Source organism: Pseudochaenichthys georgianus, chromosome 19, assembly GCF_902827115.2.
Source record: "Pseudochaenichthys georgianus chromosome 19, fPseGeo1.2, whole genome shotgun sequence".
In the NCBI taxonomy this organism is placed as follows: Eukaryota; Metazoa; Chordata; class Actinopteri; order Perciformes; family Channichthyidae; genus Pseudochaenichthys; species Pseudochaenichthys georgianus.
Window position 1 is genome coordinate 866722 of NC_047521.1, and position 144179 is coordinate 1010900.

Here is a 144179-nt window from a genome sequence, read left to right on the forward strand (position 1 = left end):
CGGGAATCTTCGGGTGATGACGAAAACAAAGGAAGACGGGCACAAACATTGGACGAGGCACGAGTATTTTTATTATGTTTTCTGGCTGATTTAATGCATCATTAGCCTGTACCATTGTGTACAACGCCATTTATTGCCTGTCGATTAGGCGACCGGAGGCCTCGTCATCCGATAATCCGGTACACAGTGTCGAATGTGTACACTACAGTCATCATATAGACATGATAGACTAACAGTACTGTGAGTACAGCCTACACTTGACAGGCAGCCTGGCTAGCCTAGGATTAGGACCATACTACGTCAAAAGACCGATTGGCTCTAGCTGTATATCATGCTAGTATACAATTCATTTAAATTTATTCATGTAATTAATGCCCATAAGGCTGTTACATATACAATAATAAATGTGACAAGATAATTTATGTGAACCTGACCCTGGTATGTTATGAAATGTACCCTACATGCAGTCATCCTCGCGCATAGCCATAGGCCTACAGTGCATGCATGCCAACTTTTGCAATATATAATATAGCGCCTAGCGTGAGCTATGCTTAGGGACCTACCAGTCAAGATTATTTGTGCGTAGGGGTGCATCATCTGGCGCCTGGTCCTGGTCATCCTCGCCATTGCCCATGCCGTGAACTAACTCCATCACCTCGGGCTCGAACAAATAAGGACGTAATGGTCCATCGTCTGGCTCAATATTCTCACCATCGTCGCTTACTGAACCGGATTCAGATTCAGTTCCTAAAACTACATTTTCGCAGGAAAGCCGAGAGGATGTTTCTGACTCGCTATCATCACTGGATAGCTCGTACAATCCTTCTTCTTTGTCTGGTATATTTGCCCTTCCACGTTCATTCTGCATAGACGCCATGGTTTGTTATTGTTTCGTCTTCCTGAGTTTTCCTCACTTCCGGTTTGGCTGACTCGATCATTTCGTTTCTAAAAAAGTTCGGGGAAGCTGCAATAAAGTGCTTCTAACATGCGTAAGGCAATTATTATATTTTTTTAATCAGGTGTGATTGTTTTGGTACGTAATTATGCTTGTATATAAGTTAAAACGAAACTATTTGGGGTTCAATTTCCACTATCCCTTTAAGTACACTACAAAATAAATTAAAGATGTGCAACAACTGTATCAGTAATTAAAATGATATAACTTATGCACAGGCTTGGGAGGGCTACTTGCCAAAAACACAACCAGTAACTTCATGTGAGTATCAAGATATAAAAGTAATGTAACCTGATAACTTTCTTTTTGTTTTGGATTACTTCAATATCAAATGTAATGCAAATAAACACAGGAGAGAAGAAATATGAATATGATTTTTTTACTTAAAATGTATAATATAATACCATAAAGCAGATTCAGGCAGTAGGTGTAGAGATTCACAATTAAAGTATTATCCTCCAGAACATACCGCTTCCAGAGAAGAGGTACCATTTGATCATTTTACAACAACCACTATCTGCTCTTTTTAGGTTTTGAATAAGATTGTAATCCTGAGTTTCCCTATTATTAAAAAAAGTAAAACTAATCCGATTACATCTCTTCCTATGTAACTAAGGATTACACTTTCATTTTTTTCTATACAATCTTGATTCGTGTTCGATGTAATCCATTACTATCTAAGCCAATACAAGTCATAACTTTTGGAAAATTGTCTCAAGTTATAAATGATGCCTTCAATCTCTTTCACGTGGAGAAGACATCCCATTGGCCGAGGCGTTGCAACTTCCCTCAAGCGTCCTACATGAAAGAAAGATCACATGTTAGAAATGTGTGCACAAACTATTCAGTATGACCCGTCTTAGTTTAAAGCCCAAGTGTAAGAGTGAACAGAGGCGGAGTCTGCCTGTTTTCCAATTTGTTTTGTTTGTTGGCTGCTGCTGCCCAAACCAACACCCTCCTCACAAGCATTGACTGTTGGAATGTCATTACGCTCCACATGTGGAACAACAAAGGCTTCTTCAGGCATGCCTTGTATCATAATGATATTGTTCTGATCAGCAGCAAGACTGTTTTCACCACTACCATGGTCTACATCTGCAACCTCCTCATTGCTATTAACAGTCGAACTAGGAGTGTCACTTACCTCGTCATTGCTACTCACCTGCTTCTCCTTCCAGGCTGTTGTTCTTTGCCATTGGTGAAATAGAAAATGGTGGGCACTGCAGTGTTTTTCTCCTTCCCTAATAAAAATAATAAACAAAAACACATAAAATAACTTTTTGAGGTCTGTAGATATTCAACTTTCTTTTGAATAATGTTGTTTTAAATGTAAGAGTGCATTATAAAAGACAATAGAGGGCCAACATGTTAACTATGCAGTTAATCCATTCAACAATTACGTGTTTCCAAGATTCAGATTCAAAGGATTTATGTCATAGCACATAGGCTACAGTGTGGGAATGGCAATGAAAATCATCTGTCCCGAGCTCCTCCAACAATGCAACAGTTATATAAGACATAAAACAATAAAAGAAATTCAAAATTAAATTAAGAATAATAAATTAGTGCAGGCAGAAATCTATATACACGTAAATATAATAAGACATATGCAAGAACAGAATGTAAAGATAAATATTGTATAGTAAAATTAAATTAAATCATTTTTTTTTTACAGTGATAGCTGTTAAGATAAATAAGTTATAAGATGACAACAGATGAATGAATGTTGCTATTAAAATAATGTAAAAAAAAGGTAATATAATTCATCTGTTTTTAACATAGAGTATGTGGGGGGAAATGGCAATTCTCTATCTATGATAAAGAGTCTTTGCATAAATTGAAGAGAAATGTGATGGTTTGCAAACAAATCGATTTCTATTTTTCTTTACTTAACTGGCAAAATCTTAATTTGGCCTTTAATAAAAAGAACATTACTCATCACTGATGTGCAAGCTGTGCCATAACAATTATTTAGCATTGTATAATGTATAACATGTATTTAATTAGTAACAACAATTTACACTCACAAATGGAACCAAGTTATTTTGTTTTTAAAAAAGGATCTGTACCCATGAGTCCGTGCTGAAGGGATGACTCTCAAAGTGTTCACTGCACAGGCGAGAAGAAACGTTGGGGGTCCATGTGTTCCTCCGGATGTTCAGCACCCACTGGTCCAGCCTGTCTGGATCACGAAAGGAAACCTTTATTCAAAAATACATGAAAACCGACCCAAAGACAACAGGAGGGTTAATGCCATATTCACTTAGTAACGCATGAACAACTTTTACAAATATTTCTATATAGTCTGTGTTGGTAAATGTAATCTAGGTTGCACATTTCCTGCTGAAATACATGCATGGGCCTACCAAGTTACTGCGTGGCACTTTGGTTTTGATAAAACAGTGTAGTTCCACTATATAAACGTTACATTCATAATCAAACGAGATAATATGCAAGATAAATAGCTATTTGTTGTTATTCTTAATGCTTGTCATTCACACGTTAATAAAATAAAATAAGTACCGATACATAGCAGAACAATTGTGGCGATGTTCAGCTTAATAAGCCTTGTTCAACATCATTTCTTTAGCTAATACTATAGCGGGCTGCAGGCGAACCAAGTCCGCGTTTCGCTGCATTCCTTGATCTCCAGTTATAACGCCGGGCTCCGCCGCTGGCCGAAGCTAACGGAGCCGCAAAGGGCTAGCTACGGCTCCGGTTAGCTTCGGCGGCGGACTCCGGCGGCCACCACTGGGATAATTGGGTCCACTTTTAACATTTGCTCCCATTTAGCATTATGGGCGTCATAGCCATAGACTATAAAAGTCTTACCCAAGGCTGAATCATAAACTAAACTGTATATATATATACACATGCATAAAGGGTTACGTCCTTAGCTAGCTACATAACAAGCTAAGCTAACAAGCACACAAACACCTGCTAACGGGGTTAACATGTATAATATTATCATTTTACTCACCGAAAAAAGCTGTGAGTAGACTTCTTGGAAGTTCTGTTAGTACATTCAAGCGCACAGCACGACATCTTAATTGTCTGGTATATCACCACGAACACGGCTAAAGCTAAAGGGTCAAGTACAGTACTATGACTAACTAACGTTGTAGCCTCTATGGTTGTAGCCTAGCAGAGTGGACACGTTGCTGTTAGCTGACAGTGAGGCACGTATCTGTCAATCAAAGTGACCACGCCCTAATGTATGCACAAACTTTAAGACCTAATATAAATAAAAGGGTCGCGTTAGAAAACAATTCACTCACAGATCCATAATCATGAAGGTGGAATCTAACTATATCGATAATAAAATGTATGGAGCCAGGGAGAGAAACATGTTTTTTTCCGCTGTAAAGTTGGGCATTTTAACATGGGGGTCTATGGAAATTGCTCCTTTCTGCAGCCATCGCCTATCGGCCAATATATGAACTGCAGTGTGTGGCACTTCCGTATTGGCTTCCCGGCTCTTCCCCAGAGTTTGCCGCTTGGTCTGAACACAGCAGACAAGGAGTATTTACAACAGCATTATAAAAACAAAAATAGTGCATGTGGGTGCACACTTACATTCTCTGTCTCACTGTTACATGAATCCCATGAATGTATGAGATTAAGTTAGCTTCATTATATCTCAGTGATTAAGTGAATAATAAAGTTTCTATCGGGTCACTGTCAGCCTGTCACTCATTATTTTCAGGAGGGGGCGGGGCTTGGAGGAACGGAGAGGAGACGGTGATCGCGGAAGCTTTCCTCCTGCCTTCACAAACTGTACACGCGTATTTATCAACTGAAAATAACAAGAGGACATTCATACTCTGCAATCCAAGACTTGATTAAATCCACCAAAAACCTGACATTACAATAACGAGTGTTTTTCAAAAACACAAATCCCTCCCTGTGTGTCTCTGATGCCCCTTTCACACCGGCGCCTTTTCAGCTCCGGCTCAGAGCTAGAGCCTGAAAAGCGCCGGGTTTTCCTGTTCACACCGCAGCGGCGCCGGCTCTTAGCTCCGGAATCCGCCTCATTTCCAGCTCCAAAAAATTGTCGGTCCAGAGGCAAGAGCTTTGGAGCTAAGAGGCGACGTCGCTTACGTCTCTCTTACGTCGAGGCGTGCAGGAAACTAAACCCACCTCCCCTGAACATGGGTCGACTGTTATGCCTGCCTACAAGCAGTAGTGCCTATAAACACACTTTATAAAGTCAGGCAGCACTAACCAGGCTTTATTTGTGCCTTACTTTGACCATCCGTTCACTGTTATCGATCATTGTGGAGAGAGGCAGACGTGTTGTTTTGTATTATTGCAGCTATCGGATGCAAGTAGTCAGTTTAGCTTCGGTTGCTATGCTAACATCACCCGTTTTATATCAGAGAAACTTCATAACAGCGTTGTGATACCAAACAGTGTCAATTCAGACTGACACACATTCATAACTGGGGATATGCATCAGCTGCTTGTGTGAGTCGGACATTGAATACTTTAGAGCGGCCGCTGCAGTGTGAGCTAACCGGGAGCTAACGGGAGAATAAACTCCCGTGGAAGAGCAGCCAATACTGCAGCGGTCGGTAAATGCTGCAGAAACACATTAATAAACAATGAACCACGGCACTCTGGAGCAAAGTATAAGGTTGGAGAAGTCGTTATTCAATTTATTCTGGCTTCGTGTGATTAAAAGCAACACGATCATCGACCCGACGCTGTTGTTGTTGTTGTTGTTGTGAGCGCCGTAATGGGTGCCGTTGGGGAGCAAATCAGCGATGTAAACGGTGACGTCATGACGCAGCAGGGGCAGCTCTGGGGCGCCAGTGGGCCGTGTGCACAGAGCGGGAGCTGAAAAGGGAAACCGGAGCTGAACCAGAAAAGCTCCCGCTCGGAGCTAGAAACTGAAAAGCGCTGGTGTGAAAGCCGCATGAGCCGCAGCGACGCGGCCTGATTCAGAGCGGGTCATTCTGCCGTTGGTTCTGACTGGTGCTGCTGGAGAAAGCAGACTGCTCCATGTGTGACGTGTCGCCCAGCCGCTGTCACGTCTGTTCCTTGATCTCTGCGTCACCGACCAATTTTATATTCGTGTGACAGAATCAATTCTAAAATAAAAAAACGTTATTGTCCGGCCGTGGCCGAAAAATCAAGAAGCAACGTTACTACGCTATAATCGATAATCGAGCGCGAGCTACTGAAAAGCTGCCCGCGAGCTACCGGTAGCTCGCGATCGACGTTTTGGAGACCCCTGCTTTATAGGGATCCTATTAATATCTAATAATAAAAATAATGAAATTCAATAACATGCTTTAACCACTAGGTGTCCCTTTATATCAGCTGTGCACCTTTATGGTGTAAATACAGCCTATCTACCAATTGGATCAAATATAGAAGTGAGCCGAATTAGTGTTGATACTGCAAGGAGACGTATTGTGTGAAAAGAAATGTAAGATGTTGTTTAATGGCTGATGTATTTATGATCCACGTCACGTTTTCAGTTCCTCATGTTTGTCTAGAAGTCTTCTCATCAGGGCTCTATAAATACAGAACTACGGCAGATATGTAATATTTAATGCAGCCGAACCGTGTATTACAATGCCGTTATGTGATGACTTTCAAAGAGAAAAGCAAGCACACTCGGAATAAAGTATTATTTTATTTTTAAAAAATGTTTTCGGTCTGTTTCCGGTATTTGTTAATGACGATGTGCGCTGAGATGTGAGACTGGAATTGCACAGGGGAAAATAACGTAGGCTATCTTTAGATGCGGATTTTGTTAAACTAATATGTTTGCGCTGTGGACCAACACTATACATTGACGGGGAAGGGGGTAGCAATAAAGATAACACCATTAAACAGTTACACAACATAACAGAAATAATATCGATAGCAGCGTTACCAAGGTGGTTGACCTTGGTAACAATGAAAATGTTATGGACGCAATTTCCTGAAGTAATCTTCATAATAACTAGCAAACTAAAGATCATGTACATCCACTGCACACATAATCTGAAATAACAACTCATATTTCTCGCATCAAATGACATCAAAACGCATTTTAATGGCCAAACTAACTTTAAAATAGGCATTTTCCACCATCGGTCCTCGATGTGCATTTAGAGAAATGAGATGTCCTTCAAAATGGCGCGCTGAAATTCATTTCCGGGTCACTACCGGAGGACCGAGGAGTCGAGGAGTCGAGAAGGGGAGATTTGAGTATTGAGAAACCTCTATTGTGGGGCAGCATTTTCTCCACTCCTTTCGTCAAGGGAGGTCCAGTGGTTCCTAAGCTAAAGGAGGGTATAAAGGAAGTTTAAAACCTCCTTTCCTATCATTCTAGAGAATTTGAACGGCTCTTATCATGGCTGCCACTGAGGGATTTCCGGGTCATTTCACTCCGTTAGGAAGGTTCCTAAGCTAAATGGACTATTCGACTTCAGCCTAGGTTTACGCGAGGCAGAGCCCGTCCCTGCCTCACTTCTCATCACTACCCGTAGCGGAGCTCGGCAAATTTGCTGATTTTGACTATAAAAAGCGATTGGAATCATACATACAACACAGATCAGTGGAGACATTTTATTATTACTATTTAGTTTTTCTTTAGTTGTTTTTACGTTACATTGGAGTATGACAGGTGAGGCTCTGCCATATTTAAGCTCAATGGTCTCATCATACAACGGCAATGAAAAAAGCACCAGGGGAGGCAGCCATAACCTCTGCCGCACTGAAGGGGGCGCAAGTGAGCCCACAGGTTCTTGTTGCTACTGTTATTCTACGCAGAGATGGTAGACGCAAACAACAAACTAGACTTTTGACACAAAAGGAAGATAAGGACTTTTACAAAAAAGTAATAGAGATTGTTGTCCAGAAGGATAACATGGACTTCATCTTCAAGTCAAGGTAAGACCCCAATTGTAATGAAAATGGGATCTCACTAACATAAAAAAATGGGATCTTACTAACGTAAAAACAACTAAAGAAAAACTAAATAGTTTTACTTTTTAAAACTAGAACAATCCAATATTTAGATTGTGGGTATCCTTTTGTTGAACAGTCTGTTTAAAATGAATCGAAGCATCAGACTAAAAAAGCTTTTGAAAATAACCGAATATTTCGATTACGGTCAAAATATAATATTTGTAAATCTGACTCTGAAAGAGTCAGTGCCTCACCAGCCATGAACCTCACCGCACGTCACTGGTAGATGGTGTTATGTATTTGCAAACCACATTGTGTATTAGTGAATCATGAGGCATTTGTAAAACCTGTTTAGTTTGTTTGTGGAGTTACGGCAGGAAATTAGCTCCATACTGATGGGCCGCTGTCTATGCATTAGGCCAAGAATGGCTGTATCGTCTGAGAGTTTGATTCTGGGTGGAATTGTGTGCAGTAATTTGTATCTGTAATACCCCTTTCCCACCAAACCATTTCCAGTTCTAGCTCCGTCCTAGTGCTTTTCTGGTTCCAAAGCGGTTCTTTTTAGCCCCTGTTGTGTTTCCATCGCCCAGAGCCCGACTGGTACGTCGCTGATTTTCTTAACAACGCGTGTTTCAGTCTGAATTGGCGCTTTTTGGAATCATAGCGTCATTATTTAAGTTTCTCTGGTATTAGACAGGTGATGTTAGCATAGCATCCAATGCTAATCTGATTATGATGTTGTTATCATATTGTAGCAAAAGCTGTTTTCTACATGCAAATTTTACCAGCGTATTTTCATTATGATTTTACTTGTGTAGCCAATATACTGATTTCACCCGATAGCTACTACAATAAAAACAATACTGGAAAACGTATTGCTGGTCTTCAAAATGGGAAATAACAGTGAACGGATGGTCATTCAAAGCAAGATAAAAACAAACAACATCACACTCTGCCTAGTTAGTGTTGCCTCACTGTTGTGATCTCGTTTTAGTCACTTTGCTCAGCGCCCCTGCCCTCGGCACCAACGTAAGCTTGATATACTTGGTTCTTGGTTTCTGGACGGGCAGTCGAGTGGGGCCAGAAAATAACCGGTTTCCGGTGCCAAGAGCTGGCCCCGCTGTGCTGGAAACAGGAAGAACCGATGCTTAATCGGGCACTAGCTCCGAACTGGCCCTGGTACTGCTTTGGTAGAGGGGCACAAGTGTCACAAAGACCAGCAGGATTGTAGCCCAACATGTAGATGTGTATTTAAAGTATTTTGCCACTTTAACCAATGAGTCATAATAGAGGTTGGGATCGATTGGGAAACGATAGAATGAGCAGTTTACATTGCCCACTTGTGTCCTGCAGAAAAGTAATAAAACGTTGTGTGGACATTTTTGCTATTTGCTAGCTTAGCTAACGTTCTAACAAAGAACTTTGTGAAATAATTGGAATAATTGGTGTGATGATGACCACCTCCTCAACAACCTCTGTAGTCCCGTTTAGCCAACTGTTAACAACAAAACTTCATGTAATAATTTACATAATTTACAAGTCGGGTATTTATTTTGTTGTAAAACAAAATGTGAATATCTCTTCAGCTTTTTTTTTTTACACACAGACCTTATTTAAGGCTTCTAACCAAAAACACATTCAATAACTCACTGACTTCCAGACGAGGGAACCGGAGGTGGTAAAATGCTGACAAATTTCACGGTTTTGGGACTTCCTGCACAGATTGATATTTAATTAAAAAATGTTTAGTAAATATGCTGGTTTGATTGATATTGTTCAAGAGTGATTACTGCCCAACTTTAGTATCCAATAATTCCAAGAAGGTCCTTTAACCAATACCTGATATTGATATTGTTGGGGAAATATTTTCCTGGGCCCATACCTTTGACCCAGTTTATCAGTTTGTACTGCCCTCACTGAGCACATGCCTGCAACCTTGGCTGCTGTGCTCTTAGTGTTTTGTCTCCATATTCCTGCCTGTTGGCACCAGCTGATAGAGGTGTTATATAGTGCTTTATCTTATGTTATGCACAATCAGGGGCGGATCTAGAAAAAATATTCATGGGGTGGCAAGAGCGTGGCAGGAGATTTTGAGGGGTGGTGTCCCCTGGCAGAAGTATATGCTGATTTAATTGCAGTCATATCAATCAATGTTAACTTGGAAAGCCACAATATTAATATTTTAACATAGGTGACATTATTGTGGCACATCAGTAAATCTTTAAATATAAATATATAAGGTGGCAGACATAATTTAATGAATTTTAACTGAACAATAACAGAATGAGTTTGTCTCACTCTTAGACCAGCAGGGGTACCAAATCTGTGAAGACTGCTGCAATGAGTACATTAATTAACTGTCTCATCGATGTTTGTCTGAATGAATATGATACTATTAACAATCATATTATTCCTATCAGCTGTCAATCACTCTTATGATTCACATATTCATTTATTATTGAATAAACTATATTTTTTGCAGGAGTTAATGATGAATGTTCCTCAAGATGCTTGCTCACCCTCCTTCAAATTTGAAAGACAAGTAATTATATCATGTATCAAAATTCAAAAGATTCAAAAGAACAGTTCAGCGCCCCACAACTTTACTGCAAACATACAACCTTGACTTTACATCAGAAAGAACAAACATTGAAGAAGTGACTAACTGCATCAGTTAGGGTTAAAAAAAAAAAGAAGTGTATTCAGTTAAAACATATACATTGTTATTATCCAGTGGAAAGTCCTTACCTACTGGCCTAGTTAAATCAAAGTGGTTACTTTTTTTTGGCTGAGCAGTGTAGTTTTACACACCGTCTTATTTGACTTTCTCAGGACTTAAAACTGTTTTTTGGGTGCAGACCAGAGCTTGAATTGGGCCGGTACTCACCGGTACATAGTACCGGCACTTCTGATTTTTACCCATGTGGTACTGAGTAAAATGCCGGTACTCAGCCACCGGCCGCCGCATGACAAATATGCCCAGTGTACCTAGATGCATCTACGATGCGCCACAGCGATAGACTAGAGCAGAAAAGACATCACATAACGTTAGCATTTCGAAAATGTTAGCGTGGCTTAATAATAGTGTGAAAAGACAGCAGTTGTCGCCGGACAAGGATTCCCTCTCTCCTTTCCTGCTGAAAGATGGTGAGGATACTCAGGGACGAGGAGTCATTTAACCACACACCTACACACTGTACCACGCACACACCTACACACTGTACCACACACACCTACTACAGCTCGTAAAGCATAATCAGGCTACAGCCGTTGTGTATTTCATTATGTGAAGCATCATACATGTAAGCAGTATGAGGACGCGTTGCGTGAGGCATTCACAATTTCTACAGGCTCGCACTACCTGTTAGCATCTGGCATCTGTTAGCATATAGCTCTCCTGCTTACAAACATTTAGCCATCCCTGCTTATACAGTAGTTTTAGTTGTCTGCGATCTGCGGAGGCCAACTCCCACCTGTTGAGTACGGCTGTACTGAGGTGTTTTTCCCCGGAGCGTTTCCACGCTGCTGCTTTCGCCTGTCTTTTGCTGCTGTGCTGATTTGCTCCAGGAACATCGCGGATACTCTGTGCTGGTCTGGGAAAATGGCCCATATCGGGATTCTGCTGTGCCTGTTAACTGTATTGGACTATGAGAAGATCTCTAGTCATTCTGAGAAGTCTACTGGATTCAAGTGTGTTCTGCCACCCGCAGTGGGCATCCCCTGCAAAGGTTCGGATGTGTTGCTCAAACAATTACCGGTTGCCTTGTCACAGACAATCTGCTCGACAAAATATGTTTGTCTTTTTTGTTTTCCTGCGATGATGGTTCTTCAGGACTGCTTCTTAAGCTCTAATCACACTCTCGCAGACTTTTCCGGTGTTTCTAAAGTAGATGACAATGTATGTGTGTCATTTAGAGGAAAAGATGCCTGTTTTTTGTTGTTGCTATTATTGTCAGGAAATGTACAACCTAACCCTGGTCCGCCCAGTAGTAGTAGTCAGATCGCTACTCCTGCTGATTTTAAAGCTAGGTCTGGGTTGGGTTTCATCCATTTGAATGTGCGCAGTCTGTTAGGTAAACTAGATTTTGTCCGCATTTGGGCGAGCTCCACTGACGCTGACGTCATTGTTTTATCAGAAACATGGCTAAACAAATCTATTTGGCCTCTGACATTGCCTTAAATGGTTATAATGTGTATCGTTCTGACCGGCCTAATAAAGGTGGTGGCGTTGCCATTTATGTTAAGAATAAGTTCAGTGTATCCACATTAGTTTCCAAATCTATCAGTAAGCAATTCGAATTGTTAGCCTTAAATATAGAAGTGGCAAAGGGGCAACAGGTCATGGTGGTGGGCCGTTACAGACCACCCTCAGCTGTCAAGGACTCCTTGTCCAAATCTTATATCACAGCTAGACTACAAGGAAATAGTGCTACTTGGAGATTTTAACTGGGACTGGTTAACTGCAGTGTCAGAGGATTTAAAAAACCTTTGTATCTCTTTAAATGTTACTCAGATTGTTGACAGTCCTACTCGCCCTAACATTAAGTCCCCTAATAAATCATCCCTAATTGATCTCATCTTAACTAATGTTCCCTATAAATACTCATCTGTGGGAGTATTTGCGAATTATGTGAGTGATCACTGTGCTGTAGCCACAATTAGGGACACTAAGGTCCAGAAGGTTAAACCTCGTATTACTATTAAGAGAGACATAAAACATGTTGTGGAGCAGGGTTTTGTTCATGATCTGTTTGGGTTTGATTGGGGAAAAATCGATCTGTGTGCTGATGTAGAAACTGCATGGTCTTATTTTTATCTTGGTTTTATGGAGATCATTGATAGACATGCACCCCTGCGTACATTTAGAGTAAAGGGACGAGACAATCCTTGGTTTTCTGCTGAATTGTCTAGTCTCGTACATGAGAGAAACAAGGCGCTCCTAGGGCCTGGCGTACACATGCGTGAACATCACATTTTTGGTCATATGACCAGTCGTTAATTCTGCTGAACTGGGGCCTCATGGCCAGTATGTGGACACTTACACTGCCATCTGGTGGTGTCAGAAGAGTACAACACACTACGGTAACAATTCTAAATGGCGGCAAACACAAGGGATAATTCAAGTGGCAGCTCCAAATACAAACCTCGACAAGGTAAGAAGTCCTATCATATTTCAAGGCTTTTTCTGATTTAGATATTTATCAAAGCATTGTATGTTTGTCATGACATGCAAATTTGACAACAAATGTGTAAAAATAACAATTTGGTATGCTGCTAAACATGACGTACACGTATGTGCACATAGGGACTTAGGTTGGTCGAAAATGCTAATATGTTAGTAAAAATGTGCACAAGTAAAATAGCTTATAGCTAACTCTGGTGCAGCTAAAAAGCTGTACATTGTCCCGATTAAATAAATAACAATTAAATAACTAAATAAATACATACATACATAAATTAGTTGGGTTGAAAATGTTAATATGCTAGTACAAATGTGCCTTGCTATAGCTAATAGCTAGAGTTGTTTATAGCTAACTCTGGTGCAGTTGAAAAGCTGTACATTGTCCCAGTGAAATAAATAACAAATAACATAAATACATATATAAATGACATTGGTTTGTATTTGATTTTTTCATGTTTTTATTTCCAGAGCGTTTTTCTGTGCAAAGAGCATTGGAGCTACTTGGGTTAATTGATGGAGACAACTCAGATTTGGAAGACTTGTCTGACAACGATGATCCCATCCTGGATGCCAATTATCAACCCCCACCACAGGAGCAAAGCAGCAGTGAGGATAAGGATGACAGTAGTGATGATGAGGACCCCATTCCTCAGCCCACTGAGCACAGCAGAGGATGTAAAGGTCTCCGTGGTGCAAATAATGGTTAGCCAAGACCCAGTGGATATTTGTTTATTTTAGGCAGGGCCTCAGGGCTAGGTGAAGGATAGGAAGCAAAATGCTTATTTACAACAATTGTTGACAGGTTCAGGGACAGGGACAGATACAGGTTCATCCCGCACTCCCAGACGGCGCCGTCAAACTCAGCAGATCGAGGCTGATCGCTCCGATGATGACTCGGAAGAGCCAACACCAGGACCAAGCACTCAGGGACAGCCCAATAAAGGTAATTGTTATTATTTTAGCATGCCTTGAGGGTACATTTTCAAATTTCATATAAACGTCCACTCAGATTCAACTACGTTATGCACCAATACACCTCAGTGAATTGCTTGCATGGGTAAAAATATGTAACTTACTTTGCAATAAGTACTATTTTTATTCTGATTCTGCTTGTGCAGGACGTGGGTTGTGCTGGAGGGCTACTCCATTGACGCCAGACCTTGCCCAGTTTGAGCATGAGGACGAAACTGAGCTTGACAGAAATGGCTGGACCCCACTAAACTATTTTGAACAGTATATAGATAGAGATTTGATGAAAATGATTTCAGATTGCTGTAATGATTTGTCACTGTCTAGGAGTGGGGACCCACTCAACACCTCTGTAGATGAGGTTTACCACTTTTTTGGTGCCTGTATTTTGATGTCCTGCATCCGATACCCAACAATCAGGATGTACTGGTCCAAAGCCTTGAGAATCACTGCCATCACTGACAGATTCACGTGCGACAGATTCTTCAGACTGAGGGTATCAATAAAAGTGCTAATTGATGATGATGTGCCAGAAGATCTGAGGAAGAGGGACACATTCTGGAAGGTGAGGCCTTTTCTGGATCGGATTCTGCAAGGCTGCACGTCTCAGAATCGACCTGAATGCGCATCTATTGATGAGCAGATGATTCCTTTCACAGGAGCCTGTCCATACAGACAATATCTGCCAATGAAGCCAAACCCAGTTGGCATCAAGAACTTCGTTTGTGCTACAGCAGATGGCATTGTGCTGGACTTTGATCTGTATCAAGGTAAAGGTGCACTGCTTGAGCAGGTCGAAGAAGAAGAGGTGGGCCTGGGGTTGGGAGTCTTGGCTTGTCTGTGTCAAACTCTGCATCGTGGCACGGAAGTGTATTGTGACCGGTTCTTCACAAGCATCCGATGTGTGGAACAAATGATGAAGAAGGAGATGTACATTACTGGTACAATAATGAAGAACCGACCGACTCGCGAAGGAGAAGCTACCCTCTGACAAAACCATGAAAAACACAGGAAGAGGTACCTCATCAGAACTTTCCACTGAAGACGGAAAGTTGTGTGTAGTGAAGTGGTACGACAACAAACCAGTATTGATGATGTCTGTTGTTCATGGCACAGAGCCTGAAGACACCTGCCAGCGCTGGGACAAGAAATTGAAACAATATGTGACTGCCTCGCGACCAAGCATTGTCCCTGAGTACAACCTCAAGATGGGTGGAGTTGATTTGATCGATAGAATGATTAGCTACTATCGCATGAGCGCCCGTACTAAGAAGTGGACGATGCGGATGCTAATGCACTTCACGGATCTGGCTTTAGCCAACAGCTGGCTACTCTACCGCAAAGACCTCGCAATATGTGCTGCACCAAAGAAGAGCATCATGCAGTTCCTTGAGTTCCGTACAGAAATGGCTACGACCCTCTTGGCCCAGCATCACGGTCAAGGAAGCGATGCAGACCTCTCTGAACAGTCAGAGGAAGGAGACAACTCAAATCAAGGGAAGAAACGTCCCGTGACGGCAGTGCCCCATGTCTCGGTCCGCAGGAGGGCGAATGCCCATCTCCCAGAGATGATCAGCCTGAAGAACGCGGCGCGCTGCAGGGTAGCAGGCTGCACTGGAAGAACCCGAGTGCGTTGTGTGACCTGCAAAGTGTTCTTGTGCTTGCAAGGCGAACTGTTACACAGCCTTTCACACATAGGTGTGTACATGTTCCTAAAGAAAAGGGCATTTATTTTTTTACATGACCAATGCAACATTTCACATAAGCCATACTGTAACTGTGACTGTCCAAAGGGGGCACATTTTTTCCTTTTTTTTCCTTTTGTTTTGTTTTTTCACAATGATGTTCAAAACACATACAATAGTAGCCTATGTGGTATTATTAGACAGTGACAATGCAAAATGCTTTGAATGTTTTATATTTTGTTACAGGCCAACACACTCTCACTCCATAATCGTCCAGGAGCGACGTTTGGTCAGTGTCCGTGGCGTGCAGTTGTGACGCTCCTAGGCTCCTTCAGCGTCATAAAGGGACGCAAATAGCTTTCAACTGATTGCAATGTATTCCCATCTGCGGCGGGATTTGACGCTCATGGAAGCACGGCATTCGTTTGTGTCAGCTTCCCTTAAAGGCAATGTGAGCGTCCATTCCCATTGGATAACGGAGAATTGTACACCCGGAAGTAAGTATTCCTCTTACTGTCGATTGATTTTACAGTGATATCTGCACTACTCATCGACTAAAAAACACCAGATTATCCTTGTTAATTACACAACATTGATTGGTTTAAATTGTGTGCAATGCTTTTGTATTTTTCCCCTTCGATTCGGAGAAACAAATATTTTTTCTGAGTAAAGGATGGCAGAAGACACTACACTACCCAGAATCCCCAGCTATCGTTTAGGACTACACATACCATCAGAGACATAAGGAGAGACATAAAACATTTTGTGGAGCAGGGTTTTGTTCATGATCTGTTTGGGTTTGATTGGGGAAAAATCGATCTGTGTGCTGATGTAGAAACTGCATGGTCTTATTTTTATCTTGGTTTTATGGAGATCATTGATAGACATGCACCCCTGTGTAAATTTAGAGTAAAGGGACGAGACAATCCTTGGTTTTCTGCTGAATTATCTAGTCTCCTACATGAGAGAAACAAGGCCTGGGAAAAGGCTAGGAGATCAGGCTCAGAGGTAGAATGGCTACGCTTTAGGCAGCTAAGAAATAGCTTCACATCGCAAATCAAAAGTGCTAAGTCTAAGTATTATCTGTCAGTAATCACAAAGAACCTGAATAATCCTGGACAATTTTGGAAAGCCATAAAATCGATATCCACCGGTGAAATCCGTAATGAGCTACCTCCTTGCCTTACCACAGCATCTGGCTCTATATCGGACAAGACCACTATGCTAAATTGTTTTAATGAGCATTTTGTGTCCTGTGGTTCTCTATTTGATTCTGTCACTAACTCTGCTTCTGTGAACACCACAGTCTGTGACTCTGAAAAACGTGTTTTGGAAAACCCTTTTAGTTTTACCCCTTTTACTGTTGATGTTGTTCGTGAAGCTTTAACCAAGTTAGATCCTAAGAAACTGGCTGGTCCGGACAACGCAGAAGCTTTCTTTTTAAAGATAGCTGCAGATTGTATTGCTCCACCTCTCACTTTTCTTTTTAACCTCTCCCTCAGCTCAAACACAATTCTAAAAGTATGGAAGTCAGCGTATGTCCTGCCTTTACTAAAAGGAGGGGAGGCCACCTTATTAAATAATTATATGCCCATCTCTAAATTGTCAGTTCTGGCTAAGGTTCTTGAACGCCTAGTGAGTGAACAGGTAAAGGTGTTTTTATGTACAAATGACATCCTGTCTAAACATCAGTCAGGATTCAGAAAGAAACACAGCACCATCACTGCGACAATGAAAGTGGTGAATGATGTGGCGAGTTTTTTAAATAATAAGCAGAGTTGTGCAGCTCTGTTTATTGACCTTTCCAAAGCGTTTGACACCGTTGATCATCTCATCTTAAAGCAGAGGCTACTCAGTATTGGCATATCCAGCCATGCAGTGGGTGTTTTGTGAACTACCTCTCTGAAAGGTCCCAATGTGTTCATTTTGATGGACTGTCTTCTGAGTGGTTAAACATTTCTAATGGTGTACCACAAGGTTCTGTTTTAGGTCCACTTTTATTCTCGATCTACATCAATAGTTTAGGTGAAAATGGTGGCAAGATGGAGCAACCTTACATTTTTATGCGGATGATACCGTGATGTGCTGTGCAGGTCCCTCCATTCAGGAGGCTGGTGTTAAATTACAGGCTGTTTTTAACATTATTCAGACTCAGCTCTCTGAACTAAAGCTTCTTTTAAATGTTGATAAAACCAAGGTAATGCTCTTTTCAAAAACTAAAAAGACACCAGAGCCTGTTGTAGATATTGTAACTACGCAAGGAATACAAATTGAAGTGGTTACCTGTTACAAATACCTTGGTATCTGGCTTGATGATTGTCTCTCTTTTAAACATCATGTTAATAACCTGCTTAAAAAACTGAGGGTTAGGCTAGGTTTCTTCTTCAGAAACAAGTCCTGTTTCTCGCTTGAGGCCAGGAAAAGGCTCTGTGACCTTTTGACCTGTGCTGGACTATGGTGATTTGATGTATATGAATGCACCTGCCTATTGCCTAGTCAAGTTAGATGCTGCGTATCACAGCGCACTGAGATTTGTGACAAACTGTAAAGTGTTAACCCATCACTGTACCCTGTATGCAAGGGCTGGTTTGCCTTCACTAACTGTACGGAGGCTCAGTCACTGGTACATTTTTATATATAAAGCCATGTTATGGAAACTTCCATCTTATATCTGCTCCCTGATCTCACGGCGGATTGTAAGTGGCTACTGCCTGAGATCGCATTCTGTAGTTTTATTAAATGTGCCAACTGCTAGGACTGCTAGGGCTAGGAAGTCAGCTTTTAGATGCGCAGCTCCTCTGTCTTGGAATAGTCTGCAATTTAAATGGAAACTGAGCAATCTGGTTCCACTACATGTTTTTAAAGCTCGGTTGGATGCTACTCAATCGGAAGCTGTTGGTACCTGATCATGTGGATAGTTATTGTAAATTGTAATCCCTGTAATGATGCTGTAAAATGTCCTTTTTGTTGTTCTGTTTATGTTTTTATGTTTCATGTGGAACCTACTTGAGCAGGTCTCCCTTGAAAAAGAGATCAATGATCTCAATGGGATACACCTGGATAAATAAAGGTTTTACTGGATAAATAAAGGTTTTACTGAGTACCGGCACCTTGCCAGTACAGCAGTTGTCGCCGGACAAGGATTCCCTCTCTCCTTTCCTGCTGAAAGATGGTGAGGGTACTCAGGGACGAAGAGTCATTTAACCAGCCACCAGTAGGAGTCAGGCTTTACTTTCTTTTATATCCATAAAGAAAAAGTAAATCTGTTTACAGTTCTGTTTCATATGGATGTTGAGAAGTGTCCATATATCTCTTCATTTTGCTCTCAAAGTGCACCAGATTGATGCATCTAACTTCAATATTTAAAAAAAACTCTTCCCGGGGGAGCAGGCCCCCGGACCCCCCTAGAGGGTGTCAGGTCCACTCCCAACTTATAAAAAAGCACTTTACCACTGCACCCCCTCTAATCTCAGATGCACCCTGAGTCATTTTGTTTACGTACAGTGAGCCGTTCTAAAATATACAGTAAAGAGACAAACCCACCAGCATTATGGGCTATACTATGACTTTGAGCCAAATACTTGTTTTTGGGCTGTATAAATAAATTGACTTGAAACAGTTGCTGATTTAGAGTACTGGCACCTTTTTTATTCCAATTCAAGCACTGTGGCAGACCATGGGGGCAGATCCCCACAAAGAAAAAAAATATATACACACATACAAGGTCATCATCTTAACAGTTTTGTATGCTCATCGAGTCATCCGTGAGCAGAGCATCAAGTTGGCATGCCCTGAATGCGGATATTACCATCTTGTTCAGCAAAACGCCTCACAAACTTAACAAGATCCAAAGCTTTAGTGCGTTTTGATTCAATGCTGAGTACAGCCAAACTTGACAGTCTCTTCTCTGTCATTGTAGACCGCAAATATCTCATTCCTTCCATCTACTTGAGTCCGAATGTTTCTCGTTTTGCGCCGTCCCCCCGTTCAAATTAAATCGCCGCCAATCATATTTCCAAGCTAGCTAGCTAGCCACCCCATGCCACCCCGGTAGATCCGCCCCTGTGCACAATGTTGATTATTCTCTCAGAACTGGGTCATGGGTCTGGGGTAGAGATCTTCAGAATTGGTTTGGCAGCAGCTGTGTCACCTCGTGGCACAGCACATGTCTTGTGAATTCTCTGGTCGAAGCTCCAAATAAACCATCAGTGTTTACCATCAAAGTTTGAGCTCTCTCCGTGTCTCTCTGAGTCTCGTCTCCATTGCTTCAGAAGTTTCCAAATATGGTAGTTGTGCCTATTTTACATTAACTCTTGTGCTCCATATTTATGATTTAAATAGTTTTATTCATTTTAAGTAGAAATACTATTAATAACCAGACTTAACTGTACCCCTGCAACAACCCTGACTTTTGGGAGGCGTCAAAGATTTAAAGAACACAGAATTATGGGAGTTATTATAGGATTGTGATTTTTAATGCAATTCTTTGTTAGTTGTCTTAACATTTCTTAACTGTCTCAATTAGCTGTGTATTACAACCACTCTTTCACCTTCACTGTGGAGACAAACAAGCCAAACTATTTTAACAGCTTCAAGTTGTTTTTGAACTACCGTCATGCCCCAGAGGCGCCTCACAGTTACAAATAGGTCCAACAGAATCTGGTAGAGCTGAGACCTGGAAGTAATGCCAGGACTTGAGCTGTACTCTCTGAGAAACACTTCAGTCTGTTACTGTCGATAATAAAAATAGATCTTGCATAGCAGCATTGTGAATTCTGTAGACTTGAAGGAGTGTTCTAATTCATTTCCCAGTGGAGTCAGCAACCTTCCAAACACCTTAGTGCTGTCACTTTAATGAAGTTCTGAATAAAACCAAGAATTCATTCTCTTTATTTTACATAAATTACACCACTTCCAAGCATCCTCTTTATGTACATGTATAAACATTTATTCCACATGAACAACCGTTCAAACGTAGTCCTGTAGAGAGTATCAGGCTGGCCAGCAGAAAAATATATCATTGAAAGAAACACAAAACGTGTCTCACTACTTTTTTTAAACAATTGATTTCCTTACATTGATAGTCCTTAGCTTTGCAACAAAATCCAACTGTAATTTAATGCACTGTCCATATCACACACACACCCACACACACAAATATTGTACGTAGTATGTGTGGTTTGACATGGCGTATCATTTAACATACAGTACATTAAAATTACACATGTAAGTTTACAATGACATTCTATCAATGCTGCTGCTAATGATGTCTCACCTGGTAATGACATTAAGAAGAATTTACCCAGATGCTGTCCTTTCTAGACCTGCACTGTTTTTATTCTGAAGTTGACAGTATTATTTGCATATTACTATGGTGTCCAGCTTACGTGTATTCACTGGCACTCTTGGCTCACTTTAAAATAGATTTAAAATCTAGTTTTAAATGTTTCATTCAAAAGCATAGCAAATGTTCAAAACAGCCTTGTTTCACTGAAATCACAAATGGACAATCATGCTGATATCTAATGGGGACCTATACTTTGAAGAGTACCTTAATATTAGGGCTTTGGACTAAGAGGATTTGACAACTGAACATGGGTCAGACTTAGTCATGGTCATTATAATAAATGTAAGCTATTGTAGGCCACCTACATTTTGTTGAAATGGTGTAATGGTATGATGACCATTTGTAATGGAAATAGGTCTACAGCCAGGTTTAGAATAGAAGAGTGCTTATATAAATGGAGATTCAAGGTTGGATGCAAATACTATGCAAGTATGAAGAAGCTTAGAAATCTTGACAAAGTTGTGGAAAAAAGTGTAGCAATGTTACACAACAAATGAAGAAAACATGATTTTGCACTCACTCCTCGCATTAGAGGTGTAATGAGCCAGAACATAAAGTGCTTTATAAACGGCCACACTTTTCCCGTGGGTTGACTCCAAAAGTTGAGATTGTTTGGTTAACTGCTTTTTCCAAGGTCAACAAGAAACCAAAAATCCAACTTCCAGTTGCATGCTGATGTATATTTACAAAGATGGTGAATGTATGTGGTGTTGAAAGTAAATCCAATGTGTGTTAAATTAACTAAACATAAAAGTGGTGAGATGAGATCTGAGTGCATATTTGTGCTTGGGTAGATCCATCAGTGTTTCTGCAGAACACTTTTCCTGTAGCAGTTTAGTTTTGACTGTCAACCTCCCGTATCGATTGACTGGTATTGTTCGCAGAAGCTTTCACACCTGGTGGATCTGAATACTTAACAGTTGGAAGTTAGAATCCCTAATATTTAAATACATAAGTGCCATGCTGTTGGTGCTATTAATGCCATGGGTTGTGTTGAACTCTGTTTGCCTTTACCATTCTGCTGGTGAGACATTTTTTTGAATGTAGGTGTATAGTCCCAACAGTTATGTATGAGATGTATATTGTTTGTGAGCTGTGGTGATCTCAACAACACATGGGGCCTGGTGGCCCTGCAGCAGCATCCATCCATAATTCAGACAGACGGACAGGAGAGCAACATAAGGCATCAAGCTGATGTGAAACTGGTTCAACTGGAAGAAATTAATCAATGAAATAAGATGTCCAGAGTAGGCTCAGCGGCATACGTCCCTTCACTGTTTCTCTTCTGTCCTCTTCGTACTTTATTGTCTGGTACTCCACAGGAAAACAAGTATCCAAAGTTCAGTCAAATCTTCATGCCCAGCTTGGCTTTCTGTGAAAAAAGTCATAGGATAATAGAGGTTAAGTACAATACACCTGTGTATAATTGTATTATAAGCAGTGCAAATCTATGCAAACAAGTACATAACTTAAAATGAGATCAGTCTTAATTTTGAAGTGATAGCGAATAAACATTCAGCTTAACCATGTTTGCTTTGTGCTTTGGAGATAGAAGCGATCAGAACTCATTTCATTTTCCAAACACTCATATTCAGGTAGTACAATTTTACATCATGACTCAAGATAGTGACCAGCATTGATCTTTCTCTAAAATGTAGTGTTCAAGAGACTCTGCACTCATTTGGTCCCTATTGGTTCATGCAATTGATGAATTTGATCAAAAATGTATATAGTAAATGTAAAAGTACATTATGTGGTATTGCTAATTTCTCCTACTCTGTATATTGTTACTGTTGTTAAGTCTTACATACATATATTCATAAACACTTTGGGAGTGTTATAAACCATTTATTAATTAAAGGTAGAATGGAGAAAACAAATACACAACCGAAAAAAATCTGCCCCTTCCTTCAGACTTCCCCCTCCTCCAACACACACGAACGCGCACATGACCAATGAGGGCACGAGATAAGTTTGTGCACAGATGGAAGGCTGACAGGCAGGTAGGCCATCCAGTTATTTTAGCCGGGCCGGCTCAGACGATTGGTCGTGCTTTTTACAGCGCCACGGTTTCCACAGATGACATTTTTGTATATATTTATTGTCAAAGCATTTAATATATTCATTGCTATCGGGATGTTAAGAGCATTCCATGGAATATAACAAAAAGTGTTTCTGAAGTGAATTACCTACTGTTAAGATCTGTCTGTGTTGGTGTTCTATATCGTATAAGGCTTCACCCTCTAAGGCTATCGCTATTGGGTAATCCCCACTGCACGTGTGCAGCACTGACATACTTATTCCACGCCCACCTACGACGTGGGCCCCACCTCCAGGCTCACTTCCGTATAAATAGGAAGTAGGCCCTACAATCCACTCCTACTTTTCTTCAGCACTCCGTTGCAGAGGCATTGACAGGCAAAACAAGTTATTTTAAGAGCTACTTACTGAAAAACAAACATTCCTCCTAAAAAGCTTTGTTTTTTGGGTAAGATGGAGACTGGGCAGGAAAGTCAAGGTTGCGTCAGAGATTGCCTCGTATGCGGGTCGGGCTACATTATGAGCTTTGACAGGCACTCACAGTGTGAGTCCTGCCTGGGAATATAGCATGCGAACGCTGCTCTCACTCCCGGGGTATCATGCGCTGGCCCTCAGACAGCAGAGAGCGGACGCTCTCGCTGCTGCAGCTGCCGAGGACGATTGGCCTGTCCAGGAGGAGTACTCCGGGGACAAAGCCCTTGATTTCCTGGATCCGAATGGCGGGCATGAGTTGGACGACTACGTCCCCTCCATTCAGGGATCACCGGGTGAGGAGTCCCCCATTACCCATTAGGGGACCCGGTGTAGGTCCGGTGTATGATCCCGTGATCCCTATCTCCGCCAACACGGCGTTGCCGTCGATTGGCGGGATTCTCCTGGAACTTCCGGCGATTATATCCAAGGCGGCCGCCTGGAGAAATCTCCCCGTTCCCCTGGCTCAGGAGAGCTCGCCTCCGGATGACATGTCCGGGGTGTTCTCCCGGGTACACAGGGTAAGGAGTGACCCGGTCTGGCCACGGTCAGGGTCCTCTGCCAGGGCGGCAGAGGACCCTGGAGCAATGAAAGCTCCGATAGGGACATACGTGCCCCTCACGAGAGTGGTGGGATTCACGGATGTGGGTTTCCCGACCGTGCCTCCTCTAGAGCCGAACCTCAGAGCGTTCTTTGGGGCTAGGCAGGCCAGCGCAGTTACCGGACGGCAACCCATGCTGGCTGCCACCAAAGATCGATTTGTCGCCCGACAGACGGACAGAATGCACCAGTGTGCGTTTCAGGCGTCAGCGGCGGCGAACAACATAGCGTTGCTGTCAAACTCCATGGTGGAAATGTCGGAGCGGTCAAAAACGATGTCCTCAGTGGAGGCTGAGGAGATAGGGAAGGCGGCCAGTACTGCACTTACACTGTGTGCAGCAGTCGTAGTCTCGCAGGCGCGGATTGCGGCATGGGCGACACAGGTCCACCGGCTACAGCAGGGGAATATACTGGAGGGTGCAGGAAAGGATCTGCTGGAGGCTCCAATCAGTCCGGACGGACTATTTGGACCACAGTTCCACACCATGGTGGAGACCATGAAATCTGCGACAGAGCAGGCAGATGACATAAGGCGTCACGCTAGCTGGCTTAGAGACAAACGGCCTCAGCGACAGCAGCGACAGCAGCGACAGCAGCGACAGCAACGACAGCCTCCGCAGCCCCCGCAACAGTCTCAACGGGGGCAGCGCGGACAGCGGCGAGAACAGCAGCGGCGTCAGAATCGCCCTTCGGCAGCTGCAGGGGCTCCGTCCCAAGTCTCCGCTCCTCCGCCGCAGAGATAGGATCTGCAGGCGACGAGCCGGAGGGGAAGGAAGAACCCCCGCTCCTGGTCTGCTCCTCCGAGTGAACCTCTGAAGAAGCAGAACCGAAGATGACTCTTTCGGGGGGTTATTTGGGAAGAGAGATTTATCAATAAAAAGAATGATTCAAATCTCAACAGTGTGTCTGTAGCAACTGTGTCTCATGTATCCCCCACACTAGTCAGGCCGGGTGCCATTAATCCATTGATTAAAAGGCAGCAGGATTTGTTGCTTAATCCCTCTGCTTTTAACCAGTCAAAAGACAGAGGGACTCGCCGTTTGGGCCAGGGGTTTCTAATCTGTCGGTTAGCAAACAGCTAGGCTCGCTGTATAAGCCTGCGGTATTTAACCAGTCGGTTATAAGACAGCAGGGCTTGACATATAAATCGGCCGCTTCTATCCTTTCAGGTAACAAGCAGCGCGGTTTTTCCTCTGTCTCAGTTGTGCCTACACACAGTCGTATTAAGCCTAGCGCGGCTATTACGCAAGAGGTGAAAAGCACTGCACACACCTCCGCGAGTGGGAGCATAAATCCGCCTCAGGGTCCTGTTTATGAGCTTTTTTCTAAACAGAGACAGGATGAGAGTCGGTGTGTGATGCAGCGTGTGGAGACCCCTGCACAGCCCTTTAGGGCGGGCCCCCCTTGGGTTGCTTCACAAGCAACGGCGGCGAGGGCTCTGGCATGGCTTGTCACCATGACTCCAGGCTCTGGAACGACCTGCCCCCTCATGTTAAATTGTCGCCCACTCTTGAAGCTTTTAAGTCCCGCCTAAAAACCCACCTATTTTCCCTCGCTTACCAGTCAGTCTGAGCTGAGCTATGTCATACCTATTTGTATGCTTTCACTGTCTGTCCATGGCCTTTATGTGCCTTGTTTTTATTCTTATGTGTGCTTTTTTTATCTATTCGTGTAATATTATATTTTATTATAATGTTATGTTCATTGTGAAGCACTTTGGCAAACCCTCTGTTTTTAAACTGTGCTATACAAATAAAGTGGATTGGATTGGATTGGATTGACTACCACAGCACAACAAAAAACAGGTACGCCCGCTCTCAGAGCTATGTTTAACGGACGGATGGATGAGCAGGCTGATCAGCAGAGGGTACTCTCTGCAATTTGCCTCCCCCCCCCGCAGTTCAAGGGGATTCAGGAAACACTTCTGTCATCCCAAGAACAGTGTCTTGCGCTCCAGTCAGAGCTACAGAAACTCCTGTTAAAAAGAGCAATCTCCAGGGTTCCGCAAGGGGAAGAAAATCAGGGGTTTTACTCCCGTTATTTTCTTATCCCGAAAAAGACCGGGGGGATGAGACCCATCCTAGATCTGTCAGCATTCAACAAAGTGATACAGAAAAGACCGTTTCACATGCTGACAATCAAACAGGTAATGGAGTGTGTGTACCACGGAGATTGGTGCATTTCCATAGACCTAAAGGATGCTTACTTCCACATAATCATCATCCCAAAACACAGGAAATTCCTGCGATTTTCAGTCCAGGGAATACCGTACCAGTTCAATCGACTCCCATTCGGATATTCCCTGGCTCCACCCACTTTTTCAAAGTGTGTGGAGACGGCGCTGGAGCCGCTACGCAGAGGAGGGATGAGAGTGTTATTTTATCTGGACGACCTGCTGTTGCTGGCTCGCTCCAGAGAGGAAGCTGCTTTACAGACGGTACAACTCGTATCTCACCTGTCAAGCCTGGGTTTCATAATCAATTGGGAGAAGAGCTGTCCTCTTCCCTCCCAGATCATCATGTATCTGGGAATGGAATTCAACTCAGCCCGCATGAGAGCAAGACTCTCACAGCGGAGAGTGTAGAATTTGACAGCTCTCCTCAGGCGCGTCACACCCGGCAGGGTAGTGACAGCCCTTTCCGTGATGCAGCTGTTGGGCATGATGTCAGCTGGTCACGTGGTGATTCCCCTGGGTCTCCTTCACATGAGGAGACTTCAGATGTGGTTTATTCGCCTGCGCATCGACCCCGTGCGTCAGAGGAGACGCAGGGTGTGCATTCCTCTATCCTTAGGTTTGGGTCTGACCTACTGGAAAAATCCCCACGTCCTGTCGGTGGGGGTTCCCCTCGGCAGAGTGACGTCACACACCTCTGTGTTTACGGACGCATCGCTCTCGGGGTGGGGGGGAACATGCAGGTGTGTGGGGACAGTGGCCGCCTCACATGTCCCTTCATATTAACACGCTGGAATTACTCGCCGTATGGAGAGTAATCCAGCACTTCGCCCCGTTGCTGTGGAATCATCATGTGTTGATTCGAACAGACAACAAGACGGCGGCAGCCTACATACATCGTCAGGGAGGTGTACGATCAGAGCAGCTGCTGAACATAGCCAGACGGCTGTTGTGCTGGGCGCGCACACACATACTCTCGATCAGAGCAGTACATATTCCCGGCGAGCTAAACAGAGGGGCAGACCTCATGTCCAGAGGAGGTCCTCGACAAGGGGACTGGAGCCTCCACCCCGAGCTGGTCTCCCAAGTGTAGAGCAGGTTCGGGAGAGCGGAGGTAGATCTGTTCCCTGCACGCGGGAACGCGCAATGTGCTCTCTGGTTCTCCCTGAGAAGGCAGGATCACCCCCCTCTAGGGGTGGACGCGTTCGCACACAGACCTTGGCCCAGGGTGTTACTGTACGCTTTCCCACCAGTCCCTCTGATCCCTCGGTTCCTGGACCGAGTGCAGGAGGAGCGACTGGTAGCTGTCTTAATAGCCCCGGAGCGCACAGGAGCGTCCTGGTTTCCCTGCATACAGAGGATACTGTCAGGGAGACCGTTGGAAATTCCGTGGCGGGGGGATGCTCTCTCCCAGGTGGAGGGAGCAATCAGCGGTCACCCAGTGTTAGGCCAACGTTTGTGGGCATGACCCCTGAACGGGAACACTTAGAGGGGCTCGGCCTCTCTCAAGATGTTGTGAGTACTATTCAGGGATCTAGAGCCGCGTCCACCAGGGCGTCTTACACAGCCAAATGGAAGCGTTCCAGCGTTGGTGTGTAGGGAAAGGCTTGGACCCCGTTGCGTGTCCCCAGCTGCCTCACGTGCTGTCATTCCTCCAGCTGTTGCTGGACAGGAATTTGGCCTATAGCACAATAAAAACATATGCGGCTGCATTTCTGCATTGTTTCATGCCATGGAGGTTTTGGGATCAGCACGGTGTTTAGTCACCCTCTGACAAAACGATTCCTACGAGGAGTACAGAGACTCAGACCGGTATCACGTGCTTTAGCGCCTCAATGGGATTTGGCTGTAGTGCTGTGCGCACTAGGTAAAGCTCCTTTTGAACCCTTGGATCAGGTTCCCCTGAAGTTATTGTCAGCCAAAGTAGCTCTGCTCCTGGCTCTGACATCAGCTAAAAGGGTGAGTGAATTGTCTGCTCTCTCTGTGGCTCCATCATGTCTCCAGATCCAAGGAGATGGCAGCTCGGCGGTGTTGCGCCCGAACCCGGCTTTTATGCCAAAAGTGATCACAAGCTTGTTTAGTTCGAGAGTGATAACCTTGGAGGGTTTCTTTCCTCCTCCGCATACATCAGAGGAGGAAGCCACATCTCATGTCCTTTGTCCCGTGCGCGCGCTGGCATGCTATGTTGCGCGCACGGCTGCTTTACGAAAATCCCAGCATCTATTTGTGCATTTCAGAGAGCGCTCAATAGGGCAGCCTCTATCTGCACAGCGCCTGTCACACTGGCTGTCTGAGGCTGTGTCACAGGCGTATGTTTCCCCTGGGTTGGATCCCCCGGAAAACCTTAAAGCGCACAGTACCAGGAGAATATCAACTTCTGCGGCGTTGCACAGAGGAATGACAGTAGAAGACATTTGCACTGCTGCATCTTGGTCTTCCCCCTGTTCTTTTATTCGTTTTTATTTGAGGGATGTCTCCCATTCCTCTCTGACACATTCAGTACTGAATAGCCTGCCAGAATGAGTAATGTCGGGGGTTTTTCAATTGCATGCCCTCTCTCCTGCCTGTCGGCACTTAGAGAGCGGCCTTTTGTTCCCCTCTCTTGATTGTTTTTTAACAAGTGAGACTCGATCTCTTCTTTTATAAACGACAGGTAGCCCGAGTAAGCCTACCTGCGTCCCTGATGGAGAAATATTCATTTTTTTAAATGCTATATTCCCCGGGAATGGGATGCTCCATTTACGCACAGCGAAATGGACATGGGTTATTAACTGAGTAGGTGTGTTTTGTGCTTCTGGTAACGGACGGAACCAGTGGGGCGTGGACTACATCCTGCTTCGCCCTTAACCCAATAGCGATAGCCTTAGAAGGCGAAGCCTTATACGATATAGGCCTGGGGTTACGTAATGTAACCCAGCTTCTATGAGTATAGGCGCAGCCCTCTAAGGTTCGGGCCCCACTGGCTCCGCGAATAGCTAAAGAAAAGCTGTTGGAGTGGATTGTAGGGCCTACTTCCTATTTATACGGAAGTGAGCCTGGAGGTGGGGCCCACGTCGTAGGTTGGCGTGGAATAATCCATCCCCACAGACATCTCATCTGCTGACTGCAATGACTTTCTGAATTTCTTCAATAGCAAAATCAACACCATCCACCTGCAACTGGCTGCATCTACAACCTCCAAAGACGACCCACAGTGGCTGAGCTCCACCAGCCACCAGCTAATCCCCACCCTGTCCAATTTCTCGGCAGCTACTGAGTTCTCCATCACTGAGCTTATCCGTAAATCCAAACCTACTACCTGTCAGCTCGACCCACTCCCCACTGCCCTCGTTAAAACCTGTGTGCCCTCTACTTGCCCCTTGATCACAAGAATCATTAACTTGTCCCTCGCAACTGGAACTGTACCGCCAAACCTCAAAACTGCTGCAATAACACCAACACTCAAAAAACCTGGAGCTGACCGAGATGACCTGAATAACTACAGGCCCATCTCTAACCTCTCCTTCATCTCAAAAATCCTTGAAAGAGTGGTTGCTGACCAACTTCAACAACACCTGGACAAAAACAACCTTCATGAACCCTTCCAATCGGGTTTCCGCTCAAAGCACAGCACCGAAACAGCGCTGGTAAAAGTCACCAACGACCTCCTCCGTGCAGCTGACTCTGGACTGCTCACCATCCTAATCCTCCTTGACCTCACAGCTGCCTTTGACACCATCTCACACGCACTGCTTATCGGGCGTTTGGCGGACATCGGGATCACTGGTACTGCACTCTCATGGTTTTCGTCCTACCTCACAGACAGGGAACAATATGTCCGTCTCAGCACCCACCAGTCAAGCTGCTCCACTGTCTCACATGGTGTTCCTCAGGGGTCAGTATTGGGTCCACTCCTGTTTATTGTCTACCTGCTCCCCCTTGGCACTATCCTCCGTCATCATGATGTCCATTTCCACTGTTACGCCGACGATACCCAGGTCTACATTTCCAGCAAACCCAACACTGCCCTCCCCCCAACCTCTCTCACCAACTGCCTCCAGGACATCAGGAGCTGGATGAGCAGGAACCTCCTAAAACTCAACGGCAGCAAAACCGAAGCCCTGCTGGTTGGCACCAAAACCACCCTCTCCAAAACCTCATCCTCCCCTGCCTCCAACCTCATCATTGATGGCCACTCCATCCCCTTCTCTGGCCAAGTTAAGAGCCTTGGTGTCATCCTGGACAGCTCCCTCTCATTTGCACCTCACATAAATAACATCACCCGGACTGCCTTCTTCCACATACGCAACATCTCCAGACTCCGCCCATCCCTTTCTCAATCGAACACTGAAGTCCTGGTCAATGCATTTGTCACGTCCCGCATCGACTACTGTAACGCCATCCTCTCAGGCATACCCACCAAGCTCATCAATAAACTACAAATCATACAGAACTCCGCAGCCCGGATCATCACCGGCACCAAGGCCTCCGAACACATCACCCCCATCCTCATCCAACTCCACTGGCTCCCTGTTCAATCCCGTATCAACTTCAAAAACCTACTGCTCACTTACAAAGCCCTACATAACCTGGCCCCCCCCTATCTGGCTGACCTTCTTCAGGAGTACACCCCCTCTCGCTCCCTCCGCTCCTCCTCTGCTGGTCTGCTGACCGTCCCCACCCCACGCCTCGTCACCATGGGTGCTCGGGCTTTTAGCTGCACTGCTCCCAGACTCTGGAACTCCCTCCCCCCGCACATCCGACAGTCAGACACAATCACCTTATTCAAATCCCAATTAAAAACCCACCTGTTCAAATCTGCTTACTCACTGTAGTGTAGCTTTTATTTATTTATTTATTTTTTTTAAATTACGGTGTCCTTGGGTGTCATGAAAGGCGCCTAAAAATAAAATGTATTATTATTATTTATTATTAATAAGTCTGTCAGTGCTGCACACGTGCAGTGGGGATTACCCAATAGCGATAGCCTTAGAGGGCTGCGCCTATACTCATAGAAGCTGGGTTACATTACGTAACCCCAGTTTTGTCTTGTCTAGATCTGTCTGTGGTTTTCTGTCTGCGTTGTGTTTTGTCTTGTTTAGATCTGTCTGTGGTTCCCTGTCGTTAGTTTCCCTGGTGTGTCTGATTACCCGATTGTGTTCACCTGTGGCCCCTGTGTTTTCTCCTCCCTCATCACCTGTGTCTTGTTTGTGTGATTAGTCTTGTGTGTATTTAAGTTCTGGTTTTTCTGTCTGTCTTTGTCGGTTCGTCTTGTGTATTGACGTGGTCTGCGGTGAGTGTTCTGTTCTGTGTTTGTTAATAGTTAGCCTTGTAATAAAGGAGCTATTTTTTGTCACATTAATCAGCATTTGGGTCCTGCTTCCTGCACACACCGTAACATTACGAACCGACCAACGATATGGGCCCAGCAGATCCGTTTGAGCAGGAACTAGTGGATTATACCGTTTCTTTGTCTGAGTACGCTCATCGATGGATAGGAGCGGTCAGGGTTCAGCAGCGAGAGGCTGCTCTGGCAGATGCATTCCACCTTACGATGAAGAGTCAAGATTTGGTTACATTTTTACCTGCCTGGCTTTTGGATTACCTCACGATTTGTTTTCCCGATCCTGATAGACCCAGGTCTCCCAATTCCCTTTTTGATACCACACGCATCGGTGTGGTCCGTTTGGCGTCAGCCCCTGCTTCTCACCCAGTGTTTGCTACAGTCCAGGAGCCATTCGCTGCTACTCGTCTGGCTTTTGGAGGTCCACAGAGCTTCCAAACGGCTCCTAAGAGGAGTCGCAAGGCCAGGTTAGCAGCACAAGCCCAAAAGGCCATGGTTCCAGAACCAGTTCAGCCCCCAGCAGCCATGGTTACAGCCCCAGTACAGGCCCCAGCAGCCATGGTTCCAGACTCAGTTCTGGCCCCAGCAGCCATGGTTCCAGACTCAGCTCTGGCCCCAGCTGCCATAGTCCCTTCTCTGGACCCCCTCTAGTCCCTCCTCTAGTCCCTTCTCTATTCCCTTCCCTAGTCCCTCCTCAGGTCATTTTCCTAGTCCCTTCTCTCGTCCCTTCTCCAGTCCCACCTCTAGTCACTTCTCAAGTACCATCTCTAGTCCCTTCCCTAGTCCCTCCTCAGGTCATTTTCCTAGTCCCTTCTCTCGTCCCTTCTCCAGTCCCACCTATAGTCACTTCTCTAGTCACTTCTCAAGTACCAACTCTAGTCCCATCTCTAGTCCCTTCTCTAGTCCCTTCTCTAGTCCCTACTCAATTCCTTTCTCAAGTCCTTTCTCAAGTCCCTCCTCTAGTCACTTCCCTAGTCCCTTCTCCAGTCCCCCCTTTAGTCACCTCTCCAGTCCCCTCTCCAGTTCCCTCTCAAGTCCCCTCTCGAGTCACCTCTCAAGTCCCTTCTCGAGTCACCTCTCGAGTTTCATCCCTAGTCCCTACTCAAGTCCCTCCTCTAGTCAATTCCCTAGTCCCATCTCTAGTCCCTCCTCTAGTCACTTCTCGAGTCCCCTCTCCTGTCCCCTCTCCAGTCCCCTCTCCAGTTCCCTCTCGAGTCCCTCCTCTAGTCCCTCCTCGAGTTCTCTCCTCTAGTCCCTCTTTTAGTCCCCTCTCGAGTTCCCTCCTCTAGTCCCCTCTGGAGTTCCCTCCTCTAGTTCCTCCTCTAGTCCCTCCTCTAGTCCCCTCTGGAGTTCCCTCTCTAGTTCCCCTCTCGAGTCACGTCTCAAGTCCCTACCCAATGTCCTGGTCCGTTGGAGGTTCCGCTGGGGGTCCTGCCAACTCCATGTCCTGTCCCGTTGGAGGCCCCGTCGACTACTCCTCTGCCGGGGGTCCTACCAATCGTATGTCTGTCCCGTTGGAGGTCCCGCCGTCTACTCTCCTGCCAGGGGTCCTGCCAGCTCCTTGTCCTGTCTCGTTGGAGGTCCCGCCGACTACTTTCCTGCCGGGGGTCCTGCCAACCCTTTTTCCTGTCCCGTTGGAGGTCCCGCCGACTACTCTCCTGCCGGGGGTCCTGCAAACCCTTTGTCCTGTCTCGTTGGAGGTCTGCCGTCTACTCTCTTGCCGGGGGTCCTGCCAGCTCCTTGTCCTGTCTCGTTGGAGGTCCCGCGCCGACTACTCTCCTCCCGGGGGTCCTGCCAACCCTTTGTCCTGTGCCGTTGGAGGCCCCGCCGACTACTCTCCTGCCGGGGGTCCTGCCAATCCTATGTCCTGTGCCGTTGGAGGTCCCGACGACTGCTCTCCTGCCAGGGTTCCTGCCAATCCCGTGTCCTGGTCCTCTTCCGTGGGGGATCCTGCCGAGGCCTGTCCCACCAGCTCCGACACCGAGTCCTGCCCGGCCTCCGGCACTGTCCCGTCAGCGTCTTCCTGCCCGGCCTCCGGAGCTGGCTGGTCTTCGCCCTCGAGCCCGGCCCTCTGAGAGCCCGGCCCTCTGAGAGCCCGGCCCTCTGAGAGCCCGGCCCTCTGAGAGCCCGGCCCTCTGAGAGCCGCAGTCTTCACCCTCGATCCCGGCCCTCTGAGAGCCGCAGTCTTCACCCTCGATCCCGGCCCCCTGAGAGCCACGGCCCCCCTCGAGCCGCGGTCTTCGCCCTCGAGCCCGGCCCCCCTCGAGCCGCGGTCTTCGCCCTCGAGCCCGACCCCCTGAGAGCCGCGGTCTTCGCCCTCGAGCCCTGCCCCCTGAGTGCCGCGGTCCTCGCCCTCGGGCCCGGCCCCCTGACTCTTCCTGCCACTGCCTTCGCCCCTCCATAACCCCCTTTTCAAACTCTGCTTTGCCCCGGGCCGTCCGCCCGAGACCCCTTCCGGGTCCTCCGCTGTGCCCCTGGGCTGTCAGCCCAAGCCCGTCCTCCAGACCCCCTCCACCCACCCTGTTGGCCCTAGTTCTGTGTCCCTCCTCAGGGTTACCACTTGAAGTGAGAGTTGAACTTACGATGCCAGAGGCGTGTTTGGGTTTGACGCTGTAGGATGCCTTCTCCTTAGCCTGCCGGAAACACTCCTCGGCTGCTTTTAACCTGCAATACACACAATATGAATGCAGTTTTTGAAAACACAAAGCTTAATTTGCCTAAGATCCATAATATCTTCACATTTTATTTTGGTCTTGAAAGGAATAAAAGAAGAAATGGGCCAGTTTTAAAGCTGCGTGACTGACCGCTCTTTGAGGATGACTTTGTTCTCTTTCTTCCACTGATCCTTGAAGTCGGAGGAGAACTCGTGCCAAACGCAGAACAGGGTGTTGGGGGAGACCTCCTTCTCTCCTGACTTGGCCTTCACTGAGAAGAACACGGTGAGCTCCATGAACCTGCAGGACACCATCACAATTTACTTTCTAACTTTAACCATTAGTTTCCCTTTTGATGTTTGACTTTAATCTAATATTTAGGAGAATTTACCACATCACTCCAGTTCTCAAAAATCTGCACTGGCTTCCTATTACACAAAGGATACACTTCAACATCTTAATTTCAACATACAAAGCACTTACATGTCAGAGATGCTGCTACGAGCCCAACAGAGCTCAAATATCATCAGGAGGGTTTACTCGTTGTCCCCAGAGTCAGAACTACATTTGCTGAGGCAGCTTTTAGCTTTTATGCACCACAAGCCTGGAACAAACTGCCTGCAATTCTGAGTTCCGCCCCAACTCTGGTGTCACAGTCTGCTCCATCATTCACCAGTAGTTTTCCATTCACCTGTCTCACCTGTTAACCACACCTACGTTTTAGCTCACTCTCTTTCTCTACGGCACCCATTAGTTTCACTGCCAGTATTTAAACCCTCACCAGACACACACCCGTTGCCAGATCGTACTTTGCCTTCATGCTAGTCTTTCACGCGTTTCTCATCAGATTGCCTACCCGGTTCCGACCCTGCCTGTCCCTGACCTGCCTGCTCTGCCTGATCCCTGATTCTGCCTGTCCTTGGACTATCCTGCCTTGCCTGCTGTCTGACCCTGCCTGTACCTACGTTGACCACCTCGCCTGCTCCCTGACCGGCCCTGACTCACCTTCTGACTGCTGTCCTCTGGTTCGTTTGCCTGCACATCATCCGGCTGATACTGTTCTGCTGGTATCCCTCTGTTCCCCCATTTTTTTATGTATGTTTTTCCCCTTTATGTTTCTCAGCCCCCTTGCACTCATTACATTAATAAACAATACTGTATTTACTGTTAAAGTACTCCTGTAACTCAATGGGTTAATGGGTGGTGGGTGGGTTGGTGGTGGAATTGAAATGGAGATTTTGATTTGTCAGCATGTGTGTGTATATATCTTGAATTGGAACCAAATGTACAGGCTCTGTATCACTTGCTTTTGTAGAAAAACTGAGAAAAGAAATACATATATTTACAAAAAAATAGAAAATAAATAAAAACCTTTCTTTTGATGCCTATCCTGGGATCCTTTAACCGTGCCTTATCATTGCACTTTTAGCTGCAACCATTAATTTATCTCTTTTATTAATAGTAAATAGTAATTAATAGTATTATGTTTTTGTTTGTGTGTTTGTTTTAAAAAATATTATGTGAAGCAGTTTGAATTGCCTCTGTGTATTAAAATGTGCTATACAAATAAATTAACCTTGAACCTTAACCTGTTAAGCCCAAGAGACCCCGGTACCGGGGCACTGCCACAACATCTTGCAGGAAACAGTGTCTGAGGGCATGTTCATTTAATAAACTATGAATGTTTTATATCCATGAAAAGGGAAGAAACTCATCTAACTGATCATTTACATTTTTTTTTCAAAAAAAACCCCCACAATGCTAATGCTGAGCCTCTGAATTAGCAACGAGCGAAAAATGTTAACAGATGACTGCACCGAAATTCACTCACAAAACCTTATTATTTATCTTTGGCAGTGGCGGCCGGCCCATGCGCTATGGGCGCCGCCCCACCTCTTCCCACATACAAAAAAAATAATTAAAATTAAAATAAAAAAAAAAATATATATATATATAGGCTATATTTTATATTTTTATTTTGAATGAACAAGGTAAATATCATACAATTGGTATCAGTAAAATGTATAATCTAGAATAAAATGTCGTTTAAAATTGTGTTACGATGTCTAAAGTTACTGATAAGTCACATGTCTCCTGCCTGGCCTTGCCCATGGCATTAGTTTATCATTACCGGGCAGAGCCCCCGAGCCAAACAGCCGCAACCAGCACGTTGCAAAAGTCTCTATAGTAAACTGTGCCGCCGAAACATAATTTCAGCCAATCAGCGCCGTAAAATATTTTGGTCACGAGGGCGCTCACGTTGGCGCCCACGTTGGCGCCCACGTTGCTTACGTGCGTTGACGTGAGTTGCTTTTTAGACTCGTGAGTGACCAAGGTCGGGGACAGATACGATCTGTTCAGAAACTAGAAAAAAGTTAAACAAGTACAAACCACAGACTGTCTGTGTCATGGAGAATACAGTCGCTGGTTTATTTATGTCTGTAGGCCGTTGTTGTGAGTGTGGACGGTCGGAGCATATATAACGTTAGCTTAGCCAAGCTCCATTCAGAAAACAAGCATTCTAAAAGGTTTTTCGCCTGCCGTCTGTCTGCAGACTTGTCAAAGCATTAATTCATGGTTTTTACTAACCGGTATCAGTATGTTGTTACGTCGGCATCATTTAGAAACGTGTATTACAATTTAATCACGGTAAAATATGTTCATTTTGTTGTAGTTGTAGCTCCCGAGCCAGCGCGTCTTGTTTGAATGATGCGAGTAAACACAGCTGGCAGCCGCAGTGAAACTCGAGCGACTAGAGCGATGCAATAGGAGCGTTAACTTTAGAGCGAAGCGAATATTCGCATCGCGTCCGGTCTGAACGCAGCATTAAAGCGAGCTCCGCGCTGCACTGGAAATGCGCCATTCCATCACCAGAAGTCCTAATTTAAGGGGTCATTTCTCCCAAAAAAAAATGTTTTACTCACTATATCAACCGCCCCACCAAAAATATTTTCCACCAGCCGCCACTGATCTTTGGTGCACATCTCAACCCATCGTGAGGTGACACAGAATCGAGGGGTACCCTTCATTATCACTCAATTATACGAACTCGCGGAGGTAATAACAAGAACAGACATCAAAACATATGGCGCTAGGTAGCAAAAAACGCTAACATGGCTCACCTGTGTCGTAGTCTGGTCAAAAGTTGTCTTCAATGGCATTAAAACGATAAAAACGATGCTGAAGTTAATCCATAGGTTAATCCAATGTGTCTGTGTCCCTTTGAAACGATTTCTGATAATCCATGAGCAATAAACCTGCTTTTCGGTTTCCAGATGTCAGAGCTAGAGCTATAGCTCTCTAGCTTCACTCTCATGCAAAACTGCGTCCGCGAAGCCCCCACCTTTTTGTTTTACCATGTGTGTGAGTGGGGAGATTCCCCTTCGATTCTATTGGCTCTAACGGTCAGAAAGAGATGTCAATCACCAAAATCGACCAATGGGTTCCAGAGAAACGGTAAAACGATAGTTATGGCTGTAACTAGGTTCTATGAGTCCCGGATGACCGCTAGAGGCGGTGCTTTAGCACTGGATATGTCCATCGCGCGCATACGCAGCTCGAGTACCAATAACAACAAAGTCACCTGTGACCCACGTAACACCGGCTATATCAGCCGGTGTCGTCAGAGGATCTGTTCCCAGAATCTTCTCGCGAATACACAATAATTCTGAGTGACAGGATACTCTGGCGGTCATCCGGGACTCATAGACCGTAGTTACAGCCGTAACTATCGTTCTATTTTGTCCCTACTGACCGCCAGAGGCGGTGCTTTAGCACTGGATGACCTATACCAACCATGTCATGAAGAATCCAAGCACTTACTCACCTAGCTGGAAGTAGCGGAGCTTGGCAACAGGACCACACCCAGAGGGTGAGGAGTGGCGACATTGACCCGGTAGAACCTGGAGAATGTGCCAGAAGACGCCCATGACGCCGCGGTGCAGATGGTCTCCAGGGGCACCCCTCTTAGGGCAGCCCACGATGTTGAGATGATTCTTGTAGAGTGACATCTGGCCCCTGATGGCGGGGGGCGGCCACTGGCCCCATAGGCATATGTGATGGTATCAACCACCCATTGGGACAGCCGCTGTTTCGAGAGAGCACAACCCTTCCTAGTGCCGCCATGGCAAACGAAGAGCTGCTCTGACTGCCGTATACAGGCCGTAGCATCAATATACGCCCTCAGGGCACACACAGGGCACAGCAACTCAGGTGTGCCGCTCTCCTGTGGAATGTTAAAGCGTGCCAGCTGGATAGGCCGATTGGAGTGGGCTAGTGGAAGCACCTTGGGCAGGAACGCCACATTCGGCCAGAGGGCAACACCCGAGCCATCGGAGTTCCACCTCAGGCATGTACTGCTTACGGAGAGGGCATAAAGCTCTCTGACTCGCTTCCCTGAGGTTATGGCAAGCAGAAATGCTGCCCTTCAGGGACAGCCACTTAAGCCCGACCTGGGCCAGGGGCTCGAAGGGAGGAGATGATATGGCATCCAGCATTAGGGACAGGTCCCAAGCCGGGGCTCTTGGGGTGCTAGGGGGACGCTGCCACAGAGCCCCTCTTAGAAAGAGGGACACCAACCTGTGGTGCCCCACTGTGGCGCCATCGACTCCGACATGTTGGGCAGAGATAGCAGCCATATACACCTTCAAAGTGGAGTGAGAACGTCCACTATCCAGAAGGGACTGCAGGAACTCTAAAATGGTGGCCACGGAGCAATGTCCCGGATTCTCAGCCTTACTCACACACCAGTGGGAGAAGAGCTTCCATTTGCACTCATACGGTGCTCGAGTGGATGGAGCTCTGGCATTCAGGATAGTTTCCCTGACAGATGCCGTGAAACCGCCCAACAGTGGGTTGGGCCCTGCAGAGGCCAAACCCAGAGCTGAAGGCGGTGAGGGTCGGGATGCCAAATCTGACCCTTGAGCTGTGACAGAAGGTCCTTCCTGTCGGGGAGACGCCAAGGTGGGCTGCAGCAGAGACTGCGCAGCAGTGGGAACCAGACTCTCCCCGGACAGCAGGGGGCGATCAGAAGGAGCCTGTGCCCCTGAGTAAGGACCCTCTGAAGCGTCTGCAGTATCAGAGGCAGCGACGGGAAGGCATACAGGAGAGTGTCCGGCCAGTCGTGCGCCAGGGCATCCTGACCCATCGGGCTGGTCACCTCCGTCGAGGAGAACCAGAGGGGGCAGTGCCTCGACTCTTCCGAGGCAAAGAGGTCCACCTCGGCCCTGCCGAAAAGGCTCCAAATTGTCTCCACCACCTCTGGGTGAAGCCTCCACTCCCCCGGTAGAGGCTTGCGCCGTGAGAGGAAATCTGCGACCTGATTCAGGTCTTCTGGCAGAAAGACTGCTCGCAGACTGGCGAGGCGGTGGAGCGCCCAAGGCAAGAGGCTCTGTGAAACGCAGCAGCTGTGCGGACCTGGTGCCCCCCTGGCGGTTGATTTGGGCAACGGCGGACATGTTGTCCGAACGAACGAGCACATGCCTGCCTACCTAAAAAGTGCATGAGTGCGAGCAACACCGCCCGAAGCTCCAGCACATTGATATGGCGTGCATCTTCCTGGGCAGACCACTGACCCTGAACAGTCCTGCCCTGCCACACCGCACCCCACCCAGAGAGACACGCATCCACAGTGACAGTCTCCCGGCGGGATGGGATGGTGCCCATTAGCACACCCATCAGAAGAAAGGCCCTGTCCCTCCAGCGGGACAGAGAGTGGAGGCACCGCTGAGACACCCTGACTCTCTTGTGCCTGTGCCGCTTGGCGTCCAAGTGAAAGTTGTTCAGCCACATCTGCATGGGGCGCAGTGACAGCAGGCCCAAGGGCACAACGGCTGAGGCAGCTGTCAGTCTGCCTAAGAGCCGGAGGAACTGGATGTAAGGCACCCTCTTGCCCAGTCTGAAGATGCGAAAATGGTGGGAAATGTCATCCAAACGACGAGGTGTCAGGTAGGCCCTCATGGCGACCGAATCTAGGACCATCCCCAGGTAAGTGACCTGTTGGGAAGGGTCCAGGCAACTCTTTCCGGTGTTCACTGTTAGGCCCAACCGGGCTACGTGGGATGAGAGGGCCACTTGGGCCCGGGACGGTGGGCAAACCAGCCAGTCGTCCACATATGCAGGACCTTCACGCCCTGTGCCTGCAGGGGAGCGAGCGCTGCCGCAACAACCCTGGTGAACACCCTTGGAGAGAGGGAGAGATCAAAGGGAAGCACCCGGAACTGATAATGTCGGCCCTGAAAGGCGAACCTCAAGAACTCTTGGGCCAGAGCTAAGGCCTTCGCCGGATCGTTGACAACTGTCATTCTGATCCGGCCGAAGGCTAGGGGCCGGCGTCGGAACTGCAATTCGTAGCCCTGGGTTAGGGTGGAAACCACCCAAGGGTCGGAAGTACAGGCAGCCCAGTAGCTGAGCTGCTGCTGGGAAAAACAGCCGACGACCGGCGGCCTCGTGCTTCAGAGCCTTACCGGCGCCCCGCAGGGGGCTCCAGGGGCCAGGGGGCTAGGCCCTGAAGTCGCCTGGAAACCAGGCGACCTGGGGCACGAAAGTCATTGGCCGGTTGAGTGGGCCGCTGGGACCTCTGCAGACCACCCCTGTAAGCCGGTGGCTGAGTGCGGCTGCTAGAGCGGCCCCTGGGCCTGCTGGGAGTGGCCACGGGTCTGTGAAGACCCGAGAGCTGCTGCCTGGTCTGCCTAGCTTGGGCAGCACGCTTCAGCGCCTCCAGGGCAGCTGACCCAAACAGCTCCCCTGGCTCGACTGGCACGCTACGGAGGACTCTCCTACATGTCTCTGTTAGTGGTGACTGTGCCAGCCAAACCTGGCGACGAGTCTGTACCAGAAAGGACATAACTCGTCCCAATTCCCTAGTCATTAGAACAAAGGCCTGCAGTGATGCATCACTGAGGCCCAGCAAAGAAGGCTCGGCTGGAGCCTGCTGCAGCGAGGTGGAGACGGCCAGCATTAGATGGGAGAGGCAGTTCCCAATACGACCCATGCGTGCCGCTGCGTCGTAGGCCCTACAGAGCAGCCCATCTGTGACCCTGCACTGAGGCCAAGGGCACCTGACCTCTGGCCTTAGAGCCTCGTCAGAAGCCAGAAACAGGGAGGCGATGGCAGGCTCAATGGGTGGCATGCCACCCAGCCCCGCCCTCGCCGGGTCCTGCATGGCAGCCAAGGTCCGGGCATCAGAGCCAGCGTGGCAGAGGGCCCTGGTGTCCCTCCAGCATGCCTGGAGCTCCCTCAGGTACTCCTCTGAAGGAGGAACGGTGAGGGGGACAGGGGCTGGGCTACGCCTGAAGAAGGCACTAGCCTGAACCAAGTCGGCCTGCGGAACGGGAATCTGCAGGTGCGCCAGGGCCGTAAGAATAAAGGCCGCCGTCGTCCTCCACGCCCTGCAGAGACCCCTGAGCAGAGGAGAGGGAAGCCTCCTCGAGCGGGACCTCGTCCTCCGTCTCTTCATTGAAGAGGTTAGCCGAAGCCACTAGCGACAAGGCATCCTCATACAGAGGTGCGGCAACCAAAGGAGGGGCAGGCGACACACTAGCAGCCCCTATACCGGTCCCTGGCTGAAGGGCCAAGAGGAGCGACTTCATCGTGTCCATGTCGGTAGCTAGCTGATCCACTATAGAGGACAACCTGTTTCTAGTCCTCCTATTGGGGGGTGCACCCATGGCCATCGCTCCCTCAAGTCACCGGGGACGGCCGAACTGATCTGGAGGAGGATGTGACAAAGAGAGGTGTCCGTTGGCTGCCGCCAGACGTTCCACCTCAGTGATTCTAGCCACTCTGAATGCCTGGGGCATGCAGCTACAGTTCATGCAGGCACCTACCGTGAGAGCCTCCCTTAGATGCTAGAGGCCGAGGCAAGAGGGGCAGCGGTCATGGCCGTCCTCGGGCTCAAGAGAAGCCATACAGGCGCTACATGAATGAGCCATTCTGTAGGTAGCCAGATGCAGCGTAGCCGGGAGCGGGTGCGGGAACACAGCCTTCACCAGCTACCTGCTTAATGGAAAGAGTAGAGCCGCGCCGCTACTCGCCAAACAGGAAGAGGGATGTAATTACACCCACGTTACCGGCAGAGGGAGCGGAAGCGAGAGCACTGCCTTCACCTAGCTGGATTAATACATAAGGCAGTTTAGCGTTTACCAGGAGCGGGGGCGAGAACACTGCCTTCACTGGTTGAGCTAGAGACGAGTGCCAGATGCAGCGTAACCGGGAGCGGGTGCGGGAACACAGCCTTCACCAGCTACCTGCCTAACGGAAAAACCAGGCAGTTTAGCGTCTACCAGGAGCGGGGTCGAGAACACTGCCTTCACTGGTTAAATTAAGACGAATGCCAGATGCAGCGTAACCGGAAGCGGGTGCGGGAACACAGCCTTCACCAGCTACCTGCTGAACGGGAAGAGTAGAACGGTGCTGCTACTCGCCGAACAGAAAAAGAGATGTAGCTACACCCACGTTACCGGCAGAGGGAGCGGGAGCGAGAGCACTGCCTTCACCTAGCTGGGTAAAATCAAGAAGCTTTAACACAAAGCTAAGACCAGAAAAGAAGAAGAAAAAACTCTGGTGCTTAGCCGAGTGGCTGCAGCCGCTACTGCTAACTAGCCAAACAAGAAACACAGCTCAATGCTAATGAAGTTTGGCACAACGCCGCGGCCAGAACAAGTACAAAAGCACAGCAAGGGCAACTCCTGGAAGAGGGAGCGGAAACACCTCCGTCACCAAAAAGTTCAAGCCCAAAAAGCAAACAGACAGTAATCAGGACAACTAGGCTGGGAGAGGGAGCGGAAACACTGCCATCACCAACCAAGCCGATACCAACCTGTCCGAACGAAGTCTCCTGGAGGACGGGTACGCCCGCGGCCCCAATTGGATAAGTCGCGAAGCTGCACACAGCCAGCTGTTTGCAGAGAATCCTTGACAAATGTTCCAACCGAACGAACGCTGTAGGCTACAAAAATGTAGCCACGGTACTCTTGCGCAGCGAGAAGATGAAAGGAACAGATCCTCTGACGATACCGGCTGATATAGCCGGTGTCACGTGGGTCACAGGTGACTTTGTTGTTATTGTTACTCGAGCTGCGCATGCGCACGATGGACATATCCAGTGCTAAAGCACCGCCTCTGGCGGTCAGTAGGGACGAAATAGAACCCCCATTTACACCCAAATCACCTCAAAGGTGGAGTTTTTTTGCTAAATCTGTCTAAAAAGGTCAAATGTCACTTGTTTTGCATCAATCTTGATACAGGGTAATTATTATATGTAGCATTTGGAAGCTGTTACATACATGTCAGTCTCACAATACCCACATACCCATCAATAATACTATTAACCAGATATTGCTTTGGTGTCATGGAATGACTTAATTATTACCTCTTTATTTTCAAATGATTACCCCAATATAAGTTGAGCTGTTAGGAAAAGTGAAACTTGCATTCATAGTAATGAATACAGCTTATTTCCAGGGCAATGCACTCTATAATGTACATTTAGTGCTGTAACTATCTTTCTGGACGTATTAATAATTGTAGCCCACTGGCTTTCAAGCAGGTGAAACTGTTGCCTAGTAACATCAGAAAGCAGAAGCCTTGCAGTGAGGAAGGCCACTGATAAGATGCTCACTCTTCGGTTAGTTAAACGTGTCTTCTGTGGACAGTTTACATTTAATTCTAGGTCTCTTTTTAAAATGTATTTTTTACATATATTTACAACATCTTTTATAATATTTGCAGCAGATGCCTTGTGCTATGTGTAGAGGCTCTTCTGTAACAAGAACAAATCATGGCCACCGTCCAACACATGTGATCGTACAGCAAGTGCACTGACTGGCATGAGCTACAATAGTAAACTGTAAATACAAACTACATTTCCAGCCATATCCTGTTCTAATCAAGCCTTCCCTTTTGACCTTTGTTTTTAGACATCTGTAATGAATGATCAAGACCTGAGTTATACTTTCTGCTGATACACATAATGAGGATGAAGTGTATTATGTACAGCTCTTCTCAGTATCACTGGTACAAACAGAGTGCGGAGAACAGTTGAAATAAAACACAGAAGTTAGTTTAGTGTGAAAGGTGCTTTCTTACAGTTTGTGAGTGCTGCTGAGTTGAGCTTCTAGGGTCTCCAGTTCACTCTTAGCTGAGAAAGGAGGGAACATTCAGAAGGTCAGAACAAAATCAGTTTTTAATAGCTTATGGTTTTTGTCTTAATGTTTTATCATACAAGAACATTGTTGCTCAATAAAAAACCCTAAATGAAGTTCAATGCAAGCATGTTCAATGTTCCTAAAAATAAACGTGTTGTTAGTCACCTTGTGCAAGGAACTCCTCCATCTTGTCTTTAAAAGGCTGCAAGTTGTCCTCGTCTGAAACCTTGCACACCTTCTCCACTTCTGATGTGCACACTTATTAAAAAATGCAGAAACAAATATCACATCAAGTCAAGGTGTGTGTGTGTGTGTGTGTGTGTGTGTGTGTGTGTGTGTGTGTGTGTGTGTGTGTGTGTGTGTGTGTGTGTGTGTGCGTGCGTGTGCGTGCGTGCGTGCGTGTGTGGCCATGCATTACTATCCTTGTGGGGACCTAAATCAATTTACGTAGTCACATGTGGGGACTCGTCTCCCTTATACGGACATAAGGGAGGTTCCCATGAGGGGAATCATTAATTTTAGGGTGAAGACTTGGTTAGGGTACTGGGGAACGTGCGGCGCTCCGTATGTACAGTAGGTGCACGTGGTGCACGGGCTTTCGGGTAAACCTATTTAAAAACTCCTGTAGGAAAACCAAAAAAAGTTTATAAAAGCCCTGTTTGGTCTGTGTTAAAAAATGTTTAAGAAAATACAATAAAAGGGATAAAAGAGAGCAGCGGCTGAAGCACAGAGCGTATGCGGCAGGGTTAAAACCTGTACTCCTGTACCCCGGTGGGGTGTCTGAGGCTGTGTCCCACAACATCTGGTTAGAATGTAAATTATAAATACATACATAAAAGTGCTTAATAGAATAAGTGCTTTTAAAAACAAGTACTATTAACAAAAATCACATGAAACTAAATATTTAAATATCAAACAAATATGTAAAATGGGTTAGGGTTAGGGTTAGGCATGTGTTGGTTATGGTTAAGGTTAGGATAAGTCTCCAGGAAATGCATGTAAGTCAATGTAATGTCCCCTGAAGTGTGTTTGTGTGTTTGTGTTTGTTACCTCTCAGGTCCTTCCTGAGTCGAGTCAGGTCTTTCTGAAAGTCTTCAAACTTCATCTGGGAAGACTGGAACAGGTCGTGAGGCTCTGGGAGGGGGTACACACACGTCTCTCTGCCAGCGTCCTGAGAGGGACAGACAGCAGGTAGTAATTATTGTCTGATACTGTTTGAAGTACATATTTCCAAGAGATGGCGGAAATGTGGTGTGTGTTGCATACAGAAGGTCAGAAATATGTGAAAATTAGGGACAAAATAGGCAGTGGACAAAGCTAGAAAGTAACAGTATGGCAGGGAGTATAATCGCTAAAAGCTTACCTCATCGAAGTGTCTGAGGTAGTATGCAACAATGTAAGACAGAAGACTTTTCGTACCGTCCTGCAGAGAAAATATACGAGTGGATCATTAACAGGAGTGGAGACGTCAGGTGACTTTCTGTAGCTCTACAGGTGAGGGAGGTCGGAGGGTTAGTGGTAACTGAAGCACATTTATAGTGGTGTAATGTAATACATTTACTCAAGTACTGTATCTTAAGTTTGATTTTGGGGTATTTGTACTTGGCTTGAGTATTTCTATTTGATGCTACTTATACTTCTACTTCAATACAATTTGGAAGCCAATATTGTACTTTTCACTCCACTACATTTATTTAACATAACTAGTTTCCTATTACTTTACATATTCACATAATAAGATAATACGTTTGGACTGTCTGTCTCTGTGGATGAAATATATGCAGCAACGCGTATCTCAGACCATTTACCGGTTCTGTTTACAACTTCGATCCCTTCTGCGGGAGTCGAATCAGAAGAAGAAGTTCTGATGAACCTTTGTGGGAAAAGTACTGCGGTGTGAATGCGCCTGTTGTCCAGCTGCAGTCGTTCTTAACCACGCATGGCATCCATGAAAAGTTTCAGTCTGGCTTCAAACCTATGCACAGCACTGAAACAGCCCTTTTAAAGAGTTTTTAATGATCTGCTCCTAGCCGCCGACTCAGGTACCCAAGCTGTCCTGGTGCTGTTAGACCTGACAGCTGTCTTCTTCTGTCCTGTTGTCACGGCTTGAACAGTCCGCAGGCATCACAGCCTCTGCCCTTGCGTGGTTCAGGTCCTACCTGACAGACCGTAGCTTCTCTGTGCAGCTAGGTGCCTTCTCCTCTGCTAAAGCCCCTCTTACCTGTGGGGTTCCCCAAGGCTCGATTCTGGGCCCCATCCTTTTTCTACTGTACATACTGACCCTAGGTTCAATTCTCACTGAACACAATATTCCCTTCCACTGCTATGCCAACGATGTACAGATCTATCTGCCTCTCAAAGCAAATGTCAAACACTCACTACAGCAGTTGATGGACTGCTTGATAGAGATCAAATACTGGCTGAGCAAAAACTTCCTCAACCTCAACGAGAGCAAGACAGAGATCATCTTTTTTGGACCCCAGGTTGATATTCTGGGCTCTCAATGAAAACATCCTCCGCTCTGTCATCAACCTTGGAGTGACCTTCAGTAGCCCTTTTAAATTTGACAAGCGAGGATTTGACTACGGTGCTGAGGTCAGCACCGTAGTCAAATCCTGGTTTTTTAAAATAAGACTATTGGCCAAGACAAAGTCGTTTTTATCTTTTAAAGACCTAGAAAGGGTTATTAACATCTTTGTAACCTCGAGGCTGGATTACTGCAACGCTCTGTATGTGGGTATGGATCAGGCCTCAATTAGACGCCTGCAGCTAGTGCAGAACGCAGCTGCCCGTCTTCTGACTGGCCACAAAAAGCATGACCACATCACCCCAATTCTGGCTTCCAATTCGGTTAAGAATTGATTTTAAAATCCTTTTATTTGTTTTTAAAGCCCTAAATGGGCTGGCTCCGGCATATTAGCAGAACTCCTCCATCGCTACACCCCAGCCAGAGCCTTAAGGTCGGCTGATCAGCTGCTGCTGATAGTACCCAAGACCAGGCTCAAAACCAGAGGGCACCGAGCCTTCGCAGCGGCTGGCCCTAGGCTCTGGAACACTCTGCCCCTCCATGTGAGGTCGGCCCAGACCCTAGGGGTTTTTAAATCCTCACTAAAGGCACATTTCTTCTCCCTGGCCTTCTAGTCAGAGCGGAGCACGACACCTGACTATTCCCTGTGTTTTTGTTTTTTATATTTCTGTTGTAAATGATTGTCTTTTATTGTGATTGTAGTAATGTGTTTTTAATGTACATGTTTGGCTCGACCAAAAATCGCTTTTAAAGGTGCAATATAAATAAAACTTGATTTGATACAAAATATAAATAAACTATGAAACACAATTAGAGTTTAAAGTATCCAGCAGCAGTATATACAGTAATTAAATGACCTCCACTTTAACAGCTGTGATGAACACATTAATGCAGCAATAACAAAATGCGGGTATTTAATATATGATTAAAAAAAGGGACATTAGCAGAATAAGTACTTATACTTACTTAGATAGTCCTTAAAGTATATTTTGATGCCAATACTTTTGTACTTTTACCCTTTTGATTGCAGGACTTGTAATTGTAACAGAGTAATACTACACTCTGGTACTTCTACTTTTACTCGGGTACAAGATCTGAGTACTCTGAGTACACCTCTGCACATTGAATAGGGGGGTCATGCACAGACTTTCCACTGATCATGGCAGCATTGAATTATATTTGTACTTATGTACAAAAAGAATGTGCAAGGCTGTAGTTGGACGCGCAGCAGAGATGTAATGATGTGTCGGTGTGTTTCACATGGCTCCCTCTCTACTCACGCTGCTCTTCACATCTTTCAGTTTGGGCAGGATGTCCAGGGTGAAGCCGTCAGCTTGACCTCTGGTTCGATTCCCACCATTCATGAAGTTACCGAAAGCCAGAATCAGACTGAGAACCTTCTTCACCGTCTCACTGTCCTGCAGCGCCTGCACAGACAGGGGGGGGGGGGGTCAGAGACAAACATGATGGGAGAAGGAAATGAAGTTTCATCCTGCACATTTTAAAATCCCAATAAATGATTGTTAATCTCAACATGAAAATAGAAGGTTTATAAAGAGGGCACTGTGAGCAGCATTTAGCTGGAGAGTGAACAAACAGACCTCAGACCAGGTTCTGACAACTTACTGAAAATCACATGAGAAGTTGTATATCCTTTCCCTGTGTTAGTGCAGTATAGACTTCAAATACCTTGGCTTTGTCCAGAGTCAGAAAATATAACAATTAACACGTCTAAAACTCTCTAATAACCCTGTTGGATTGTATGTTTAATATTTGAGGTGGGAAGTAACTAAATACATTTACTCAAATACTGTACTTAAGTAACATTTTTAGATATTTGAACTGTACTTGAGTATTTCCATGTTACGCTACTTTGTACTTCTACTCCACTACAGTTCAGAGGTAAATGGTGTACTTTTACTCCACTACATTTAATTTATTTAATACCTTTAGTTACTTCACAGATCTGGATGAATGATGTGAGATATAATCAAGTGTTAAATCAGACTTTAGTTCCACCTGGAGTAAATCCACCAGCTACCCTGCAGTCTACCAAGTCATTCAGACTAGCTGCACCTTCACCAGCTTTGAGAACACTTTCATGATCAATCATTGTAAAACATATCAAACCAAAATCAGCAACATTTACAGCAATCTGACACCCTCATCAGCACCCCCACCTCCCCTCCAGGCTCCCCCCTTCACCTCACATCCCCTGTCCCACTTCTCCCCTGTGACCCCCATGCAACTGTCCGACTTCATGACTGGAATTAACTCCACCTGCACACTTGGCCCAATGCCCTCCAAATGTGTTAAAGAGAGCCTCCCTGCCATCTCCCAACTCATAGCCACTACCATTAACTCCTCCCTCAGATCTGGATCAGTTCCCCCCTCTCTCAAAGACCTGGACTCACACCTGACACCGTGTCCAACTTCCGGCCCATCTCAAATCTCCCCTTTCTGTCATCAAGACTTGAACGTGTCGTTGCCTCACAACTTAAATCCCAACTCAGCTCCAATTACCTCTTTGAGCTTTTCAATCCGGTTTCCGATCAAAACACAGCACCGAAACAGCTCTTCTGAAAATCACAAACGACCTCCTCCTCTCCTCTGACTCCGGCAACCTGAACATCCTCATCCTCCTCGACCTCACCGCAGCATTCAACACCATCAACCACACCATCCTGCTGTCCCTCCTCGAATCATCACTCAACATCACCGACACTGCACTCTCCTGCTGAAATCCTACCTCAGCGACAGACATCAGTTTATCAACATCAACAACTGCTCCTCCTCCACTGCTCCTCTGTCCCAAGGCGTCCCCCAGGGTTCGGTGCTAGGCCCCCTCCTCTTGATCCTCTATATGCTCCCCTTGGCAAAATAATTAGTCGCCACAACCTTCAATTTCACTGCGACGCCGATGACATCCAACTTTATATCTCAACAAAAACCATCACCCCCACAACACACTCCACTCTCACCAACTGTCTCTCAGAAATAAAAGCATGGATGCAAACAAACTATCTCCAACTGAACAGTGCCAAATCAGACATCATCATCGGCCCCCCATCCCGTATCAAAGACATCCAGAATTTCAACTTCACCATTGACAGCCACACTCTATCCCCCCCCCCCTCACATCCGCAACCTCGGAGTCATCTTCGACAGTCAGCTCAAATTCAACCACCACATCAATCACATCACCAGGACCGCCTTTTTCCACCTCAAAAACATTGCCCGTCTCCGCCCATCACTCTCCTCCTCCGCTGCTGAAACCCTGATTCATGACTCGACTACTGCAAAAGCATACTGCTCTACGGCAGGGGTGCCCAACCTTTTTTGAACCGAGAGCTACTTTACCCTTCTTCGATAAAGCCACGCTCGCATTGCAGATGAGACAGATGGACTTTGAATTGGAATAGATACAAAAATGATCATCCTCCCACTCGGAGTGAAAATTATATATTTTAGGCTTTTTTGCTTCTGCCATAATTGCGGTCTTGTGTGTGTGCGGACTGTCACTCCTGTTGACACGGAGAACGTCAGCGAAATAGTGCCCACTGCCCACCAGCCACGCCCCGACACATGGGGTCACGCCGGGCCAATAACAAAGCTTTGATGCGTTCAAATGCATTATTCTGGCATAGGAAGATTATGTTATAGGACATTAACGATAAAACAGAATATTGTTGTTCTATTTTTAGACACATCTCGCGATCGACTGGTTGGGCACCCCTGCCACGGCATACCATCCAACCTCCTCAATAAACTCCAACATATCCAGAACTCTGCTGCCCGCCTCCTCACCCACACCCGCTCCCGAGACCACATCACTCCCGTCCTCCAGAACCTCCACTGGCTCCCCGTCCGTCAAAGAATCAACTTCAAAGTCCTCCTGATTACTCACAAAGCCCTCAACAATCAGGCCCCCCCTACCTCACAAACCTGCTGCACCACCACACCCCCCTACCTCACAGACCTGCTGCACCACCACACCCCCCCCCCCTACCTCACAGACCTGCTGCACCACCACACCCCTTCCCGCTGCCTCCGCTCATCAGAAGCCAACATCCTATCCATCCCCACCCACATCAATCACCGGACCTGGGGGGACAGAGCCTTCTCCGTCGCTGCCCCCTCCCTCTGGAACTCACTCCCCCAACCCATCAGAGACTGCTCTGACCTCACCTCCTTCAAAGCACTCACAAAAACTCACCTCTTCAATCTGGCTTTTAATGTGTGCTTGTTTTTGTATTATTTGACTTTAACGATATATTTGTTGTTCCTTTCTTTTCTTTTCACTATATCTGTAAAGCGTCTTTGAGCACCTGTAAAAGCGCCAACAAAATAAATCCATTATTATTATATCATATATATTATTCTGAAATGGACCAATCTGCACAATGACTACTTTTACTGTCGCTACTTTCACTATATTGTTCTACTTTTACTTGAGTATCATTTTGAATGCAGGACTTTTACATAGTATTCCTACACTCTGGTACTTCTACTTTTAGTTAAGTATAAGATCTGAGTACTTCTCTCACCTCTGGCTAATGGATTAACTTTGTGATTGTTTATAATTGTTGGTACCAAGCAGAAGCTCAGATCCAAACCTAATGTAGTAATAACATGTAAGGATGGCACTTCTCTGCATAAAGTTGATAGCTTTAAATATCTTGGTGTATGGCTAGACTCTAGTAGTAGTAGTAGTAGTAGTAGTAGTAGTAGTAGTAGTAGTAGTAGTAGTAGTAGTAGTAGTAGTAGTAGTAGTAGTAGTAGTAGTAGTAGAACCTTTATTTATCCAGGAAAATCAATTAAGAACAAATTCTTATTTACAATGGTCTTGGTTGTCCTTTTCGTACACATCACTGCACAATGTATAACCAACTGAAATGGCCTTCTTTAAATGTAAGAAGACACACGCATTGGCTTCAGCTGATATTTAAATGCATTTATCTTAACTATCCCCCTTATTTAAAGCAGTATTTTGTACCCTACTCACCAATTCATCAAGTTAGACATTCTGTTCAGATTTATTTGTTGGCTTGGCAACTGGAAGGGCACCAGTTCAAGTCCCGGAAAGAGTGCTACCGAGGTGTCTCTGAGCAAGGCACCGTTCCCTACACTGCTCCCCGGGCGCCGTACATAATGGCAGCCCACTGCTAGGATGGGTCAAATGCAGATAAACCGTTTCGTTACATGGTACCTGTACTACGTAACGACAATAAGTTGAATCTATCAATCTATTTCTCTGTCCCCTCTGCAAAAAAAATGGATTGTCAGCAGAGCGTTCATGTTCAAAGCCCCAACTGACTGGAATACTTTACCTGCTGCTATTAGATCTCTTGCATCATTGGGTTTATTTAAACATGCATTGTCATCTCACTTTCAACTGGTCTGTACTTGTTATTAATGAAACTGATATTGATGAAACTGAGTTGCTCGTCTGTCTCAAATTGCAATGGTTGTGTGCATTGCTTGAATTGTACTTAACAGACTGTACGTGGTTTGTCTTGTGTGTCATGTTTTGCATTTTGTCTTTTTGTTTATGTGTCTATAAGTTGTTGCTGTTGTCGGGACCCCCTTGAAAACGAGATGGTGCATGACAAGGGGTTTATCTCAATGAATAACATTTCTATATATATATATTTCTATATAGTTACAGCAGGTACATTTTCTTTAAATCAAATGTCTTTTGTCTGAACACTGAAAATAAGAATACATTTAATTTGATTTAATTAAAACAACATGTTTATCAGGGAGGCGTTAGTAGGTTTATTTTAAAATATCAGACTGATCCAGGCTACGTTTAGGAAAATAAAATCAGAGTTAATATGTCTGTTTCTTACGTGAACTCAGTCACACACATATGATAACGACCTACCAAGCTAGTTAGGGTTAGCGCTGTGCCACACATTGATTTTCCCAATGACAACTGAAAACATTCCAAGTGTGTCGGCTTTCTGCAGACATTGAGATACTATATTTCATTACTTTGGAGAGATTGACTCACCAGGCATACTCTCTGCAGAGTGTCCAGTTTCTTCGTTATGGACGACGTGCACTCGTGGAAGCTAGACTGGAAGATGATGCAGAAGACTCTGGAGGAGAAGTTTGGGATCAGAGAGAGCTGGTGGAGGAACCTGCACCACACGAGGAAACAGCGATTACACTCAAGTCTTCTTCACCATCTCTCCACTCGTTATTCCCTCCTGCTGTTTCACACTGTTTACAGAATGATACGCAGCCTGGCGCTACGTCTGATCATTGTGTACAGCAGAAGTAGTAGAACAACTCACTGCTCAGGTTTGTCCAGGGGTTTGGCGTTCTCCTTGTCTTTTGATGACTTGATGTGCTTTTCTATCTTGTCCAGCTCATCCTGTTGTGCCCTCTGAGGGGGCGACACAAGAGACCACCCAACAGAGCAGATGAGCTTCAGAGTCTGACCATTACATAAAATACAGACAGCATGTTCAATCATATGTAATCAAAGATATATCCTGTGTTCAAATTGGACTGATGTATGCCCTACAGGTTTGATTACATGAGTGCTAAAGGACTGTGTTAGCATAAGCAACCTCTGAGCAATGTACAACCAGGACTCACATGCTCACATCCCCAGCGCAGACCAGGACTCACAGCTGGACCCCGGAGTGGTTCAGATTCTATTACAGACAAGTGAGATAAAGTGTGTGACTCACATTTTCATACAACGCCTGCAGGGTCTCCAGGTCAACTACGGTGTTGTCCAAGTTCAGGATGGCTTTAGGACAGGAAGAAAGACACACACAAATAATATAATACTTTATACCAGCAACGGTTCAAACATGATAAACTGGCTCCAAGCACAGAGCAGCACAAATAAACGTGTGCTTTGGAGTACACTTCATACCCAAACCTAAATGAATATGTTCCCCAAAAATATTTATACAGATATGGTATGAATATTTTTGCTTGAGAACATAAATTCTCTCAACTAGGTAAACTGGTCTCTGACAGCGGAGTGTGTGGCTAAATGACCAGGCGACCCTTTCCTCAGTGTGGCATACACTTTTATAATATTCCATGTGGAATTAGAATTATTGATATCAAGCGTTCTCAAGTGTTATGAACTCACCATGCTGGATATCTTTCATATCAAGATGCAGGGAGGACATGAGGATCCCTACTGCCTGGGAACGCTTGTTGTTCAGGAGCTTCATAACCTGAACAATATGAATAATATTCACAATGAATGACAACAAAAGACTGAGAGGTAGGACCATACATCTGCACTGCAAAGTATGTATGTTTTTGTATGTGCTTTCCTAAATTATAAACATCTTTCATATATCATCAAACTTGTTTTTACAGAATAAAAGTAAGATTCAATGTGACATTAATAAAATAGATAATAAGCCATATATCACTTTTTCATTTTAAGAAATACAATAGAAATCTGAGCTCCATGCCCGGTGTGTAACCCAGGTGAGCTCACCTGTTTGGCCTTGGACTTGGTGATGGTGTCAGAGAGCGGCTGCTTCTTCTCCTTCACGGCTGTTTTGGAGAACAAATCTACAAACTCCTCAAAGTCCATTTCAGGCTCATCGATTGTGTCCCACACCAACGAAGAAGAAACCTCCCTGAGAAACACAGAAGAGCACTTACATATTGTCATTTTTTTAACAGTAAATATTAATACATAGTTTAACTGGCCTTAAAAAGGTGTTGCCGTTTTGAATCGATTGGAATTATTAAATGTGTAGGTTTACTAAGATAATAAGAATCATGATGTATCAAAAGTTTGATGATATATGAAAGATGTTTATAATTTAGGAAAGCACATACATATATAAAAACAAACTGCCTACTATAGAGTAGGCAGTTTTATAGTGTAGCTTGAAATGAGCTTTGTACATGGAATGTATTACAACTTTAACTTGTAAGTGGCTAAAGGCTGTACTGAACTCTAATTAATAATTTCACTTCATATGTTTTTGATCAAGATCCTGCCGCTTCGCGTCGGGCTCCTGATCAGCCTGTTGGGTGTTCTTTTACCCATAATGACCGCCTCGCTGCACATTATCCCTTACATATTATACCAACATCACTCCATAAGTATACCCATATTACACACTAACACACTTATATTACACCCGTGTTACACTGCGATGACACCCATATTTTACCCATGTTAAATTATTATTTCATCTATTACACTATTATGAGTCTCACATTACACCCATATTTCAACTGTCTTACACTTGCAGTACTCCCATTCTATATTTCACTGTATCCCCCAGGGTACAGACACCTTTTAAGGGTTAAATAGATTTGGGCTTGAATGGTCAGTAAACTAAACAATCTGCAGCATCATCTTCTACACCACCCTTACTTTTTGGTGGTGAGCTGGATCCTGGTCCAGTAGAGGGGCTTCATGGGTCTGGGGGGCTCCACCAGAGCCTTCCTGGGGGGCTTCTCCTGCATCAGGCCCAGAGCGTACAGCCCCATGGGCAGAGGAGGAGGCAGCGAGCCCAGAGCCCCGGGGGGAGGGGGTGGAGCACACATGCCTCCCGGTGGAGGAAGGGGGGGAGGAGGCCCGCACCCTGGAGGTGGAGGTGGAGGAGGTGGGGCTCCCATTCCTGGTAATGGAGGAGGAGGTGGAGCCATGCCACCAGGGAGAGGAGGAGAGGGGTGGGGGTGGAGCAATACCACCAGGAAGTGGAGGTGGAGGTGGAGGACATGCTGAACCAAAAGGTAATGGAGGTGGAGGTGGAGCCATGCCACCAGGGAGAGGAGGAGGGGGTGAGGGTGGAGCAATACCACCAGGAAGTGGAGGTGGAGGACATGCTGAACCAAAAGGTAATGGAGGAGGAGGTGGAGCCATGCCACCAGGAAGTGGAGGTGGAGGTGGAGGACATGCTGAACCAAAAGGTAATGGAGGTGGCATTAAGCCTCCTGGTAATGGTGGAGGGGGAGGTGGTGGAGGAAGCGGTGCCATAATCTGTCCTGGTGGAGGTGGAGGTACTGCTCCTCCTGGAAGTGGAGGTGGAGGGGGGGGCTGCAGCTGACAGAGACACTGAAAGCCTTCCTGCCTGGGTGGAGGCTGCGGGGGAGGGTCCGCTCCACCCGGCTCACTGCAAGGCACTTTGAACTTAAAGCTGTCCTCCATGGGAGAGGTCTGCACCGACTTGGCCTCCAGCCTCCCCGCAGCTACAATGGTTTCAGTCTGCAGGTGAGCGTCACACACCGCCCTCAGCAGCCCCTCCTCTCCGCCCACCTCCCGGTCTGTGGTGGAGGGGGGGGGTTTCACAGTGTCCAGGGGGGGCAGCTGCTCCAGCTCAGCGATCTTGGTCCTGAGGGCCTCGATGGTCTGCTCCAGCTGCTGGATCACGTTCAGGTGTTTGGCCTTCAGTTTCGCTGAAGGAAGGACATACTCCTCCTGCTCATATAAACGAACCAAAACACAAATCAGAGATGTTTCTTTGTGTGAAATCTGTTGATTGGCGAATGTAGAAATCACTCCTTTACATCCGAAATGATCACTGGTACATTCAGAAGTTAACGCTGACCCGATGGGACTAATCCATGTATCTGTAGGATGTATTCATAATATCTACGAGATAACACATGAATGAATAGCTTTGAACACCATCCGACCACATGAGGCAACCAGTGCTCCTCCTATTGGAATATCTTGAGAATAAAGAGAAAATATTTTATAATGAAAATAAAAATATAAATTTATGACATGATGCTTTAAATTATTTCAGCCTCAGCTTTATGTAAAGATAAAGAAAGAGACTGACCTCATGGCTCTCCTTCGGTTGTTGAGTGGCCAAGATGGCTGCTTGGTGTTCTGAACAGAAAACACATCAGCCGGTCAGCACAACACAGAACCACAGAAACACTCTTCAGACGGCTCACAGGTCTTCTGTCGGCCACTGTGACGGTATCACTGTGTGTGTGACATAGGATTGTTTGTTTTCTGGAGTTTTTCTCCACTACCACACCATCAGAGGGTTTTCACATATTTCCGAACCCAACGTTGACCTGTACATCACTGCAGGATGGTGAGAAGTCAGAGCATGACTTGTCAGGAAAGAGAAAATGTCTAGGTGCTGTAAAGATAGTTTTTACACAAGTAATAATAATAATAAATTATATTATTATTTATTGAACTCAAAGATGCTTTACAGTATAAGGGAGGGTGTACAAACAAGGACAAACAAAGACAGTCAACAGGAAATGGATTGATGGGGGAGGGGGGGTGTCTTATGGATGGACAGAGGTGAACATATATGTTTTGAGGCTGGACTGGAAGAGAGTGAGGGACTCGGAATCAAGAAGATCTTGGGGAAGGAATTCCAGAGCCTGGGATCTGCCTCAGAGAAGGCTCTGTCCGTGCTGCAGAGTTTAGATTTGGGAATGGATAGCACCGGCTGCAGTGGATCTGAGGGATCGTTGGGGTTGGTAGGGGGTGAGAAGGTTGGTGAGGTAGGGGGGGGGGGGGTCAAATGGTGGAGGGCTTTGTAGGTGAGGACCAGCATTTTGTAATTGATGCAGTGGGAGACAGGAAACCAGTGAAGTTCTTTGAGGACTGGGGTGATGTGGTGCCATGACTGGGTGTGTGTGAGGAGTCGTGGGGCTGTATTTGAACCAGTGATTACATTACAACAGTGCTTCTCAAAGTGTGGTCCGCGGACCACTGGTGGTCCGTGAGCGCCCCCTAGTGGTCCGTGAGTATATTGGTAAAATTTCACATTTGAAATAAATAAATACATTTGAGTTTTCCGCACTCTCGCGGGAATATCTCCGCAATGGAGCGAGCTTAAGTTTCACTTTCAATTGCATGATATAGCCCAGCGCAACACCTGCATCACACATGTTGCCACTTGTTGGTACTATTTCCATGCGATTTGTAATCTGTTCTAGAAAAACGATGTGATTTATGATATTTGTGGAGTTAGGTGGTCCGCGAGTGTTTTTTTATTGGTTAAGTGGTCCTTGATATGAAAAAGTATTATTTGTGATACATGATGCAATGCATAGCCTACTGTACAGTATATATAAATATTAAAACATTGGACGTTATACATATTTTATGATTAGAATGTCCTTTTCTGTTTTTGTGTTTTTGTGTTTTTGTGTTTTTGAATTACTTAAGTGGGTTTCATGTCACACCATGCAGCTGTTAGGTGGCGTCTGTGTTTTTGGAGTGTTAACATGTTTTGCCTGAAGGTATATGTGTTTATTATCTAAGGGTCAGTTAAATATGCAGAGCAGAAGAGAGATCAGCCGGACACACTTCTCTGTGTTCTGTGTGTTCCCTTGCACAAGCCTTTATATTAAACTGTCGATGTTGTTAGACATCAGTTCCAAATTCCAGCAGCTTCTTTGTGTTTTCCAATTGTATTGCTCAAGGGAAATCCCATCACAAGTGTCTCTGCGGGTTTAATCTGTGGCACTCAGTGAAGAGTTTTTAAATTGGTTTGTATGTACATGTACATGAAAATGAACTGCACATGTAGCAAAAAACACGTTGAGCTGCACTCACTCAATTATTGGCACACCTAACATCTTGGATAGATTTAGGAATTTCATATGAATTTGTTGAAGAAAGATGAGTTATTAATCAGAAGAGATTTGAAGCTGAACAGAAGGTTAGTATAGAAACAGAGATGGGGTCAAGCATGAGTAACTGGACCCACTAAAGTGTTATCAGACAGAGAGATAATACTAATGAATAGTACTGAAGGACAAAATGTATCAACACATTCAAATTCAAATGGTATATAAAAAAGTATTTGTTTTTTGTTATCTGCTGAAATGACAAAATACAATACCATAAACAAAAGAGTATTCTGACCACCTGAAGCACTGTTACACTACCTGCCAGCATGTCTTCATCCACACCTCTGATCCATACACACATTCATTCACTGATGAAGGCAAGGCAAGGCAAGGCAAGGCAAGGCAAGGCAAGGCAAGGCAAGGCAAGGCAAGGCAAGGCAAGGCAAGGCAAGGCAAGGCAAGGCAAGTTTATATAGCACTTTTCAACACAAGGCAATTCAAAGTGCTTTACAAAAAATGAAAGACATTAAGCATTACAAAAGAAAAGCTAATAAAATAAACATTAAAAGGAAAAATAGATGGATAAAAGTTACAGTGCAGTTGAAGATATGAATAGGTGAGTCTTTGACATGCCAGCAGTGAGAGGTGAGCATTAGAGTGTAAAGTGAGTGATGCATTTAGCGCTCCCACGATGCTGCCAAACACCAACTCTCCATGTCACCATGGTGTCCCTGCCCTATCACTGCTATTTCAGAGAGCACTAATGTGTATGCGGGAAATTGTGTAATACAAAATAGGAGGTCAGATTAAAAAAAAAAAGTTAAATTAAAAGACTCAGCATACTTTAGGGAACTTAATATGATCATAGCCCCGTACCATCAATCTCAATCTGCTAGAAATTGCAAATCCTCTGGCTTCCAGGGTACAGAAATGACTACTCACTGTCAAAGAATAATTCGTCCTTACTCCTAAGATATTGAACCATTTCTGCGTGTTGACGTTTACGACCAACCCCCTGAGTCTGTTATCTGTCTTAAAGAATGGGAAGTCTCAGCTATTGTTGACATTACCAGTTGTATGGCCTCGACCTATCGTCACAGAGGGGTTTAGGACTGTGAGAACGCTGGCTTCTAAGCCCCACAGACAAGTGATTCAGTATTTACAGATGTTGGCGATATCTCCAGTGTTCCCAGGTGTTTACGCACCATCCCCCAATATGTGGATTAACTCTCTGTAAACTAGTTCAAAGGTCTATCTAGAGAGAGGCTGGGCGGATTTGACATGGCAACCCACCAGGGCAGTCAGACCTCTGGCTGTGTGACTTGTGATGTGAACAAAGCTCCAGCGCTCCTCGTGTCTCTCTGCGTCCTGACTCTCCGTCGCTGCAGAAGTTTCCCTTACACTTGATTGACTTCTAAAATGCCAAAGCATGAATATCCCATTAAGATCTGAATGGGATGTTCATTGGTTTGTATATACATTTTACAAAACAAATACAAAGGTGAGCATCCTTGTCTAAAACTGGGCCGATCTTCAGTGAATCTTAAGCACTTGGACACACATAACAATGGTTCCCTCGTGATGCTCGTTTCCACCCTGCCTTTTCCCCACTGTGTTCCTCTTTAGGAGGGAAAGAGACTCCATTTCAACAAAACACATGCGGCAGAATTATAAGACAAATACAATTAAGTAAATAATTCATCAATCTTACTGTAATACTAACATAAAATCAGTTCTATGCTGTTCTTTGTTGTTTGAAAAGAACAGTGTAACAGTTTTGTATCAATGTTTGACCTAATCAACTCGTGGTATTCCTCTTCAGGAACACTGAGCCTTTAGCTAACATCTACCTCTCGGTGCTGGACCTGTCGGACATTAAGAACATGTGCTCACTTGGGCTTAACAACTGTCCACACTGTGTATCTCTAGACTGAACATGAACTCAATGGATACATCTCTCAGGCTGCCACACCCACCACATCTTAACACATACTGCGAAGCATACACAGATTATAATACATGACAAATGGGACCAACACAAAGTAGACTAGTCCAAAAAACAAGATGATTGTCAGTGGATACAAATTCTGATCCTAAGTTCCAAACTTTGAGGGACTCACATAGATCTCAGCGTCTTTCCAACAATCTACTGACTACACAAATAAAGAGCTACCGTTGAGAAAGACTTATCAGCCCTGTTAAGTAGCCAGCTTGCGATATATATGTGTATATATATATAGATAGATGATGAGTTTGTGCTGATCTTACCTGCCTCTGTGGCTTTGAGCCCAGTCTTGGTGTCCCCTCCTGGTTTAACAGGAGCCCAGGGGCCCCTCAGCGGCGCCGGTACTTTCCCCTCCAGAGAATCCAGGGAGTGAGAGGGCTGGCTAACTGCTGCCCAGGTATACAGCTGGTCATGCTGCGGGGGGGGCAAATATTTGTACTTTTACTCCACCATTTAACAGTATGTTGCCTTAGTAACGATGCTGTGATCAAACTAATTCTGATTCACAGCATTGTGAGTCAAAATAGGAAATATGTCACACAGGGTTAACACAAAAAGGAGAAAAAATATACATACAGTATGTGAGGTACATTTAAAAGCAAGTACGTAGTAACAAGTATGTTTTACGTTTTTGTAAGTAGTAGCAACGAAATATTCATACGTAGGATAGAATAAAAAACATATAGAATTTTCTGAAACTGAGATTGTAAAAATATGTTATACTCTTTTCATCACATCCCACATCCTCTTGGACCAGGTTGCCCCTGCAATCGTGAGCATGTGCTAATGCATATATTGGTGAGGAGATCAATATACATGACATACAGTATAGGCTGTGGTATTGCAATGCCAACACGTCCACTGGCCAACACAAAGAACAGATAGATGATGTGGCGTCAGACCACCCTGCAGATCACAGGATATGTATGTGCAGAACCTTCACAACACTGATGATGATGATGATGATGATGATGATGATGATGATGATGATGATGATGATGATGATGATGATGATGATGATGATGATGATGATGTATGGTTGAATGTAATAGCAAACAGATATTTGCTTTGTAAAGACAAAAAATATAATCTGGTTCAGAATGAAGTCACTTTCTCAGATCTTCTGCATTGTTTCATTGGCCGCCCGTCGTGCATGCATGTTAGTGAAGGTGAGTCCCTGTGTGTCCCGCTGGCTGTTCCATCACAGTCGCTCATACAGCTGTTGCTGCCCCCCCTCCAGGCGAGACTCTGTAGGCTCTGTCAGCACTGTTGTCCCTGTTTGCGCTGTTAGCACTATTAGCACTGCCAGTACTGCTAGTTGCCATTTTTGGCACCCCCATTTTTCCTAGACATGTTCCCAAACACGTTAACGCATTAACACCTGCGGTTTCTGGAAACCTAAAACCTTTATAAATGTGTGTGACTACACAGCACATAGAGATAAACTGATGACTGAGGAGATATCCCCCGGTGTTGAGATGTTAAGTAGCCCTGTGTAGAGCACACTATACAGAGGGCATGTCAGTAACAGTGGCTTTGCCAATGCTTTAGCTCGTATGCCTGTGCACCTGCTCTGAAGAAAGGTACTGGATGAACGAGCTGACTAGTGGAAGGACAACAATGCTCACACTGAGTAATGTTATCCGACACAGTGTGAAAAGGGACTGTTCACCTTGTCTCCTAAAAGACATGGCATTCAGTTTGTTAGATGCCTTCTCACTTTAGAAATCATTTAGGTACTTTTTTTAAATGTAGGTTTAGGGAAACATGTATTGACTTTATTTCCACCTTAAATACAATTAAATACTAGTATTTAATCATGTGTTTAATACTGATTAGTAATATTGTTATTGTGATTGAAATGGTTACATTTGTTAAACGATTGACAGCCCTACTTTTGACGTAAGAAGAAATAGCCCTACTCAGGCAATCCGGCCTACACTTTGTATGTTGTACGGCACCTAGGTAATACTTATAGAGATCAAACACAAATCCCCAATAATTGTTGTCACTTTTTAATTACATTTCCCAACCCTAACCCTAACCCTAACCCTAACCCCAACCCTAACCCTAGAAAGTGGCGACAGATAACCCACAAGTACCAGGGTTCCATTAAGAACACAGCAGCAAACATAGCCCACCACAGCTTTGAACAACGTGTATGAAGTGTGTACATACTTCAAAGGTGGCTGGTGCTGTGGAGGGGAGGTGGGTGGGGCTGCCCTCCAGCTGCTCTCTGAAGCAGTCAGCGAACGGCAGCAGGAGCCCCATGGCCAGGACCCTGGAGCAGAGCCGCTCCGCCGCCTCCGGCTCCTCCTCCTCCGGCTGCTGCTGCTGCTGCAGGAACAGCTTCTCCAGCAGGGTTCGCCCTGACAGACCGTGATCAAACAAACGCTATTTGATAACAATCCTAGCCGAATCAAAGCAGGGTGTGAATGCTCTGCAGAAAGCTGTTACTGACAGCACGTTGAACAAGAAGATTGAACTTAAGAGTCTTTAGTTATCAAATAGTCAACCATCGACTCCACACGAGCTGTCACTTTGTGTTTCAGTTCAAGTTGGGCTTTGGATGGAGTTATTCTACAAACCAGGACGTATCTCGTACACGGCTAAGAACTCCACTTTCTCCAGCAAACATCTAGATTGGCAAATCATTGGTCAATCAGCTCGTCGAGGTCAGGGACCCTTATATGCATCACACTCAGAAGAATACTCCAGTGACTTTAGGAATGACCAGTGTCACTTCCTCTAGCTGACATCTAGCTGAATGAATCAGAAGAAATCCAATCAAGCATACACTGAAGTGTTGCGTCTGCATATCCATTGATTCCAACTTGTCACGTTGAGCATTCTTGCTTTCTGCTTGCCCCAGTGACATTGCTTCCTGCTCACCTTTGAAGATGTCCTGAAAGCTGCAGGTGGAAACCTGTCCACAGGAAGATCTCCTGGTGGCACAGAGGGGCTGGCTGCCCCCTCCTCTGCAGCTCAACAGATGTTCCCCTGAACCCCCCCCCCCCTCCTCCCTGCTCCTCAGCCTCCTCTCCAGCGCCTCCGTCCAGTCAGCAGAGCGACTCAGAGAGCCAGCGAGGCTTCGAGAGCGCTGCCGCCGGACCCGAGGACTCTCAGCCACCGTCCTGTCGACACACACACTACAGGTTAGCTGTGCTTTGGAAACAGATCCCTCACCACACCTTGTACAAAGGGCTAACTACAATGATACAGTAGAAACAGGCACATTACAAATGCTCTTCACGTGTGGCAGTAGCCTACTTTTAGTATTGGAGCAGACTCAAAGGACATACATCACCCTGTCTGGTTCAATCTAGCACCCAAATAATGTGCCTTTACTGTGACGTTTTACCTTCAAATCCAACACCGAAACATTTGAACAGTGTCAGTGTGTTACCATGGTAATGTAGAGATGTGAGTGTTAAGCCTGCAAATAAACGACACACCTTGTATAGTCAAAGACAGAAGTCACAACTTTTACAGTTTTTCAGACTCCATTTTATTTGGAACTTTCCGAAAGCCAATGGTCTAAATTAATTTAAATATATATATACTTTTATTTATTTATGAATTTCACTCAGTAGTGCTACTTCAAAAACAATAGCAGGCATCATTCTGACTTTAAAGGAATGCCCATCACAAGGATGCAAGTGGGCTCTAAAGCTAAATGCATATGAAGGGAACCACATGCCTGACTCAAAGCCCTTTCACAAATGGAATGTGAAACCGTGCAGGGTACATCTATCTTCTATATCGTGTTGACTTTCTGTTATTCAGACATGGATTACTTGTGTGCCGATGTTCCTTACAGACATGACAGCATATTAGAAAGAGCTGAGTGTGGATGTGTTATTGGCACCTGCTGTGGGGACTATGTTGTCCTGTACCCACAACAGGACAACATAGGGTACAGGACCTTTAGTTCTAACAGCCAGGTGCATCAGGACCTTTAGTTCTAACAGCCAGGTGCATCAGGACCTTTAGTTCTAACAGCCAGGTGCATCAGGACCTTTAGTTCTAACAGCCAGGTGCATCAGGACCTTTAGTTCTAACAGCCAGGTGCATCATCTGGACTAAGATACATTAGCTAAGTGTTTGTTAACTGAATGCTAACGAGGCGTAGGCCCATCTGCATTACTAACCAGCTGGTTCTTGCTTAATGAAACCCATAACATTAGCTTTCCTTAATGTGTGACTGTTTACTACATTTTGTGTTTGAAAATTGTATTGACTTTATTATTTGGTGTTAGTTTAGCATTGTTTGACACTTACAGCAAACAGCTAGCGGGTAGCATTCTAACCCTAACCCTTGCATCACATGTGATGTCCCTGTTGGCTGTGGGAGATGTGTTGGTGAAACACGTGCTGCCGCTGTTATTGATGCGATGCTCAGAGTGCTTTTGGTTACATGTAGATATTATAGTTTTGTGCACTTTTAATCCCTACATCACATTCACTCACTGTAGGCAGTGCGATCTGGGGACTTGTGACGTTACGTTGCTTTGAATGTCTGTCCGTGCATGTAAACTACACCGGTCAGTGTTCAGGTAAGCAGCCTGACCAGCCTGGAGGTTCGCTGTCTGACCAGTCATCGTTACACCAGACCCATCCATAACCTGTGTTCTGATTCGTATGTTTCTCACGACTAAAATACTAAAATAACACCATCTTGTAATAAACTTCAGTCATCCTCTTTATCTAACACATACACCTTACCTGCATATGACTAACGTCACTTGACTGTTCAAACTGCATCAACACATCAGAAATAATAACATTATTATAAGTGACTTCCCCCAGGTACCTGTGGAGGTGGTGGTGGGCTCTGCGCGGGGACAGGGGGCTGTGGGAGGGGGACAGGGCGGGGGAGTGTCCAGGGGAGCTGAGCTGCCTGGTGGTGGTCTTGATGTAGGAGGGGAAGATGGGAGGGTAGGGTTTCACCACAGGGGAGGAGGAGGTGGAGGAGTGGGTGGACCTGAGGAGATGTCTGGCTAACGTGGGGCTCTCCTTGGGGGGCAGCGGGGTGAAGCACACGCTGCTCTTCCTGCACTGCTGGTTGGAGGGGGGGGCAGCAGACCCCACACTCAGGCAGTCCTCAAGGGACTCTGCACTGGTACCCGAGCCCAACAGACCCTCACCTTCTTTGAACATGACCCCTGAGCTCAGCACGTCTCCGGGGGGGTCTGCTGGTGGAGGGCTGAGATCCACCTCCACCCCCAGATCCATCTCCTCCTCTCCTGCACCTCCTGCTCTCTCCCCCGGGGTCTCAGCACTGTCAAATGTGAGGTCAGTGAAGCTGTTACCACTGGTTGTCATGGAGACTGGGCTGACTGTTGCCCCCCCTGTTGTAGCCATGGTGATGGTAGTGTGAGGGGGCTCCTGCACCCAATCATGCTTCTCCTTTGTGCCTGTGGCAACACAAAGAGGGGCTTCTCTCTCCCTCTGCCCCTTCCCATTGAGCTCCGGACGCTCCAGCCCCCCCCCATGTGCCTCAGTGGCTGAGGGGTGTGGTGTCTGCTCCGTGAGCTCCACAGAGCTGGACACAGTTCCCGTTTCCAGGAAGGACAGGGCATCGGACCCCAGCTCTAATTCTGGAGTCAGGTCAATCACCTCTGGAGGAGTGCATTGAACTCCCCCATGACTCTCCCTCCTCCCCTCTCCTCCCCTCGGACTCAGACCCTTTCCTCCCGGTCCTTGTGCATCCAAAGCAGGATAAACCTCCCCATGCTGCGTCTGATACTGGAGCCTGATAGCCAGCTGGATGTCTGCTAGCAGATCCTCGTGGTCGGCTGCGGAGTGGAAGCTGTAGATGTCAGTGTCGGACCCTGAGCTGCCCCCCTTCGGCCCCCCATCCTCCGCGGGTGAGGTTGCTGCTGTTGAGGCTTTCCTCTGCACCTCCTGCTTTGGCTCTTCTTTCTTTTCCCCCGGTTCTGGTTTCTTCTTCTTTTCAACCTCAGTGTCCGACTGCCCCAGCTCGTCTGCAGACAGCTCAGGCGTTTTGGTGTCCAGCTCCTCATGCTGAGGGAATAAAACGTCCTCCCTCGATCCCGTCACTGACGAGCACACGTCCCCTCTCCCTTTCAGGTTGCCCTTTCTCTTCCGGATGGAGAAAACAGAGGACTTGGACTCGGATTTGTTTTTCTTCTTCCCTGGTCCTGTGCCATGCATCCCCCCTCCTCCTCCCCCGCTGCCTGCTCCTTTACCTCCATGCTTACTGTGTGGTTTCTTTCCCCCCTTTTTGGTGGTGTCCCCTCCTCCGTCTTTCCATCCTTCATCCAGGGAAGGGTAGCTCCCGTTACCCGATGCTGCTGCAGCTCTCTTCTGCTTCGCCTCCTGGTTGCCCATGTTGATAGCAATACCGATGGCTTCCTGCCTCTCCTCTCAGGGCATGTCAGCGAGAGCCCCTCCTGTCTGGGGGAGTCTTTAGATGCTCTGGAAACCGTTGTGGCCTAATCTGTGGAAGCACGTCTGGTGGAGGAGCTGCTGGTGCTGATGGTGTTAAAGCTCCGTGGTGCGCCTATCTTCCTCCTTGTTTTCCTGTGACGGGGCCGGCGTGGCAGTGATGTTGACGCTGATGCAGGATAGGCTTACAGCTCCCTCTTCCTCCTCCCCTTTCTCTCTTTCTGTCTTACCCTCCCCCTCCTCCTCCTCCTCCCCATCTGCTGAAAGGAGTGACGTAGGCAATGCATGCTCAGTGAGGCTCGGGCCGGGAGGCAGGCTGGGTGAGATGCTGGGAGACTGGGATGGGACACAAAGCTATGCCTACGGGGGAAACAGCTTGAGAGGAATAAAGATGCTGCTGCGACTGTGACTGTGCTGTTGAGGGGGAACACACCCTCCTCTCGGCTGAGCTCTCTCATCTGTCACTGCAGTTAAACACACGAGCTCACTACAGCTCCCATGATGCCCTGCCTCCGCCCTACAGCTCCCATGATGCCCTGCCTCCGTCCTACTGCTCCCATGATGCCCTGCCTCCGTCCTACAGCTCCCATGATGCCCTGCCTCCGTCCTACAGCTCCCATGATGCCCTGCCTCCGTCCTACAGCACCCATAGTGCGACAGTGTGTGTGGGCAGGACCTCTTCTGCAGCTTACTGTTATTGCAATCACAGAAAAAGATAATGCTTATTCATGGTTTAAAAAATGTACCTGAGCCATTTTTCTATTACAACATTTTTATTTTTATTAAGGGTTTAAGTTATTGTTTAAATTGGAAAAACATATTACTATTTGCCTTTAAGCAACTTACAATAAGTGCTGATCAATTTAGTTCAAATTCAAACAGATAAAGCCTTACCATGACGTCCCTTGTTCCGGTGCTTTCCGTCACATCACATGATCTTCCTCAGTACATGGAGTTGTGACAGAATGTGGCTGTTTACATTCCCCCAGTATGGGCTACACTCCATGTTTCTGTGAAAGTGCAAAAGGAGTTTTTTGTTTTTTTGTTATTGAAAAATCACAAAATCAAAACAAAAAACCTCCTAACATTTATACCGTGGGAAATTAACATACCCTTTGTATTGGACAAAACGAGAGAGGCAACATGTAGATGTCTGGAAACGGTGTGCAGGCTTTTGGCATTACAGAGGAAGATGGAGACAGGCTGATCACGCAGACTGCGTGGGGCCTCACCTGGCGGAGGGGGCCTCACCTCGCGGAGGGGGCCTCACCGCGAGGGTGAAACTCTCAATGAACTACATCTCCCGTCTCGCACCACACACCCAGACGGCCGTCACGTTGGCACATTTCACTTCTTTCTTTCCGAATGAGGCGAAAAGTATTAAACGAGGTGAAAATCACTCCAAGTCTGGGCATGTTGAGAGCTGGACATACACACAAGGGGAGTTAGTCGGTTCCGTAAGAGCCAGCATGCGGGACCGGGATTCTGGGATTTGTAGTCTTTCTAGTTGCATATTTTTCATAGTCTTATATTTCAACAGTTTTACGACAAACTGTGACTTTTTTACATGGATTTTTTTATTAAGATTGACAAACATCATATGTGTAATTCATGGCACAATTGAAACGGGATCGAAAGATAATCTTTCTCTCCCCATTGACTTCAATACATAATTTTTCAGAAATAAGGTCCCAAGGGTCGGAAGTAGATGGGCGGGACTTCGCCTCTCTATACTGGATCTGCTATACGGCGCTGGCTGCTACGATAGCTATTAGAGTGTATGACAGCTTCCGGTTCTGGGCATTCTGGCTACGCATCACTCATTCACCAATGGGTAATGTTTAGATGGATTTGAGGAACTTCCCCTCGATTCTATTGGCTCTAACGGTTAAAAAGAGGTGTCAATCATCAAAATCGACCAACGGGAGCCAGAGGTATGGAAAATGCACCCAAATGAACCCAGAACTGTTTTAAAAAAAAAAAAAATCTCAGTCAAATGTCACTCATATTTGCATCAATCTTGATACAGGGTACTTATTATATGTTATAGTGTGGATTCACAAAGCCTTTAGTCTACTATCCCATCATTAAGGGTGGTTTTCACTATAAGTCATGTTTTTGTTGTGGACGGACACAATCATTTACATTTGTTTACTGTGTTCAATCTGAATTTACTTTAAAATTAAAAAAAATCTATATTGATTCTGACTTGTCTACATCCAACTCACAGGTTTATCATTACTTTGAGAAACAGGATTATTAATGTATCCCTTTTAGAAGCGAATATATGGTCATTTGTTCTGGGAATGTCCTTTCCGAGGCCTGAACAACAGGCTCGGGCTCAACTGAAGGTGTGAATAATTGATGTGGGAAGGTGAAAGCTAAATAAGGTGAATGAACCCCAAAGACAGAGAGTGCCCAACATAACGATATGGCAATATGGAGCATGACACTCCAAACCATTATGGGGCGATTGCAGCTTAATCCTCAACCGAAGAAAGTGTTAAATATCCATCAAGCTTAAAAAAACAAAAACCTTATCACTGATGTTGCCATATCATTGATTGCCTTACTAGATCAACATCTTGAAAGTATAGATCTGTATATCACTATGTATGTGCTGTTCTTTATCCCAAAGCTGTAACAATAAGTAACAGTTACATTCTGGTTTTGGAATGTAAACAACTAAATTATGTTCAGCAAACTGGGTTAATAAGACAGAGTTTATTCATTTGATTGTATTGTTCTTTTACTCATATATTACATGAACATCAATGCAAAGGCATATTGTGTACAGAGTTGAGGTGCACGTTAATAAAGGAGCCCTGTGTTTACATTCAGTGTTCATTAAACTCAACAAAAGCCATGATGGGTATATGTGAGCTCTTACACATGGGCCCAGTGTGTTTCCCTTTTATTAAAACATTTCTAATCATTTCAATCCAATCCTACGAGCTTGCAGTCTTCTTTCTCCCTGACTTCGTTGAACATTGCAGCATGCCTTGGCATCTTGATCAGCCAATACTTGAACACCAACACAGCTCTATAGCACTGTGGGATCCTTTGTTTTCATAATGGCTTTCTTTATTCAAACCTGTGCTCAGCCACCCGAGAAGGAAACCTTTACAGAGCAGCTTCCAATACCTCTAGTTTGTTACTGCTTTGTTAACGTTTAGATGTTGTCAATATAAAATGTGACCATCATGACGTCAATCATATCCCTTTTGTAGACTACAACATTATTGGCTGGTTTCAAGCGTCACATATCGACAGACATAACAAACAGAACAGGCCACTGCCAACTTTGAATTTCCATGCACTGAAAAACCTGAACCGTTGACTTTAATTAAATCTATGATGTCAACAAATGTAACATAAAATAGTTAAAAGCAATAATATTCAGTTGAACCTAATCTTTTTTATTTAAACTTAATATTATTGCTTTCAATTAACCTAATACAGTAATGATAAATCTGTTGACATAATACATTTAATTAAAGTCAATTTTTTAGTTTTTGTTTAGTTTTGGAAGCCGAAACATATTAGATGTTGTACATGTATCTCCAAAATAATACACATTTTGTGTTTAGTTTGTATACAATCAAATGAAATAAGTGTCCGTGTCACACAGTGTTATAATTTTCAGTTGACAAAACATGCTGTGAGCAACATTCAAACAACAATACTGAATAATAATCACTTAAAATCAATTTCCTTAAACAACATAACAACAGTAATCGACTTTGTGTTCATTGGTGGTTTTCAGAATGCCTACAGACCCTACAGAACAGGGTATTGCAAGACATAGTTCACTTATTTGAAAGTGTAATTATAGTGACAAAATAAACAAGTGTATATTAAGAGTATTTTTGCCACTTAAGACAATAACACAATACAATTCAACAGAAGCACAGGTATGAACTCCTAAAACTGCTTCAATAAATTGTGTTTTTTCCAAATAAACTAGTAACAGATTACTCCATAGCTGACATCCAGGTTTTCATTTTTAGCTGAAAATCAGTAATATCGGGGGTTTGGGCGATGGGAGACACATCTATGGAATCACAATTTCAATAGCTTACCATTACATGACGGGTATACCTTTCTGTCTGTGATGTTTTACAATTCAGATATTAATGTGTAGAAGTAAAACATGAGAAATAGTATAGCAATATCCTGTAAAATTAGGTAAAAACATGAATAAAACTACACATCTTCAGATGTTATGTAAGGGATAATGTGCAGCGACACGGTCATTATGGGGAAAAGAACACCGGCAAGCTGATCAGGAGCCCGACGCGGAGGGATCTAGATCAGCATGAAGGTGTTCTTTTCCCCATAATGACCAAGTCGCTGCACATTATCCCGCTTATTACATGGCCACATTCTCAACAAAGTAACGTTATGACTCCCAATATTAATTGAAATGCTTTTATGGATTTAGAAAATGATTTTATTGATTTAAAAAATAGTTGTATTGATTTAAATTGACATGCATCCGCTAAGAAAAATAGTCCGTTGTTACCGTTTGAACTAACGTAGCAACGGCAGGAACTGCTTCGATAGCGTTTTTGAGGAGCTTTTTGATTACAGATTTGAAAACATCGCTGCTTGCTTTAAAAGTAGCACAATTCATTATGTCAAACCTTGGAAAGTATCTAGATATCCCTGCCCTAATGCCAAAGTAACTGCACACTGAAAATGTGTCGCGGTTTGATGTCTATGTCTGGACCGCTGCGTAAAAAGGAGGGTTTCTGCCCCGTTACTTCTCCGCTGCTTTCTTGTCCCTCTTGTCTTTTTCTTTTCTTCACTGGGGACTCATCAGCCACTAACCATTCCTCCAAATTACTGTGCTCTCCAAATATATTAAAATTAATGTTAAAATCCTCCATGTTGCTATCACACGACAGCGGAAAACTAAAGACAAAGACAGTTTGCTTGCTTTTCAAACTGTTACATTTGAAAAACAGTTGGAGCGTCTCTTGTCTTGTCAGTTTGAAAAGCCAACGGTAGGAACTGCTTGCGTTTTTGAGGAGCTTTTTGATTACAGATTTGAAAACATCGTTGCTTGCTTTAAAAGTAGCACAATTCATTATGTCAAACCTTGGAAAGTATCTAGATATCCCTGCCCTAATGCCAAAGGAACTGCACACTGAATATGTGTCGCCGTTTGATGTCTATGTCTGGACCGCTGCGTAAAAAGGAGGGTTTCTGCCCCGTTACTTCTGCGCTGTTTTTCATGTCCCAGTTCGAAAAGCAAACTGCATGCAGTTTTCTTTTCGGCCCAACTGTATACAGTTAAATCGACCGGACTTCTTTCTGAAGATGTGAGCGTCCTTAACAACGGTCAATAAGTCCTTGACAGCGGTCTGTCTGTTCGGTATTAACAACGTGTCACGTGTTCTGAATTGACCAATCAGAATCGAGTATTCAACTAAGCCATGTAATAAACATACATAAGTGTCCTACACTAATAATACAAAGTTATTAATAGTATGCTGTGGTTACCGTGGGAGAAAATATGTTTCTAGAAGATATGTAGAAAATAAACGTATTTAAGATACGTTCATAACAAACGTAACGTGGGAGAAAATACGTTTCTATCTAAACGTAATTGAGAATGCAATTTAGTTCTGTGGGAACGTAATTTTTAGGAGACAGGGTTGCAATGGGAATGGTTAGTGTATCATATGCACGCAAAATCGTACTTCTGCGTATCTATTGCACGTGTAAAGTCGTGTCATTTGTACGCAGACTGAAGAGAGTGGGTTGCTTTAAACACAAATCTCTCAATTCTTTTAGATTGGGTCTTTCTTCTTTAAGGCCAAAGCTTTTCTCTGCTGAAAAGTAGGCTGGTTCTTCTTTTGATTCCACTGGCACATCAGAATATCCCTGAAAGTGGTCCTGAAGGTCTTGTTACACAGGGCGTAGCAGATGGGATTGATTGTGCTGTTAACGTAACACAACCAGTAGCCCAGTGACCAAAGGGTTTCTGGAATACAGTTGGTACAGAAAGTGCTGACCAGCACCATGATGTTGTATGGTAACCATGTGGTGATGAAGACCACGAGGATGGCACTGAGTGTCCGAGCTGCTTTATTTTCATTTGCCTTTTTTTCATTCTTGCGCTTGTTGATCTTTGTCTTGGCCTTGGAGGCGAAGCGTTTTGCCATCGCCGCATCCTTCATGGTGATAGCTGCAGGTGATTGGGAGGCAGGGTTGGTTTGGGACTCTTTCCGACCTTTGTTGGACGATGACTGTTTGTCCTTGTTGTTCTTCCCCTTTCTAGATTCCTTACCACCTAGAGAGATAGACATATGTATAATTGTGTTATTCATATTAAGTTGAACACTCAATTCTGATCCTGATTCCAATTGTTCACTTTTCCTAACGCTGATAGGAAGAGCAGACCATAGCTAAGGAAATCATGGACAGGAACTATGTGCAGTCATATCAATCCGCAGAAAAAAGTGAGATACATTTCACGTCAGCTCAGGCCAGGGCAACAATTTAGTTTATTGATTCGTTTTTTTCCATCTGAAAACATAGTGGAATACTTTTTGAATATTCATTTTAAAACTTGTGGAGGGCATTACACTTTTTATTCATTATGGCTAAACTGTCCCCAGAAAAGGGAAAAAAACAGCGCAGTTGCTGAGGTTAAAAGACGGAGTGTTGGATGTCAGAGAAAAGAACAGCAGAAGAAGACCGACAGTAAGTAAACACTAACGGGAACAGCAGAAGAGGACAGACAGGAAATTAACACTAAAGGGAATAGCGAAAGAAGACCGACAGGAAGTAAACACTAACGGGAAAAGCAGAAGACAGACAGCAAGTTAACACTGACCCCGGGGATTCCACTGGTCCGTCTGCGCCACGTTGCGTCTGCGCCGCAATTTTGGTCCGACCTCCTCCAGCGTCATAACCTACCGGGCGCGTTTCAGAAACGGAGCGTCTTGCGTGCCGGCTCGCAGTTTTTGTTGATTTGGGCATATTTCCTGGACAGGCTACTTTGTACAGACAAAGTTAATAATAATTGTATAGTTATAAACGACCTGAATCAAAGATGTGTTGCTGTATTTTAGTGGTAAAAAAATGCATTCATCATCATAAATATTCTATATATAATGTACACAGTGCCTGAAACCGGAGGAGAACGCTGGCATTTATTCTTGAAAGACTACGGTACGGAGGGAAAGGGTCTGCAAAATGTGTTTATTTTGGGGATTGACTGGATGCTCTGACCGTTCCTGCCCGGCGCTATGCAACGCCTCGCGATGAAAATAGACCAGCCGCCTATCTTTAGTGGAGCCCAGCGCAGAGACGCTTCTGGGACGCTTCTGGGACGCTTCTGGGACGCTTCTGGGACGCTTCTAGCCGTAACACGGCGCGTCTGGTGGAATAGCACCCATTGACTAGAGTGGCCGTGATCGATATGAACGCAGCGGCGCAGCAGTAACGCGGCAGTAACGCTGTGCAGACGGACCCGGTGTAATCTAGGGGTAAAGGGAACAGCAGAAGAAGACAGACAGGAAGTACATACTAACGGGAACAGCAGAAGAAGACAGACAGGAAGTAAACACAAACAGGAACATGGTATGGGCTCTGGCGCTGGCGGAGTTGAAAGACTTGTTAGTGGGAAATAAATTGTGAACGCACTTGGAAAGTTACAGAAAACCTTGATCAGTACATATAAACGGTATCAGTGGCGGCCGGCCCATAGGGGCGCTAGGGGCGCAGCCCCCCCTCTTCCCACATGTTTGATTGTCATTAAATATTAAATGAAAAATATATTTAAAAAATTTAAAAAAATTAAAAGGTAAATATTATATAGTTGGTCTCAGTAAAATGTATAATCTAAAATAAAATCTCGTTTAAAAAAGTGTTTTACGATGTCTAAAGTTACTGATAAGTCACATGTTTCCTGCCTGGCGTGTATCATTACCCTCTCTCGTCTGGGCGCTAATTTCATTTCATTTAATTTCAAACCTTTATTTATACAGATAAATCCCATTGAGATCATTGATCTCTTTTTCAAGGGAGACCTGCTCAAGTAGTTCCACATGAAACATAAAAGCATAAACAGAACAATAAAAGGACATCATACAGCATCATTTACATAATTATCCACATAAACAGGTATCAATAGCTTCCGATTGACTAGCATCCAACCGAGCTTTAAAAACATTTAGTGGCACCAGATTGTTCAGTTTCCATTTAATTTGCAGACTATTCCAAGACAGAGGAGCTGCGCATCTAAAAGCTGTCTTCCCTAAGACAGTCCTAGCAGTTGGCACATTTAATAAAACCACTGCATTGGATCTCAGGCAGTAGCCACTTACAATTCTCCGAGAGATCAGGGAGCAGATATAAGATGGAAGTTTCCCTAACATGGCTTTGTATATACAAATGTACCAGTGACTGAGCCTCCGTACAGTTAGTGAAAGCAAACCAGCCCTTGCATACAGGGTACAGTGATGGGTTAATGCTTTACAGTTTGTTACAAATCTTAGTGCACTGTGATACGCAGCATCTGACTTGATCAGGCAATGGGCAGGTGCATTCATATACACCAGATCACCATAGTCCAGCACAGGTAAAAAGGTCACAGTGACTAGCCTTTTCCTGGCCTCAAGCGAGAAACAGGACTTGTTCCTGTAGAACATGGGTCGGCAATAGGCGGCCCGTGGGCCATTGTTGGCCCGCCAGCAATAATATTTGGCCCGTAATTTTGAGAATCAAAAATAAAATAATATTTTGAGATTTTTTTTTTTTTTACAACATAGGACCTTGAGTCGCACATCAGGGTTTCTGTTAGCTGGTAATTACCGGTTTTTATCTGGTAAAATTCATTAAAAACCGGTAAATTCAAAACCTGTTGGTCAAAATGTCTAATTAGGGATGCTCCGATTGATCGGCCGCCGGACATTATCGGCCGATATTCACTCTTAATAGTTTGATCAGTGCTCTCTATAAAGGCCGAACAGGGGAGCTGGATCTGATCGATATGGACATAAACGCGAGTGAAGTATAACCGGACCGAGAGAGATCAGATCAGCTGCTGCATAATCACCCACTGTTTAGCGTGCTGCATGAGAAACTGACGGGCTGTCAGGAGAGAGAGAGAGGGAGAGGGGAAAAGAGAGGATCCGTTTCTCCCGTGTTATTATCCAAAGTTAATGTAAACGTTTGAATAATGTACTTCATCTACTACAAGTAGTTTGTTTGAATGTAATAATTATGTTGTTTGTTGTTTGTGGAATCATTTATTGAAAAATGAATCTGAAGTTTTCGATCTGTAACGATTATAAACTGAAGCAATATAACAATTACTCCCATTAACTGAGTTTTAAACATCAGCATATCCTGTCATAGTCCGGTGATTACCTGCTAACGGAAACTTTGCTACACCATTCTTATTATTATTGAAACATGACCGGTAAGTTTCGAATTTGTCCGGTAAAATAAATTCTGTCCCGACATACATTCATAATGTCAGTGGAGGGAGGGGAAGCGGCGCAGTGGAAGAGCAGAGCGCAGGGAGAGCTGTCATATTCCCTTTACAAGCTTCAAACATGTATTTATCGTGTGATTTTGGAAATAAAAGTTCCATATTCTGAAAGCCAAGACTTTGTTTATTTAAAATCAAACAAAACACCCGAAAAACAAGTTTTTTACGCTGTAATTGATTTATTTTGTCCTTTAATATTTTTTAAAGGTTTTCAACCTGAAAGAATCCTAATGTGTCCTTGAAAAGTTGAAATAAAGAAAAGGAAAAAGGATTCCAGTTGTCCATGCGTCCTCTGTTGCCCCTCAAGCCTCTCAAATGTGGGCAAACACTCAAATAAATGCCAAAAACCCAGAGAACTTGACAATACTTATCAGAATAAAAGTATGTTAAATAACACTGCTACCTAGTTAATAACTCTACTTTACTCAGTGGAGGCTCGTCCATTGAGGAAAGGGAGGACCATCTTCCCTACAATTTCAGAGAAAAATTAACTTTGAAGAGAACAATAAATACACCTCAATTTAAAAGATAAGTCTGTTAAAATACAGATAATAGCCTTGACTTTGGGACTGAAATGGGGCTAGAGAGGACGAGCCTCCCTTTGGGCGGGTCTAGCCAGAGGCTCTGGATTGGGCGCCTATATCATCAGTGAACCAATCAGCGGATCTGACTGCGCATCAGAGTGTTGATGGGGTTGATGGGGAGGGTTATCAGCGAGAGTTTTTTCTGAACCGGGGAACAGCGCCCTCTTACCAAAATCAATTCCTTGAATTAGGCTTTGATTATGTTCTGGCCCGCCATCTTGTGGCTCAGCAAAAAATTGGCCCACGGCCAAACTTACTTGCCTACCCCTGCTGTAGAAGAAACCTAGCCTAACCCTCAGTTTTTTTAACAGGTTATTGACATGAAGTTTAAAAGTGAGACAATCATCAAGCCAGATACCAAGGTATTTGTAACAGGCAACAACTTCAAGTTTTGTTCCTTGCGTAGTTACAATATCTACAACAGGCTCTGGTGTCTTTTTTGCTTTTGAAAAGAACATTACCTTGGTTTTCTCCACATTTAAAAGAAGCTTTAATTCAGAGAACTGAGTCTGAATAGTGTTAAAAACAGCCTGTAATTTAACAACAGCCTCTTTAATACCTGCACTATACATCACAGTATCATCACAGTATCATCTGCATAAAAATGTAAAGTAGCTTCATCCACATTATCACCTACGCTGTTAATATATATGGAGAATAAAAGTGGACCTAAAACAGAACCTTGTGGTACACCATTAGAAATGTTTAACCACTCAGAAGACAGTCCATCACAATGAACACATTGGGACCTTTCAGAGAGGTAGTTCACAAACCACCCCACTGCAAGGCTGGATATGCCAATACTGAGTAGCCTCTGCTTTAAGATGCGATGACCAACGGTGTCAAACGCTTTGGAAAGGTCAATAAACAGAGCTGCACAACTCTGCTTATTATCTAAAATACTAGTAATGTCATTTACCACTTTCATTGTGGCAGTGATGGTGCTGTGTTTCTTTCTGAATCCTGACTGATGTTTAGACAGGATATCATTTATAGATAAAAAACTCCTTTACTTGTTCACTCACAAGTCGTTCGAGCACCTTAGCCAGAACTGACAATTTAGAGATTGGCCTATAGTTATTTAAAATAGTTGCCTCCCCTCCTTTCAGTAAAGGCAAGACATAAGCAGACTTCCATACTTTTGGAATTGCATTTGTGCTGAGGGAGAGGTTAAAAAGAGAAGTAAGAGGTGGAGTAATAAAATATGCAGCTATCTTTAAAAAGAAAGGTTCTAAATTGTCCGGGCCAGCCGGTTTCCTAGGATCTAACTTGGATAATGCTTCATGAACAATACCAATAGTTAAAGGAGTAAAACTGAAAGGGTTTTCCAGACCACATTGTTCAGAGTCACGGATTGGAGCGTTCACAGAAGCAGAAGTACAGTCAGTGACAGAATCAAACATAGAGCCACAAGACACAAAATGCTTATTAAAGCAATTTAGCATAGTAGCCCTGTCTGATATAGTGCCAGATGCTGTGGTAAGGCACGGAGGCTCATTTGGGATATCACCAGTGGAAATCGATTTTATGGCTTTCCAAAATTTCCTAGGATTATTCAGGTTTTCTGTGGTAACCGACAAATAGTACTTTGATTTAGCACTTTTTATTTGAGATGTGAAGCTATTTCTTAGCTGCCTAAAACGTAGCCATTCTACCTCTGAGCCTGATTTCCTAGCCTTAGCCCAAGCATTATTTCTCTCATGAAGGAGACTGGACAGCTCAGCAGAAAACCAGGGATTGTTTCGTCCCTTCACTCTAAATTTACGCAGAGGTGCATGTCTATCTATAATTTTCATAAAACCAAGATAAAAATAAGACCATGCAGTTTCTACATCAGCACACAAATTGATTTTACCCCAATCAAAATCAAACGGATCATGTAAAAAAACCCTGCTCCACAAAGTGTTTTTTGTCTCTCTTTGTGATGATACGTGGTTTAACCTTTTGAACCTTAGTGTCCCTAATTGTGGCTACAACACAGTGGTCACTCACATCATTAGCAAATACTCCCACAGATGAGTATTTATGTGGAACATTTGTTAAAATTAGATCAATTAAGGAGGATTAATTTGGGGACTTAATATTTGGGCGAGTAGGACTGTCTATAATCTGGGTAAAATTCAAAGAGGTACACAGGTTTTTAAATCCTCTGACACAGAAGTTAACCAGTCCCAATTAAAATCACCAAGCAGCACTATTTCCTTGAAGGAAAGTTGTGATAACAGTTTTGCCAATGACGATAAAGAGTCCTTGACAGCCGAAGGGGCCCTGTAGCAGCCCACCACCATGACCTGTTGACCCTTTGTTACCTCAATATTCACGGCTAAAAATTCTAGCTGTTTACTAACAGATTTGGAAACCATATTAGTTACACAAAACTTATTTTTCACATAAATGGCAACGCCACCACCTTTTTTAGACCGGTCAGTACGATATACACTATAACCATTTATGTAAATGTCAGAGGCCAAAATGAATTTATCTAGCCACGTTTCTGATAAGACAATGACATCAGCATCAGCCGAACTCGCCCAAATACGGACAAAATCTAATTTAGGTAACAGACTACGCACATTTAAATGAATTAAACCTAGCCCAGATCTAGATATAAGATAAGAAAGGAGCCCTCACTCAGCCCCAGCAGCATCCAAAACATTGCTGACTGTTGCTATCTGTAAACTATGCCGCCAAAACATAATTTCAGCCAATCAGCGTCGTCAGATCTGATGCTCAAAGGGCGGCAATTTCAGTGCCCGATGCAGTCTGTGAGTTGGTTATGACTAGAAAGGATCCGTCTTGTGTAAAACTCTCGCGAGAGTTTGCGATTCATGTGGCTGAATGTTTACGTTTTACAGGCAGCCTTTCAGTTACGATGGTTAACATCAGTGGGCCACAGCAAATGATGGTGAGAAGCTAAACTATCTATTAATGATGTCAATTACAGGGAGTGTGATTGTAACTGTGTGTGTGACTAACTGGATGCAAACAGGTAAACGCTGTCTTTTGTTTCCCATGCTTGCTCTTCAAACAGCCGGGGACAGATACTATGCGCCCGTGATAAATAAACACACACACACACACGCACACATATAATTGTATATAGTTGAGTTTTGACAGCTTCCATCAAACTAGATGATTTGCCTTAATGGTCTGTTTTCTAATACTTCTGTGTTTCTGAACCACGTCTGTGTCTGCATATAATGTTCGTATTTAGTCACCTCATTTTGAGTGTTCCCAAAGAACCGGTGTTCTGCAGTATGTGTGGGCCTACTGTACTGTTGCACAGTTTACTGTAGAAACTATGTCCAGGACAAGGTATTTGGAAGTTTCGGAAGATTCATAGCTAACCACACTGAAGATTATGGAGGTATTGATCAGTCTTCTCATATCTCTAACATCACCAGAAGTCATAATTTAAGGGGTCATTTCTCCAAATGTTCCCTGTGTGGTTTATTCACCATTACAATAGCCCCACCTAAAATAATTTCCACCAGCCGCCACTGAACGGTATGTATATGTATTAGTTTAAATCCACACCTTCAGCCTCGTCGTCTGAACCGGACTTGTCCCCAGAGCCACCGGCTTCAATGTTGAGGCTTTCACTGCTGCTCTGCTCTGCTTCGCCCACAGTAGTTATCGTGGTGTTGACGGACCTTTTGAATGCATGGCGACCTGGCAACAGTGATGAAAACTGGAAGCAGCACGATGAGCCACACCTCCCTCTGCTTCCTGTTCCTCCTGCCATGCTGGTATTTTCCTTGTTGTTCTTCTCAGAAGCCGGCTGGTTAAGTTCATCGCTGCTGCAGCTTTGAGAGCTCATTTGGCGTTGCATGGCTGATGAATCCTTCTGGCTGTTAGTCGCACCTTCTCCACCAACTTTCCCACTTCCTTGATTCTGAGCCTGGCTTGAGCTTTTGCCAACTCCAGCTCCCCTGAGACTTTGCATATCTTTATTACGTTTTTCTGTCTCCTGATATATCTTCCAAAACAGGAATGTCATAATACTTACTGGCAAGTAGAAAGCAGCAATAGCAGTGCAGAATGTGATAATTGGCTCAGACAGGAACTGGATGTAGCAATGATTGGGCGTAACGGTTCGCTCACCCACGATGTACTGCCAGAACAGGATGGCTGGGGCCCAGAGAATGAAAGAGATGGACCAGGCTAATCCTATCATGGTCATGGCTCGCTTGGTTGTGCGCTTGGCTCGGTATGTCAGAGGTCTGGTAACAGAGAAATACCTAAAAGAAAGAAAGAAGAACTGTACACATACACAGTAACTGTACCGTGCATTACTGTTTACCACATTGTCTCTGGCTCTCTGCTGATAGTACCATAAAGAGTTAGAATAGTCCAAACAATGGAAATGAAATGCACATTTTCCTATTGGATACACATTCATCACAAAATAGTCTGTTAGTGATGATCAATCCTAGTTATACCTTCTTACAACTGACCCTCTATCAGATTGTGCATCTCAAGGAGAGAATTTATATTTTTTAAATCAACATATCTCTTTGAGTAGTACCAACAGTATATGATCTTGCCTATAACCTTTACAGTTTATCAACACAAATAAAACAAGTTCTGTTTTTTTACCTGTCAAAGCTGATAACAAGCAGGTTCATGACTGAGGCGTTACTTGCCACATAGTCTATTGCGAGCCACAAGTCACAGACCACCGGCCCCAGGGCCCACTGGTTCATGATGATGTAGGTGGTGTACAGGTTCATTGACAGGGTGCCGATAGTCAGGTCAGCAAATGCTAGGCTAAGCAGGTAGTAGTTGTTCACTGTCTTCAGTGCCTTATTGATCTTGAATGACACCATCACTAGGATGTTGCCAACAACCGTGACAATAGAAAGTGATCCAGTGAGGAAGACGATAACAAGGACCTGAAGAGGAAGAGGTAAAGAGAGAAGACAACCAAAGAGGGCGGTTTAGTGCATTAAGTTATTTATTTGTTAATGACTCAGAGGGACTCAAAATCCCAACACATAATCCTCATTTAGTGTTAACTTTATCAAATGTAAGTAACATCATTATTATCTTTTGAAAAATCAGACTTAGCTGGGAAAGAAAATGCACCTCTGACATAATTCACCTACTATATGCTGACAAAGTTTGCTGACACATTTCAAAGAGTCTTGAGTGTTTCTTCTCTGGGCATTTCTGAAGCAGAAGTATTACAACTTTAGCAGTTATGATACAAAATATGACAAACCACTGACACAACCACGGCTTGCTTCTACTTAATAATATTGCCTATACCCAATAATAACATTCTGCTACTTTACTTTTCACCTAATAATTTAATGACAACCTGTCATGAAGAAATTGGCCAAGATGTTAGTAGAGGTGCACCACAAGGTTCTACTCTGGGTCATCTTACATTCACCATCGATACAAATAAAATAAAGTAATGACTGCCACCACGCAACATTTCTGTGTAGACAATAATGTTTTATATGCCATAGATGCATCCCAAATGATGGTTTTCATCTTTCTATTATTAAACATTAGCTTGTTTTAATGAAAATGAATGGATAGGTGACTGAAATGTAACAGACTAATGGAAGTACTTAGATAACACAGAAAGACTCAGGTCAATACTAATTTCAGTCTAATAGCTTCCCACAGATGCAAAGTTTACCTTGGAATCACAACTATAAGCAAGCGGTTTAAATGAGCCATACATCCCCTGGAGTGTTGAAGCATCCATGTGAAGGGCATTGCTGAATGTTTCTCTGGTATAGAATAAGCCGCTTCTAAAGCCATGGAATTTACACAATGACCCCACAAAACTTCCATGCCTAAATGTAGGCAAAACAACTACAATAGTAGGTAAGCAATATAAGATATCGATTATTGTTGTTTATTTATGTCAACACTTGAATGTGTACTAATTTTTTGTTAATGAGTTATTCAAGAATAAAGGTTCACTAAAGCAATTAAAATTGGTTGGTTGTTACCTGCAAGACAGTATGTCCTCCTAACGGGTCGAACTCCTCTGCTGGCAGCATTAATGTTGGGTTGGGTGAATCAGTGTAGTTTCCTTCTGGTCCTGACAGATGACTGACATTATGCTGCTTCCAACCACCAACACTGTCAGACAGTATGGCCAACCCCCGATAAGAACCACCTGAAGATGTGGAGAAACATATTTTTCAAACCACAATTCAACGCAGCACATCAAAGATGATTTCCCTTTAATAAAAAAATTCTGAAAGGCTAACTATACGTTTGATCTGAGTTTTGGAGTCTACAATTACTGTTCCTGAAAAGCAGGAGGAGTTTCATACAATTCTAAAACAAATGTATTAAATGACTTAGCTGTGCATTTTCTCAGCAATATTTGGCTTAAATCGTAGAGAGCTTTCCAAGTCCATTTTAATTATATTTTATCAAGATGATTTTATTATTAATCTTTGAATATATAAGATGTTAAAAAGCAAAGTGCTGGAGTGTTGTGTAATACCCAAAATGGCAGGCTCATTCATGGTGGTGAGGAAGTGGGGAGAGTCAGAGCTGGAGGTCAGGTTTATGATGACCGATGGACATCTTTGAGAAAATAGAAGAAATAAGGATTATTTGTCTTCATTTCTTTCATTTTATGTCTACATGAAACAAAAAGTCCCTGACACAAACAGAAGACCACCATCATTACAACAGGATTCTGTATTGATGATGTGAACGTTCTGTCTCCCATTGCATTGCTGGTTCTGGCATAGATTAGCATAGCCTGTAAAGAATAGATGACATTACTAATACAGGCTGTACTAATTAAAGCCAGAACCATCACATCTCCTCAGGAAGGGTCTTCAGCTCTGATGTGTCCTTCTGGAGAACAGAGGGGTTTGCTGGACTGCATTCCTACAAAAACAAATGTAACAAATGAAAACTGTAGGAGCCATGAAACTAATTTTTGATTTCAGACAATTGGAACCAGGCCCAACCTCACCCTCTCAGCGACTGTCTGTTCCCTCAAGTCGCTACATTAACAATCACCGAAAAGATTTCAATGTTAAGTAAATAAAATAAGGTTTAAATTGTGACCCAATGTTAAAAATGGAAAAAATGTAATCAAAACTATGTGTGTCATTTCATTATTGTTTTTCCTGACAGTTTACTATTTTTATTTTTGTTTCAGGATGTATTTGTCTCAATAAATCATTTGAACAAAGTCTTACTGACCTTTACTGACACAAAAAGATCATACAAGTATTCTGTTTCCCATGCCAAATCTTGGTGTGCAGTGTCAGGGACCCAGCTTTTACTCATTATGTTGGATGTGACATACATACAAAGAAAAGAATATCCAATGAACACAAACACAACTGAAACAGTGCTAGCTCAGATGAGCAAAGATATCAAGAAAAAAACCTAAAAGAGAATAAGCTAAGTCCACCTTGATTTCAGAAGACTAAATAAGATTGAAATCTCAAGCTACATTTATGGAAATGCGAACCTTCTTTGCCAATGTTTTACAATGCAGCAGAAATCATGTTCTGTCACAAGCCATGGCATCTCAAATTAGTTCATACTAAATGATTTTCTTTGATCTAAGCTCATGCATTTTCCTTGTATGTATGTGGAACTGCTACCCCCGCGACCCGACCAGGGATACGTGGGAGAAGATGGATGGATGGTGGTCAAATCAAAAGGCATCTTTCTATGGAGAGTTTGGATTTGAACCTTTGACCATGATTATGCTGGTGATTTGACTTTGCTTAATCAGGGACAGTGAAGAACGATTGGAGAAAGGAGAAACATTTCGGTTCAGAAGTCAGCCAGGTTAGCTTCTGAACCTGAGGAGGGCACATGGACTGAACCTTCTTCTCTATCCAGTATTACAAGGCTCCCCTTGCCATCAAAGGTTCTATAGGGAGCAATGCATATTGCCAAGAGTGTAGCTTCAGGACTGTTGAAGCAGTGATGTTAAAATATCTCCGTCAATGTTGACCTTACCCCCCAAAATGGTCCTTTTGATAACAAATTCAGCTGATATTCCTCTGTAAAAACTCAATAGATGCTGAAAATATAATATATTCAAGATTATTTTATAGTTTTCTGTGCCCTAAATGAATAAATAAACACACGGTTTAAAGGCTTCCTTAAAGGGATAATGCATAATCTTCTAAATGTATAAACTTAAACTTGTCTTTATACTAGAGGAAATCACCAGTTTTGAGACTCACTTCCTGTTTTCTGGCTTTAAGAGAAAGTAACCCATGATCACAGAGAATGATTAATATTTCTTAAGCCCCATCATATTGGAACTCTTAATTAAGGTGGCGTTGGTCAACACATTCTCACTCCCAACTCGGCCTATGTTGACGTTATGTCAGGGTCCATGTCGTCACTTTCCAACGCAAGGGGGGGACCTTTAGCGTCGAGTTTCAACTATCAGGGAGTCCCATTGACTTGCATAGAGCTCCCTGAACGTTGGTAATAGACGAGTTGGGATCGCGGCGAAATGCTCTCCGCAGATCCATTCTCACAGCGTTTATCAACCTTTTTCTTACTCAATATCAAGCCACACTTATGTTTTTACTTCTTTATTTTAATTGAATAATGTAGGACTTTTGTTGCCGTCAGGTATGGGGAGAGTAGGGGCTCAGAATACTGAAATCTGTATTATTTCATAGTTTTTTCCTTCTAATTTTGTATTATTTTCCAAACCACACACTGTTATTTACTCAACAATAACACATCATTATCCTTGTGTTTATTTATTTGTTTGATTGTATAATGTCGGACTTTTGGAGTCCGTCAGGACCGAGGGTAGCTCGTAGTAGTAGCTCATAGTAGTTGCTTAAGAGAATTTTACACCCGGAAGTAAGTATTCTCTCCGCTTTGCTCAACCCCTGTGATGCACGCTGGGATATGGTGTTTATGTGATGTGAAATCCGAAAACATTTAAAAAAATATATATATATACTTTATTCCGAGGGTGCTTGCTTTTCTCTTTGGAAGTCATCACATAACGGCATTGTAATACACGGTTCGGCTGCATTCAATATTACACATCTGCCGTAGTTCTTTATTTAGAGAGCCCTGATGAGAAGACTTCTGGACAAACAGGAAGAACTGCCGCAGAAACTGAATATGTGACGTGCAGGGACGTCGCCTGGACCTGGAAACATTCGGGGCTTAGCCCACAGTGGCGGCGCTACAGTCGAATTTTCTACTGCAAGACTCCCCACACGCACATACACAATTGCGCCATCTAGGGTCACAAACGTGTGCCTGCATTAGCTTTGTTACGGCAATGGATTGTGGGAGATTCTCATAGCACGTGAGGATCTCTTGAGGGTAAGGTGCCTGTATTATCTCGGTGGACAACATTTATGTTTTTATTTTATAAGGACAATAACGTACTGTTGTGTTTGTTTAGTTTAATGTTAATTGTTTAATGCTCACAGTCACAGCAACATGTTTTTTGTGTGATTGGCTATTTGCAGTGGCGAGCTGCGACTTTTATACCTAGGCCCTCTGACCCCACCCCTTCCCTCGAGTTATTACGTCACAGCGTATACTTCAGCGGAATATCAAAACTACGGCCCGGGGTGCAAAACGCAACAATGAAAGCGACCCTCTACCACACAGAACAACACCTGTAAATAACCCTATTTGTGTTCTTTGAAATTGAAAAGGATATTGCATTGTGTTTGTTACTTTCGTTGCAGTTGTATGTCTCAAGTGTAATTTGGCATGCTTTTATTTTGAAGGCGAGTTAACGCTGTTGACAGGAAGTTGTTGTTGCTATGGAAACCAGAAAAGTTGCACAGCGGGCGGAACTTGTCATAAAGTCTGCGATAATAACACCCACCCATTTAGAGGGAAGATATGATTGGTCAATTGTACTGTCATTTGACATTACTCTCATTTTAGTTACTATAGCGGGCCCTCTGTGAATTCATAGCTGGACGTCCAACAGCTCCTGTCTTCACAGACTCGCAGAGAGGGGCTTCTTTCATTTAACCCTTCACATTCCAACAGAAACTGAATAGGCAGATTCGAAGGATGTATTTCTTTGGAAATGTTATTTTAAATACAATTAAATCAAGTTATTTTGGTAAAACTAATGAAATATATAACTAAAATGTTTTTAAATATTATTTTGTAGAATATCTTAGGCCCTCACAGAGTTTTTTTAAGTTTAATGTTTCACATCGCTTATGAAAAATATACTATCACTATACGATCACTGATATTTTGTTGTTGACTGGACACTTCTTTTTTAAAAGAGATAGCATGTGAGGATCTCTTAAGCAATGAAGCTCACATGTCCTTTTTATATGCTGTCCATTGAAATGCAGGAAAGTAATCATCACCAACTGTGAGTGATCTGATGCCGAAGGGACAATACACCGAAGTTACATAAGCAGAGGTAAAGTTCTATTTTGGGGGGGAACTCCCCCAGGAAAAATTTTTTTAAATATTGAAGTTAAAAGCATCAATCTGATGCACTTTGAGAGCAACATTAAGAGATCTATGGATACATCTCTCAACACCCATATGTAAAAAAAAAAAAATCAAAGAATCAGAATCAGAAACGGGTTTATTATTTAAAAACACTTGATTTTCAAGTCAAATTATTAGAAATTGTTACTAATTAGATTAAACAGAAAAAAGGAAAAGGATCAAAGTTTTCAAGAAGCTTCATGCATTCCATAAAATTACCCTTGTTATCACTCTCTGCTGCTTCGTTGTGCCCTCTGAAAGCAATCCCTTGCTTCCCAAGAAGGGCTGTCACTGCTGCTACTGTATGCGTTTCAGATACTCCCTACGTTCCTGAATCTCACTGACATTTGTGTGAATTCCCCGTGGACCTGGATGGCTTTAAAGCTCTTCCAGAGAATAATTGAGGCCTTGTGTATGTTTGACTTTTCATGTTCTCGAAAAGAATCCAATGAACGCTTCCAGTTTGTGTATGCTGAGGTGGTGAGGGTGTCCCTTTGATCCCTTGATTGCTTTGGTTTGCCATATAATATAGTATAATATAACTATAAGTATCATATAGACCGTTCGGCCACACGAGGACGACCGAATACGGCACTAATCGACTGAGGAAACGATAACGGGTCCCAAGGTGGATAGAACGGCATACGCAACGCTCTGGGGGGTCAAACGGCTCCGTGTGTACGCCCTATACCAGGGGTCTTCAACTAAAATTCAACGAGGTCCAGTTAGAGAAAATGTCCCCATGCAAAGGTCCGGAACATCAAAATGTCTAACTTGCTTCATGAATTAGTGTGATATATATTGAAGTGACCTGTAGCTTTATCAACGTCTGCATAATCAACAACTGACTGCCAATCAAATAAAGAAAGTACAATTCAAAAACAACAATATTTATTGTCAATTAACATTAAATACTGTGGATATGTGTAATGTTCCTCTCGGGCTGCATTTACAAATAAAATAGAGAAAATAAATAAAATAGCTTTTGAAAATATGTGCATCTTAAAAGTGCTTAATTTTAGATAAATAAAGTGTAGCAGCAGCGTGAGTGTCCCTTTTTCTTTGTTAACCGTTTCACATCATGACTTAACAGTTTCAGACGATTATAGAACAATATCAGTCTTTACACATCATAACAATTGAACAGTTTCAAAGTTTCTCTTTCTTTCCCTCTTATATTGCAGTCCCCCACTCACTTTTTTTAAATTCAGTGTGAGAATTGAGCTTGTCCTGCCAGGAGTTTGTAAATCTGGGCTGACATGGAGTCAAGTTGTACTTTTTACAGTATTACGGCTTCTATAGATGAAATTTTTTTATGGATTTTTTGTCAAAGCACTTAAGCTATTCATTGCTATCGGGATGTTAAGAGCATTCCATGGAATATAACAAAAAGTGTATCTCGAGCCGGTTTCTGAAACTTACCTACCCCACCTTTAAGTTAAAAATCAAGGGTTTTTATTATTATTTACAGCAGGGGTGGGGAACCTTTTTCCTTTCAATTTGTACAACATCCTCCGAGGGTCGTACACATTATTGAACTCAACCTTTGCTTAAAATATTGAAGTTAAAAGCATCAATCTGGTACACTTTGAGAGCAACATTAAGAGATCTATGGATACATCTCTCAACATCCATATGAAACAGAACTGTAAGCATATTTTTCTTTTTGGATATTTTACAAATCACTCCCCTTTTAAACTCTATTCTTGTTATTTTTAACAACTTTTTTGTTACTGTCTCATTAATTTAGTCTCATTAATAACTATAATGACCATATCAAGGTGTGCCTTAACCTCACTGAGCTGAGGATATTTGAGCCTCTCAGGAGATAGCTCTCTTCCACCTGGTTGTAGAAAAGCTCTTTAAATTCGTTAGCATAGCTAGCTAACCAGATGCTAATAACAACAGATCGCCACTGTGTTTACAACTAAAGACACAGCCACGCAAACACTGCGGCATGTGTACGGCTCCTTATGGATTATTATCCTTATATGCAATATTTTAAGGGCTGGAGCGGCGTTCCGGTGCTCAGCACTCCTTTCAGACGAGACCAACACACTCTCACTCCCTAAGCGTCCAATAGCGACGTTTGGTCAGTGTCCGTGGCGTCCAATTGTGACGCTCCGAGGCTCCTTCAGCGTCATAAAGAGACGCAAATAGCTTTCAACTGATTGCAATGTATTCCCATCTGCGTCGGGATTTGACGCTCATGGAAGCACGGCATTCGTTTATGTCGGCTGCCCTTAAAGGTAATGTGAGCATCCATTCCCAGGAGTAAAGGATGGCAGAAGACACTACACTACCCAGAATCCCCAGCTATCGTTTGGACTACACCATGTGCTCTTGACAAACCCCGTGATAGTCCTCAAGCTCTGTGATTGGAGAGTGTGCTCCGAGGGTTAAGCCGATTCTCGAACAGCACTTGAAATGGGATGGAACCACGGCAGACTGTCCAAAACTGGATTTGAACGGGTCCACCGCGTCCCCCCTCCCCCACCCCGTCCCCAGAACTACACATGCTGGCTATTCTGTTTCGCAACATGTTCTCTATGGCACGTCTCTACTGGGAGTTGTAGTTTTAAAAGACGTTTTCGTATTTCCCATAATAAGAAGTTGCCAGTATTAAACTGTGTACATCCCTGGAGGTTTAGGGGAAAGGAAACACTCACATTTAAAACATATAATTAATAAATGGGTGAAAATTGCTTGTGCCCATTATGGGCAGTATTACTATATATACCCACATGCCAGCTAAGGTCAGAAGAGCTTTATTTAACAGCTGGTCTTATGTGTGTGACCCCTGTGATAACATTACATTACATTAATTGATAAGCCTGAAACATGCACTTGTCAAGGTTCAGAGGCACATTGTGCAAATATGGCAGTAGCCATCGATCAGCTTAAGATAAGATATACTTTATTGATCCCAAGTTGGAACATTTGCGTTACATCAGCATGTGTAAGAGTTAAATATGCAGTTGTGTTTATTTGAAAATCATTTAATATAATTACATAAATTCTGTGTTTTATATTCAACAATTCTGTGTTCTTTATTTATTGATTGTTCAATACCTGACAAGGCCGGAGATGAAATATCTACATACATCTATAAGAGTATAATACATTATGTATAATATCAGTTAAAATAAGTGCTTCAACATAGTTAACATTGCTGGAGGTATGCACAAATATTGATAGATGTCTTGTAATGCACTATTGAGGAACCTGCAACCCAAGTTTTTCATTCAATGCAGAACTACACCACAGTTGTGTAGTCCTATATGATATGTCAATAAACCTTAGAAAATCTTGAAATCTTGAAAGGGATGTGCAAAATAGTCATTACATACAGTCTTTAATTAACAATTAGTAGAGAATAACGAGTAATGAATATACTTTATAGGGATCGTATTAATATCTAATAATAAAAATATTGAAATTCAATAACATGCTTTAACCACCAGGTGTCCCTTTATATCAACTGTGCACCTTTATGGTGTAAATACAGCCTATCTACCAATTGGATCAAATATAAAAGTGAGCCGAATTAGTGTTGATACTGCAAGGAGACGCATTGTGTGAAAATAAATGTAAGATGTTGTTTAATTGCTGATATATTTATGATCCACGTCACGTTTTCAGTTCCTCATGTTTGTCTAGAAGTCTTCTCATCAGGGCTCTATAAATACAGAACTACGGCAGATATGTAATATGTAATGCAGCCGAACCGTGTATTACAATGCCGTTATGTGATGACTTTCAAAGAGAAAAGCAAGCACACTCGGAATAAGGTATTATTATTATTTCGGTCTGTTTCCGGTATTTGTTAATGACGGTGTGCTCTGAGATGTGAGACTGGAATTGCACAGGGGGGAAATAACGTAGGCTATCTTTAGATGCGGATTTCGTTAAACTAATATGTTTAGGCTGTGGACCAACACTATACATTGACGGGGAAGGGGGTAGCAATAAAGATAACACCATTAAACAGTTACACAACATAACAGAAATAATATCGATAGCAGCGCCCCTAGCAACCACCTTGGTAACAATGAAAATGTCGCGATTTCCTGAAGTAATCTTCGTAATAACTAGCAAACTAAAGATCATGTACATCCACTGCACACATAATCTGAAATAACAACTCATATTTCTCGCATCAAATGACATCAAAACGCATTTTAATGGCCAAACTAACTTTAAAATAGGCATTTTACACCTAGAATAAAACGAAATTCGGCCATGTTTTCTTTTTCTGCAGGGAGACATTTGAAGATCACGTGACATAGACGCCAGCCATCGGAATGAATGGTGAAAAAAACGGGGTTTGTCAAACAGAGCACATGGTGTAGGCCAAACGATAGCTGGGGATTCTGGGTAGTGTAGTGTCTTCTGCCATCCTTTACTCAGAAAACATATTTGTTTCTCCGAATCGAAGGGGAAAAATACAAAAGCATTGTACACAATTTAAACCAATCAATGTTGTGTAATTAACAAGGATAATCTGGTGTTTTTTAGTCGATGAGTAGTGCAGATATCACTGTAAAATCAATCGACAGTAAGAGGAGTACTTACTTCCGGGTGTAAAATTCTCCGTTATCCAATGGGAATGGATGCTCACATTGCCTTTAAGGGCAGCCGGCATAAACGAATGCCGTGCTTCCATGAGCGTCATATCCCGACGCAGGTGGGAATACATTGCAATCAGTTGAAAGCTATTTGCGTCCCTTTATGACGCTGAAGGAGCCTAGGAGCGTCACAATTGGACGCCACGGACACTGACCAAACGTCGCTATTGGACGCTTAGGGAGTGAGAGTGTGTTGACGAGACATATACCACGTGAAGACACGGAAGACAGGTTACGCTCGTGTTGTGTTCAAGGAACCTGTCCTTGGCCAGGAAAAACAGGTACTCGCTTGTTTAATTATTTTTGCGGTCTATATTTCTTCTTCTTTTGTGAAGTGAGAAGTTGTCCGTCAGTCGAAAACTCTTCGGTTCTCCACGAATTACACAAGTCACCCAAATCAGCGTTAAAAAAGCGGGAGGCGCCGAAAAATCCCCTATTAATGTATTGATTATAGCTCGGGTCCGTATAGGTCGGCGTCTGGGTCCGGATCCGGACCGCGGTCCGCCTGTTGCCGACCCCTGCCCTATACGATCATTTTCTGATAATGATGGCAATAGCCCCGCCTCTCCCCACCTCTGCTGCTCACCCCGTGTCAAAGTAAACTGCACACTGAATTCAGATTATTTATCTTTCTCTCGATATGGACCTAAACGCGAGTGAAGTCTAATCTGACAGGACGGAGACACGCAGCTCTGCTCACCTGCAGCTCCTCCCGCTGCAGCAAAACACACACTTCAAGTCAGATCATCACCCTTAGCTATTTTAATTACCTCTCAAACTCCCTAAACTAGTTATAAATATGTTTATTTTTACTGTCGGCCGGGTCACTCATTACTGGATCAGCTGCTGCATGAAACAGACACTGACGCTGTCCGAAGAGAGGAAGGAAAAAGAGAGGCTCCGTGTATTTTATTATTATATTATAGAGTCGTTATTCATTTGTTTTAAAGCTCAATAAATAACAAAGAAGACCTTTGACCGGCACTTTTATAATTTTGTCCGGAAGATTTAAACTTTAATACACGTTGACTGGCGGAAAACTCTGCCCGGTTCCCTCGGCCCCCACCGCGGAGAATAAACAGAAGGGCAACCATGACAACCATGCTTCTTCGCAGCTTTTGTGGAGGAAGTTACAGCGCCACGTACAGGCTCGGCATATGTACTGCAGCTTCTCCAGCGGTTGGAGCTAAACGGAGCGGTCTCGTGTGGACAGACACTATCCAGATAACTATTGCGTGTGGACGGAAGCTTTTTTGCGATTGCGTTTGCGTTAATCCTATGCGTTTAGCCGTTTTCGTCCTCGTGTGGCCGCAGCCTAAATCAGTTCCCCAGTTACCCATTGACTCTTGTCTGATCTGATGTTCCTGTTCATTGTTGTTCTTGTCTGTTGTATCTCCTTCTTGTGTGTCCCTTTCTCCTGTTCTCCTTTCTTCATCCTCTACTCTGTTTGGCTCATCTGTGATGACTGTGTAGGTAAACACAAACAAGTATGTAAGTCAATCAGTTTTCAGCTCTGTCAAATAAATGAATTTCAAGATACACACATTTGTCTTCATTAAAATGAGTGTCACCACACTGTCACAAAATGTAATACTAACCAATTGAAAATAGTTACATTTACATTGGAAACCTCTTGTAGATATCACTGTTAGAGTAGGTATCTGCCAATAGGACAGAATCATTCCTACAAATGCAGTTTGAGTAATTCACTTAATATATTCACTTAACACTTTAATATAGTCATGTTCACTTAATACTCTAATATAGTCATCTTTCTGCATTCAACACTAAGGAAAGCTGTACAATTTGACATGATAATGAGGAAAAAAGACCTCCGACAATGCAGATCATTTTTTGATCATATCAATTTTAAGATGCGGGTCAAGGCTTAATATTTGGGAGCATAGTGTCCCTTCCCCCCTTTCAGGAGCCCCACTGGATTGGCTTTGATCTGAAATATATTTGTCTAAAAAGCTTGTTAGCTGGCTGTCCATCTCATAATGTCCACATTGAAACTAGCTGTCAATAGGAAATATCAATCAGAAGAATAATATTTTCATGCAAAATCTGTCACAAAAAGAGGTTTCACATTTCAATTCAGGTGTTGTTATGGCAACGTCAGTGGCCAGACAGCCACATTTACTGCTGCAAATATGTTCAACTTCAAACATGCTGTTGACACGTAAAGCAGTGGCAACTATGCCACCATTTCACTTCAGCTGACTTTTTCTCAGAAATACTGTCACATAACATCCATATATTTCAGTGCTAGGTTGATGCTTAGCTAAGCTAACTATGAAACACTTTAACTGACAGGAATCAGGATCAACTGTGTACTACTGTAAGGTAACTTCTAGCTTCATGTCGACCACTGACAGTAAGTCAACATTTCCCAGAGAGCTTTCTTTGAAATCACCATGTAACGCTAAAAAACACAACATTTAGATTGTATGACAAAGTATTTATTTAATATATCTGGCTAGCTACTTGCTAACGGTTTAGCTTACCTGCGCGATTCAAAGTAACGTCAACGTAGCTGTAATTTATGCTTTACTTACATGTTCGCATAACTTGTAAGTTTACTGACAGGTACATACCTTGTTCACCTGACTCAGGTGGTGGCTCTGGGGTTGTTGTGTGAGCCACCACTTGAGAATTGCCGTCTTTTTTATAAAAATGTTTTCTAATGTCCATCTTCAGAATCTCCGCATCCGGGGCTGACGGCCCGTCCACATTACAACGTCGACAGCGTCGGAAGCGTCGACAACTCCAATCTGCACATTCACTTTGAATGGGGTGACGTCACGTTGCCTCGCTTTTTCGCCGAACTGAATTGTGGGTAGCAGAGTGGTCCGTCTCCGCCGGAGAGTAGCCAGCCGGAGAGTAGCCAGCGCCAGCCAATCAAATCCCGTTTCGGAAAATCTAACAGCTCAAGCCGTAGCCAATCAAACCGCGTCTAAGCTGGGAGAGATATCCCGCCGTTCATTTCTATATTTCCAAAAAAGTTGGAGGAGAAACTAATTATCGCTGTAGCAGATCACCCAGTTTTGTATGACCAGACCCTCTTCACCTACCGGGATACAAACCGGAGGAACCAGGCATGGAGGGAGGTGGCAGAGACAGTGGGTGAAACCCGGTAGGTTTTTGCCTGTTTGGGGAGTTTATATATATATATTGCTCCCATAAAATCCCCGGGGGTTTTTGCTTTGTATGTCGGGGGCGGGAGATTCATGTGATTGGTTGTTGGTCGTGTTGCTTGAATAAAATCCCCAAGCTACAGACACGCCCAGCTCCAAGCTTTTTTTTAAGCTGTAGTGTGGACGCAGTTTGAAGTTTAAACATTGTCACAGAGGAGAGGTTCGTACCTGTCAGCCAATAAAACACGTTTATTTCCATGCAACTCTCTGATTGGTCTGGTGGCGTCGTCTTGCCTCTGTGTTGCATTCACTGAACATGGGAAATTACAATTCTGTCGTCCGTCCTATAGGTAAAGTAGGTTAATGTATTATATTATTGAGGGAGAATTTGTCCGGGGCTAAAGAAAAAACCTACCCCTGGTGACGTGGATCATAAATATATCAACAATTAAACAACATCTTCAATTTCTTTTCACACAATACGTCTCCTTGCAGTATCAACACTAATTCGGCTGACTTTTATATTTGATCCAATTGGTAGATAGACTATATTTACACCATAACGGTGCACAGCTGATAGAAAGGGACACCTGGTGGTTAAAGCACGTTATTGAAATGTATTATTAGATATTAATAGGAGACACAGACAGACAAACTAATAAGGCTTTATTTAAACATTAAAGAATACTTTAGGTTATGGTCTTATTTTGAATAAGAAAAAAGCTTAGGGGATATAAATATTAAGCCTGACAAAGTACTAATATATTGCTTTCCTGCAATGTTAACTACTGTATCTTTAAGCACTTATTTTAACTGATATTATACATATGTATTATACTCTTATAAGATGTATGTAGATCAGGGATGGGCAAATGGTGGTCCCCACCTCCTCTTTTTGCGGCCCTCAGATGCATTTATAAACAACATAATTAATTTTTATTTATTTTTTTACTTGTAGTACTGATACCGTCCACTAGCCTCCTAGTTACGTCGTGAGCTGCGTATATGATTTCAAATACGGCGAAATCATCTGTGACGCGTTTGTGTGTATTGTGTTTGTTTGCCAGGGAAACACTAGAAACGCCGGCTGTTGTTATGCCTGCTGTGACGTTAAGTTACTGCTTGTAATTATGCCTTTACAAGCTTAAAAGTTGTATTTATCATCTGAATTTGGCAAAACAAGTTTAATATTCTAAAAACCAAGACTTTGTTTATTTGAAATCAGATGAAAACAAACTGTCACGGACCCTGCCGTGTTATATGATTACTATACGCTTTTCATTCATAATTTCAGCGGGAGCGAGGGGGAGCAGCGTTGAGGTCTGTTAGCATCTAGTATCTGTTAGCATCTAGCTCTCCTGCTTACAAACTTTTAGGCATCCCTGCTTATACAAGTAGTAGTTTTAGTTGTCTGCGATCTACGGAGGCCTACTCCCACCTGTCGAGTACGGCTGTACTGAGGTGTTTTTCCTCCGGAGACGTCGCAAAGAGACGGAGCGGCTCCACCTGTTGCTGCATGCGATTTACGGAGGCCTGCTCGTCGCGAAGAGACGGAGCGGCTCCACCTGTTGCTGCCTGCGATCTGCGATCTGCGATCTACGGAGGCCTGCTCCCACCTGTAGAATACGGCTGTACTGGAGAGGTTTTTTACCCCGGAGTCGTCGCGGAGAGACGGAGTGGATCCACGCTTCGGGCTTGGCCTGCTTCCACCGGGCGTGTGCTGTTGTGCGGAGGAGGATTTTACCACCGCTGGGGCCTGCTTTCCACCTGTCCTGGTTCTGCTGTTGCAGAGGCCTGCTTTCACCCCGGGGATACCACGGAGGGACCGGAGCGCTTCCACGCTGCTGTTTTCGCCTGTCCTTTGCTGCTGTGCTGATTTTGCTCCAGGAACATCGCGGATACTGTGTGCTGGTCTGGGAAAATGGCCCATATCGGGATTCTGCTGTGTCTGTTAACTGTTTTGGACTATGAGAAGATCTCTAGTCATACAGAGAAGTCTACTGGATTCAGGTCTGTTCTGCCACCCGCAGTGGGCCTCCCCTGCAAAGGTTCGGATGTGTTGCTCAAACAATTACCGGTTGCCTTGTCACAGAAAATCTGCTCGACAAAATATGTTTGTCTTTTTTGTTTTCCTGCGATGATGGTTCTTCAGGACTGCTTCTTAAGCTCAAATCACACTCTCGCAGACTTTTCCGGTGTTTCTAAATTAGATGACAATGTATGTGTGTCGTTTAAGAGGAAAATATGCCTGTTTTTTGTTATTGTTATTACTGTCAGGAAATGTACAACCTAACCCTGGTCCACCCAGTAGTAGTAGTCAGATCGCTACTCCTGCTGATTTTAAAGCTAGGTCTGGGTTGGGTTTCATCCACTTGAATGTGCGCAGTCTGTTAGGTAAGCTAGATTTTGTCCGTATCTGGGCGAGCTCGACTGACGCTGACGTCATTGTTTTATCAGAAACATGGCTAAACAAATCTATTTTGGCCTCTAACATTGCCTTAAATGGTTTTAATGTGTATCGTACAGACCGGCCTAATAAAGGTGGTGGCGTTGCCATTTATGTTAAGAATAAGTTCAGTGTAACCACATTAGTTTCCAAATCTATCAGTAAGCAATTTGAATGTTTAGCCTTAAATATAGAAGTGGAAAAGGGTCAACAGGTCATGGTGGTGGGCCGTTACAGACCCCCCTCAGCTGTCAAAGACTCCTTGTCTTCACTAGCAAATCTTTTATCACAACTAGACTACAAGGAAATAGTAATACTTGGAGATTTTAACTGGGACTGGTTAACTGCAGTGTCAGAGGATTTTAAAAACCTTTGTATCTCTTTAAATGTTACTCAGATTGTTGACAGTCCTACTCGCACTAACATTAAGTCCCCTAATAAATCCTCCCTAATTGATCTGATTTTAACTAATGTTACCCATAAATATTCATCTGTGGGAGTATTTGTAAATGATCTGAGTGATCACTGTGTTGTAGCCACAATTAGGGACACTAAGGTCCAAAAGTTTAAACCTCGCATTATCATTAAGAGAGACAAAAAACATGTTGTGGAGCAGGGTTTTGGGCATGATCTGTTTGATTTTGATTGGGGTAAAATCGATCTGTGTGCTGATGTAGAAACCGCATGGTCTTATTTTTATCTTGGTTTTATGGAGATCATTGATAGACATGCACCCCTGCGTAAATTTAGAGTAAAGGGACGAGACAATCCTTGGTTTTCTGCTAATCTGTCCAGTCTCCTTCATGAGAGAAACAAGGCCTGGGCAAAGGCTAGGAAATCAGGCTCAGAGGTAGAATGGCTGCATTTTAGGCAGTTAAGAAATAGCTTCACTTCTCATATCAACAGTGCAAAATCAAAGTACTATATGTCAGTAACCACAAAGAATCTGAATAATCCTGGAAAATTTTGGAAAGCCATTCAATCGTTATCCACCGGCGATATCCGTAATGAGCTACCTCCGTGCATTACCACAGCATCTGGCACTATATCGGACAGGGCTACTATGCTAAATTGCTTTAATGAGCACTTTGTGTCCTGTGGTTCTCTATTTGATTCTGTCACTAACTCTGCTTCTGTGAACACCACAGTCGGTGACTCTGAAAAACGTGTGTTGGAAAACCCTTTTAGTTTTACCCCTTTTACTGTTGATGTTGTTCGTGAAGCTTTAACCAAGTTAGATCCTAAGAAACCGGCTGGCCCGGACAACGTAGAACCTTTCTTTTTAAAGATAGCTGCAGATTGTATTGCTCCACCTCTCACTACTCTTTTTAACCTCTCCCTCAGCACAAACACAATTCCAAAATTGAGGAAGTCAGCGTATGTCCTGCCTTTGCTAAAAGGAGGGGAGGCCACCTTATTAAATAACTATAGGCCAATCTCTAAGTTGTCAGTTCTGGCTAAGGTTCTTGAACGCTGAGTGAGTGAACAGGTAAAGGTGTTTTTATGTACAAATGACATCCTGTCTAAACATCAGTCAGGCTTCAGAAAGCAACACAGTACCATCACTGCCACAATGAAAGTGGTGAATGATGTGGCGAGTATTTTAGATAATAAGCAGAGTTGTGCAGCTCTATTTATTGACCTTTCAAAAGCGTTTGACACCGTCGATCATCACATTTTAAAGCAGAGGCTAGCCAGTATAGGCTTGTCCAGCCATGCAGTGATGTGGTTTGTAAACTACCTCTCTGAAAGGTCCCAATGTGTTCATTTTGATGGGCTGTCTTCTGAGTGGTTGAACATTGCTAATGGTATTCCTCAAGGTTCTGTTTTAGGTCCACTTTTATTCTCCATCTACATCAACAGTTTAGGTGAAAATGTGGATGAAGCTACTTTACATTTTTATGCGGATGATACCGTGATGTACTGTGCAGGTCCCTCGATTAAGGATGCTGGTGTTAAATTACAGGCTGTTTTTAACATTATTCAGACTCAGCTCTCTGAACTAAAGCTTCTTTTAAATGTTGAGAAAACCAAGGTAATGCTCTTTTCTAAAGCTAAAAAGACACCAGAGCCTGTTTTAGATATTGTAACAACGCAAGGAATACAACTTGAAGTGGTTACCTGTTACAAATACCTTGGTATCTGGCTTGATGATTGTCTCACTTTTAAACTTCATGTCAATAACCTGCTTAAAAAGCTGAGGGTTAGGCTAGGTTTCTTCTACAGGAACAAGTCCTGTTATATCTCTCACAGGCTCCGCCCTCTACTGGACTCTATGGGTACTACCCTACCCTGCGAGCATTCTCCCACTGAGACTTCTCTAGACGTAGCCGTCCTTGGGCGGGCCTACCTGAATGCGCGTGCATCACACCGTATAAAAGGAGGCCTCGCCTCCTGACTATCATCCTTTTCTCTTCAGCAGCGGAAGTGATTCCACGAGAGACTGAGAGACGTTTGAAAGAAGAAGAAAGAGTTATCATACCTCCAGGGAGTCGCCACTGCTAGAGACCCGGGCCTGTCCTTCGTGCCATGGCTGAAATAGCGGGCGCCGATCCCCACCACCTTTGCTTCGAGTGTTTGGGGGACCAGGATATGGCCGAGGCGATGCCATTCATGTTCGCCATTCCTTCCGGGTCTGGCGTCCATGGAAGTCCACCGCCCAGGGCTGTACTCTCCCTGGGTGATGATCATGGCGGCGGGTGTGTGGGCTACTCACTCATTGCTCACCAGGTCAGAGCGATTATTCGGCCGCAAGGCCGAATAAGTAGCTTGGTCCACGGGCCTTGCCCCAGGCCCGGTTCCCCCGTGGACCGGTGCTCGGTGGCTTCACATGATATAGGGTCGACCCTACTTCATCACAGGCCGCCGCCGCTGCCTGTGTGATGTCCCTGGGATATTACGCCGCGTGGCACTTTCCAAAGAGGATCGTGTTGATCTCCTGGGAGCCCCCGTGTTTATGGAAGGGCTCTTTGGATCGATCTCCTTGCTCACGGCATGAGGAGTAGTCGCAGCGTGGCTGCTTCTTGCCCATCCCCAGAGGAAGAAACACTGTCCTACACTCCCCGTCCCGCCCCTGCTGTAAACCCCAGTATAGAGAGGCGAAGTCCCTCCGTTTCCGGGAGCCTCCATGGGACCCCGGAAGCGTAAAATTATACATTTCCATTGAAGTCAATGAAGAGAGAAAGGTTATCTTTTGATCTCGTTTGAATTGTGCCACGAATGACACATATGATGTTTGTCAATTTAAAAGAATATTTTGCAAGTCAAAAAAATAAAAATGTGTCGTAAAACTTTTTTTTTTTTAACGTAAGTTACACATTTTTTTGTGTGAAACCGCTGAGTGAACTACAGGTCTCTGGTCTCGCACAATACGCGTCACCATCACAAAGACGGCCGTCACGTTAGCAAATTTCACCTGTTTCTTTCAGAATGAGAATAAAAGTATAAAACGAGGTGAACATCACTACAACTCTGGACACGTTGAGAGCTGTACATACACGCAAGGGGAGTTAGTCGGTTCTGTAAGAGCAGCGGGACCGGCTTTACAAGATGTTGGTGAGTAATATGAGTGCAATGTGTAACGTTAATGTCAGCTAGCTACCATTAGCTAACAAGGTACACTAACGTGTTTTGTTTCAGTAACTAGTTTTCTCCTTAAGAACTTCGTGGTCTCTGTGTATGCTGTGGATAACATTAGTGTTCACAAGAACAAGGTACACTCCCGTGTTTTGTTTTAGTTGCTCTTCAGATTGAAGCGGCCAGTTTTATATCGACTATACTGTATGTGTGATCTCCTTTTACATCTCGTTGTGTCATTTGAGTTTATTTGCTGTGTGTAGATTCAAGGGTTTTGGTTATCTTGTCAATTTGTTTGGTTATCTAGGCACAGCTGTGTGTGACTCCCTCTGGTACACTGGTATGTGTTTTCCTAATGTAGAGAGCATTGATTAATTAATAAACTACACACTGAGTCTAGATACTGACCAAATCCTTTTTTATTGTTGATCAAATGTTCTTCAAAAATGTATTCATACACATTTAGAAAAATACAATGTACAATCACAACCAGTGCAACACAAATTACAAAAAATACAGAAAAAACAAACAATAACAACAATCAGACAAGAGGACAAAACTATGGAAAAATAACCCCTCCCACCCCCAGATCCGGACCATCCTTGTATTATTGCTCATTCAATCTATTATAGCATGCTAACAAACATGGTACTTACTTTATTTGTACAGATCTGCATGGGAGACGATGGTGCGATGCAGAGCGCTGTCTGTGATTGTGCCACGCTGCAGCATTGGCAATATGTGCCATGTGGCAGATCAGCTCCACAGATGTTGAGTGCCAGTGGAAGAGGCCTGGCACTTCCAAAGTAGTCCAGCCGGTGTCTCAACTTTACCAACAGTGAGAGGAGAGATACAACCCACTGGCCAGAGACATCGCCACTCAGGATGTAGACTGGTTCAGGTCTGCACTGAGGGGCGCACAGTGTGGCATGGCATGGCTTTTGTCACCTGAGCCAGAGCCGCGGCCTCAACATCAGGCCATTGTCACCGTGCCGGAGCTGGTGAAGGGGCATGGGGGTCGGGGGCTTGAGGCAATTCTTGCCTCAATGCGACTGAGCAGAGACCAGCAAGCTGCCATCCAGACAGCCACCAGAGGACAGCGGACATATCCTCAGTGGCAGTTACACAGGCGGGGCAGGTTGACAGCCAGCAAGTTTGGTGCTGTGCTGTGCTGCGGTCGGGACTTTCATCCACTCCACTCCATTTCATCCACCCTCATGAAGAGGGTGCTCGGGGGGTACAACTTGGACGGAGTCATGGCTGTCAACTGGGGGGTTGTAAACGAGGCCGAAGGGGTGTTTTGGGAGAATCCCCCGATGGACTTGTGCAGCCATCTGCCCTGCTGGAGGTGAAGTGTCCACCATCATTATACATGATGGTGTATATAGGATATATATATATATATATATATATATATATTTGTATACATATCTGTAAATTGTATAATTTTATTTGATTTAAAAGTCTTTTTGATCTCTCTGTCTATAAACACAAACTGAGTAAGATTGACAATAAAGTTGACTTTGAAAAATATATATATTCTTTATGAAAATAGTTGACTGTTGGAGAAATGAATCCAAATGAAACGTTGGACTGAACTACAACTACACCTTTAAATCTCTACGGACTGTTTTTCAGTGGGATGGCAAGTTCCTATCTTTAAACATTTATTAGTTTTTTCTCAGAACAGATTTGATTTTCTGAAGTTAATTTAACTTTGGCGACCATGTAAGGTCATTATTAAAAAGATACAATCAATTTGTTAAGGGTTGACTAAAATAATGATAAACATTTCATTTGGATAATTTACTGACAGAATAAGAAACTCAATAATGCTCTACTCACCTGTTCCTTTTTATAAAGTGAAACAGTTGAAACAATAGATTTTAGTAAACTTAAAAACAACCTTCTCCAAAAGCTATCAAGGAATATACCGAATACTTATTTTAGAACTTTATTACATATTATTTGTATATAGTTTGAATGATCCATAATTGACAGAAGCTTGTGTTTACACTGACCTGTTACTCATATATTAATGTCTTTGTAACTTCTTTAAACCACTACCTCACTCATTTCTTTCATTCATCACGGTTCAGTAAACTAAGTGACACATGAACCAGTTTAATCATTATAATAACGTAGGATTGCAACTCTTTGAAACTGTAGGTGGCTCTTAAAAGAGCCGTTGTGTTTGGGTGTGCTGGTCTCGGGTCAGTCTAAGCCCTCTCTCCGCGGATGCGGCGGGCCAGCTGGATGTCCTTGGGCATGATGGTGACCCTCTTTGCTTGGTTCATCTTACTGGGGGGCAGCTACATGGATGTCGGTGCAGTCCACAGTCATTGTGCAGTTGAAGGCAGAATGAATTTATTATTGACTCCGAATGAAGCACAACTTCATGTCATACAATACATTGACTTTATTTGTAATTGTGTAAACAAATAAAGCATTGATTAGCAAGCAGGACCTGCAGGAACAGAGAATGGTGATGGATGGAGCTGGGAAGAGAGAAGAATAAAGAAAACAGATCAACTTTATTATCGGATATTAAAAATTCAATTTCAAAACAAGTTGCCGCTCCTACAGTTTTCTAGTGTGTAAAGATGATTTCACTTGACCTATGCAAAATATCACACTCAATACATGTGTGTCTCTGGGGGGTGCATTGCGCCTTTGATGTATATAAATAATATACCATAACCAAATACTATTACGTACAGTGGAAATCAGGTTGCCAGGTCAGTGTGCATGTTCCTCAGGGTCTCAGCAGTTACAGGTGAGGGAAAGGAAATAAAAGAGAAAAAGGTCAGTAACAACACTTTAAAGTAACAACACTTTGAATAATTATCTCTTCTAATAATTTTCTCTCAGTAATCACTCAACTACTGTCTTTCCAACAAACAGATTGACTCACCCTTACTGTCATCACAATGAAACACGTCCAGAAGAATGTCATGCAAAGCTCCCTGCCTGCCTTCGACTCTCCCTGACTGCTTCCTTAGCACCCGGTGGATGGCGCAGTAGGCTACTCTTCAAATGTTTCACGAAATACTTACCATCATGACTACTCTTACTGGTTAAAATGTTGGTTTACTTCATGTAATAAAATAATAACTTCATGGTAAGGCTACTAAAAGTGACAAGGCTAAGTAATGTAATGCTAACTAATGTGATCGCTACTCGTCGCTACTAGCTAGGTAGCTAACTTGACTATATATGTTCCATGCACAACATGTATATTACCTATGATATTACCTGATATGTCTGATCCAGCGACTCCTGGTCCTTTCATCAGACGGGAATCGATGGAACGAGCAAGTGGTATGATCACTTATGTGATTACAACCTGGTACAAAGCACACAGGCATCTTGTAAAAGTGAATTTATTTTTAGCAATCTCTTATTTATTGGAGGGAATAAATCAGTTATGAGATCTTCTTCTTCTTCTTCGCTTTAATTACGAGTCACAACCACTTGGAGCATTATCGCCTGTGACATCACTTACGCGACCCAGAATGGGATTTTGGATTTGTAGTCTTTGTAGTCGCGTATTTTTCATAAGCCGCGTTCACACTGCAGTACTTTTCCCACAAAGGTTCATGCGAACTTAGTTCATGATCGCGTTCACACCAAAAAGAGCCGGTACTAAAAGTAGTTCATGCAAACCTTTTTACCCCCTCGAAAGTCCCTGCTAGAAAGCAGGGACTTTCGAGCGGCTCTTTTTTGAGAAAAGAGCTATATTCCTGATTGGCTGGGCGAATTGCAAACCACGCCCCGTAAAACTCCCAAAAAGTTTTTTATTATCCTCGCATTAGCATTATTAGCATTAGCATTAGCCCAGCGCAGAAATGCAGAGAGACTCACTTATGGCAACACAAAATAAAACATGGGAGCGGTGGAGATGAGGAGGTGTCGGCGTTTTGGCGATTTACTCGGAAGACTTCAGTAGAAGCTGCTGGGACTCCCAGCAGCTTCTATTGAAGCCAGTCCCCAACTCCGGGGACTTCCGACCAGAGACTTTGGGTGGCAGTATACGCCATGAAGTGGTTTGCGGCCTGCCAGTAAACCCAAAGCAGAAGAAGAAGTGACGTCAGCGGCTTCATTTGCCTAATCCACCCCCAGGGACTTTTTCTGGTGTGAACGCGATCTGTACTTAGTTCATGCGAACTAAAGAGTTCGCATGAACTAAGTTCACATGAACCTTTGTGGGAAAAGTACCGCAGTGTGAACGCGGCTATAGTCTTATATTTCAACAGTTTTACGACAAAATGTGACTTTTTTGACATGGAACTTATTGTTTAAGATTGACAAACATCATATGTGTAGTTCGTGGCACAATTCAAACGGGATCAAAAGATACGTTTTCTCTCTCCATTGAATTCAATGTAAATGTTTCGCTTCCGGGGTCCCATGGGCCGGAAGTAGATGGGCGTGACTTTGCGTCTCTATAGGGTGCCAGCAGGTGGGCGTGTGCACGTGAGTGGAATAAACAGAGTGCTGTCAAAGCACTGTGCGGGTTCAAGAGACACTATTGCCGGCGTGCTGTTGTCAGAAAACACACCTTGCTTGCAGGGTTTCCGTTTGTCGGTAATTACCGGTTTTTACATTTTAAAATGTATTAAAAACCGGTAAATTCAAAACCCGCCGGTCAAAATGTCTGGTAATAATTAGGGAGGCTCCGATCGATCGGCCGCCGGTCATTATCGGCCGATATTCACTCTTAATAGTTTGATCGGTGCTCTCTATAAAGGCCGATCAGGAGAGCTGGATCTGATCGATATGGACATAAACGCGAGTGAAGTGTAACCGGACGAGAGAGAGAGATCAGATCAGCTGCTGAGTCTGACCGAGACACGCAGCTCTGTATAATCACATGAAGCCCCGCCCTCTGTTTAGCGAGCTGCAGGAGCTGCATGAGAAACTGACGGGCTGTCAGGAGAGAGAGGGAGGGAGAGGGGAAAAGAGAGGATCCGTTTCTCCCATGTTATTATTCAAATGTAATGTAAACTTTTGAATAATGTACGTTATCTACTACAAGTAGTTTGTTTGAATGTAATAATGATGTTGTTTGTTGTTTGTGGAATAATTTATTGAAAAATGAATCTGAATTTTTCGATCTGTTACGATTATAAACTGAAGCAATATAAAAATGAGCCCCGTGAACTGAGTTTTAAACTGAAGCATATCTGCTCATAGTCCGGTAAATACCTGCTAACGAAAACTCTGCTACACAACTCTTATTATTATCATTGAAATATGACCGGTAAGTTTAACATTTGTCCGGTAAAATAAATTCTGCCCGGACATTTGACCGGCGAGAAAAAATCCTAGCGGAAACCCTGCTTGCCTGGTATAATAGCTCCGATTTATGCATTTTACCGTTGCAATAGGAAATACAGCGTTAATACGTGGGTGCGTTCAGGGACCCCCGCAGGAGAACGGTGGTTTACGTTTGTAAACTCTAGTTCTGGAGTGAGGTGTGTGTGTGGTAAAAATGCATTCAGTAAAGACTATTGCATTTATCCCAGAGTAAGACTCATTCCTCTCCACAATTCCACTTTTCCCCATAATGTCCGTTTCAAAGAGACAGCATTGTGATGGCGCGCGTGGCCCCCCTCCCCCGAGGGCGGGCCACGGTGCGTTCAAAGACCTCAGTAGAGAAGTGAGACCAAGGGAAAGGTGCCGGCACGGAGATCCCGTGCCCGCGGCGCCCCCTACACCTCTTCGGCCCACCCTGTGGAACCGACGTGCCGGCACTCACGGGAACGGGCTTTACGGATCTGACTGGAGGGGGCGAATCCCGCCTCCTCCCTTTATAATGCACAGATCACTACGTTTTCTAATAAGAATGAGACTTAATCTGTATCCAAATCTAAGTGTCTTTTGTTTCCACAAAGGCTACACTTACACACAATGTTAACCGTACAAATTCCCCATTCGCTGCCCCAGCTGTAGCTCCTGTAAAGGAGGTGGCTAGTGGGCATGCGCAGATGAGAGGGATGAACCGCAGGGAGTGCTATCTAATGGAGAGCACTATGCTGGCACTATGGCCGGCGTATTACTGTCAGGGAACACACTACGCCTAGAGCAGGGGTGCCCAACCAGTCGATCGCGATCGACCGGTCGATCGCAGCGAGATTCCCAGTCGATCGCGAGATGGGTCTAAAAATAGAACAACAATATTCTGTTTTATCGTTAATGTCCTATAACATAATCTTCCCGTGCCAGAATAATGCACTTGAACGCACCAAAGCTTTGTGATTGGCGGTGGATAGTGGGCACTATTTCGCTGACGTTCTCCGTGTCAACAGGAGTGACAGTCTGCACACAAATAAGACCGCAATTATGGCAGAAGCAAAAAAGCCCAAAATATATAATTTTCACTCCGAGTGGGAGGATGATCATTTTTGTATCTATTCCAATTCAAAGTCCATCTGTCTCATCTGCAATGCGAGCGTGGCTTTATCGAAGAAGGGTAATTTAGGAGCGGCATTTCAAAACAGTGCACAAACGCTACGAGACGGAATTCCCTCTGCCCTACGCTCCAAAAGGGGAGGGGCCTGAGAGGACAGCTAAATGCACAGCAGTCCATTTTCACCAGGCCCAACAACAAGAGCAAGGCTGCTACCATAGCATCTTATCGTGTCAGTCACGTTCTTGCGAAACACATGAAGTCTTTCAAAGACGGCAAAGTTGTGAAAGAAGCTTTCTTGGAGGCTGCCGACGCGCTTTTTGGGGCACAGTAAAAATAACAGAAGCATTTCAACAAGTTTTTGATATAATAAAAACTCAAGTTAGATACCATTATTAATCAGCTGTACGTTTTAATTTGTTTGAACTTATTCATTATAATTATTGTACAACATGGTATAAGAATACAAACTTAAATTGATTATAGTCTATTATCAATTCAGGTTAAGAAACTAGTGTTGCTTGCATCCTATTTTAAAAGGCATTTATTTTTATACTCGACTAAAATGCAACAAAAAAAGGGTTTGATTCTATTAATTTTGTCTTTTTTATTGCACTTTGGCAGCAGATTCCTGTGTAGCTTCAGATCTGAGTTGTCTTATTAGTAAGCCTCATTTATACTTTTGTAGCAACACTTTTTTATATAATGGCAAAGAAAGGGTTCAGAGTCTTTTCTTTTTTTCCTGTGTCATATGTGGCAGCACTGTTCAATGTTTCTTAAACATTACCCACTGTAGTATGTTACGTGTGAATAAACTCCAACTCTGTATCAACAACACTGCTGTGTAACTTCAGTTAAATACTTGTATGTGTGTTGATTAGAAAGAGGTAAAATAAAGGATCTGCAGTATTTTATGGAGTATTAAAGGTCAGTTTTATACAAGTAGTGTGTATTTACCTGGCAGTAGGCTGTCAGTAATGGCTACGCCTCTCTATTTGGACTGGTAGATCTCGGCAGACTGGCAACTTTAAAAGTAGCTCTCGGTTCAAAAAAGGTTGGGCACCCCTGGCCTAGAGCAAAGACTCCAATGCAGTTACCGTAGTGGTAAAGGGCAAGGCTGCATTATGGCGGAGCCCGCACTCACACAAGAGCGCGTGGCGGTGCGTTCAGAGACCTTAGTAAAACACAAACACTTGTCCATTAACACAATGTTCTGGGGAATGGAAACTCAGCTGTGTGCTAACAAGATGGAGGGACAGGACGCTGAAACGAGGTCATTCACTCCAGTTTTGCAGCGTCCCACTGTACCACATGTCTATACACTGTACCACTGTATCACATGGACCACTGTCTTGTGGGTGTCCCACACCCACCTCTTTTATGGGCATGCAAGAGGTAAATCTGTCCTCCCAGGAGGAGATGTGTTTCCTCTCAGCAGAGATTCAGGCTCTGGTGCAGAAACAGGCTGTGTCTGTTGTGCACCCTCAGCACAGAGAGAATGATCTTTATTCCATGTACTTCCTGGTTCTCAGAAGGACAGGGGAATTCAGACCTATTCTAGATCTCCGCGGCCTGAATCGTCACATTTCCTGCAGGAAATTCCGCATGTTAACTATGAAACAGTTACTGGGGCTTGTGCAGCCAGGCGATTGGTTCACCACCATCGACCTGAAAGACGCGTACTTTCATGTAGAAATTGCTCCAGAGCACAGAAAGTGTCTGCGTTTTGCCTTCCAGGGGATAGCCTACGACAGGGGTCTTCAACTAAAATTCAACGAGGTCCAGTTAGAGAAAATGTCCCCATGCAAAGGTCCGGAACATCAAAATGTCTAACTTGCTTCATGAATTAGTGTGATATATATTGAAGTGACCTGTAGCTTTATCAACGTCTGCATAATCAACAACTGACTGCCAATCAAATAAAGAAAGTACAATTCAAAAACAACAATATTTATTGTCAATTAACATTAAATACTGTGGATATGTGTAATGTTCCTCTCGGGCTGCATTTACAAATAAAATAGAGAAAATAAATAAAATAGCTTTTGAAAATATGTGCATCTTAAAAGTGCTTAATTTTAGATAAATAAAGTGTAGCAGCAGCGTGAGTGTCCCTTTTTCTTTGTTAACCGTTTCACATCATGACTTAACAGTTTCAGACGATTATAGAACAATATCAGTCTTTACACATCATAACAATTGAACAGTTTCAAAGTTTCTCTTTCTTTCCCTCTTATATTGCAGTCCCCCACTCACTTTTTTTAAATTCAGTGTGAGAATTGAGCTTGTCCTGCCAGGAGTTTGTAAATCTGGGCTGACATGGAGTCAAGTTGTACTTTTTACAGTATTACGGCTTCTACAGATGAAATTTTTTTATGGATTTTTTGTCAAAGCACTTAAGCTATTCATTGCTATCGGGATGTTAAGAGCATTCCATGGAATATAACAAAAAGTGTATCTCGAGCCGGTTTCTGAAACTTACCTACCCCACCTTTAAGTTAAAAATCAAGGGTTTTTATTATTATTTACAGCAGGGGTGGGGAACCTTTTTCCTTTCAATTTGTACAACATCCTCCGAGGGTCGTACACATTATTGAACTCAACCTTTGCTTAAAATATTATTGAAGTTAAAAGCATCAATCTGGTACACTTTGAGAGCAACATTAAGAGATATATGGATACATCTCTCAACATCCATATGAAACAGAACTGTAAGCATATTTTTCTTTTTGGATATTTTACAAATCACTCCCCTTTTAAACTCTATTCTTGTTATTTTTAACAACTTTTTTGTTACTGTCTCATTAATTTAGTCTCATTAATAACTATAATGACCATATCAAGGTGTGCCTTAACCTCACTGAGCTGAGGATATTTGAGCCTCTCAGGAGATAGCTCTCTTCCACCTGGTTGTAGAAAAGCTCTTTAAATTCGTTAGCATAGCTAGCTAACCAGATGCTAATAACAACAGATCGCCACTGTGTTTACAACTAAAGACACAGCCACGCAAACACTGCGGCATGTGTACGGCTCCTTATGGATTATTATCCTTATATGCAATATTTTAAGGGCTGGAGCGGCGTTCCGGTGCTCAGCACTCCTTTCAGACGAGACATATACCACGTGAAGACACGGAAGACAGGTTACGCTCGTGTTGTGTTCAAGGAACCTGTCCTTGGCCAGGAAAAACAGATACTCGCTTGTTTAATTATTTTTGCGGTCTATATTTCTTCTTCTTTTGTGAAGTGAGAAGTTGTCCGTCAGTCGAAAACTCTTCGGTTCTCCACGAATTACACAAGTCACCCAAATCAGCGTTAAAAAAGCGGGAGGCGCCGAAAAATCCCCTATTAATGTATTGATTATAGCTCGGGTCCGTATAGGTCGGCGTCTGGGTCCGGATCCGGACCGCGGTCCGCCTGTTGCCGACCCCTGGCCTACGAGTACAACAGACTACCGTTGGGCTATTCCCTATCCCCACGCACGTTCAGTAAATGTGTGGCCATAGCGCTTCAACCGCTGCGCGCCCACGGCATGAGAGTTCGGCTCGCCACTGGTAATATGACTTGATATATTTAAACTCCGCACACTGAGCTCGGATTGGTCAGCAGGCGGTGCTTTCACTGAGTTGATCTCTTTTTTATATGCATACGGCAGTTTAAAATGTTCTATTGTAGGCTATTTTTATTATTATATGTACAGCACTTTGGCTAGACCAATAATCGTTTATGTGCTATATAAATAAAACTTGATTTGATTTGATTTGATTTATATAGACGCCGGAGGCGGGCAGCATCAGGTAAAAAAAAGTTATTTAGCCTTCCCAAACATGAGCCTCACGCGCCGGTTGGCGGACTTTATTTTGCTTACTTTAATATAATTTTTCATGGCCATTTCTTGGTATGGCTGTAGCCTACCCCAGTATACCCTGGCGCCGCCACTGAACATAATAATAAAACAATTAAAATGTTGTATTCAGCCCTGATTAAAACAGCGGGCCCAAATCCTGGATGGGCGGACCCAAATCCTGGATGGGCGGGCCTGGCCCGGCCCACATGCATGACCCCGGGTCTGCGTACAAGTTAGTTTGGTAAGTGATATGCCTAATAACGTCACAGATAGATCACAGAACATATCTAACTGAACATATCTAACTGATTTTCATAAAATTAATACATGGTCGTGGAAACGATGACATGCTCTGCTGTTACTCATCTGCAACTCCTGTGTCATTCCACACATCTTTATGACACAAATGCAATCTCTCCAAAAGGAAACACAATTGGTTTGTGTTGTGTAATGGCCTTCCGGTGTAATAAGCGGAGCAGACAGGAGGGGGCACTAACAGGCTGCTGAATGAGGACATCACACAGTCATGTACACTCAGGATGCCTAACAACAGAGGCCTGTACTACGAAGCTGGTTCAACCTAACCTGATATGTTTGAGTTAGCCGGTTGGCCTAATCCAAAACATACGCGCTCTCGCTAAACGGTCCTACAACGCGGGTTATCAAGTGGATCGCTCAAGCCAGCCGTGTCCTATCTAGTTAGGTGCGCGTTCACATGAAAGGGGTGGTATTGGAGCATTCGACCAATCACAAACATGGAGAAGCGCACTGACAGCGCAGCGTCATACTTCCTGAATGAAAAGTCAACTATAATATTAGATATGAAGAACAAGTTCAACTTTAAACATCCATGACTTAAACACTTGACCAGGATCAAAGCCTCAGAGCTGCACCTGCAAGGTGAACACAGCTGGGAACAGAACAAGTGTTTGAATGCGTACATTAACAGGTTCATGATATGATATCACTGCCCGTCTAAGATACGAGTGGATCTGACTTTAATTACATTTGTCTCGAGTGTTTCGTCAACTTAATGTGTTGCTTAAAATAATACTTCTGCATCCAGTCTGTGACGCTGTGAGTGTTGCACGGCCAGATACGGCTCAGCTGACTCAGATAGGAAAATATACGATACATTATGAAGTGATATGCCGCGGACTGTACTTAATGTACTCTGATCCGGTTACTTATGTTGTGGCAGATATTTAAGTAAGCTTTCTTAACGCTAATGTTATAACAGTCAGATTGCTCTGAAGATGGAGGTGATATTCTATTCATGTTCACGTTCACACAGTCGGTGATTTTTGCCGGCCGTCTTTCCTGCAACGGCAGCTTTTCTGTATTTCCTTTCTCCTGTAATATGACTTGATCTCTTTAAACTCCGCACACTGAGCTCTGATTGGTCAGCAGGCAGTGCTTTCACTGAGTTGAACTCTTTAGCCTGCAACCTAACCTGGGGCCTATACTACGAAGCTGGTTCAACCTAACCTGGATATGTTTGAGTTAGCCGGTTGGCCTAATCCAAAACATACGCGCTCTCGCTAAACTGTACTACGACGCTGGTTATCAAGTGGATCGCTCAAGCCAGCCGTGTCCTATCTAGTTAGGTGCGCGTTCACATGAAAGGGGTGGTATTTGGAGCATTCGACCAATCACAAACATGGAGAAGCGCACTGACAGCGCAGCGTCATACTTCCTGAATGAAAAGTGAACTTTAATACTAGTCAAAAATGAAGAAGTTAAACTTTAAACATCCATGACTTAAACACTTTATCCAGGATAAAAGCCACATAGCTGCACCTGCAAGGTGAATACAGCTGGCAAAAGAAAAAGTGTTTGAATGCGTACATTAACAGGTTTATGATATCACTGCCCCGTCTAAGACACGATCTGACTTCAATTACATTTGTCTCGAGTGTTTCGTCAACTTATGTGTTGCTTAAAATAATACTTCTGCATACAGTATGTGACGCTGTGAGTGTTGCACGGCCAGATACGGCTCAGCTGACTCAGATAAAGAGATATATGATACATTATGAAGTGATGTGCCGCGGACTGTACTTAATGTACTCTGATCCGGTTACTTATGTTGTGGCCGATATTTAAGTAAGCTTTCTTAACGCTAATGTTATAATAGTCAGATTGCTCTGAAGATGGAGGTGATATTCTATTCATGTTCACGTTCACACAGTCGGTGATTTTTGCCGGCCGTCTTTCCTGCAACGGCAGCTTTTCTGTATTTCCTTTCTCCTGTAATATGACTTGATCGCTTTAAACTCCGCACACTGAGCTCTGATTGGTCAGCAGGCAGTGCTTTCACTGAGTTGAGCTCTTAGCCTGCAACCTAACCTGGGGCCTATACTACGAACCTGGTTCAACCTAACCTGGATATGTTTGAGTTAGCCGGTTGGCCTAATCCAAAACATACGCGCTCTCGCTAAACGGTACTACGGCGCGGGTTATCAAGTGGATCGCTCAAGCCAGCCGTGTCCTATCTAGTTAGGTGCGCGTTCACATGAAAGGGGTGGTATCTGGAGCATTCGACCAATCACAAACATGGAGAAGCATATACTGACAGCGCAGCGTCATACTTCCTGAATGAAAAGTGAACTTTAATACTAGTCAAAAATGAAGAAGTTAAACTTTAAACATCCATGACTTAAACACTTGATCCAGGATCAAAGCCACATAGCTGCACCTGCAAGGTGAATACAGCTGGGAACAGAACAAGTGTTTGAATGCGTACATTAACAGGTTTATGATATCACTGCCCCGTCTAAGACACGATCTGACTTAAATTACATTTGTCTCGAGTGTTTCGTCAACTTAATGTGTTGCTTAAAATAATACTTCTGCATACAGTCTGTGACACTGTGAGTGTTGCACGGCCAGATACGGCTCAGCTGACTCAGATAAGGAGATATATGATACATTATGAAGTGATATGCCGCAGACTGTACTTAATGTACTCTGATCCGGTTACTTATGTTGTGGCCGATATTTAAGTAAGCCTTCTTAACGCTAATGTTATAATAGTCTGATTGCTCTGAAGATGGAGGTGATATTCTATTCATGTTCACGTTCACACAGTCGGTGATTTTTGCCGGCCGTCTTTCCTGCGACGGCAGCTTTTCTGTATTTCCTTTCTCCTGTAATATGACTTGATCGCTTTAAACTCCGCACACTGAGCTCTGATTGGTCAGCAGGCGGTGCTTTCACTGAGTTGAGCTCTTAGCCTGCAACCTAACCTGGTCCCGACCAGTTTAGCTGCTTAGCATATGTTACCATGGAGATCGAGCCTGCTAAAAAGAGAACCAGCTTCGTAGGACCGGAAAGCCGGAGTTTTCCCTGAATTTAGCCGGCTAAGCGAAAATCCTGCTTCGTAGTATACCCCCCTGGAGATAATGTTTAAGCATATCGGCTATCAATGTATTGAGCACATAACTACTGTATATTCTATAGTAAATACACGTTTGAATTAATCTTTCTAGGCACAGTTTAGACACAGATTAACACCCATTTAATTCATAAAATAAGGATAACTGATACTCCTGAACAAAAACATAACAAATATCTCTGACTAAAGGCACACTGACCTTCTCAGAAATTCATATTAAACTGTGTGACTGGTTAAAGTGATAATAGAATATTTGATAATCATTTTAAGTACAATATTCACAGTTTTAATTTAAATTAATTAACTAATTTCAGAGAGCTAAGGACTTCCTAACCGGTATCCATAACTGCCAGAGCTGATGGGTTAAAGAGTCAGGCGATCAGGAGTCTGAGAAGTGGCACTGATGCTAGTAGAACAAGAGTAAAATAATGCATGTTTTTTCTGCTTTATTTGCGATACAAATAATTTGTACCATACATTCTTAATACAACTGACACTGTTTGACTCAGTCCTAGTTTGACTGCTACACCAACAATAAAATGAGGGTAATACTCTCTCAAAGTCCCCTCATGAGAACAAAATCATGCCACTTTTGCTATATTTGATGAGAGATTAAATAATTTGTAGCCATAAATTCTTAATACAATTGGTACTGTTGGACTCAGTACTTGTTAGAATACTAGCACAAATACAATGAGGTACTTTTACTGTGTACTTTTTGAGTAATACTCGGTCAAACTCCCGTCCTGAGTACAATAATTCCTGTATTGTATATGAACTATGAATTATTGTACTCAGGAGAGGAGTTTAACCAAGTATTATAAAAAGTAAAGAGTAACAATACTTGATTGTACTTGTGGTAGTAGTCCAAGTAGCCTAGTCCAACAGTCCAAGTAGTCCAAGTAGTCCAACAGTCCAAGTAGTCCAAGCCTAGTCCAACAGTATAAATGTCATGTAGAACTTACGGTAACAAATCTTTTTATCCCGCAATAGCAGAATACATGAATGATTGTACTCAGGAGGGGAGTATTACTCAAAAAGTACACAGTAAAAGTACTTCATTGTATTTGTGGTTGTAGTCTGAGTCCAACAGTACCAATTGTATTGACAATTTATGGCTAAAAATCATTTTATCCCTCATCAAATATAGCAGAAGTAGCTTGAATTTGTTCTCAGGAGGGGAGTTTGACAGAATAACTGAAAAAGTACACAGTAAGTACTTCATTTTATTGTTGGTAGCAGTCAAACTAGTACTGAGTCCAACAGTGTCAGTTTTATTAAGAATTTATGGTAAAACATATTTGTATCGCACAAAAACATGCATCATTTTACTCTTGTACTAGCGTCAGTGCCACTTCTCGGTCGATTACCATAAAGGCACGATTAATGGCGCACTCACAAATGAAGAGCTGCTGATTTGACCAAAGCAAATGCGAGAGACGGCTGAGTTGGCTGCAGTGTTCCCCTGCACTCCGACAGCACTGAGCACTACATCCAGATTAACGCATTTATTTAATTTGGGAACACACGCATATACCTATGGAGTTGGCCAGAGGCCTGTACTACGAAGCTGGTTCAACCTAACCTGGGGGGTATACTCAGGGCCGTTTCTAGCTTTTTGGGGGCCCTATGCAAGATGCTGTTTGGGGGCCCTAGTTTTGACAGTTGTTTAACTACAATGGGGGGGATTCCAACGCCTTTAAGATGATCTGTGGAGATGCATCAATCTGTTACACTTTAATAGGAAAACAGGCTAATTTCACGAAAACCAAGCAATTGAAAATTACAAAAAATTATATTAAAAAGGTAAACAATAAGGCTCCTCTACTGTATGTCAATAAATGCAAGAGATGCAGCATTTTCTCAACAATGTTTAATTTACATTTTTCATCTTCCTCAGACGTCACTCATTGGCTGACAGCCCAACGATGATTTGGACTTTATTACCCCAAAAACCCAAGCCACAGGTTTGCTATCATTGCAGTTTAGTCGTGTTTATATCCTACATTGGATTTGTAATGCTTCACCGAACACAGGGGGGGCTTGGCTGTCTACAAATAAATAAATATATTGACGCTGAACCTGAACTTTGAATGTTCTGCTCCCATCATAATCTTGGCGATCTTGTTAAAATTGTGAATGCAGAATTAGAAATACTATGTAACTGGTTTGCAGTTAATAAATTATCCCTTAATGTGGCCAAAACAAATGACATGTTATTCAATACAAAGTCTGAGAGTAGAAATGACTGCATGATACGGATTTGCAATACAGAGATAGAAAAAGTTGGTGCATGTACATTTTTAGGACTGCTTGTTGACGAAAAACTCAATTGGAAGCACTATATAAATTATGTACAGACTAAACTGTCAAAAATAATAGGTATTTTGTATCATACTAAGAACATTCTTGAAGAAAATATACTCTTTATAACAGTCTATTTCTCCCTTACCTTTACTACTGCTCCGAAATATGGGGAAACACGTACTCAACAAATCTACAAAAAATAATAACATCCCAAAAAAAAGTATTACGAATAGTCTGTGGTGTTGGTAAATATGAACACACAACTCCCATATTTAAAAAAACTCAATATATTAAAATGTGTTGAGATAGTACAGTTTAAAACGGTACTGATTATGCACAACATTTTCCATAAGAAAATGCCTAATAACATTCAAAAGCAGTTCCAAACCACAGCGTGAACATATGAATGTAAAAAAGTCACTTGAAAATAAGTGTTCACAATGTTTATATGCAATTATGCATATATTATTATTATTATTCATTTGCCAAGTACATATATAGTATTTTAATTTCCAAAAAAAGATAGTTGAAACTGCTATTGACATGTGCATAAAATGACCCTATATCTAGTTTTCGTATATATATATATATATATATATATATATATATATATATATATGCATTTATTGTTTTCCTGCCCTACTGTAACTTTTATTTAATTTTTTCTCCTGTTTTCTTTATTTCTTTGTACTCCTTCATTTCGATACATTTTTGACGCAATAATGCCGCAGTATTAGGATGATGCACGGGAGGGCTACTTTCCACAAGCTATGCTTCAGCCCTCCCACTTCTACTAATTTTGTTCATCTTTGTGTGTATGAATTAAACTTTTTTAGTTTTTCGGATGAAAAATAAATAAATAAAAAATACTTTCAGCTTTCAGCCGCGGGGGCCCTATGTCCGCCTATAGGAAGAAATGGCCCTGGGTATACTACGAAGCAGGATTTTCGTTTAGCAAGATAACTTCTGCGATTTCCGGTACTACGAATGGTTCACTTTTTAGCGGGCTAGATCTCCATGGTGACTTATCCTGGAACCTAGTCTGTGCTCCGAAGCAGGATATGTTCCAGTATAAGAGATCAACTGTGCGGAGTTCTTCTTCTTCTTTGCTTTAATGGCGAATCGCTTCCGCTTGGAGCATATCGCCACAATACTGTTGATTTATTTAATGTATAAACTGCCCATATTGTTCATGTAGAACGGTGTGACTAAAGACCGGAGGGGGCTGGAGGGCGCGCTGGATGAGGCCGGAGGGTGCCGGAGGGCGCCGGAGGGCGCCGGAAGGGCGTTCTCTCAATAATACTCGAAATACTCAATAATATCTTTATTTTTCAAGGTTTTGCACGCAAGATATATATTCTTGTTAAACAATATATACTTAGCCTCTTGGTATCGTCAATTGATGAATGAACTCTGAATATATAAGCTTAGGTGTTTCATTGTGTATTGTCATATAGGCCTATTCCCAAAACACTGCTGTTTTTGGGGCTGTTTTGGGTGTTTCGACGGACTGCTGGAAGAGACCACTGGAGACCCGCCAAACAAAAATCAAAGGTCCGTCACCCCTGCCCCCCCCCCCTCCGGCGATTTGGAACCTGCCCTCCGGCACTCTAGGCCGCCCTCCGGCGCTCTCTGGCACTGTAGACGTGATCACAGCGATTTGGAAAGCGCCCTCCGGCGCCCTCCGGTCTTTAGTCACACCCATGTAGAACAGTGTTCACGTAAGCCTGCACATTGATTTTATTTTTCATTGAATGTAACCATTTCAATAAGGATAAATCTATTACAGGTTGAGGTAGAAACCATGGTGGAACAGCTGATAACAACAGTGTGCAGAGTTTAAAGCGATCAAGTCATATTACAGGATAAAGGAAATACAGTTTAAACTGCCGTTGCAGTCCAAATCACCAATCTGACTATTATAGCATTAGCGTTAAGAAAGCTTACTTAAATATCTGCCACAACATAAGTAACCGTATCAGCGGAACTGATCACAGCACAAACACATAGGTTTGTGTGTGTGTGTGTGTGTGTGTGTGTGTGTGTGTGTGTGTGTGTTTGTTTGTGTGTGTGTGTGTGGTCTAGCATTACTATACTTGTGGGGACCTAAATCTGTTGACACAGTCACGTGTGGGGACTCGGCTCCCTTATGGGGACAACATGGAGGTCCCCATGAGGGGAATCATTAATTTTAGGGTGAAGACTTGGTTAGGTTTAGGGTTAGGGTAAGGGTAATGTTAAGGGTAAGAGTTAGGGTAAGGGTTAGGGTTAGGCATGTGTTGGTTATGGTTAAGGTTAGGATACGTCTCTAGGAAATGCATGTAAGTCAATGTAATGTCCCCTGAAGTGATGTATACATGGTATGTGTGCGTGTGTGCGTGCGTGCGTGCGTGTGCGTGTGTGTGCGTGTGTGTGTGTGTGTGTGTGTGTGGCCAGAACGAAGCAGCCTGCAGTCGCTCTTTAGCTGTATAATGAAGGTAAACACAGCGAAGGCTGTGTGTAAAAGGCACAGCTCCACTTCCTACTTGGCGAACATGTAACTTTCTTGTGTGCACGAGAACGTATCTCTTGCATGTTTAACGACCATAAACACACTCGTACCGTCCATAGGTACTGGCGGTTATATCCACCAAAACAAACTTAAGTTTGTGTCAATCACTTAACGTCACTTCTGGTATGATGGGCCTTTCCGGTTTGATTCTCTAGTTTGTTAAAGTGTTTCTGCAAATGTTAAAGTGTGTCGACACTTGTAAACTTGTCTCTAGCTTTGTAAAAGTGTTTCGCATCTTGTTAATTTGTTTTTGGAAATGTAAAATAGTGTTTTCTTTGGTAAAAGTGTTTTGCTAATACAATTTTGTTTTATCAAATGTAAATTTGTCTCAAGCTTTGTTCAAGTGTTTCACACTTTGTAATTGTTGATTGCACCTCTCAGCCACCGTAGTATCAGCATGTATTATATTTAATATTTCAAGAGAGCCAAATGGAGAGTTCTGAAATGAAATGCACTCACCAGTCCGCTCTGGTTCCAGTCTGCAGTCTGAAGTCCTGCAGCTCTTCTCCGCTGGGCTCAGACTTCAGACGGTGTTAGACCTGCAGCTCTGCCTCGCGCTGCTCCGTCTGCAGCAGATCTCAGCTCTGCTCCGTCTGCAGCAGAGCCTCTCAGATCTGGGCTGGACAGAGGGTTGCCCGGGAGATGAGCCAAGTCTGATGAGCCTGGGCGAAACTTTGGCGATGCAAAAATACTGTCATTACCATATTGACCCCTTGACCTCTCTGAACAAGGTTACATAGATACCCAGGACCCCCCTCTTTACAGAAACGTCCACTTTATCCAAGTCCCTTACAGTTTTGGGAAACAAACACATGCCGGTTTTAGCATGCAGTATAATTGTGTTTTTGTTTTTATATTCTAAACATGTTGGTTTGAATATTTCTTAATTCCTGAGTCCATACCAAGTATTTGAATGACATGAATTGGGTATGACTGCAAAGCTGATACTGTATTGTCCCCTTAAGCTTTATAATTGCATACATTTCTGGATATGTTATTAAAAGACTGGACATTTAAACAAATTCATCTGATGTGTCTTAATTGCAATACAATCCCAACGTTCAAATCAAAGTCTCTTACATTGTCACAGAGATGTTCAATGTTTCAGCTAAGCGTGTCAAAATGATCAGTCTCATGCAAATTAATCAGATTCCATCCAAACTAAATACCACTCTGATTTCCACTCAGTCAATCCTATTCAAACCTGTGATTAGTCATGATCATTTCTATGGATTGACACCACTAAACATGGTTCCCTGTTGTTGGCTCTGATTCTTGAGGCAAGTCTCCTTATTTCCCAATAAATTAATGGTTGTATATTTCTATATTTGCAATCTGCCGCTGCTGTTCCATCATGTTTTTGCAACTCTTGGAAATGAAGCAATGGTTCCACATTTCACAATAAGATGCACATGCTGAGGTGAAGTTCAGAGATATGGTTCTACATGCAGACTGGGAAACAATGTCATAAATGTGTTTACTCAATATAACTCCATTTAATTATATATATATATATATATATATATATATATTACATTACATGCATATACTACAACATTCCTGTTGATCAGTGATTTTGTTGAAATGAGCCCATTTTTGGTAACTTGACCTCACAGACTAAATGAGCTGCTGTGACCTCAGGATAATCTCCGCCTCAGGAAACTGAAGAAACAGCAAACTGCTGCCGGAGGGCTTCGGATGACTGATCGCACGTCAAGCTGCTCTCTGAGAACTTTCCAGAAAAGAAGCATTTGTTACCGATCGCCAACATTTTTTATACTTGCAGAAATGTCCAAATGTAAAACGTAGAGAGGTGGTAAAAGTACTCAGATCTTGTACTTAAGTCAAAGTAGAAGTACCAGAGTGTAGGAATACTCTGTTACAAGTAAAAGTCCTGCTTTCAAAATGTTACTCAAGTAAAAGTAGAAAAATATTATCATCAACATAAACTTTGAGTACCAAAAGTAAAAGCAGTCATTGTGCAGATTGGTCCATTTCAGAATAATATATATATGTTTTAAAATGATTGATTATTAAAGTGTTCTCAAAGCTGGTAAAGGTGCAGCTAGTTTGAATGACTTTGTATACTGCAGGGCAGCTTGTGGATTTACTCCAGGTGGAACAATCAATCAATCAACAACTTTATTAATCCCGCAAGGGGCAATTGGTTATGAGCAGCAGTTTATGTCATGTACACAGGCAGGAACATACAAGAAGAAAACACACAGATACACACGGGAGAACAAGGGGCGGACTGGGACAACAAATCAGTACCACTAGTAAATTCTCAACGGGGGGGGGATCTGCTAGTGACTTATCCAACCGGCCCACATCTAACGACCGGCCCACTTCAGTACCGGCCCAGCAGGATTCGTCCCGAAAGTCCCGATAGCCAGTCTGATTCAAGACTTGATTATATTTCACATCATTAATCCAAATCTGTAAAGTAACTAAAGGTATTAAATAAATGTAGGTTGTAGAGTTAAAGTACACCATTTACCTGTGAGTTGTAGTGCAGTAGAAGTACATGTACCTCAAAATTGTACTTAAGTACAGTACTTGAGTAAATGTATTTAGTTACTTAACATTGCAAAGGTTTTAATAGGGTTAGGGTTTATGTGGCTCTTTAAAGGTCACATGTCATGGCCATTTCCACTGATCATAGTTCCATTGTTGAGGTCTACTAGAATAGATTTATACTGTGCAATTTTCCAAACTCACATTGGTTTCGCATACAGCATCTCTGTAAAGTATGTGTATTCACTCTCTCCACTAAACGGCTCGCTGCAGCTCCCCCCCCCCCTACTCCCTGTGAGCCCAGTGTGCTCCGATTGGTCGGGACCAGTCGGGACGTTGTGAATCGCGCTGAGCTCCGTGGAGGTGTGATTTCCTTGTTTAGCGATACACAGCGAAACACAGCCAAACTCACCCTGAGCACACACAAAGTCACAGCCGAAGTAAAAACAATAAGTGTGGCTTGATATTGAGTACGAAAAAGGTTGATAAACGCTGTGAGAATGGGTCTGCAGAGAGAATTTCGCCGCGATCCCAACTGTCTGTTATCAGCCTGCAGCCAGGGAGGAGAGATCAGCAGAGCTGCATGCACTGAGTGTGTGAGGAAGTCCGTGGATTGGTCAATTTGGACCAATCAGCGGGGGCTTAACGTAACATAACGGCTCCACGGATTTGTCCATTTCGTTCCGGGGACCACATGACATCATGATGTACCCGGAAGAATCAAATGGACAGTGACGTATCACCAACGAGGCGTTTTGGGGAGGTATTTTCTGTGTTAGAGTTTTACTCCCTACATGGTGTACTTTGAGGGTTTTGACTCTGCAGACCGTTTACATGCAGAAAAACCTTCATAACACACAAGGGGACGGGCAATAACCGGAAAAGCATGACATGTGACCTTTAAGGTTAACATATACCACAGCCATAGGACTGAAATTAAAACTTCAAGTTAAAGTGTAGTTGGAATTTGGTATGCATGAGTACGGTATGAATAAACACAGTAGCACAAATATTGTTTTAAAAGCATTACTTCTACATTTTGAACATAGATTTTCAAATGTCCAGAAGTTGCTGTAAATGCTAATGAGGGGACAGGAAAGGGGAAGATATGTAACCGTTTGGCTCTCCAGCAAAAACAGTTTATAATCTGTTACTCCTGGGGCTGCTAACGCTGTGCTTAACTGTCCTTCTGTATCACTCAGATCTCAGGATCCTGTGCTCTTCATTATAATCCCCAGTAAAACAGCAGTCTTCTGGGCCCAGTAGTTCAAAACTTTTAATCTCAATCAGATCAGATTTTGAAATCACATTAGAATCACCCTAATCCAGACTGATCCAGACTTTTCAAGATGACTAGATACATAATAGAATTGTAATTGAAAAAAATACTCCCACTAGGGCAACACCAAAAAAACATTCATTCAAAGGCAGCTGGATCCTCCAGGCATGCTTTGAGGAGCTGAATTCTAAGTGAGGTTTCAGTTTGCTGTATTTGTTCTTTGGCCAGACGGATCTGCATCTCTGCCCTCTCCATTTCACTGCTCAGCAGTGTCTCGTAGGCAGGGCCGGCCCTTGGCATAGGCAGTATAGGCAAATGCTAAGGGCGCATCAACCCATCGGGGGCGCCGAAACTTGGGGAGAACATTTTTTTTTTTTTAAATTACATAACAAAGCATTTTCACGATTTTGGATCAACAAAGTACATCTTATTATCTTATACTAACAGAACTACGCCTATATTGCATACAGCACCCAATGGCACCCCCCCAAAATCAAGTTGAACTGCCCCTGCCTCAGTACAAATTGTGAAATTGTTCTTTGAAATAATGGTTTTAGTGTGCAATTATACATTTTAATTTTGTATTTGTGTTAATTTAAAATAAATTAAACTCCCAAAAGATGTATACAGCTTCTGTGTGCTTTTATTAACATTGGAATTTAGTGTGCAAGCGGCCGCGGGGGGGGAGAGCTTTAGAGAGCTCTCTCCTGAAAGACTGAGAGGCTCTGATAACCTCAGCTCAGTGAGGTAAAGGCCCATCTTTATATGATCATTATAGTTATAAAAAAATAAGAGAATAGATGAAAAACAGGTATAAAATACTATTACAGTAAAAGTTGTTATTAATAAACAAGAATACAGTTTAAAAGGGGACTGATTTGTAAAATATCCATAAAGAAAAAGAGAATCTGCTTACAGTTCTGTTTCATATGGGTGTTGAGAGATGTATCCATTGATCTCTTAATGTTGCTCTCAAAGTGCACCAGATTGATGCTTTTAACTTCAATATGAAAAAAAAAAAAAAATCTTCCCGGGGGAGCATGCCCCCGGACCCCCCTAGAGGATGTTAGGTCCACCCACCACCTAAATCATGTTCAAATGGATAAGATACTAAATACAGTTGCACACATCTTGTGTCCAAATCGTTCTGTTTTGGTGGTCATGCCACAACCGTGCACGTGCATGCATGCGCGAGTCATAGTGAGTGTCTGCATTTGGGGGGGGCAGCAAATTGGTCAGGGGCCGGCCCTGCTCGTAGGCATCATCCCTCTGCTCTGGTCATCTTCAATGGTGTGTGTCATATCAGGTACATTGACTACCTGAAATGAAAGTGTATCAATATACTTTATACCCCTTAATAAGATGATCAAAAGCATGCACGCTCCTGGAAAATTGTACTATAAGAACAAGGATGCTATATAATAAATATAGCCATTGTAGTAATATGAAAATAGCAATTATAGAAGATAATAATTGTAGTTCTATAGGGACAAGGATAAAATCACACATACCTGCGACTCACCATCCAGTACAACGTTTGGTATGTAAAGATTGTGACTGCTGACCACCAATGATATCCAGTACCACATCTGTGTATTGTCCCCTTTTATATTGTTGGAGCATTCACAATCTTTTTCCCAGCTAACCGTCGTCTTGGGACTCATCCTCAGGTCTTTGCTGGTTGTTTTGTCATTTGTCTTGTTATCCCACGCCACCCGGCTTCTTTTCTTCCAAGTGCAACATTGGTTGATAACTGTTCGGTTTTACTCCCACCGAAAGGGTTGGTCAACACGGGGCGTGACCACTCAGCTTTAGTTTAGGATTTATGTTTATTTCATGTGCTCTTCTCCATTCAAAGTTAGCACATGGTATCACAAGTTAGCTTTTCTTCTCACAAATCCATTCTAAGTTAGGTTATCAACCTAAGAGAAAACACATAATACACAAATTACATAAAGCATACACCACAAAAGTCTGTCACCATAAACACATATGTAAACCAAATACTCACCGGCTGCCCGTGTGCCCTGTGGCTGATCAAAACATGACTGACAACAAACATTTCACCCTTTTTAAGATGGCTGACGGTCCCTCATCAAATGAGTCCCAAGGGAAACAAAATATTGGAACCAAGGTTCCCTCCCAACTGAGACCTATTTTGCATGACAATCTGCACAACTAAACCAGTATATTAATGCTTCATGATTGAAAAAAATAAATAGGACATAAATAAATAAACAACCAAAATTAACTCCACAATATGGTTTGTTACTAGTTTGTCGGTATTTAGCCTGGCTGTGGTCTTTGGTAGCTTGCTGCTTCAAATTCTTCCACCTCAACCTCACTTGGTCCACCGTCCTCTTGTGTCCAGATCCTGTGGCATTCACATTGTCTGTAACATCCATCCATCCATCCATTACATTACATTACATTGCATTTAGCTGACGCTTTTATCCAAAGCGACTTACAATAAGTACATTCGACCAGGAAGACACAACCTTGAAGAAAACAGAATCATATAAGTACATCAGGTTTCATAGAGCCAAGCATTTCAAGTGCTACTCAACTGGCTATAGATAAGCCAGTCCTTTATTAGTATATAAGTGCTCTGTTAGCAGTTATTTGTTAGTAATTCTATCGCTCGAGGTGGAGTCGAAAGAGATGAGTTTTCAGTCTGCGCCGGAAGGTGTGTAAGCTTTCTGCTGTCCTGATGTCAATGGGGAGCTCATTCCACCATCTTGGAGCCAGGATAGCAAACCCACGTGTTTTTGCTGATGGGAACTTGGGTCCCCCTCGCAGCGAGGGTGCAGCGAGTCGTTTGGCTGATGCAGAGCGTAGTGCACGCGCTGGGGTGTACAGTTTAACCATGTCCTGGATGTAGGAGGGGCCAGATCCATTCACAGCATGGTACGCAAGTACCAGTGTCTTGAAGTGAATTCTAGCAGTTACCGGAAGCCAGTGAAGGGAGCGGAGGAGCGGAGTGGTGTGGGAACATTTAGGAAGGTTGAAGACCAGACGAGCCGCTGCATTCTGGATGAGCTGCAGAGGTCGGATGGCACATGCAGGTAGACCAGCCAGGAGGGAGTTGCAGTAGTCTAGGCGTGAGGTGACGAAAGCCTGGACCAGAAGCTGCGTCGCTTTCTGGGTCAGCTGGGGACGTATCTTTCTGATGTTGTAAAGCGTGTATCTGCAGCAACGGGTTGTAGCAGCGATGTTTGCAGTGAAGGACAGGTTGTTATCTAGGATCACACCCAGATTCCTTGCTGTCTGGGTCGGGGAAACAACAGAGGTGCCAATGTTGATAGTCAGGTCAAGAGTGGGACAATCTTTTCCCGGAAGGAAAAGCAGTTCAGTCTTGTCAAGGTTGAGCTTGAGGTGATGAGCGGACATCCACTGAGAGATGTCAGCTAAACAAGCAGAGATGCGTGCGACGACCTGGGTCTCTGAGCGGGGAAAGGACAGAATTAATTGGGTGTCGTCAGCGTAGCAGTGGTATGAAAAACCATGCGGGCTAATGACAGATCCGAGCGAGTTTGTGTACAGGGAGAAGAGGAGGGGACCAAGAACAGAGCCCTGAGGGACCCCTGTAGTTAATTGACAAGGGTCGGACTCGGACCCTCTCCAAGTTACCCTGTAGGTACGGTCTTTGAGGTATGAGGTGAGGAGGGAAAGTGCAGAGCCTGAAACTCCAAGTTCTTGGAGAGTGCGAAGGAGGATATGATGGTTCACCGTGTCGAATGCAGCAGACAGATCCAAAAGGATGATGACAGAGGAGAGGGATGCTGCTTTGGCAGTGTGCAGTTCCTCAGTGACAGCAATGAGGGCAGTTTCTGTGGAGTGACCTACCTTGAAACCAGACTGGTGCGGATCCAGAAGGTTGTTCTGATGGAGATAACAGGAGAGTTGTTTAAAGACAGCGCATTCAAGTGTTTTAGACAGGAACGGGAGGAGAGAGACAGGCCTGTAGTTTATAACATCAGACGGGTTGAGAGTGGGTTTCTTTAGGAGAGGGTTTACTCTTGCCTCCTTGAGACTGTTTGGAAAGTGACCAGAAGTTAGAGAAGTGTTGATGACATGGGTGAGAAACGGTAGAATATCAGGAGCGATAGTCTGAAGGAGGTTTGAAGGGATAGGGTCCAGAGGACAGGTGGTAGGGCGGGCAGAGGTAATGAGGGTAAGAACCTCACTTGGAGAGAGAGGGGAAAAGGAGGTCAGTGTGCGGGTGGAAGGAGGGTCTGGTGACCCAGCGGTGAGTAGAGGTGAGTCAGAAAGAGAAGAGCGAATATCATCAACCTTTTTTTCAAAGTGGTTAACAAAGTCGCTTGACAGAAGTGAGGAGGGGGGAGGGGCTTTGGGAGGGTCCAAGAGGGTGGAGAAGATGGAAAATAGTTTTTTAGGATTCTCCCGCTTATCCGTGTTCGGGTCACGGGGGTAGCAGTTCCAGCAGAGAGCCCCAAACTTTCTTTTCCCAGGCCAGTGAAGAGATATAATCCCTCCACCTGGTCCTAGGTCTACCCCTTGGTCTCTTCCCAGCTGGACATGCCTGGAACACCTCCCCAGGTGGCATCCTAACTAGGTGCCCGAACCACCTCAACTGGCTCCTTTCGACGCGAAGGAGGAGCGGTTCAACTCCGAGTCCCTTCCGTATGACCGCACTTCTCACCTAACCCGTAAGGGAGACACCAGCCACCCTGCGGAGAAAACCCATCTCGGCCGCTTGTATCCGCGATCTCGTTCTTTCGGTCATGACCCATCCTTCATGACCATAGGTGAGGGTAGGAACGAAAATGGCCCGGTAGACAGAGAGCTTTGTATTCTGGCTCAGCTCCCTTTTCGTCACAACGGTGCGGTAAAGTGACTGCAGTACCGCTCCCGCTGCTCCGATTCTCTGGCCCATCTCACACTCCATTGTTCCCTCACTCGAGAACAAGACCCCGAAATACTTGAACTCCTTCACTTGGGGTAAGGACTCATTCCCTACTTGGAGTGGACAGTCCATCGGTTTCCTGCTGAGAACCATGGCCCCACGACTACGCCTCGAAATCTGAACCATGTATATTACAAACAGGATTGGTGACAAAGTGCAGCCCTGGCGGAGGCCAACCCTCACTGGAAATGGGTCCGACTTACTGCAGAGGACCCGGACACAGCTCTCGCTTTGGGAGTACAGAGATTGGATTGCCCTGAGTAGAGACCCCCTCACCCCATACTCCCGCAGCACCTCCCACAGTAACTCCCTGGGAACTCGGTCTTACGCCTTCTCCAAGTCTACAAAACACATGTAGACCGGATAAGCGTACTCCCAGGCCCCCTCCAGGATCCTTGCGAGAGTAAAAAGCTGATCCGTCGTTCCACGACCAGGACGGAATCCGCATTGTTCCTCCTCAATCTGATTTTCGACAATCGGCCTGACCCTCCTTTCGAGTACCTTAAACTTTCCCGGGGAGGCTGAGTAGTGTGATGCCTCTGTAATTGGCACACACCCTCTGATCCCCCTTTTTGAAAATGGGAACCACCACCCCAGTCTGCCACTCCTTCGGTACTGTTTCCGACTTCCACGCAACGTTGATGAGACGTGTCAACCATGACAGTCCCTCAACACCCAGAGCCTTCAGCATTTCTGGGCGGATCTCATCCACCCCCGGGGCTTTGCCACTATGGAGTTGTTTGACGACCTCAGTGACCTCCCCCCGGGAGATTGGTGCTGATCCCCTGTCATACTCCAGCTCTGCCTCTAACATAGAGAGCGGAGTTCTCGGGTTCAGGAGTTCCTCAAAGTGTTCCTTCCAACGCCCTAACACTCCATCAGTTGAGATCAACAACATCCCATCCTTACTGTACACAGTTTGGATGGTTCCCTGCTTCCCCCTCCTGAGGTGTCGGACAGTTTTCCAGAACAACTTTGGTGCCGCCTGAAGGTCCTTTTCCATGTCTTCTCCAAACTTCTCCCACACCCGCTGCTTTGCCTCGGCCACGGCTGAGGCTGCTGCCCTTCGGGCCTGTCGGTACCTTGCAACTGCCTCGGGAGTCCCCCGGGATAACAAATCCCTGAAGGCCTCCTTCTTCAGTCGGATGGCTTCCTTGACCACCGGTGTCCACCAGGAGGTTCGAGGGTTACCGCCCCTTGAGGCACCTAATACCTTGAGACCACAGCTCCCCGCCGCGGCTTCGGCAATAGAGGCTTTGAACACCGACCACTCTGGTTCAATGTCCCCAACCTCCACAGGAATGCCCGAAAAGCTCCGCCGGAGGTGTGAGTTGAAGGCCTCCTGAACTTGGGCCTCCTCCAGACGTTCCCAGTTCACCCGGACTACACGTTTGGGCTTACCAGGTCTATCCAGAGGCTTCCCCCGCCACTCGACCCAACTCACCACCAGATGGTGATCAGTTGACAACTCCGCCCCTCTCTTTACCAGAGTGTCCAAAACATACGGCCTCAGGTCCGATGATACGATAACGAAATCGTTCATGGACCTTCTGCCTAGGGTGCTCTGGTACCACGTACACTTATGAGCATCCTTATGTTCGAACATGGTGTTTGTTATGGCCAATCCATGACTAGCACAGAAGTCCAGTAACAAACCACCACTCCGGTTCAGATCAGGGGGGCCGTTCCTCCCAATCACGCCCCTCCAAGTGTTTCCATCATTGCCCACATGTGCGTTGAAGTCTCCCAGCAAGATTAAAGAGTCCCCTTCAGGAGCCCCATACAGGACTCTTTCCTCTGAACTGCTGTTTGGTGCATAAGCACACACAACAGTCCGAGTTATCCCCCCCATAACCCGCAGGCGTAGGGAGGCGACCCTCTCGTCCACTGGGGTAAACTCCAACAACGAAGCACCCAACCGGGGACTTGTGAGTATCCCCACACCCGCCCGGCACCTCACACCTTGAGCAACTCCGGAAAAGAATAGAGTCCAACCCCTATCCAGAAGTAAGGTTAAGGTTCTGGCTCCAGAAGGGGACCCCGGGCTTCCTCCGGGCCGGGTATCCTCACTTCTTTGTTTTTCTTTCATGAGGTCTTTGTCTGTAACTTCCATCCATATTCCGCTCTTTACTTTAGTCGCTCCAACCTCTCTGTCAAAGCTACCAACTATCATCAACAGTCATAATTATTCCTTACACTCTGCAGCAGTGCATGGGTCTCAGAGCAGATGTACAATTTGGCCCCTTTTTGTCCATCTTTCCAACTCACTGGTTTGGTCAGGTCAGCAATTAGTTTGTATAGGTCTGGCCGTTACTTGCTATCAATTACATAATTAACCACAGGCCCTAACAAATCTGGACATCCATTGCAGGTGTTTATTTGCAATTAGTAATTATTCAGAGACTGATAGGCCTACTGACTGAAAGATCAGTCAAAACACAGTCATGGCAGGGATTGTTCAGATCTTCCATGCTGTAAGGAGAGGTCACCACCAAAGGGTCCACACAGAGCGCCCCAAACCTCTCCAACAGTACACAACAGAATAACTTTATGATCGTTTTCGATTTGGACTTGATGACATCAACTACATTGCTGATCTGGTCAGGCCACAACTGCAGTGCAGAACCTTGCGGAGTCATGCTCTGACTGTAGAGGAACATGTCCTCATTGCCCTGTGCTTTTACGCATGTGGAACATTTTATCAGGTCATGGCTGACAGCATGGGAGTCCACAGGACAACAGTGGGTGAAGTGGTGACAGCTGTGTCTGATGCACTGGCTCGCCTGCTGGATCACTTTGTGACCTTTCCCACTGATGGCCAGATTGCCAAAGTGAAGCAGAAGTTTTTTTCTTTTGAGAGACATGCCCAACACCATTGGGGTGATCGACTGCACCCATGTGCATATTCAAGCACCTCATCAGAGGGAGTGGGAATATGTCAACAGGAAAGGGAGGCACAGCATCAATGTGCAACTTGTGGGAGATGCTGACCTTGCCATCACCAACTGTGTTTTGAGATGGCCTGGGTCATTCCACGATGCACGTATCTTCAGAGAGAGCCGGTTGTTCACTGAATTCCAAACCAACAGGCCGGATGGAGTTATATTAGCCGACAGTGCCTACCCACTCTTACCATGGGTGATGACATCTTTTCCCACGGCCAACACTCCCTCACAGATGCGCTACAACAATGCCCATGGAAGAACAAGGTGTGCCATTGAGCGCTTGAATGGAGTACTGAAGAGGCGTTTCCTATGGGCTCAGAACAGTCTCATAATACACACATGCACACTTGTATTTCATGATCCGCAAAAGGATTCACACTTGTATTTCCGGATCCACACTTGTGTTTTTCAATGCACACACAAATGTGTTCCGTTTCATATACATAAAAAATCCAAATACAGAAAAAAGTTTTACATATGTATTTTTGATCCTCACATATTGGTTTTCCATTTAAATCCCCTGAACCTGCAAACACAAACCGCTCTCTGTGCACGGATCGCTGTGCATTCGTGTGTGGGTTTTTTGAGACTCCCCTGACGGTCACCCAATTCGTACTTGTAATTTTATTGTATTTTAATCTATAGCCAATCCGATGTCTCCTTCATTCTAAGCCAATCACATGAGCGCGCCCCCACGAGGGTATGATTTATTGCGGATCATGAAATACAAGTGTGAATCCTTCTGTGTGCATGTGTGTATTATGAGACTGTTCTGAGCCCATATTTTGCAAGCTTCAACTATCTGAGAGTGGAACCCCAACGAGTATGCCGCATAACACTGGCTTGTATTGTGCTACACAATATCACTGTCCATCGCAGAGTCCCCCTCTCTGACATCGATGATCCCCCAGAGCCCCTAGCACCCGCTGATGATCTAGGCCCGCCTATGGATTTCCCTCTAAATGAGAGACTGAGTGGTGGTGCAATACGAGATGCTATTGTCCGCAATTACTTTTGAAAGGTGATGACAGATGATGGACTTTTTTTTTGTTGAAGATATTTTTTCTTTAATCTAAATACAAATTTTGATTGACAATCTTTGTTGTTGTGAGCATAAACATTTATGTCATCAACACTTGGTTGAAAACAAAATAGGTCGCCAAAAAACGTGACCAAAAAATGAAAAATTGATTTGCCATGAAGGCTAAAAATGGTGTATTATTTCAGTTAACAAACTTTGCCATCTTATTTATATTGAAACATATTTGTAAATAAATTGTACAGTACATTTTGCTCTGGTAATCCACTGGAAACCCACCCCTCTGGTGGGATCAGGATAATCCAGTTTTTTGGGATCAAACTGATCCCAATCCTGTGTTGTCGGTTTGAACTACCAGTTTTGAAGATTTGATCCAGATTAAAGCTTGGATTTGATTTCCTGATCTGATCGGATATCAAAGTGATCCAAATCCTGTTTTTTGGTTTTGAACTCCCCAAAATCCAAATCTGATCCGATCAGATAGGGAATAAAAGTGTTGAACTACTGGGCCCTAGAAATGATCGTAGTTTGATTTTTGTGGATGTTTCCTAGGATTAAACACCTCTGTGGTTGTTTTAGAGCTCAGAGCATCAGACTCTTCCTCTCAGGGTTCAGGGAAACTGGCTCGTCTAATAATGTAGGTGCTGCTGAAAAGCCTAGGGAAACTTGCCCTATTGGCGCATATTCTCTTGTTGTTCTTTACCAAATGAGTCATCATATCCACAATATATAGATCAAAAATATAATTGTGTTCATGTTCAGTAAAGGCAATTCACACGTAATATCAGGGGTCTGAAAGAGTAGAAACAGGATGGAGAAAGGGGGGCCCCGGCAATCTAAAGTCAGTTGAATGTATGTGTCTATTTCTGTTTCCACACACACACACACACACACACACACACACACACACACACACACACACACACACACACACACACACACACACACACACACACACACACACACACACTGGATGGATGCTTGATGGATTCTTCAAAAGCTCTACTTACCAAACAAGGCCATAAATTCACCACTCATATACAGTCGTCTGTTTAAAGACGCCAATGGTTGAACTCTCATGACCCCAAAACAAACACACACACACACACACACACACACACACACACACACACACACACACACACACACACACACACACACACAGAAGCAAGAAGGAAATGAGTTCCATATCAGTTATTTTGGTTACAACGAACAAAGAATAGAATGAGGAGTAATGTGAAGGTGAGATAATATTGCTGATTACACAAACATTATATACATTACTTACAGGATAGTTTTAAAAAGCTGATTAACATGAATTACTAACATACTGTGTAGAGTATTCTTTATTGTTAGAACATGGGTACAGAGTACTGCAGGTCTTCATAGCAGCTTTCAAGAGTACAAATAAGTCAAAACCAAATATGTCAGTTTGATCTCAGGGAAATGTAAAATGATACGCAGCTATAAAAATAAAGCTATAAAAATAGGTTTGACATGCAGGAGAGAGAGAGAGGACCTGTCATATGTTGGTCTTTGTTTAATTTAATGAGAAGGAGAAGCTGCAATCGAAACCAAACTTGGAAGAACCATACACATTTTATATGTTTTTTACATTATTGTGTTCCAAAATGTGACTTCTACAAGACAAAATACTTTATATACGTTTTAGTGCATGTAAATGGTCTGCAAAGGCTAACATCTCTGTGTTCCCTCCAGAGGGAGTTTCTCCAGTTTCTTCCATAACATAGTGACATCACTATGTAACACTCACGCTAGCGCTCTAACACATTCTACGTGAAATGCTAAGTGGCGGGACATCTCTATGTGGTTGACCAATCACAACAGAGCCGGCCAGCTAACTAATCAGAGCAGACTGGGCTCTGATTTCAGGCAGAGGGTGTGGTGGTTGCATTCTCCAGCCACCTTCCTTGTGTGTGTGTTTTCCCTTTCCCTAGAGGCTTCTCAATACTCAAATTTCCCCTCCTCGACTCCCCTCCTCGACTCCCCTCCTCGAGACTTAGTCCCGCCCACAGGAGATGCGAGCGGAGGACCGAGGAGGGGAACCGAGGAGAGAGGAGGGGAAGCAGCAGACGTTTAAAGAAATGAGAACTCCTCTCCTCTGAGCGGTCATATTAAAGCGACGTCCGTTCATTATTACGTGGCAACAGCTGCATCAGCTGTCGAGTGTTTTGTCATATTTTATAATCTCTGTTAGATCAGCTGAACATTGTTCCCCCACATATTTACCTTGAATTAATTGAGAGTGCGGTATAATGAGACAATAACAGGCTACAGATGCGGACACACACACACAAATATATTTATATAAATATATGCAATTTAAAGTATGAGAGCACTCTCATAATAACGTAACACAATCAGAGACTGGATATATCCCCCCCCTCTCTCTGGTCGCTGAAATGGGGAATTGAAATTACGGGCCAAAAGTTGTATTTGCAAGTATTAAAAGTAAGCAGAGGACACCAAACCAACTAAGACCTGTCTGTCCGCCGCATCTGCGCACACACTGTACCACACACACACCTACACACTGTACAGGACACACCTACACACTGTACCACACACACACACACACACACACACACACACACACACACACACACACACACACACACACACACACACACACACACACACACACACACACACACACACACACACACACACACACACACACTGTACCACACACACCTACAGCTCCTAAAGCATAATCAGGCTACAGCCGTTGTGTATTTTATTATGTGAAGCACTAAATGGTTTTAGAAAAATATCGACTCTTTGTTTGTATATATCTACTAAACTAAAGCAAATAAAGAGAGTAGGTCTGTTATACTGAGTGATATTTATTTTACACACTGCTCTGCTTTCTGCACCTCACAGCTGTTCTCACTGTAAACATCGCGTTGCGATGAGAGCAGTTTCTAAAATAATATCCAGGGGATGCATGCAGAGCTGTCATTGGCTGAGATAAGTCCGGCCGTGCGTCACGCCTCCACCGTTCCCGGAAATGCATCCGCGGAGGAGCCGTGGAGGAACCATCAGTGTATCCTCGGTTATAGCTCCTCCAGAGAGCCTCCTCGACGCTCGATCCTCGGTCCTCGGTGTGCATTTAGAGAAATGAGACGTCCTTCAAAATGGCGCGCTGAAATTCATTTCCGGGTCACTACCGGAGGACCGAGGAGTCGAGGAGTCGAGGAGGGGAAATTTGAGTATTGAGAAGCCTCTCCTGTCTGTGTGGGCGTGGTGCCTGTCACTCCTGGCTCCCGGCTCAAATCTCCACCAGCTGCAAACAGTTGAGCACTCTCCTCTGCGACACACCTGATTCCCATCAGCCATTACGGATGGTATATCAGCGGAGGCTCCACAACCTGTCAGCGCCAGATCGTTGTTAAACCCCAGTGGTAAAACTCTTAGCCTTCTCAGCCTTCTTAAAGTATAGTGACTATTTTCGCTACACCTGAATATATTCTTACCTGTTCTTCTTGTGCTCCAGGATTACGCTTCAGTGGATTACGTTCCAGTGGATTAAAACTCCGGAGGATACTCTTCAATGGATTACGCTCCAGTGGATACTCTCCAGCCGGATTATCTCCTCCAAATAAAACCTTTGTAACACACTGCCGTGTCCTGCGTTTGGGTTCTCTCAGATAACCGTAACAGAGGGTGAAAAGAGGTGCTGCAGCACAGGCAGTATGAGAAAAATAAAGGGCATTAAAGCATGGAGACATGTCACAGTAGAGGCACTAAATACTGATATGAACCTGGAAATGAGCAGAATATGCCCTTTTTAAATAAACATGTCGTTGACCCTTGGGTTCTGTTTTTTTCAGAATTAATTGTTATATGTTTATAACTCACATGTTACATTTATGAACAATGAAGTTCTGGCTGCTTTGAGTGACAGGTGGGTGCAGGTATGGCAAGCCATTTGAGTATGTATTCCATATCCTTGATATCAGACGGCAGCTGCTCTTTGATTTCACTTGTTAGATATATGGTCAAACTAGTTTGGCACTCTACTTTACTAGTTATTGTACTAGTCACTCTTTTTAAGCAACAAGTGGCACTTTTGTCCGACTAGTTACCACATAATCCTTACTAGTGACGCCAGGAGCAGCACTAGTGGTAACAGAGTACCAACATGTAAGCTTTTTGATGAACTAGTGGCCCTCTGACCGTACTAGTGACACTAAAAGTCTTACAAGTTAACTAGTGCGCTGCAAAAGCTCTGACATGTTAACTAGTTACAAAAAAGAAGCAGAACTAGTTAACTAGTGGCATACATTCTTCTGCACTAGTTAACTAGTAGCACCCAGAATCACTCACTAGTTAACTAGTAAAGGCAAAAGGTTCACGAGTTAACTAGATGACGTCTCGTTTGAAATTACTAGTTAACTATTGGGGCTCAAAATGTTTACACGTTAACTAGTGAACCGTTTGCCTTTACTAGTAAGGGTTTACTAGTAAAGAGTGCCAAACTAGTTTGACCATAAATCTAACAAGTACAATCAAAGAGCCAACAAGGAACTTCCTGTATGAGGTGTGCTGAGTAGACGCGTGCTAGACTGGCTCTAACTTTCCCACTCTTATTTACCTTTTAAACCTCGTCTTTTTTCAACATAATTTGTTTGCAACAGTTTTATAAGTGTTAACTACAAAGACCTCTGGCAATGTCGAAAGCAAAGGGAAAACAAGCTGAAAATGGCAAAGGGTCTCCGTCAGCGCAGGCCCGGCTCCAGGATGAAATGACTGAGGGGGCTGTTAAAAAATCAGAGGGGGCGATTTTTTTTTCACAACAACGAAAAATACTGGCAATTTAATTAATTGACACACGAAGCTTTTTTCCTTCTCACTGTTCTACAATCTCTTTTCTTCTTTATTTTTATTCCGGATTCCTCTCATTCTGTTGTTTTCCTCTGATCTTTAATAACAGATAGTACATTATTAGATAGCTGCACTTTGGTTAACAGACTAACATTGATTTCCTCAATTCATAAATTGACAGGCTCTGTGATTATACCATAACCTTTTCTCCTCTAACCCTTAACTCGTCTTCCTATACAGATGTACTTACCTCTAGTCAGGTCAGGATTAAAGAAACATTAATCTGGTTGATTTTTTATTTTCAGGATTGTATGTTCAAATCAAGACCTAAAACCTGGCATTTCATAAGAAAGTGACTAATATATAAACCAAATGTAATATTGGATCAAATACTACACCAAATGGACAGACACAGATTACAAATAAAAATAAAGTCCCCTGGTTTGTCTCTAGAGTCTGTCTGCCATGAGAAAAATCAAATCAATGTTCCAAAATCTGTCACTAGATGTCGCTCATTGTACCAATACGGTTGATATAATACATAACATATTAGTATTAGTTGTTAGAGAATATTTCTTCTCTCTTCCTAAGTGTCAAAGAATAATTCTTCCTTACTCCTGAGTTATTTAACATTTACTGTGTGTTTACATTTACGATCAGCCCTGCTCCTTATCTTCCGTAAGGAATGTGGTAATGCAGTCGTATGTTGATACTATACGTTTTATGGCTTGACCTAGCGGACATAGGGGGTTTTACGCTAAGCTCCACAGATGAGACATCTCCTGTGTCTCCAGATGTTAACGCCCCATCTCCCCAAATATGTTGTCTAGTTAAAAGGTCTATCGAGAGATATGCTGGTCAGAATTGACATGGCAACACACCCGTGCAGTCAGAACCTTTTGCTGCTGTGACTTGTGATATGAATTCTCCGGCCGTATCCTTGTAATAAACTATCATTGTTTGACATCAAAGCTCCAACTCTCCTCGTGTCTCTCTGAGTCCTGACTCTCCATTGCTGCAGAAGTTTCCCTTACACTAGTAAAAGGGCTCGCTTTGGCAAAAACCTGATCCATACAGGCAGCCCTAAATAATAACAAGTAACCATCCTGTGTGGTGCTATCTGAAGTTGTCTGTCTTATTTTGTGTTAATAATAATAATAATAATACATTACATTTATAAAGCCAGTACCAAAGGAGTGGCAGACCGGGGCGGTGGTTCCCCTTTTCAAAAAGGGGGATCAGAGGGTGTGTGCCAATTACAGAGGCATCACACTACTCAGCCTCCCCAGGAAAGTTTACTCTAAGGTACTCGAAAGGAGGGTCAGGCCGATTGTCGAACCTCAGATTGAGGAGGAACAATGCGGATTCCGTCCTGGTCTTGGAACGACGGATCAGCTTTTTACTCTCGCAAGGATCCTGGAGGGGGCCTGGGAGTACGGTTATCCGGTCTACATGTGTTTTGTAGACTTGGAGAAGGCGTATGACCGAGTTCCCAGGGAGTTACTGTGGGAGGTGCTGCGGGAGTATGGGGTGAGGGGGTCTCTACTCAGGGCCATCCAATCTCTGTACTCCCAAAGCGAGAGCTGTGTCCGGGTCCTCGGCAGGAAGTCGGACCCATTTCCGGTGAGGGTTGGCCTCCGCCAGGGCTGCGCTTTGTCACCAATCCTGTTTGTAATATACATGGAAAGGATTTCTAGGCGTAGTCGTGGGGGAGGGGGTCTGTAGTTCGTGGACTGAGGATTGCACCACTGCTTTTTGCAGATGATGTGGTTCTGATGGCTTCATCGGTCTGCGACCTTCAGCACTCACTGGATCGGTTCACAACCGAGTGTGAAGCGGCTGGGATGAGGATCAGCACCTCCAAATCTGAGGCCATGGTTCTCAGCAGGAAACCGATGGACTGTCCACTCCAAGTAGGGAATGAGTCCTTACCCCAAGTGAAGGAGTTCAAATATCTCGGGGTCTTGTTCCCGAGTGAGGGAACAATGGAGCGTGAGATGGGCCGGAGAATCGGAGCAGCGGGAGCGGTACTGCAGTCGCTTTACCGCACCGTTGTGACGAAAAGGGAGCTGAGCCAGAAGGCAAAGCTCTCTATCTTCCGGGCCATTTTCGTTCCTACCCTCACCTATGGTCATGAAGGATGGGTCATGACTAGGGTTGGGTATCGAGAACCGGTTCCTGTTCGGAACGGGTTCCAACATTTCGATTCCAACGGCATCATTTAGAAATGTGAATTTTGGTTCCGCTTTTCGATGCCTGAGGAAATGTTTCTCGCCGCTCTCCGTAGCCTACATATTTCCAAGGCACTCTTTTATAACTATTGGGATAAAACAGGTTTGAAATCATTCCAATGTATACTATAGGACAGTAAACCAGACATATGTCGTTTTAAACTCGAGAGATAAAAAAATATGCATAAATAAAATAGTAAAATAAGATATGAATGAACAACAAAAATAAAATACGTTACATGTATTTTTTATTGGCTATGGGTTATTGGTTATGTTCGCATACTTATTTAATTATTAAAATGTAAACCGATCTTTTTCATATGGGTGAAAAAGATCGGAGTTGTACCCCCTAGATCTAGTCTCTAGTAATTCTGCTTAAAGTGCACCAGATTGAAGTATTTTGCTTTAAAATGTTCAAACATTTCTTCCCGGTATGCCTGAGAAGGCAGATATGCTTGTTTTCCTAAACAAGAACTGTTTTTAAATGGGGGGGGGTTTCCTTTAAAAGTTGCACTGTTGCACTGTTGTAGCTTCAGTGGTTCTCAGGTTACAGTTACATAGCAGTGAATATAAACGGACTGATTAATGTGAATATTACTGTAAACTAACCTGTGTAAAAGTTTCTTGAATACATGTAATTTTTTTGGTGGAAGAAGCATGTATCATTTTTTTACCCTGCCCCTCAAAGAATCGGAATTGAGAACCGTTAAGAACCGGAATCGAAAAGTAGAATCGGAATCGGAATCAGAATCGTGGAAATTCAAACGATACCCAACCCTAGTCATGACCGAAAGAACGAGATCGCGGATACAAGCGGCCGAGATGGGTTTTCTCCGCAGGGTGGCTGGTGTCTCCCTTAGGGATAAGGTGAGAAGTTCAGTCATCCGGGAGGGACTCAGAGTTGAACCACTCCTCCTTCGCGTCGAAAGGAGCCAGTTGAGGTAGTTCGGGCACCTAGTTAGGATGCCACCTGGGCGCCTCCCTAGGGAGGTGTTCCAGGCACGTCCAGCTGGGAAGAGACCAAGGGGTAGACCTAGGACCAGGTGAAGGGATTATATCTCTTCGCTGGCCTGGGAACGCCTTGGGATCCCGCAGTCAGAGCTGGTTGATGTGGGCAGGGAAAAGAAAATTTGGGGCTCTCTGCTGGAACTTCTACCCCCGCGACCCGACCACGGATAAGCGGGAGAAGATGGATGGATGGATGGAGATTTATAAAGCGCTTTTCCTGGTGCTCAAAGCGCTTACAAGCAAGTAAAACAAAATAACAACAAAAGTAGAAAGTGCTAAGCTAGGAGGAATAAGGGCAAGGGGTTAGTTGATTAGGAGTTGAAGGCAAGAGTGAAAAGGTGAGTTTTGAGGGATTGTTTGAATGATGTGAGAGTGTTGGCGGATCTGACATGACTGGGGAGGGAGTTCCAGAGTGTGGGGGAGGCTGCTGGGAAGGCCCTGTCACCCCAGGTCCGGAGCTTTGTCCTGATGGGCTGCAGTAGGTTAGCTTCAGCAGACCTGAGGCGACAGGAGGGGTTGTGTCGTTGAATGAGGTCACAGAGGTAGGGTTGTTGCAAGGTTGTTGAGGGCTTTGAAAGTGAAAAGTAATATTTTAAAGTCAATCCGGTATTTGATGGGGAGCCAGTGGAGGTCATGGAGGATAGGGGTGATGTGGTTGGAGCGTCGGGTGGAGGTGAGCAAGCGGGCAGCTGAGTTTTGGACATATTGAAGTTGTTTTAGTGTGAATGCAGGTGATCCAAAAATGCTGTTGCAGTAATCCAGTCGGGATGTTATAAAGGCATGGATCAGAGTTTCAGCAGCGGTCGATGAGAGGGTGGGTCTAATGTTCTTTAAATGGAAGAATACGTTTTTTGTGACCTGGTTGACGTGTGGGAGGAAAGTGGGGGGGGGGGGGTCGACGATGATGCCAAGGTTATGGATGTGAGTGGAGGGGTTGACAATGGAGCCATCGATGGTAAGAGAACAATCTTGGGTTGAGCGGGTAAGTGAGTTTGGGCCAATGATTATAAGTTCAGATTTGTCAAAGTTAAGTTTTAGAAAATAGTTTTGCAACCAAATGTTAATGTCAGTGAGGCAGGTGCTGAGCTGGGAGTGTGTGGTTGGAGAAATTGATTTTGTTGAGAGGTAGAGCTGCGTATCATCAGCATAACAGTGAAACTGGAGTTGGTGTTGACGGAGGATTTGTCCAATTAGGAGGATGTAGATGATGAACAGAACCCTGAGGGACACCATGATTGACCGGGGCTGTGGGGGATTTGCAGTTGTTAATGGAGATTAATTGATGTCTGTCAGAGAGATAGGATTTAAACCAGGAGAGGACAGTACCGGTAATGCCAATGGAAGACTGGAGGCGGTTGATGAGGATGGAATGGTTGATCGTGTCAAATTCGGCTGTTAGGTCAAGGAGAATGAGAATTGAGAGGGAACCAGAGTCAGCAGAGAGGAGAATGTCGTTGGTCACCTTGAGTAGGGCAGATTCTGTGCTGTGGCGAGTACGGAAACCAGATTGAAAAGGTTCATGAAGGTTATTGCAGTCCAGATGGGATTTTAGTTGGGAGGCAACAGTTCTCTCCAGAATATTTGACAGGAATGGGAGGTTAGAGATGGGCCGGTAGTTATTGAGGGAATCAGGGTTGAGACCAGGTTTTTTGAGTATGGGAGTGACATCAGGGGGGACGAGTCCAGTGGACAGAGAGGAGTTAATGACTGTGGTGATAAGATGAGTGAGTTGGGGGAGGCAGGCCTTGACAAGGGTGGAGGGCATGGGGTCCAGGATGGAAGTTGAGGTATTCATGCCGGTGACTTGGGCAACTATGTCCAGTGAGGTAATTTGTCTGAAGGCTGTAAAAGGGTGCCTGGAAGGAGGAGGGTAGGCAGGTTCCGGAAAAGGATGGGTGGTGGACGAGACGGAGGAGTTGGCTATGTTGCTGTGTATTATTTCAATTTTGCCTTGGAGGAATGAGAGGAAGGATTCACACTTTGAGGTGGTGAAGGAGTTGGAGATATTATCCATGGGGTTGAGGAGCTTGTTAATAGTTGAAATTATTATTTATTACTTATTTTTTGTTGATGTCATATCAATCACAGTGCTGTGAAAATGAATTTCCCCCTAGGGTCAAATCAAATCAATGTTCCAAAATCCGTCACTAGATGTCGCTCATTGTACTGTAGGAGCAAACACAGTGGTGGTGGCTTAAAGCCCACCTACACTCCGCGCCGTTCGTTAGATGAGCCTGGTCAGATTAATAAAAGAAGGAATTCACTTTGAATTGCCTTTTGTTGAAAAGTGCTATATAAATAAACTTGCCTTGCCTTGCCTTGCCTTACCTTCAAAACACCGGAATAAAAGTTACAACAATAATCTGATTTTAATGGTAAAAAACACTAATACAAGTTTACAGAGTACTCTGGACTCCCAGTTCTACTGCCGTGCGATACAGATATCGGGACCAGCCAGTCAGAGATAGGGGGCATCGTGCATGAATAAACATCAGTATACATAGACATATTTGGGGGCAGAGTTGTTTCGGTTTCTCTACCCTCCCCCCAAATCTCTAATTGGTCGATTTCACTCCTAAGCGAGTCCGTGGGGAGGAGTTGTGTTGGCTGCTCACTCCCCTAGGTGGTCTTACTGGTTGGATTCACTTCTGGTCGGGCCCAATACAGCGAATCAGAGTTCTGGGACAAAGTATTTTACTTCTGAACAGAGCGTGAGAGCTTCGGAAGTAAACAAGGACAGAGTCCATCTTTATCTTGCACCTGAATTCACTCCTTTACTTTCCAAAGGAATATTTCACACAAACTATTCTTTCCCAGACAATCAAACATTGTACACAGATATATTGGTGCCTTAGATTATATTGGCCCCAGAAAGAACCTTGAAAAGAATATGTGTGTGTGCTGGTATCTGGATCAGTGAGTGTGAGTGAGAAGGTTATATATATATATATATATATATATAGTATTACTTGAAAAAAGTCCCAAATAATACATTTTCACTTCAATACAGATTAAAATAATACATGGTTACTTTAATACAGTTTAGAACAATACGGTTTATATAATACAGATTACCACAACAGTGCTGTGGTAATGAATTGTGGTACCACCCTGGGGACACTAAATCTAATCTAAACTAATGTAATATTCAGTCCCACACTTAGTGATTGAGAACATAAATTCGTAACTTACCTCGTGCACTTTTGTTGTAATACTATGGATTTAGTTGACACTACTAGCCGAGTTTCTTTTGTCCAATATTTTGCTGGCAGGTACATTGAATTAGAAGTAGAAGAAGAAGAAGTAGAGGTAGAAGAAGAAGTTACAAGAACTAAAGAAAGTGAAGACATTTACATTTCTGGGAATATGGTTGGACGAGAGAGTCACATGGAGTACTCACATTGATAAAGTAGTAGATAAATGTAAAAATGTTTTAAATGTTATGCGGTGCTTGGCAGGGACTAAGTGGGGGGCTGATAAAGCTGCTTTGAGGAACGTATACACAGCCTTAATTAGATCAGTCATAGAATACGGACTAATAGTATACAGTATGGTTCAGTTGCATACTCTTCTC

At 43.9% G+C, this 144179-nt stretch overlaps 2 protein-coding genes and 1 long non-coding RNA gene across 3 annotated transcripts; all 3 read right to left on the reverse strand.

The window, feature by feature from the left end:
• Window positions 1–1478: 1478 nt before the first annotated feature.
• LOC139435842 (uncharacterized) lies at window positions 1479–3097 on the reverse strand. Its single transcript, XR_011645051.1, has 3 exons — window positions 3025–3097; window positions 2118–2196; window positions 1479–1753 (listed from the first exon to the last, which is right to left on the reverse strand). It is a non-coding gene; the product is annotated as an uncharacterized lncRNA (long non-coding RNA).
• A 17427-nt stretch (window positions 3098–20524) lies between these two features.
• Window positions 20525–67095, reverse strand: LOC117464299 (formin-2-like). The gene is given in 20 exon segments (XM_034106669.2): window positions 20525–22416; window positions 34234–34315; window positions 34456–34605; window positions 44392–44443; window positions 44616–44708; window positions 45501–45621; window positions 45814–45873; window positions 48258–48404; window positions 52994–53123; window positions 53280–53371; window positions 53682–53743; window positions 54098–54185; window positions 54458–54602; window positions 55355–55654; window positions 55656–56401; window positions 56769–56818; window positions 60802–60952; window positions 62717–62907; window positions 63431–63672; window positions 65352–67095. Coding segments are annotated over 20 exon segments (4470 nt in total). The 5' UTR covers window positions 66893–67095; the 3' UTR covers window positions 20525–22389.
• Window positions 67096–71266: 4171 nt separating this feature from the next.
• On the reverse strand, window positions 71267–83086 carry LOC117464989 (muscarinic acetylcholine receptor M3-like). The gene is made up of 5 exons (XM_034107808.2): window positions 83017–83086; window positions 81644–81939; window positions 80930–81285; window positions 80582–80878; window positions 71267–73250 (listed from the first exon to the last, which is right to left on the reverse strand). The coding sequence occupies exons 1-5, from the start codon at window positions 83065–83067 to the stop codon at window positions 72748–72750; spliced, it is 1503 nt and encodes a 500-aa protein (XP_033963699.1). The 5' UTR covers window positions 83068–83086; the 3' UTR covers window positions 71267–72747.
• Window positions 83087–144179: the final 61093 nt, after the last annotated feature.

Bases quoted from the DNA above. Each gene is read 5' to 3' on its own strand.
- LOC117464989 (XM_034107808.2), bottom strand. From the start codon at position 83,067: ATGCTGCCAGCAGAGGAGTTCGACCCGTTAGGAGGACATACTGTCTTG. The intron at 81,940-83,016 runs GTAACAACCAAC...CTTCCTCTTCAG, and splicing joins GAGGACATACTGTCTTGCAG to GTCCTTGTTATCGTCTTCCT. The intron at 81,286-81,643 runs GTAAAAAAACAG...TCTTTCTTTTAG, and splicing joins CTTGTTATCAGCTTTGACAG to GTATTTCTCTGTTACCAGAC.